This window comes from Salmo salar, chromosome ssa05 (assembly GCF_905237065.1).
Source record: "Salmo salar chromosome ssa05, Ssal_v3.1, whole genome shotgun sequence".
NCBI lineage: Eukaryota > Metazoa > Chordata > Actinopteri > Salmoniformes > Salmonidae > Salmo > Salmo salar.
In genome coordinates this window covers 92,513,836-92,638,835 of record NC_059446.1, presented here as the reverse complement: position 1 = coordinate 92,638,835, position 125,000 = coordinate 92,513,836, and the positions used below count along the sequence as shown (strand labels likewise).

Below are 125,000 nucleotides of genomic sequence, written 5' to 3'. Positions count from 1 at the left end.
AGACCACCGCCCCAACAGACCCTCTACTAACAGACCACCGCCCCAACAGACCACCGCGCCAACAGACCACCGCGCCAACAGACCACCGCCCCAACAGACCACCGCCCCAACAGACCACCGCCCCAACAGACCCTCTACTAGCAGACCCTCTACTAACAGACCACCGCCCCAACAGACCCTCTACTAACAGACCACCGCCCCAACAGACCCTCTACTAACAGACCACCACCCCAACAGACCCTCTACTAACAGACCACCGCCCCAACAGACCCTCTACTAACAGACCACCGCCCCAACAGACCCTCTACTAACAGACCACCGCCCCAACAGACCCTCTACTAACAGACCACCACCCCAACAGACCCTCTACTAGCAGACCACCACCCCAACAGACCACCGCCCCAACAGACCACCACCCCAACAGACCACCGCCCCAACAGACCACCGCCCCAACAGACCTTCTACTAACAGACCACCGCCCCAACAGACCCTCTACTAACAGACCACCGCCCCAACAGACCCTCTACTAGCAGACCACCCCCCCAACAGACCACCGCCCCAACAGACCACCACCCCAACAGACCACCGCCCCAACAGACCACCGCCCCAACAGACCCTCTACTAACAGACCACCGCCCCAACAGACCCTCTACTAGCAGACCACCGCCCCAACAGACCCTCTACTAACAGACCACCACCCCAACAGACCACCGCCCCAACAGACCCTCTACTAACAGACCACCGCCCCAACAGACCACCACCCCAACAGACCACCGCCCCAACAGACCACCGCCCCAACAGACCCTCTACTAGCAGACCACCGCCCCAACAGACCCTCTACTAACAGACCACCACCCCAACAGACCCTCTACTAACAGACCACCGCCCCAACAGACCCTCTACTAACAGACCACCGCCCCAACAGACCCTCTACTAACAGACCACCGCCCCAACAGACCCTCTACTAACAGACCACCACCCCAACAGACCCTCTACTAACAGACCACCACCCCAACAGACCCTCTACTAACAGACCACCACCCCAACAGACCACCGCCCCAACAGACCACCGCCCCAACAGACCCTCTACTAACAGACCACCGCCCCAACAGACCACCGCCCCCAACAGACCCTCTACTAACAGACCACCGCCCCAACAGACCACCACCCCAACAGACCCTCTACTAACAGACCACCGCCCCCAACAGACCCTCTACTAACAGACCACCGCCCCCAACAGACCCTCTACTAACAGACCACCGCCCCAACAGACCACCGCCCCAACAGACCACCGCCCCAACAGACCCTCTACTAACAGACCACCGCCCCAACAGACCCTCTACTAACAGACCACCGCCCCAACAGACCCTCTACTAACAGACCACCGCCCCAACAGACCACCGCCCCAACAGACCCTCTACTAGCAGACCACCACCCCAACAGACCACCGCCCCAACAGACCACCACCCCAACAGACCACCGCCCCAACAGACCACCGCCCCAACAGACCCTCTACTAACAGACCACCGCCCCAACAGACCCTCTACTAACAGACCACCGCCCCAACAGACCCTCTACTAGCAGACCACCGCCCCAACAGACCCTCTACTAACAGACCACCGCCCCAACAGACCCTCTACTAACAGACCACCGCCCCAACAGACCCTCTACTAACAGACCACCGCCCCAACAGACCCTCTACTAGCAGACCACCGCCCCAACAGACCACCGCCCCAACAGACCCTCTACTAGCAGACCACCGCCCCAACAGACCCTCTACTAACAGACCACCGCCCCAACAGACCCTCTACTAACAGACCACCGCCCCAACAGACCCTCTACTAACAGACCACCACCCCAACAGACCCTCTACTAACAGACCACCACCCCAACAGACCCTCTACTAACAGACCACCACCCCAACAGACCACCGCCCCAACAGACCACCGCCCCAACAGACCCTCTACTAACAGACCACCGCCCCAACAGACCCTCTACTAACAGACCACCGCCCCAACAGACCCTCTACTAACAGACCACCGCCCCAACAGACCCTCTACTAACAGACCACCGCCCCAACAGACCACCACCCCAACAGACCCTCTACTAACAGACCCTCTACTAACAGACCACCGCCCCAACAGACCCTCTACTAACAGACCACCGCCCCAACAGACCCTCTACTAACAGACCACCGCCCCAACAGACCCTCTACTAACAGACCACCGCCCCAACAGACCACCGCCCCAACAGACCCTCTACTAGCAGACCACCGCCCCAACAGACCCTCTACTAACAAACCACCGCCCCAACAGACCCTCTACTAACAGACCACCGCCCCAACAGACCCTCTACTAACAGACCACCGCCCCAACAGACCCTCTACTAACAGACCACCGCCCCAACAGACCCTCTACTAACAGACCACCACCCCAACAGACCCTCTACTAACAGACCACCGCCCCAACAGACCACCGCCCCAACAGACCACCGCCCCAACAGACCCTCTACTAACAGACCACCGCCCCCAACAGACCCTCTACTAACAGACCACCGCCCCCAACAGACCCTCTACTAAGCAGTATAAAACCATTATTAAAGTGGCCACTGATTCCATGTCTACGTATATGGGGCAGCAGCCTGTAAGGTGCAGGGTTGAGTAACCTGGTGGAAGCCGGCTAGTGATGGCTATTTAACAGGCTGATGGCCTTGAGATAGAAGCTGTTTTTCAGTCTCTCGGTCCCAGCTTTGATGCACCTGTACTGACCTCACCTTCTGGATGTTAGCGGGGTGAACAGGTTGTGGCTCAGGTGGTTGTTGTCCTTGATGATCTTTTTGGCCTTCCTGTGACATCAGGTGCTGTAGGTGTCCTGGAGGGCAGGTAGTTTGCCCCTGGTGATGCGTTGGGCAGACCGCACCACCCTCTGGAGAGCCCTGCAGTTGAGGGCGGTGCTGTTGGCATACCAGTCGGTGATACAGTCAGACAGGATGCTCTCAATTGTGCATCTGTAAAACTTTGTGAGGCTTTTAGGTGCCAAGCCAAATTTCTTCAGCCTCATGAGGCTGCACCTTCTTCACCACACTGTTTGTGTGGGTGAACCATTTCAGATCGTCAGTGATGTGTACGCCGAGGAACTTAAAGCTTTCCACCTTCTCCACTGCGGTCCCGTCGATGTGGATAGGGGCGTGCTCCCTCTGCTGTTTCCTGAAGTCCACGATCAGCTCCTTTGTTTTGTTGACGTTGAGTGAGAAGTTATTTTCTGCCAGGGGCCTCACCTCCTCCCTGTAGGCTGTCTCATCATTATTGATAATCAGTCCTACTACTGTTGTGTCGTCTGCAAACTTGATGATTGAGTTGGAGGCGTTCGTGGCCACGCAGTCATCGGTGAACAGGGAGTACAGGACGGGGCTGAGCACGCACCCTTGTGGGGCCCCTGTGTTGAGGATCAGCGAAATGGAGGTGTTGTTTCCTACCTTCACCACCTGGAGTCAGCCCGTCAGGAAGTTCAGGACCCAGTTGCACAGGGCGGGGTTCAGTGCCAGAGTCCCGAGCTTAATGATGAGCTTGGAAGGTACTATGGTGTTGAATGCTGAGCTATAGTCAATGCAACAGCATTCTTACAGAGGTATTCCTCTTGTCCAGATTGGATAGGGCAGTGTGCAGTGCGACTGCATTGTCTGTGGATCTATTGGGGCGGTAAGCAAATTTGCAGTGGGTCCAGGGTGTCTGGTAAGGTAGTGGTGATAGGATCCATAACTCTCAGTATAGAAGGCCAACAGCCCAACAGAGTCCCAGCTGTCTGGGTCCAGGGTGTCAGGTAAAGGTAGTGGTGATAGGATCCATAACTCTCAGTATAGAAGGCCAACAGCCCAACAGAGTCCCAGCTGTCTGGGTCCAGGGTGTCAGGTAAAGGTAGTGGTGATAGGATCCATAACTCTCAGTATAGAAGGCCAACAGCCCAACAGAGTCCCAGCTGTCTGGGTCCAGGGTGTCAGGTAAAGGTAGTGGTGATAGGATCCATAACTCTCAGTATAGAAGGCCAACAGCCCAACAGAGTCCCAGCTGTCTGGTCCCATGTAACGCAGGCAGAGTCAGCATCTCACCAGACTCATCTACCCAGCTCTGCATCCCAAATGGCATCCTAGTCCAGAGGGCTCCTGTGAAAAGTAGTGCACTATATAGGGAATAGGGTGCCATTTGGGCCTGGTCTAAAGTAGTGCACTATATAGGGAGTAGGGTGGGTCCTGGTCTAAAGTAGTGCACTATATAGGGAATAGGGTACCATTGGGTTCTGGTCTATAGTAGTGCACTATATATAGGGAATAGGGTGCCATTGGGCCCTGGTATAAAGTAGTGCACTACATAGGGAATAGGGTGCCATTTGGGATGCATATCCAGCCCTGCATGGGACGCTATTGATATGCCCTGATGATTAGGAAACGATGGATGCTACCAAGACTGACAAGCTGCTTTTATACCTATATCACGTTTCAGGTAAGACCCCAGTGCAGACTGTGTTGAAGTAACAATGTTTATTACAGCAACAGGAGCAGGCAAACGACAGGTCAAAGCAGGCAGGGGTTTATAATCCAGAGTAGTGGGTCAAAGGTACAGGACGGCAGGCAGGCTCAGGGGCAGGGGCAGGCAGAGTGGTCAGGCAGGCGGGCTCAGAGTCCGTCAGGCAAGGGTCAAAACCAGGAGGGCGAAAAAAAGAGAGACCGGGGAAAAGCAGGAGCTGAGAAAAGCGCTGGTTGACTTGACAAACACGACGAACTGGCAACAGACAAACAGAGAACACAGGTATAAATACACAGGGGATAATGGGGAAGAGGTATAAAACAGCTTAGGTAGTCCCATTACCACCCCATGGTAGTCCCATTACCACCCCATGGCAGTCCCATTACCACCCCATGGCAGTCCCATTACCACCCCATGGTAGTCCCATTACCACCCCATGGTAGTCCCATTACCACCCCATGGTAGTCCCATTACCACCCCATGGCAGTCCAATTACCACCCCATGGTAGTCCCATTACCACCCCATGGTAGTCCCATTACGTAGTCCCATTACAACCCCATGGTAGTCCCATTACCACCCCATGGTAGTCCCATTACCACCCCATTTACTGCTGTCTTCATATAGAGGTAGTTTACTGCTGTCTTCATATAGAGGTAGTTTACTGCTGTCTACATATAGAGGTAGTTTACTGCTGTCTTCATATAGAGGTAGTTTACTGCTTCATATAGAGGTAGTTTACTGCTGTCTACATATAGAGGTAGTTTACTGCTGTCTTCACATAGAGGTAGATTACTGCTGTCTACATATAGAGGTAGTTTACTGCTGTCTACATATAGAGGTAGTTTACTGCTGTCTACATATAGAGGTAGTTTACTGCTGTCTACATATAGAGGTAGTTTACTGCTGTCTACATATAGAGGTAGTTTACTGCTTCATATAGAGGTAGTTTACTGCTGTCTTCATATAGAGGTAGTTTACTGCTGTCTACATATAGAGGTAGTTTACTGCTGTCTACATATAGAGGTAGTTTACTGCTGTCTCATATAGAGGTAGTTTACAGCTGTCTTACATATAGAGGTAGTTTACTGCTGTCTACATATAGAGGTAGTTTACTGCTGTCTTCATATAGAGGTAGTTTACTGCTCTCATATAGAGGTAGTTTACTGCTGTCTACATATAGAGGTAGTTTACTGCTGTCTACATATAGAGGTAGTTTACTGCTGTCTACATATAGAGGTAGTTTACTGCTTCTCATATAGAGGTAGTTTACTGCTGTCTACATATAGAGGTAGTTTACTGCTGTCTTCATATAGAGGTAGTTTACTGCTGCTTCATATAGAGGTAGTTTACTGCTGTCTACATATAGAGGTAGTTTACTGCTGTCTTCACATAGAGGTAGTTTACTGCTTCATATAGAGGTAGTTTACTGCTGTCTTCATATAGAGGTAGTTTACTGCTGTCTTCATATAGAGGTAGTTTACTGCTGTCTACATATAGAGGTAGTTTACTGCTTCATATAGAGGTAGTTTACTGCTGTCTTCATATAGAGGTAGTTTACTGCTTCATATAGAGGTAGTTTACTGCTGTCTACATATAGAGGTAGTTTACTGCTGTCTACATATAGAGGTAGTTTACTGCTGTCTACATATAGAGGTAGTTTACTGCTGTCTACATATAGAGGTAGTTTACTGCTCTACATATAGAGGTAGTTTACTGCTGTCTACATATAGAGGTAGTTTACTGCTGTCTACATATAGAGGTAGTTTACTGCTGTCTACATATAGAGGTAGTTTACTGCTGTCTACATATAGAGGTAGTTTACTGCTGTCTACATATAGAGGTAGTTTACTGCTTCATATAGAGGTAGTTTACTGCTGTCTTCATATAGAGGTAGTTTACTGCTGTCTACATATAGAGGTAGTTTACTGCTGTCTACATATAGAGGTAGTTTACTGCTGTCTTCATATAGAGGTAGTTTACTGCTTCATATAGAGGTAGTTTACTGCTGTCTTCATATAGAGGTAGTTTACTGCTGTCTACATATAGAGGTAGTTTACTGCTGTCTTCATATAGAGGTAGTTTACTGCTGTCTACATATAGAGGTAGTTAACTGCTGTCTTCATATAGAGGTAGTTTACTGCTTCATGTCGAGGTAGTTTACTGCTGTCTACATATAGAGGTAGTTTACTGCTTCATATAGAGGTAGTTTACTGCTGTCTTCATATAGAGGTAGTTTACTGCTGTCTACATATAGAGGTAGTTTACTGCTGTCTTCATATAGAGGTAGTTTACTGCTGTCTACATATAGAGGTAGTTTACTGCTGTCTACATATAGAGGTAGTTTACTGCTGTCTACATATAGAGGTAGTTTACTGCTGTCTACATATAGAGGTAGTTTACTGCTGTCTACATATAGAGGTAGTTTACTGCTGTCTTCATATAGAGGTAGTTTACTGCTGTCTACACATAGAGGTAGTTTACTGCTGTCTACATATAGAGGTAGTTTACTGCTGTCTACACATAGAGGTAGTTTACTGCTGTCTACATATAGAGGTAGTTTACTGCTGTCTACATATAGAGGTAGTGTACTGCTTCATATAGAGGTAGTTTACTGCTGTCTACATATAGAGGTAGTTTACTGCTGTCTTCATATAGAGGTAGTTTACTGCTTCATGTCGAGGTAGTTTACTGCTGTCTACATATAGAGGTAGTTTACTGCTTCATATAGAGGTAGTTTACTGCTGTCTTCATATAGAGGTAGTTTACTGCTGTCTACATATAGAGGTAGTTTACTGCTGTCTTCATATAGAGGTAGTTTACTGCTGTCTACATATAGAGGTTGTTTACTGCTGTCTACATATAGAGGTAGTTTACTGCTGTCTACATATAGAGGTAGTTTACTGCTGTCTACATATAGAGGTAGTTTACTGCTGTCTTCACATAGAGGTAGTTTACTGCTTCATATAGAGGTAGTTTACTGCTGTCTTCATATAGAGGTAGTTTACTGCTGTCTACACATAGAGGTAGTTTACTGCTGTCTTCATATAGAGGTAGTTTACTGCTGTCTACATATAGAGGTAGTTTACTGCTTCATATAGAGGTAGTTTACTGCTGTTTACATATAGAGGTAGTTTACTGCTGTCTACATATAGAGGTAGTTTACTGCTGTCTACATATAGAGGTAGTTTACTGCTTCATATAGAGGTAGTTTACTGCTGTCTACATATAGAGGTAGTTTACTGCTGTCTTCATATAGAGGTAGTTTACTGCTTCATATAGAGGTAGTTTACTGCTGTCTACATATAGAGGTAGTTTACTGCTGTCTTCACATAGAGGTAGTTTACTGCTGTCTTCATATAGAGGTAGTTTACTGCTGTCTACATATAGAGGTAGTTTACTGCTGTCTTCATATAGAGGTAGTTTACTGCTTCATATAGAGGTAGTTTACTGCTGTCTTCATATAGAGGTAGTTTACTGCTGTCTACATATAGAGGTAGTTTACTGCTGTCTTCATATAGAGGTAGTTTACTGCTGTCTACATATAGAGGTAGTTAACTGCTGTCTTCATATAGAGGTAGTTTACTGCTTCATATCGAGGTAGTTTACTGCTGTCTACATATAGAGGTAGTTTACTGCTTCATATAGAGGTAGTTTACTGCTGTCTTCATATAGAGGTAGTTTACTGCTGTCTACACATAGAGGTAGTTTACTGCTGTCTTCATATAGAGTTGGTTTACTGCTGTCTACATATAGAGGTAGTTTACTGCTGTCTACATATAGAGGTAGTTTACTGCTGTCTACATATAGAGGTAGTTTACTGCTGTCTTCACATAGAGGTAGTTTACTGCTGTCTACATATAGAGGTAGTTTACTGCTGTCTACATATAGAGGTAGTTTACTGCTGTCTACATATAGAGGTAGTTTACTGCTGTCTTCATATAGAGGTAGTTTACTGCTGTCTACATATAGAGGTTGTTTACTGCTGTCTACATATAGAGGTAGTTTACTGCTGTCTACATATAGAGGTAGTTTACTGCTGTCTACATATAGAGGTAGTTTACTGCTGTCTACATATAGAGGTAGTTTACTGCTGTCTTCACATAGAGGTAGTTTACTGCTGTCTACACATAGAGGTAGTTTACTGCTGTCTTCATATAGAGGTAGTTTACTGCTGTCTACATATAGAGGTAGTTTACTGCTTCATATAGAGGTAGTTTACTGCTGTCTACATATAGAGGTAGTTTACTGCTTCACATAGAGGTAGTTTACAGCTGTCTACATATAGAGGTAGTTTACTGCTGTCTACATATAGAGGTAGTTTACTGCTGTCTACATATAGAGGTAGTTTACTGCTTCATATAGAGGTAGTTTACTGCTGTCTACATATAGAGGTAGTTTACTGCTGTCTTCATATAGAGGTAGTTTACTGCTTCATGTAGAGGTAGTTTACTGCTGTCTACATATAGAGGTAGTTTACTGCTTCATATAGAGGTAGTTTACTGCTGTCTACATATAGAGGTAGTTTACTGCTGTCTACATATAGAGGTAGTTTACTGCTTCATATAGAGATAGTTTACTGCTGTCTTCATATAGAGGTAGTTTACTGCTGTCTACATATAGAGGTAGTTTACTGCTGTCTGCATATAGAGGTAGTTTACTGCTTCATATAGAGGTAGTTTACTGCTGTCTTCATATAGAGGTAGTTTACTGCTTCAGGTCGAGGTAGTTTACTGCTGTCTACATATAGAGGTAGTTTACTGCTTCATATAGAGGTAGTTTACTGCTGTCTTCATATAGAGGTAGTTTACTGCTGTCTACATATAGAGGTTGTTTACTGCTGTCTACATATAGAGGTCGTTTACTGCTGTCTTCATATAGAGGTAGTTTACTGCTGTCTACATATAGAGGTAGTTTACTGCTGTCTACATATAGAGGTAGTTTACTGCTGTCTACATATAGAGGTAGTTTACTGCTGTCTACATATAGAGGTAGTTTACTGCTGTCTACATATAGAGGTAGTTTACTGCTGTCTACATATAGAGGTTGTTTACTGCTGTCTACATATAGAGGTAGTTTACTGCTGTCTTCACATAGAGGTAGTTTACTGCTGTCTACATATAGAGGTAGTTTACTGCTTCATATAGAGGTAGTTTACTGCTGTCTACATATAGAGGTAGTTTACTGCTTCATATAGAGGTAGTTTACAGCTGTCTACATATAGAGGTAGTTTACTGCTGTCTACATATAGAGGTAGTTTACTGCTGTCTACATATAGAGGTAGTTTACTGCTTCATATAGAGGTAGTTTACTGCTGTCTACATATAGAGGTAGTTTACTGCTGTCTTCATATAGAGGTAGTTTACTGCTTCATATAGAGGCAGTTTACTGCTGTCTACATATAGAGGTAGTTTACTGCTTCATATAGAGGTAGTTTACTGCTGTCTACATATAGAGGTAGTTTACTGCTGTCTATATATAGAGGTAGTTTGCTGCTGTCTTCATATAGAGGTAGTTTACTGCTTCATATAGAGGTAGTTTACTGCTGTCTACATATAGAGGTAGTTTACTGCTGTCTACATATAGAGGTAGTTTACTGCTGTCTACATATAGAGGTAGTTTACTGCTGTCTACATATAGAGGTAGTTTACTGCTGTCTACATATAGAGGTAGTTTACTGCTGTCTACATATAGAGGTAGTTTACTGCTGTCTTCATTTAGAGGTAGTTTACTGCTTCATATAGAGGTAGTTTACTGCTGTCTACATATAGAGGTAGTTTACTGCTGTCTTCATATAGAGGTAGTTTACTGCTTCATATAGAGGTAGTTTACTGCTGTCTACATATAGAGGTAGTTTACTGCTGTCTTCATATAGAGGTAGTTTACTGCTGTCTACATATAGAGGTAGTTTACTGCTGTCTTCATATAGAGGTAGTTTACTGCTGTCTTCATATAGAGGTAGTTTACTGCTGTCTTCATATAGAAGTAGTTTACTGCTGTCTTCATATAGAGGTAGTTTACTGCTTCATATAGAGGTAGTTTACTGCTGTCTACATATAGAGGTAGTTTACTGCTGTCTTCATATAGAGGTAGTTTACTGCTGTCTACATATAGAGGTAGTTTACTGCTGTCTACATATAGAGGTAGTTTACTGCTTCATATAGAGGTAGTTTACTGCTGTCTACATATAGAGGTAGTTTACTGCTGTCTTCATATAGAGGTAGTTTACTGCTGTCTACATAGAGGTAGTTTACTGCTGTCTTCATATAGAGGTAGTTTACTGCTGTCTACATATAGAGGTAGTTTACTGCTGTCTACATATAGAGGTAGTTTACTGCTGTCTACATATAGAGGTAGTTTACTGCTGTCTACATATAGAGGTAGTTTACTGCTGTCTACATATAGAGGTAGTTTACTGCTGTCTTCATATAGAGGTAGTTTACTGCTTCATATAGAGGTAGTTTACTGCTGTCTACATATAGAGGTAGTTTACTGCTGTCTACATATAGAGGTAGTTTACTGCTGTCTACATATAGAGGTAGTTTACTGCTGTCTACATATAGAGGTAGTTTACTGCTGTCTACATATAGAGGTAGTTTACTGCTGTCTTCATATAGAGGTAGTTTACTGCTGTCTACATATAGAGGTAGTTTACTGCTGTCTACATATAGAGGTAGTTTACTGCTGTCTACATATAGAGGTAGTTTTACTGCTGTCTACATATAGAGGTAGTTTACTGCTGTCTACATATAGAGGTAGTTTACTGCTGTCTTCATATAGAGGTAGTTTACTGCTTCATATAGAGGTAGTTTACTGCTGTCTACATATAGAGGTAGTTTAAAGGTGTCTACATATAGAGGTAGTTTACTGCTGTCTACATATAGAGGTAGTTTACTGCTGTCTACATATAGAGGTAGTTTACTGCTGTCTACATATAGAGGTAGTTTACTGCTGTCTACATATAGAGGTAGTTTACTGCTGTCTTCATATAGAGGTAGTTTACTGCTTCATATAGAGGTAGTTTACTGCTGTCTACATATAGAGGTAGTTTACTGCTGTCTACATATAGAGGTAGTTTACTGCTGTCTACATATAGAGGTAGTTTACTGCTGTCTACATAGAGGTAGTTTACTGCTGTCTTCATATAGAGGTAGTTTACTGCTGTCTACATATAGAGGTAGTTTACTGCTGTCTACATATAGAGGTAGTTTACTGCTGTCTACATATAGAGGTAGTTTACTGCTGTCTACATATAGAGGTAGTTTACTGCTGTCTACATATAGAGGTAGTTTACTGCTGTCTTCATATAGAGGTAGTTTACTGCTCTCATATAGAGGTAGTTTACTGCTGTCTACATATAGAGGTAGTTTACTGCTGTCTACATATAGAGGTAGTTTACTGCTGTCTACATATAGAGGTAGTTTACTGCTTCATATAGAGGTAGTTTACTGCTGTCTACATATAGAGGTAGTTTACTGCTGTCTACATATAGAGGTAGTTTACTGCTGTCTACATATGAGGTAGTTTACTGCTGTCTACATATAGAGGTAGTTTACTGCTGTCTACATATAGAGGTAGTTTACTGCTGTCTTCACATAGAGGTAGTTTACTGCTGTCTACATATAGAGGTAGTTTACTGCTGTCTACATATAGAGGTAGTTTACTGCTGTCTTCATATAGAGGTAGTTTACTGCTGTCTACATATAGAGGTAGTTTACTGCTGTCTACATATAGAGGTAGTTTACTGCTGTCTACATATAGAGGTAGTTTACTGCTGTCTACATATAGAGGTAGTTTACTGCTGTCTACATATAGAGGTAGTTTACTGCTGTCTACATATAGAGGTAGTTTACTGCTGTCTACATATAGAGGTAGTTTACAGCTGTCTACATATAGAGGTAGTTTACTGCTGTCTACATATAGAGGTTGTTTACTGCTGTCTACATATAGAGGTAGTTTACTGCTGTCTTCATATAGAGGTAGTTTACTGCTGTCTACATATAGAGGTAGTTTACTGCTGTCTACATATAGAGGTTGTTTACTGCTGTCTACATATAGAGGTAGTTTACTGCTGTCTTCATATAGAGGTCGTTTACTGCTGTCTACATATAGAGGTAGTTTACTGCTTCATATAGAGGTAGTTTACTGCTGTCTACATATAGAGGTAGTTTACTGCTTCATATAGAGGTAGTTTACTGCTGTCTACATATAGAGGTAGTTTACTGCTGTCTACATATAGAGGTAGTTTACTGCTGTCTACATATAGAGGTAGTTTACTGCTTCATATAGAGGTAGTTTACTGCTGTCTACATATAGAGGTAGTTTACTGCTGTCTTCATATAGAGGTAGTTTACTGCTTCATATAGAGGTAGTTTACTGCTGTCTACATATACAGGTAGTTTACTGCTTCATATAGAGGTAGTTTACTGCTGTCTACATATAGAGGTAGTTTACTGCTGTCTATATATAGAGGTAGTTTGCTGCTGTCTTCATATAGAGGTAGTTTACTGCTTCATATAGAGGTAGTTTACTGCTGTCTACATATAGAGGTAGTTTACTGCTGTCTACATATAGAGGTAGTTTACTGCTGTCTACATATAGAGGTAGTTTACTGCTGTCTACATATAGAGGTAGTTTACTGCTGTCTACATATAGAGGTAGTTTACTGCTGTCTACATATAGAGGTAGTTTACTGCTGTCTTCATTTAGAGGTAGTTTACTGCTTCATATAGAGGTAGTTTACTGCTGTCTACATATAGAGGTAGTTTACTGCTGTCTTCATATAGAGGTAGTTTACTGCTTCATATAGAGGTAGTTTACTGCTGTCTACATATAGAGGTAGTTTACTGCTGTCTTCATATAGAGGTAGTTTACTGCTGTCTACATATAGAGGTAGTTTACTGCTGTCTTCATATAGAGGTAGTTTACTGCTGTCTTCATATAGAGGTAGTTTACTGCTGTCTTCATATAGAAGTAGTTTACTGCTGTCTTCATATAGAGGTAGTTTACTGCTTCATAGAGGTAGTTTACTGCTGTCTACATATAGAGGTAGTTTACTGCTGTCTTCATATAGAGGTAGTTTACTGCTGTCTACATATAGAGGTAGTTTACTGCTGTCTACATATAGAGGTAGTTTACTGCTTCATATAGAGGTAGTTTACTGCTGTCTACATATAGAGGTAGTTTACTGCTGTCTTCATATAGAGGTAGTTTACTGCTGTCTACATATAGAGGTAGTTTACTGCTGTCTTCATATAGAGGTAGTTTACTGCTGTCTACATATAGAGGTAGTTTACTGCTGTCTACATATAGAGGTAGTTTACTGCTGTCTACATATAGAGGTAGTTTACTGCTGTCTACATATAGAGGTAGTTTACTGCTGTCTACATATAGAGGTAGTTTACTGCTGTCTTCATATAGAGGTAGTTTACTGCTTCATATAGAGGTAGTTTACTGCTGTCTACATATAGAGGTAGTTTACTGCTGTCTACATATAGAGGTAGTTTACTGCTGTCTACATATAGAGGTAGTTTACTGCTGTCTACATATAGAGGTAGTTTACTGCTGTCTACATATAGAGGTAGTTTACTGCTGTCTTCATATAGAGGTAGTTTACTGCTGTCTACATATAGAGGTAGTTTACTGCTGTCTACATATAGAGGTAGTTTACTGCTGTCTACATATAGAGGTAGTTTACTGCTGTCTACATATAGAGGTAGTTTACTGCTGTCTACATATAGAGGTAGTTTACTGCTGTCTTCATATAGAGGTAGTTTACTGCTTCATATAGAGGTAGTTTACTGCTGTCTACATATAGAGGTAGTTTACTGCTGTCTACATATAGAGGTAGTTTACTGCTGTCTACATATAGAGGTAGTTTACTGCTTCATATAGAGGTAGTTTACTGCTGTCTACATATAGAGGTAGTTTACTGCTGTCTACATATAGAGGTAGTTTACTGCTGTCTACATATAGAGGTAGTTTACTGCTGTCTACATATAGAGGTAGTTTACTGCTGTCTTCACATAGAGGTAGTTTACTGCTGTCTTCATATAGAGGTAGTTTACTGCTTCATATAGAGGTAGTTTACTGCTGTCTACATATAGAGGTAGTTTACTGCTGTCTTCATATAGAGGTAGTTTACTGCTTCATATAGAGGTAGTTTACTGCTGTCTACATATAGAGGTAGTTTACTGCTGTCTTCATATAGAGGTAGTTTACTGCTGTCTACATATAGAGGTAGTTAACTGCTGTCTTCATATAGAGGTAGTTTACTGCTTCATGTCGAGGTAGTTTACTTCTGTCTACATATAGAGGTAGTTTACTGCTTCATATAGAGGTAGTTTACTGCTGTCTTCATATAGAGGTAGTTTACTGCTGTCTACATATAGAGGTAGTTTACTGCTGTCTTCATATAGAGGTAGTTTACTGCTGTCTTCATATAGAGGTAGTTTACTGCTGTCTACATATAGAGGTAGTTTACTGCTGTCTACATATAGAGGTAGTTTACTGCTGTCTTCATATAGAGGTAGTTTACTGCTGTCTTCATATAGAGGTAGTTTACTGCTGTCTGCATATAGAGGTAGTTTACTGCTGTCTACATATAGAGGTAGTTTACTGCTGTCTACATATAGAGGTAGTTTACTGCTGTCTTCATATAGAGGTAGTTTACTGCTGTCTACATGTAGAGGTAGTTTACTGCTGTCTACATATAGAGGTAGTTTACTGCTGTCTACATATAGAGGTAGTTTACTGCTGTCTACATATAGAGGTAGTTTACTGCTGTCTACATATAGAGGTAGTTTACTGCTGTCTTCATATAGAGGTAGTTTACTGCTGTCTACATATAGAGGTAGTTTACTGCTGTCTACATATAGAGGTAGTTTACTGCTGTCTTCATATAGAGGTAGTTTACTGCTGTCTACATATAGAGGTAGTTAACTGCTGTCTTCATATAGAGGTAGTTTACTGCTTCTACATGTCGAGGTAGTTTACTGCTGTCTACATATAGAGGTAGTTTACTGCTGTCTTCATATAGAGGTAGTTTACTGCTGTCTTCATATAGAGGTAGTTTACTGCTGTCTACATATAGAGGTAGTTTACTGCTGTCTTCATATAGAGGTAGTTTACTGCTGTCTTCATATAGAGGTAGTTTACTGCTGTCTACATATAGAGGTAGTTTACTGCTGTCTTCATATAGAGGTAGTTTACTGCTGTCTTCATATAGAGGTAGTTTACTGCTGTCTTCATATAGAGGTAGTTTACTGCTGTCTACATATAGAGGTAGTTTACTGCTGTCTACATATAGAGGTAGTTTACTGCTGTCTACATATAGAGGTAGTTTACTGCTGTCTACATATAGAGGTAGTTTACTGCTGTCTTCATATAGAGGTAGTTTACTGCTGTCTACATATAGAGGTAGTTTACTGCTGTCTACATATAGAGGTAGTTTACTGCTGTCTACATATAGAGGTAGTTTACTGCTGTCTACATATAGAGGTAGTTTACTGCTGTCTACATATAGAGGTAGTTTACTGCTGTCTACATATAGAGGTAGTTTACTGCTGTCTTCATATAGAGGTCGTTTACTGCTGTCTCATATAGAGGTAGTTTACTGCTGTCTACATATAGAGGTAGTTTACTGCTTCATATAGAGGTAGTTTACAGCTGTCTACATATAGAGGTAGTTTACTGCTGTCTACATATAGAGGTAGTTTACTGCTGTCTACATATAGAGGTAGTTTACTGCTTCATATAGAGGTAGTTTACTGCTGTCTACATATAGAGGTAGTTTACTGCTGTCTTCATATAGAGGTAGTTTACTGCTTCATATAGAGGTAGTTTACTGCTGTCTACATATACAGGTAGTTTACTGCTTCATATAGAGGTAGTTTACTGCTGTCTACATATAGAGGTAGTTTACTGCTGTCTACATATAGAGGTAGTTTGCTGCTGTCTTCATATAGAGGTAGTTTACTGCTTCATATAGAGGTAGTTTACTGCTGTCTACATATAGAGGTAGTTTACTGCTGTCTACATATAGAGGTAGTTTACTGCTGTCTACATATAGAGGTAGTTTACTGCTGTCTACATATAGAGGTAGTTTACTGCTGTCTACATATAGAGGTAGTTTACTGCTGTCTACATATAGAGGTAGTTTACTGCTGTCTTCATTTAGAGGTAGTTTACTGCTTCATATAGAGGTAGTTTACTGCTGTCTACATATAGAGGTAGTTTACTGCTGTCTTCATATAGAGGTAGTTTACTGCTTCATATAGAGGTAGTTTACTGCTGTCTACATATAGAGGTAGTTTACTGCTGTCTTCATATAGAGGTAGTTTACTGCTGTCTACATATAGAGGTAGTTTACTGCTGTCTTCATATAGAGGTAGTTTACTGCTGTCTTCATATAGAGGTAGTTTACTGCTGTCTTCATATAGAGGTAGTTTACTGCTGTCTTCATATAGAGGTAGTTTACTGCTTCATATAGAGGTAGTTTACTGCTGTCTACATATAGAGGTAGTTTACTGCTGTCTTCATATAGAGGTAGTTTACTGCTGTCTACATATAGAGGTAGTTTACTGCTGTCTACATATAGAGGTAGTTTACTGCTGTCTACATATAGAGGTAGTTTACTGCTGTCTTCATATAGAGGTAGTTTACTGCTGTCTACATATAGAGGTAGTTTACTGCTGTCTTCATATAGAGGTAGTTTACTGCTGTCTACATATAGAGGTAGTTTACTGCTGTCTACATATAGAGGTAGTTTACTGCTGTCTACATATAGAGGTAGTTTACTGCTGTCTACATATAGAGGTAGTTTACTGCTGTCTACATATAGAGGTAGTTTACTGCTGTCTTCATATAGAGGTAGTTTACTGCTTCATATAGAGGTAGTTTACTGCTGTCTACATATAGAGGTAGTTTACTGCTGTCTACATATAGAGGTAGTTTACTGCTGTCTACATATAGAGGTAGTTTACTGCTGTCTACATATAGAGGTAGTTTACTGCTGTCTACATATAGAGGTAGTTTACTGCTGTCTTCATATAGAGGTAGTTTACTGCTGTCTACATATAGAGGTAGTTTACTGCTGTCTACATATAGAGGTAGTTTACTGCTGTCTACATATAGAGGTAGTTTACTGCTGTCTACATATAGAGGTAGTTTACTGCTGTCTACATATAGAGGTAGTTTACTGCTGTCTTCATATAGAGGTAGTTTACTGCTTCATATAGAGGTAGTTTACTGCTGTCTACATATAGAGGTAGTTTACTGCTGTCTACATATAGAGGTAGTTTACTGCTGTCTACATATAGAGGTAGTTTACTGCTTCATATAGAGGTAGTTTACTGCTGTCTACATATAGAGGTAGTTTACTGCTGTCTACATATAGAGGTAGTTTACTGCTGTCTACATATAGAGGTAGTTTACTGCTGTCTACATATAGAGGTAGTTTACTGCTGTCTACATATAGAGGTAGTTTACTGCTGTCTTCACATAGAGGTAGTTTACTGCTGTCTTCATATAGAGGTAGTTTACTGCTTCATATAGAGGTAGTTTACTGCTGTCTACATATAGAGGTAGTTTACTGCTGTCTTCATATAGAGGTAGTTTACTGCTTCATATAGAGGTAGTTTACTGCTGTCTACATATAGAGGTAGTTTACTGCTGTCTTCATATAGAGGTAGTTTACTGCTGTCTACATATAGAGGTAGTTTACTGCTGTCTTCATATAGAGGTAGTTTACTGCTTCATGTCGAGGTAGTTTACTTCTTTCTACATATAGAGGTAGTTTACTGCTTCATATAGAGGTAGTTTACTGCTGTCTTCATATAGAGGTAGTTTACTGCTGTCTACATATAGAGGTAGTTTACTGCTGTCTTCATATAGAGGTAGTTTACTGCTGTCTTCATATAGAGGTAGTTTACTGCTGTCTACATATAGAGGTAGTTTACTGCTGTCTACATATAGAGGTAGTTTACTGCTGTCTTCATATAGAGGTAGTTTACTGCTGTCTTCATATAGAGGTAGTTTACTGCTGTCTGCATATAGAGGTAGTTTACTGCTGTCTACATATAGAGGTAGTTTACTGCTGTCTACATATAGAGGTAGTTTACTGCTGTCTTCATATAGAGGTAGTTTACTGCTGTCTACATATAGAGGTAGTTTACTGCTGTCTACATATAGAGGTAGTTTACTGCTGTCTACATATAGAGGTAGTTTACTGCTGTCTACATATAGAGGTAGTTTACTGCTGTCTACATATAGAGGTAGTTTACTGCTGTCTACATATAGAGGTAGTTTACTGCTTCATATAGAGGTAGTTTACAGCTGTCTACATATAGAGGTAGTTTACTGCTGTCTACATATAGAGGTAGTTTACTGCTGTCTACATATAGAGGTAGTTTACTGCTTCATATAGAGGTAGTTTACTGCTGTCTACATATAGAGGTAGTTTACTGCTGTCTTCATATAGAGGTAGTTTACTGCTTCATATAGAGGTAGTTTACTGCTGTCTACATATAGAGGTAGTTTACTGCTGTCTACATATAGAGGTAGTTTACTGCTGTCTACATATAGAGGTAGTTTACTGCTGTCTACATATAGAGGTAGTTTACTGCTGTCTTCATATAGAGGTAGTTTACTGCTGTCTACATATAGAGGTAGTTTACTGCTGTCTACATATAGAGGTAGTTTACTGCTGTCTACATATAGAGGTAGTTTACTGCTGTCTTCATATAGAGGTAGTTTACTGCTTCATATAGAGGTAGATTACTGCTGTCTACATATAGAGGTAGTTTACTGCTGTCTACATATAGAGGTAGTTTACTGCTGTCTTCATATAGAGGTAGTTTACTGCTGTCTTCATATAGAGGTAGTTTACTGCTGTCTACATATAGAGGTAGTTTACTGCTGTCTTCATATAGAGGTAGTTTACTGCTTCATATAGAGGTAGTTTACTGCTGTCTACATATAGAGGTAGTTTACTGCTGTCTACATATAGAGGTAGTTTACTGCTGTCTTCATATAGAGGTAGTTTACTGCTGTCTACATATAGAGGTAGTTTACTGCTGTCTACATATAGAGGTAGTTTACTGCTGTCTTCATATAGAGGTAGTTTACTGCTGTCTACATATAGAGGTAGTTTACTGCTGTCTACATATAGAGGTAGTTTACTGCTGTCTACATATAGAGGTAGTTTACTGCTGTCTTCATATAGAGGTAGTTTACTGCTGTCTACATATAGAGGTAGTTTACTGCTGTCTACATATAGAGGTAGTTTACTGCTGTCTACATATAGAGGTAGTTTACTGCTGTCTACATATAGAAGTAGCGGTCAATGACATTCAGTATAAAGTAGATCAGGACAAATGGTTAAATCCAGTAACCACAGCCCTCCACTCCAGACAGAGTTAAGAGAGCAGTGTAAGTAAAATAAGATTTAAATGGTATCTGTGAGAGGACAAGAGAACAAAACAAGGAGAGAACTGGAGAGAGAGAGAGAGATAAAGCCCTTGAATTGTATTGAGAGAGAGATAAAGAGTGACAGCAAGAGGGAGAGGGAGAGACAGACAGACAGACAGACAGACAGACAGACAGACAGACAGACAGACAGACAGACAGACAGACAGACAGACAGACAGACAGACAGACAGACAGACAGACAGACAGACAGACAGACAGAGTAGTGGAGAAATAGAGAGAGAGACAGGGTGTAGAGGAGACATAGAGAGAGAGAGACAGGAAGTAGTGGAGAAATAGAGAGAGAGACAGGAAGTAGTGGAGAAATAGAAAGAGAGACAGGAAGTAGTGGAGAAATTGAGAGAGAGACAGGGAGTAGTGGAGAAATAGAGAGAGAGAGACAGGGAGTAGAGGAGAAATAGAGAGAGAGACAGGGAGTAGTGGAGAAATAGAGAGAGACAGGAAGTAGTGGAGAAATAGAAAGAGAGACAGGAAGTAGTGGAGAAATTGAAAGAGAGACAGGGAGTAGTGGAGAAATAGAGAGAGAGAGACAGGGAGTAGAGGAGAAATAGAGAGAGAGAGACAGGGAGTAGAGGAGAAATAGAGAGAGAGAGACAGGGAGTAGAGGAGAAATAGAGAGAGAGACAGGGAGTAGAGGAGAAATAGAGAGAGAGACAGGGAGTAGTGGAGAAATAGAGAGAGACAGGGAGTAGTGGAGAAATAGAGAGAGAGAGACAGGGAGTAGAGGAGAAATAGAGAGAGGGAGACAGGGAGTAGAGGAGAAATAGAGAGAGAGAGACAGGGAGTAGAGGAGAAATAGAGAGAGGGAGACAGGGAGTAGAGGAGAAATAGAGAGAGAGAGACAGGGAGTAGAGGAGAAATAGAGAGAGGGAGACAGGGAGTAGAGGAGAAATAGAGAGAGAGAGACAGGGAGTAGAGGAGAAATAGAGAGAGAGAGACAGAGAGAGAGAGAGAGAGAGAGAGAGAGAGAGAGAGAGACAGAGGGAGAGAGGGAGAGAGAGGGATAGAGAGAGAGAGAGAGAGAGAGAGAGAGAGAGAGAGAGAGAGAGAGAGAGACAGAGGGAGAGAGGGATAGAGAGAGAGGGAGAGAGAGGGATAGAGAGAGAGGGAGAGAGAGAGAGGGAGAGAGAAAGAGAAAGAGGGAGAGAGAAAGAGACAGAGAGAGAGAGAGGGAGAGAGAGAGAGAGAGAGGGAGAGAGAGAGAGAGAGAGAGAGAGAGGGAGAGAGGGAGAGAGGGAGAGAGAGAGAGAGAGAGAGAGAGAGAGAGAGAGGGAGAGAGGGAGAGAGGGAGAGAGAGAGAGAGAGAGAGAGAGGATGAGGAGCTGACCCCGTTAGATCCTAGCTTCTCCTCTCCTCCTCTCCTCTCATCAATGTGACGTGCATTACCATCACATCGTAGTCTAAAGGCCTCCACTCCTACAGTCCACTCCTCTACTGCCACTCCCAATCACTGCTACACAGAGACACACAGCACTACACAGAGATAGCAGGACCAACAGAGATACACAGGGATAGCAGGAAGGTCATAGACAGAGGGAGCAGGACCAACAGAGATAGCAGGACCAACAGAGATACACAGAGATAGCAGGACCAATAAAGATACACAGAGATAGCAGGACGAACAGAGATAGCAGGACCATTGGAGATACACAGAGATAGCAGGACCAACTGAGTTACACAGAGATAGCAGGACCAACAGAGATAGCATGACCAACAGAGATACACAGAGATAGCAGGACCAACAGAGATACACAGAGATAGCAGGACCAACAAATACACACAGAGATAGCAGGACCAACAGAGATGCACAGATAGCAGGACCAACAGAGATACACAGAGATAGCAGGACCAACAAAGATAGCAGGACCAACAGAGGTACACAGAGATAGCAGGACCGACAGAGGTACACAGAGATAGCAGGACCAACAGAGATACACAGAGATAGCAGGACCAACAGAGAAACACTACTTCACTTCTCTCTCTCTCTGCTCTACCCCCCACAACCCAGGAGCAACAGAGAAACACTACTTCACTTCTCTCTCTCTCTGCTCTACCCCCACAACCCAGGATCAACAGAGAAACACTACTTCACTTCTCTCTCTCTCTGCTCTACCCCCCACAACCCAGGATCAACAGAGAAACACTACTTCACTTCTCTCTCTCTCTGCTCTACCCCCCACAACCCAGGATCAACAGAGAAACACTACTTCACTTCTCTCTCTCTGCTCTACCCCCCACAACCCAGGATCAACAGAGAAACACTACTTCACTTCTCTCTCTCTCTGCTCTACCCCCACAACCCAGGATCAACAGAGAAACACTACTTCACTTCTCTCTCTCTCTGCTCTACCCCCCACAACCCAGGATCAACAGAGAAACACTACTTCACTTCTCTCTCTCTGCTCTACCCCCCACAACCCAGGATCAACAGAGAAACACTACTTCACTTCTCTCTCTCTGCACTACCCCCACAACCCAGGATCAACAGAGAAACACTACTTCACTTCTCTCTCTCTCTCTGCTCTACCCCCCACAACCCAGGATCAACAGAGAAACACTACTTCACTTCTCTCTCTCTCTGCTCTACCCCCACAACCCAGGATCAACAGAGAAACACTACTTCACTTCTCTCTCTCTCTCTGCTCTACCCCCCACAACCCAGGATCAACAGAGAAACACTACTTCACTTCTCTCTCTCTGCTCTACCCCCCACAACCCAGGATCAACAGAGATACACTACTTCACTTCTCTCTCTCTCTCTGCTCTACCCCCCACAACCCAGGATCAACAGAGAAACACTACTTCACTTCTCTCTCTCTCTCTGCTCTACCCCCCACAACCCAGGATCAACAGAGAAACACTACTTCACTTCTCTCTCTCTCTGCTCTACCCCCCACAACCCAGGATCAACAGAGAAACACTACTTCACTTCTCTCTCTCTCTCTCTGCTCTACCCCCCACAACCCAGGATCAACAGAGAAACACTACTTCACTTCTCTCTCTCTCTGCTCTACCCCCCACAACCCAGGATCAACAGAGAAACACTACTTCACTTCTCTCTCTCTCTGCTCTAATTTCTTTGCGACACTGAGAAGGATTATCGTTGGGGTGGGGAGGGTGTTGAGGTCTGACAGGGGTATTTGTGCCACAACTGGTCGGCAAACAATGTGTTCCAAAGTCCATCTTCCACTGACTTGAATGATCAGAGAGGTTTGAGTGGTTCGTTAAACCGTTCAGACCACCCTCGGGGCAGGCGCTATCGTCGTGCTACACCACCTAAAACGATCGCCCTCCAAAAGCAGAGCACTGTAAAGGGAATAGGGTGGAATTTGGGATGCACGCTCCATGTTTTGTTTTTTTCTGCATTCTCTTTGAGCATGTAGCTTGTCCAATTAATAATCTCTTCAAAAATAACAGTATTTTTGGATAAGCCTTGAGGGTTAGTAACCTAACAGCCATATCATTTCACATTTTAATGACAACAACAATTTGGATCCCGTTTTGTTATGGAGAACATTGATCTGACTGGCCCATGGTAAGAAGCTGTCGTGTTTAGACTCGTTGGTGCGGAGTCTGACAAGGTTTTTAATTTGAATCGGGGTCCATGCTGCTTCCTCCTCCGGGAGGGGGGGGGGGGGCATGTTTTGATGTGACACCAGGGTCATGTTCATAGGGCACACTGTTACAAAAAAAGGGTTTAGAAGCAGAAAATGAAAACAAGCATGTCTTATTGGATAAATTCAGACAGGAGCTCCTGTTTCAATACGTTTCAGACCGGTTTCTTCTGTTTCGCGCTGACTGAACATGACCCAGGCCTGGCAATTAGGCCATTGAACCATTGGGCAGGCTCTGTTACAGCTCTGAGAGTTGGGCTGACGCAGAGACGTAGAGCAAGATAGGTAGAGAGACAGAGGCTGAGGAAGAGAGGAACAGAGAGAGAGAAAGAGAGAGAGAGAGAGAGAGCGAGACAGAGGAAATGAGAGACAGAGAGAGAAAAGGAGAGAGTGAGAGAGAGAGAGTATGAGAGAGAGTGAGAGAAAAGTAGAGAAGGAGAGAGAGAGAGAGAATGAGAGAAAAGGAGAGAGAAAAGGAGAGAGTGAGAGAAGAGAATGAGAGAAAAGGAGAGAGAGAGAGAGAGAATGAGAGAAAAGGAGAGAGAAAGGAGAGAGTGAGAGAGAGAGAGAATGAGAGAAAAGGAGAGAGAGAGAGAGTATGAGAGAGAGTGAGAGAAAAGGAGAGAAGGAGAGAGAGAGAGAATGAGAGAAAAGGAGAGAGAGAAAAGGAGAGAGAGAGAGAGAGAATGAGAGAGAGAGAGAAAATGAGAGAAAGGCTGAGGAAGAGAGGAACAGAGAGAGAGAGTGACAGAAAATGAGAGAAAGAGAGAGAGTATGAGAGAGGGAGTGAGAAAAGGAGAGAGAGAGAGAGAGAGAGAGAGAGAGAGAGAAAGGAGAGAGAGAGAAAAGGAGAGAGAGAGAGAGAGAAAACGAGAGTGAGAGAGAGAGAGAGAAAAGGAGAGTGAGAGAGAGAGAGAGAAAAGGAGAGAGAGAGAGAGAGAGAGAGAAAAGGAGAGAGAGAGAAAAGGAGAGAAAGAGGGAGGAAAAGAGAGAGAGAGGCTGGGTGCTATCAAAGTCCTCATGGTTCTGTTCCACTTTCAGAGAGTGCCATGCTCAAAGGCACATCGAAACAGCCTTTTTCAGCTACTGCCTCAACACTCCAGGATACCTTATCTTGATTAATGTCCAGTCGTGTGGTCGAGTGCTGCAAGGAAACACCTAGTTAAGCTGCAGCTGGCCCAGAACAGAGCTGCACGTCTTGCTCTTCATTGTAATCAGAGGGCCGATATAAATACTATCCACCCCAGTCTCTCTCTCTCTATGACCTACTGGTTGTCTGTACTGACATGTGACCTACTGGTTGTCTGTACTGACACGTGACCTACTGGTTGTCTGTACTGACACGTGACCTACTGGTTGTCTGTACTGACACGTGACCTACTGGTTGTCTGTACTGACATGTGACCTACTGGTTGTCTGTACTGACACGTGACCTACTGGTTGTCTGTACTGACACGTGACCTACTGGTTGTCTGTACTGATACGTGACCTACTGGTTGTCTGTACTGACATGTGACCTACTGGTTGTCTGTACTGACATGTGACCTACTGGTTGTCTGTACTGACACGTGACCTACTGGTTGTCTGTACTGACATGTGACCTACTGGTTGTCTGTACTGACATGTGACCTACTGGTTGTCTGTACTGACACGTGACCTACTGGTTGTCTGTACTGACACGTGACCTACTGGTTGTCTGTACTGACACGTGACCTACTGGTTGTCTGTACTGACACGTGACCTACTGGTTGTCTGTACTGACATGTGACCTACTGGTTGTCTGTACTGACATGTGACCTACTGGTTGTCTGTACTGACATGTGACCTACTGGTTGTCTGTACTGACACGTGACCTACTGGTTGTCTGTACTGACACGTGACCTACTGGTTGTCTGTACTGACATGTGACCTACTGGTTGTCTGTACTGACATGTGACCTACTGGTTGTCTGTACTGACATGTGACCTACTGGTTGTCTGTACTGACATGTGACCTACTGGTTGTGTGTACTGACATGTGACCTACTGGTTGTCTGTACTGACATGTGACCTACTGGTTGTGTGTACTGACATGTGACCTACTGGTTGTCTGTACTGACATGTGACCTACTGGTTGTCTGTACTGACATGTGACCTACTGGTTGTGTGTCTGTACTGACATGTGACCTACTGGTTGTGTGTACTGACATGTGACCTACTGGTTGTGTGTCTGTACTGACATGTGACCTACTGGTTGTCTGTACTGACATGTGACCTACTGGTTGTGTGTACTGACATGTGACCTACTGGTTGTGTGTCTGTACTGACACGTGACCTACTGGTTGTGTGTCTGTACTGACACGTGACCTACTGGTTGTGTGTCTGTACTGACACGTGACCTACTGGTTGTCTGTACTGACATGTGACCTACTGGTTGTGTGTACTGACATGTGACCTACTGGTTGTGTGTCTGTACTGACATGTGACCTACTGGTTGTGTGTCTGTACTGACACGTGACCTACTGGTTGTGTGTCTGTACTGACACGTGACCTACTGGTTGTGTGTACTGACATGTGACCTACTGGTTGTGTGTCTGTACTGACATGTGACCTACTGGTTGTGTGTCTGTACTGACACGTGACCTACTGGTTGTGTGTCTGTACTGACACGTGACCTACTGGTTGTCTGTACTGACATGTGACCTACTGGTTGTGTGTACTGACATGTGACCTACTGGTTGTGTGTCTGTACTGACATGTGACCTACTGGTTGTGTGTCTGTACTGACACGTGACCTACTGGTTGTGTGTCTGTACTGACACGTGACCTACTGGTTGTGTGTACTGACATGTGACCTACTGGTTGTGTGTCTGTACTGACATGTGACCTACTGGTTGTGTGTCTGTACTGACACGTGACCTACTGGTTGTGTGTCTGTACTGACACGTGACCTACTGGTTGTCTGTACTGACATGTGACCTACTGGTTGTGTGTACTGACATGTGACCTACTGGTTGTGTGTCTGTACTGACATGTGACCTACTGGTTGTGTGTCTGTACTGACACGTGACCTACTGGTTGTGTGTCTGTACTGACACGTGACCTACTGGTTGTGTGTACTGACATGTGACCTACTGGTTGTGTGTCTGTACTGACACGTGACCTACTGGTTGTGTGTCTGTACTGACACGTGACCTACTGGTTGTGTGTACTGACATGTGACCTACTGGTTGTCTGTACTGACATGTGACCTACTGGTTGTCTGTACTGACATGTGACCTACTGGTTGTGTGTACTGACATGTGACCTACTGGTTGTCTGTACTGACAGGTGACCTACTGGTTGTGTGTCTGTACTGACACGTGACCTACTGGTTGTGTGTCTGTACTGACACGTGACCTACTGGTTGTGTGTCTGTACTGACACGTGACCTACTGGTTGTGTGTCTGTACTGACACGTGACCTACTGGTTGTGTGTCTGTACTGACACGTGACCTACTGGTTGTGTGTCTGTACTGACACATGACCTACTGGTTGTCTGTACTGACATGTGACCTACTGGTTGTCTGTACTGACATGTGACCTACTGGTTGTGTGTACTGACATGTGACCTACTGGTTGTGTGTCTGTACTGACATGTGACCTACTGGTTGTGTGTCTGTACTGACATGTGACCTACTGGTTGTGTGTCTGTACTGACATGTGACCTACTGGTTGTGTGTACTGACATGTGACCTACTGGTTGTGTGTCTGTACTGACACGTGACCTACTGGTTGTGTATCTGTACTGACATGTGACCTACTGGTTGTGTGTCTGTACTGACATGTGACCTACTGGTTGTGTGTACTGACATGTGACCTACTGGTTGTGTGTCTGTACTGACACGTGACCTACTGGTTGTGTATCTCTACTGACATGTGACCTCTGAAAGCACTTCTTCGCTTTCAGAGACTGGGACTGAATCAGAGTGTTCTCACAGTCCCCCTGGCTCTGCTCTACTTTCAGAGACTGGGACTGAATCAGAGTGTTATCACAGTCCTCCTGGCTCTGCTCTACTTTCAGAGACTGGGACTGAATCAGAGTGTTATCACAGTCCTCCTGGCTCTGCTCTACTTTCAGAGACTGGGACTGAATCAGAGTGTTCTCACAGTCCTCCTGGCTCTTCTTCGCTTTCAGAGACTGGGACTGAATCAGAGTGTTCTCACAGTCCTCCTGGCTCTTCTTCGCTTCCAGAGACTGGGACTGAATCAGAGTGTTATCACAGTCCTCCTGGCTCTGCTCTACTTTCATCCTTCAGATATACGTCTTACTAATCTGAGACTACTCTGCTTCATCAGTTCACTGTGACCGGGCCGATAAGCAGACAACTGTAAACATAGCCTTCCCACTCAGCTCTTTATGGTTTCAGCACGCAAGGGATGAACCTTTTATCTAACTGTGAGTTACCATGACGTACAGTGCTCTTTACCTAGTTATGTTGTTTCCCTGCTATGAGGTGACCTTCTCTTCTTGTTGTTTCCCTGCTATGAGGTGACCTTCTCTTCTTGTTGTTTCCCTGCTATGAGGTGACCTTCTCTTCTTGTTGTTTCCCTGCTATGAGGTGACCTTCTCTTCATATTGTTTCCCTGCTATGAGGTGACCTTCTCTTCTTGTTGTTTCCCTGCTATGAGGTGACCTTCTCTTCTTGTTGTTTCCCTGCTATGAGGTGACCTTCTCTTCTTGTTGTTTCCCTGCTATGAGGTGACCTTCTCTTCTTGTTGTTTCCCTGCTATGAGGTGACCTTCTCTTCTTGTTGTTTCCCTGCTATGAGGTGACCTTCTCTTCTTGTTGTTTCCCTGCTATGAGGTGACCTTCTCTTCTTGTTGTTTCCCTGCTATGAGGTGACCTTCTCTTCTTGTTGTTTCCCTGCTATGAGGTGACCTTCTCTTCTTGTTGTTTCCCTGCTATGAGGTGACCTTCTCTTCTTGTTGTTTCCCTGCTATGAGGTGACCTTCTCTTCTTGTTGTTTCCCTGCTATGAGGTGACCTTCTCTTCTTGTTGTTTCCCTGCTATGAGGTGACCTTCTCTTCTTATTGTTTCCCTGCTATGAGGTGACCTTCTCTTCTTGTTGTTTCCCTGCTATGAGGTGACCTTCTCTTCTTGTTGTTTCCCTGCTATGAGGTGACCTTCTCTTCTTGTTGTTTCCCTGCTATGAGGTGACCTTCTCTTCTTGTTGTTTCCCTGCTATGAGGTGACCTTCTCTTCTTGTTGTTTCCCTGCTATGAGGTGACCTTCTCTTCTTGTTGTTTCCCTGCTATGAGGTGACCTTCTCTTCTTGTTGTTTCCCTGCTATGAGGTGACCTTCTCTTCTTGTTGTTTCCCTGCTATGAGGTGACCTTCTCTTCTTGTTGTTTCCCTGCTATGAGGTGACCTTCTCTTCTTATTGTTTCCCTGCTATGAGGTGACCTTCTCTTCTTGTTGTTTCCCTGCTATGAGGTGACCTTCTCTTCTTGTTGTTTCCCTGCTATGAGGTGACCTTCTCTTCTTGTTGTTTCCCTGCTATGAGGTGACCTTCTCTTCTTGTTGTTTCCCTGCTATGAGGTGACCTTCTCTTCTTGTTGTTTCCCTGCTATGAGGTGACCTTCTCTTCTTGTTGTTTCCCTGCTATGAGGTGACCCTCTCTTCTTGTTGTTTCCCTGCTATGAGGTGACCTTCTCTTCATATTGTTTCCCTGCTATGAGGTGACCTTCTCTTCTTGTTGTTTCCCTGCTATGAGGTGACCTTCTCTTCATATTGTTTCCCTGCTATGAGGTGACCTTCTCTTCTTGTTGTTTCCCTGCTATGAGGTGACCTCTCTTCTTGTTGTTTCCCTGCTATGAGGTGACCTTCTCTTCATATTGTTTCCCTGCTATGAGGTGACCTTCTCTTCTTGTTGTTTCCCTGCTATGAGGTGACCTTCTCTTCATATTGTTTCCCTGCTATGAGGTGACCTTCTCTTCTTGTTGTTTCCCTGCTATGAGGTGACCTTCTCTTCTTATTGTTTCCCTGCTATGAGGTGACCTTCTCTTCATATTGTTTCCCTGCTATGAGGTGACCTTCTCTTCTTGTTGTTTCCCTGCTATGAGGTGACCTTCTCTTCTTGTTGTTTCCCTGCTATGAGGTGACCTTCTCTTCTTGTTGTTTCCCTGCTATGAGGTGACCTTCTCTTCTTGTTGTTTCCCTGCTATGAGGTGACCTTCTCTTCTTGTTGTTTCCCTGCTATGAGGTGACCTTCTCTTGTTGTTTCCCTGCTATGAGGTGACCTTCTCTTCTTGTTGTTTCCCTGCTATGAGGTGACCTTCTCTTCTTATTGTTTCCCTGCTATGAGGTGACCTTCTCTTCTTATTGTTTCCCTGCTATGAGGTGACCTTCTCTTCTTGTTGTTTCCCTGCTATGAGGTGACCTTCTCTTCTTGTTGTTTCCCTGCTATGAGGTGACCTTCTCTTCTTGTTGTTTCCCTGCTATGAGGTGACCTTCTCTTCTTGTTGTTTCCCTGCTATGAGGTGACCTTCTCTTCTTATTGTTTCCCTGCTATGAGGTGACCTTCTCTTCTTATTGTTTCCCTGCTATGAGGTGACCTTCTCTTCTTGTTGTTTCCCTGCTATGAGGTGACCTTCTCTTCTTGTTGTTTCCCTGCTATGAGGTGACCTTCTCTTCTTGTTGTTTCCCTGCTATGAGGTGACCTTCTCTTCTTGTTGTTTCCCTGCTATGAGGTGACCTTCTCTTCTTATTGTTTCCCTGCTATGAGGTGACCTTCTCTTCTTGTTGTTTCCCTGCTATGAGGTGACCTTCTCTTCTTGTTGTTTCCCTGCTATGAGGTGACCTTCTCTTCTTGTTGTTTCCCTGCTATGAGGTGACCTTCTCTTCTTGTTGTTTCCCTGCTATGAGGTGACCTTCTCTTCTTGTTGTTTCCCTGCTATGAGGTGACCTTCTCTTCTTGTTGTTTCCCTGCTATGAGGTGACCTTCTCTTCTTGTTGTTTCCCTGCTATGAGGTGACCTTCTCTTCTTGTTGTTTCCCTGCTATGAGGTGACCTTCTCTTCATATTGTTTCCCTGCTATGAGGTGACCTTCTCTTTGTATTGCGCTGTAGGTAGCTAGTCTACATTAGTTTCATAGTTGGTCTAAATGGTATTATTGCCCTATGTGTGTGTGTGTGTGTGTGTGTGTGTGTGTGTGTGTGTGTGTGTGTGTGTGTGTGTGTGTGTGTGTGTGTGTGTGTGTGTGTTGAGTGTGTTGAGTGTGTGTGTGTGTGTGTGTGAGTGTGTGTGTGTGTGTTGAGTGTGTGTGTGTGTGTGTGTGTGTGTGTGTGTGTGTGTGTGTGTGTGTGTGTGTGGTGTGTGTGTGTGTGTGTGTGTGTGTGTGTGTGTGTGTGTGTGTGTGTGTGTGTGTGTGTGTGTGTGTGTGTGTGTGTGTGTGTGTGTGTGTGTGTGTGTGTGTGTGTGTGTGTGTGTGTGTGTGTGTGTGTGTGTGTGTGTGTGTGTGTGTGTGTGTGTGTGTGTGTGTGTGTGTGTGTGTGTGTGTGTGTGTGTGTGTGTGTGTGTGTGTGTGTGTGTGTGTGTGTGTGTGTGTGTGTGTGTGTGTGTGTGTGTGTGTGTGTGTGTGTGTGTGTGTGTGTGTTTGTGGACCGGAAGTCCCCACAAGAATAATAAACAAACAAAATAGGTCAAATGCTATTTCTAGGAGGTTTAGAGTTCAGGTTAGAATTAGGGTTAGAATTATGTTCAGTGTTAGGAGTTAGGGTTAGGTTTAGAGTTCAGGTTAGAATTAGGGTTAGAATTATGTTCAGTGTTAGGAGTTAGGGTTAGGTTTAGAGTTAAGGTTAGAATTAGGGTTAGAATTATGTTCAGTGTTAGGAGTTAGGGTTAGGTTTAGAGTTAAGGTTAGAATTAGGGTTAGAATTATGTTCAGTGTTAGGAGTTAGGGTTAGGTTTAGAGTTCAGGTTAGAATTAGGGTTAGAATTATGTTCAGTGTTAGGAGTTAGGGTTAGGTTTAGAGTTCAGATTAGAATTAGGGTTAGAATTATGTTCAGTGTTAGGAGTTAGGGTTAGGTTTAGAGTTCAGGTTAGAATTAGGGTTAGAATTATGTTCAGTGTTAGGAGTTAGGGTTAGGTTTAGAGTTCAGGTTAGAATTAGGGTTAGAATTATGTTCAGTGTTAGGAGTTAGGGTTAGGTTTAGAGTTCAGGTTAGAATTAAGGTTAGAATTATGTTCAGTGTTAGGAGTTAGGGTTAGGTTTAGAGTTAAGGTTAGAATTAGGGTTAGAATTATGTTCAGTGTTAGGAGTTAGGGTTAGGTTTAAGGTTAAGTTTTCGGGTTAAGGTTAAGGCGTAGGTTTAGGGGTTAGTGAAAATAGGATGTTGATTGGTACCCCACAAGGTTAGTTATATGTGTGTTTGTGTGTATACAGTGCATTCAGAAAGTATTCAGACCCCTCGACTTACAGGCTTATTCTAAAATTCATTAAAATGTGAATCTAAACACAATATTTTTGCTAATTTATTGATAATAAACTGAAATATTACAAAGACCCTTTACTCAGTACTTTGTTGAAACACTTTTGGCAGCGATTACATCCTCGATTCTTCTTGAGTAGGACGCTACAAGCTTGGCACACCTGTATTTGGGGAGTTTCTCCCATTCTTCTCTGCAGATCCTCTCAAGCTCTGACAGGTTGGATGGGGAGCGTTGCTGCACAGTTATTTTTAGGTTTCTCCAGAGATGTTCGATCGGGTTTATGTCCGGACTGTGGTTGGGCCACTCAAGAACATTCAGAGGCTTGTCCCGAAGCCATTCCTGCGTTGTCTTGGCTGTGTGCTTGGGGTTGTCGTCCTGTTGGAAGGTGAACCTTTGCCCCAGTCTGAGGTCCTGAGCGCTCTGGAGCAGGATTTCATCAAGGATCTCTGTACTTTGCTCCTTTCATCTGTCCCTCGATCCTGACTAGTCTCCCAGTCCCTGCCGCTGAAAAACATCCCCACAGCATGATGCTGCCACCACCATGCTTCACCGTAGGGATGGTGCCAGGTTTCCACCAGATGTGACGCTTGGCATTCAGGCCAAAGATTTCAATATTGGTTTCATCATACCAAAGAATCTTGAGAGTCTTTAGGTGCCTTTGGCAAACTCCAAGCGGGCTGTCATGTGCCTTTTACTGAGGTGTGGCTTCCGTCTGGCCACTCTACCTTAAAGGCCTGATTAGTGGAGTGCTGCAGAGATGGTTGTCCTTCTGGAAGGTTCTCCCATCTCCACAGAGGAACTCTTGAGCTCTGTCAGAGTGACCATCGGGTTCTTGGTCACCTCCCTGACCAAGGCCTTTCTCCCCAGATTACCAGGTTGGCCGGGCGGCCAGCTCTAGGAAGAGTCTTGGTGGCTACAAACCATTTAAGAATGATGGAGGCCACTGTGTTCTTGGAGACCTTCAAGGCTGCAAAACAATGTTGGTTACCCTTCCCCAGATCTGTGCCTCGACACAATCCTGTCTCAGAGCTCTACGGACAATTCCTTCGACCTCATGGCTTGGTTTTTACTTTGACATGCACTGTCAACTGTGGGACCTTATATAGACAGGTGTGTGCCTTTCAAAATCATGTCCATTGAATTTAATTTACCACAGGTGGACTCCAATCAAGTTGTAGAAACATCTCAAGGATGATAAATGGAAACAGGATGCACCTGGGCTCAATTTCGAGTCTCATAGCAAAAGGGTCTGAATACTTATGTAAATAAGATATTCGTTTTTAATTTGTAATACATTTGCATAAATTTCGTCATTATGGGGTATTGTGTGTAGATTGCTGAGGATTAAAAAAAATATCAATTTTAGAATAAGGCTGTAATCTAACAAAATGTGGAAAAGGTTAAGGGGTCTGAATAGTTTCTGAAGGCCCTGTATATATACACATTTGTATGTTTGTGGATAAGGGTTGTGCACAGACCCAACCATCCAAAAGGCAGGTTCCTCCTGTACCACCCTCCCTAGGTGCTCTATAACACACAGATTGAAGAACGCAAACATTATATATGCCTCAAATGACATCCTACTACCTATATAGTGTACTGGGGAACAGAAGCCTGGCTGTTGCCTGGAGAGAAGAAACATTCACTGGATTACAGGGTAGAATAAAAGAGAGCAATGTTCCAGGAAATAACTGCTATTAACCCAACCAACTATAAACCCACTGCTACCAGGAAAGAACTGCTAGCTAATAACCCAACCAACTATAAACCCACTGCTACCAGGAAAGAACTGCTAGCTAATAACCCAACCAACTATAAACCCACTGCTACCAGGAAAGAACTGCTAGCTAATAACCCAACCAACTATAAACCCACTGCTACCAGGAAAGAACTGCTAGTTAATAACCCAACCAACTATAAACCCACTGCTACCAGGAAAGAACTGCTAATAACCCAACCAACTATAAACCCACTGCTACCAGGAAAGAACTGCTAGCTAATAACCCAACCAACTATAAACCCACTGCTACCAGGAAAGAACTGCTAGTTAATAACCCAACCAACAATAAACCCACTGCTACCAGGAAAGAACTGCTAATAACCCAACCAACTATAAACCCACTGCTACCAGGAAAGAACTGCTAGCTAATAACCCAACCAACTATAAACCCACTGCTACCAGGAAAGAACTGCTAGCTAATAACCCAACCAACTATAAACCCACTGCTACCAGGAAAGAACTGCTAGCTAATAACCCAACCAACTATAAACCCACTGCTACCAGGAAAGAACTGCTAGCTAATAACCCAACCAACTATAAACCCACTGCTACCGGGAAAGAACTGCTAGCTAATAACCCAACCAACTATAAACCCACTGCTACCGGGAAAGAACTGCTAATAACCCAACCAACTATAAACCCACTGCTACCGGGAAAGAACTGCTAGCTAATAACCCAACCAACTATAAACCCACTGCTACCTGGGCAAGAACTGCTAATAACCCAACCAACTATAAACCCACTGCTACCAGGAAAGAACTGCTAGTTAATAACCCAACCAACTATAAACCCACTGCTACCGGGAAAGAACTGCTAGCTAATAACCCAACCAACTATAAACCCACTGCTACCAGGAAAGAACTGCTAGCTAATAACCCAACCAACTATAAACCCACTGCTACCAGGAAAGAACTGCTAGCTAATAACCCAACCAACTATAAACCCACTGCTACCAGGAAAGAACTGCTAATAACCCAACCAACTATAAACCCACTGCTACCAGGAAAGAACTGCTAGCTAATAACCCAACCAACTATAAACCCACTGCTACCGGGAAAGGACTGCTAGCTAATAACCCAACCAACTATAAACCCACTGCTACCAGGAAAGAACTGCTAGCTAATAACCCAACCAACTATAAACCCACTGCTACCAGGAAAGAACTGCTAATAACCCAACCAACTATAAACCCACTGCTACCAGGAAAGGACTGCTAGCTAATAACCCAACCAACCATCAACCCACTGCTGGTCGCCTGCCAAGAAAGAGTTAAGAAGTTATGAAAAACAACTGCCATTTCAGTTTACGGAAGTGTCTGAAACCTAACTTAAAGGAACTAGAGAAGACACCCGACCTGATAATGTCATGCCATGCTAAAACCTTGCATCTTCCTCCTGTAGGCATTACACATTTGGCATTTGGTACACCGGGTTCCTCACACAATGTTGAATTCTAGAAGATCTCTTGAAATTCTCAAGTGTCGTTAGTTCCCTTTGTTTGAAAATGTCAGGGAGAAAGTAGCCTAACGTGATGTCTGTCCATAACATCCACTTGCTAGAAGTGTAAACTAAGTCATAGTGGTCGACTGAGGCCAGGTTTCAGAAAGCAGAGGATGGATGATCAGGGGGGAGAACATGAGGGGGCATCTCTAAATGTAGATCTCAGAACACTACTCTAACTCAGTGTTAAAAGATCTCAGAACACTACTCTGACTCAGTGTTAAAAGATCTCAGAACACTACTCTGACTCAGTGTTAAAAAGATCTCAGAACACTACTCTGACTCAGTGTTAAAAAGATCTCAGAACACTACTCTGACTCAGTGTTAAAAAGATCTCAGAACACTACTCTGACTCAGTGTTAAAAAGATCTCAGAACACTACTCTGTTAAAAGATCTCAGAACACTACTCTGACTCAGTGTTAAAAAGATCCCAGAACACTACTCTGATTCAGTGTTAAAACGATCCCAGAACACTACTCTGACTCAGTGTTAAAAGATCTCAGAACACTACTCTGACTCAGTGTTAAAAGATCTCAGAACACTACTCTGTTAAAAAGATCTCAGAACACTACTCTGTTAAAAAGATCTCAGAACACTACTCTGTTAAAAAGATCTCAGAACACTACTCTGACTCAGTGTTAAAAAGATCTCAGAACACTACTCTGACTCAGTGTTAAAAAGATCTCAGAACACTACTCTGACTCAGTGTTAAAAAGATCTCAGAACACTACTCTGACTCAGTGTTAAAAGATCTCAGAACACTACTCTGACTCAGTGTTAAAAAGATCCCAGAACACTACTCTGACTCAGTGTTAAAAAGATCTCAGAACACTACTCTGACTCAGGGTTAAAAAGATCCCAGAACACTACTCTGACTCAGTGTTAAAAAGATCTCAGAACACTACTCTGACTCAGGGTTAAAAAGATCTCAGAACACTACTCTGACTCAGGGTTAAAAAGATCCCAGAACACTACTCTGACTCAGTGTTAAAAACCTGTTGGGACAAAAGTGCTAAAATCACTCACACTCACATACAGCAAACAACCATTTAGGAAGATGGAGGTGTGGTGAAGGAAAAACCCATTTTTTGAAATGTTTTCTTAAAGAAATGGATGAGTGATTTGAGTCTCTAAAGACAAGTGTTTCATTCATGCCTCAGTCCCAATGCTTTGCCCTGGTTAATACTGTCTCTATCAAGTCGGTGCACAATTGGCCCAGCGTCGTCCGGGTTTGGCCGATCTAAGTCGTCATTGTACATAAGAATTTGTCCTTAACTGACTTGCCTAGTTAAATAAAGGTTAAATATATTTATATATTTTATTTTAAATGAAGTCGATATGTGATATAAACAGGACAGACGTGGTATGATGAAATCCCATTGAAATATGGTAATACAGCCAGTCATTGAGACAGTTGAAGGTCTTTCCTCCCGATGCTGTATCTGTAACACAGGTAACGGATCTAATGGTCTCACTTAGAAAAATCCCCTCTGATAGGCAAGGTAAGTACTGAAGACTAGACAATCCCCCAGCTGTCCTCCTGTGCCTGCTGCTATCAATCACAACATAGGTGAGATGTCCTGAAGTCACACAGGAACAGAACACAACCACTTAGAGAGAGAGAGAGAGAGAGAATGCAGCAGGAGGGGAAAAAACCTTTTTTTTTGCAGCACTTTCTGAATGGTTTATGAATGTATTTATAGCTACTTAAAAATGTGCTGTCTGTCCCCTTGTTCATTTCTCCCCCGTAAATGTAGTCACTATGCCAGCCAGCTATGGTGAGAGACAGTTTGAAGGGCTCTCCTCCCGATGCTGTAGCAGCTCTACACAGTTAAGGGGGTCTAAAGGTCCTACTGGTAGTCAAGGTTACTACTGGAGACTATAGACTCCCTCAGCTGTCCTCCTGCCCATGCTGCTATCTAGAGGACATTCCTATGGTGTTAAATACGGAGAGTTGATAAAGAAAATGGAGGAGGAGGAAAGTATTGGCTCCCACTGACACTATAAACACTCCTACACTGTCTTTCAGAGATATACCAGGAGAGAGAGTGTGTGTGTGTGTGTGTGTGTGTGTGTGTGTGTGTGTGTGTGTGTGTGTGTGTGTGTGTGTGTGTGTGTGTGTGTGTGTGTGTGTGTGTGTGTGTGTGTGTGTGTGTGTGTGTGTGTGTGTGTGTGTGTGTGTGTGTGTTGTGTGTCCTTCACTGTGTCTGTGGCCTAACATCAGTCTCTGTATGAGGAGAGATACTGTGTTCAGAGGGATGAAAGGAGAACGCTCAGATCAAACATACTTTTATAATTGTAGACAACAAACGTCCCCAGAGAACTCATTTTCTGCTCATGTTCATCCTAATGTGATTGATACAGGTGTTCTGATCTGTTCCAGGTACAGTCTCTACAGTCCTGTCCTCTCTATTGTAGGATTGATACAGGTGATCTGTTCTGTTCCAGGTACAGTCCTGTCCTCTCTATTGTAGGATTGATACAGGTGTTCTGTTCTGTTCCAGGTACAGTCTCTACAGTCCTGTCCTCTCTATTGTAGGATTGATACAGGTGATCTGTTCTGTTCCAGGTACAGTCCTGTCCTCTCTATTGTAGGATTGATACAGGTGTTCTGTTCTGTTCCAGGTGCAGTCTCTACAGTCCTGTCCTCTCTATTGTAGGATTGATACAGGTGTTCTGTTCTGTTCCAGGTACAGTCTCTACAGTCCTGTCCTCCCTATTGTAGGATTGATACAGGTGTTCTGTTCTGTTCCAGGTACAGTCTCTACAGTCCTGTCCTCTCTATTGTAGGATTGATACAGGTGCTCTGGGCCCATATCCACAAAGCGTCTCAGAGCAGAAAATTGGTGGTAAGTGCTGAAAATATTTTACTCCTACTCTTACGGGTAAAAAATAAAATCTATGCATGAAGCCTCTTTAGTCATAAGAGTCCCACCTAGTCGACAGATATTTAGGACACCTCATGAGCTTTCCTAACCAGTTAAGAGTTACAAGCAGGTGTCTTAATCAGAGAAAAATGCAGCTAGACAGTGGTTCTGGTGCTTTGGAGATCCGGTGCTTTGGAGTTCTGGTGCTTTGGAGTTCCGGTGCTTTGGAGATCCGGTGCTTTGGAGTTCCGGTGCTTTGGAGATCCGGTGCTTTGGAGATCCGGTGCTTTGGAGTTCCGGTGCTTTGGAGATCCGGTGCTTTGGAGTTCCGGTGCTTTGGAGTTCCGGTGCTTTGGAGTTCCGGTGCTTTGGAGATCCGGTGCTTTGGAGTTCCGGTGCTTTGGAGATCCGGTGCTTTGGAGTTCCGGTGCTTTGGAGTTCCGGTGCTTTGGAGATCCGGTGCTTTGGAGTTCCGATGCTTTGGAGTTCCGGTGCTTTGGAGTTCCGGTGCTTTGGAGATCCGGTGCTTTGGAGATCCGGTGCTTTGGAGATCCGGTGCTTTGGAGTTCCGGTGCTTTGGAGATCCGGTGCTTTGGAGTTCCGGTGCTTTGGAGATCCGGTGCTTTGGAGTTCCGGTGCTTTGGAGATCCGGTGCTTTGGAGAATGTTTTTATATTTCTATATGATTTAGATCTACATGTAACAGTATCTAGATCTATATCTAACAGTATCTAGATCTACATGTAACAGTATCTAGATCTAACGGTATCTATATCTAACAGTATCTAGATCTACATCTAACAGTATCTAGATCTACATCTAACAGTATCTAGATATAACAGGATCTACATCTAACAGTATCTAGATCTACATCTAACAGTATCTAGATCTACATCTAACAGTATCTAGATATAACAGGATCTACATCTAACAGTATCTAGATCTACATCTAACAGTATCTAGATCTACATCTAACAGTATCTAGATCTACATCTAACAGTATCTAAGATCTACATCTAACAGTATCTAGATCTACATCTAACAGTATCTAGATATAACAGGATCTACATCTAACAGTATCTAGATCTACATCTAACAGTATCTAGATCTATATCTAACAGTATCTAGATCTACATCTAACAGTATCTAGATCTACATCTAACAGTATCTAGATCTACATCTAACAGTATCTAGATCTACATCTAACAGTATCTAGATCTACATCTAACAGTATCTACATCTAACAGGATCTACATCTAACAGTATCTAGATCTAACAGTATCTAGATCTAACAGTATCTAGATATAACAGGATCTACATCTAACAGTATCTAGATCTACATGTAACAGTATCTAGATCTACATCTAACAGTATCTAGATCTACATCTAACAGTATCTAGATATAACAGTATCTAAGATCTAACAGTATCTAGATCTAACAGTATCTAGATCTAACAGTATCTAGATCTAACAGTATCTACATCTAACGGTATCTAAGATCTAACAGTATCTAAGATCTAACAGTATCTAGATCTAACAGTATCTAGATCTAACGGTATCTAAGATCTAACAGTATCTAGATCTAACAGTATCTAGATCTAACAGTATCTAAGATCTAACAGTATCTAAGATCTAACAGTATCTAGATCTAACAGTATCTAGATCTAACAGTATCTAAGATCTAACAGTATCTAGATCTAACAGTATCTAAGATCTAACAGTATCTAGATCTAACAGTATCTAGATCTAACAGTATCTAGATCTAACAGTATCTAGATCTACATCTAACAGTATCTAGATCTAACAGTATCTAGATCTACATCTAACAGTATCTAGATCTAACAGTATCTAGATCTACATCTAACAGTATCTAGATCTAACAGTATCTAGATCTACATCTAACAGTATCTAGATCTAACAGTATCTAAGATCTAACAGGATCTAGATCTACATCTAACAGTATCTAGATCTAACAGGATCTACATCTAACAGTATCTAGATCTACATCTAACAGGATCTAGATCTACATCTAACAGTATCTAGATCTACATCTAACAGTATCTAGATCTACATCTAACAGTATCTAGATCTAACAGTATCTAGATCTAACAGTATCTAGATCTAACGGTATCTAGATATAACAGGATCTAAGATCTAACAGTATCTAGATCTACATCTAACAGTATCTAGATCTAACAGTATCTAGATCTAACAGTATCTAAGATCTAACAGTATCTAGATCTACATCTAACAGTATCTAGATCTAACAGTATCTAGATCTACATCTAACAGTATCTAGATCTACATCTAACAGTATCTAGATCTAACAGTATCTAGATCTACATCTAACAGTATCTAGATCTACATCTAACAGTATCTAGATCTACATCTAACAGTATCTAGATCTAACAGGATCTAGATCTACATCTAACAGTATCTCTTTTGACGATGATTTCACAAGGTCTATTTCACAATTTATGCCGAAATACTTAAATAAACTGTTTTTTTCTTACTATTATTTAATTACCTGCCTCGTGTTATTTCCAGTTAACCATTTGGAGCGTCAACATCACCTTGTTCAAAACTATGACTTAATTGGGCATGCCTACATGAATAAATTCATATTTTATTTTCGTGTCAAATCACACTTTAGGCAAGGTTCCCCAGCTGGCCGCCAGCGGGCCAAAGTGTTTTTATTTGGGGGCCAAATAAAACCACATAAAATATAATATATATAGCTGGATGGACATAAGTCTGTAAAAACAGCAGGAAATCAGCTCCAAGTGATTTTAATTTAAGAAATCAGTATTCTCACACATAATAGAGAGACAAGTGATGAATACAAATGTAAGCAAGGTTTGAAATATTTATATGTTTTTAGTCAAATATTCTTTCTGTCTGGGCTTCTTGCGGGTCAATTTGCAGTCCACCAATGATTAGTAATTGTGTTCTTGCCCTCCTACCAATCCGCTAGAGGAAAATAATCAGCCCGCGGCGGATTCTAGTTGATGACTCCGCCTTTAGGGGGTCAAAATTACAACGGTACTTCAGTGAGTCCTCCGGTTTACTGCGCAGTGCGCACTGCATAAAAAAATGATATAATACAAATATGAACAGGATAATAAAGAAAGTTTATCCGTGCAATAACAATAACCTATAAAGGCTATTGAAGGCAACTATGGCTCGTGTTAACTCGGATGTATAGACCTGTATGTATAGACCTGTATGCCTGTATGTATAGACCTGTATGCCTGTATGCATAGACCTGTATGCATAGACCTGTATGCATAGACCTGTATGTATAGACCTGTATGTATAGACCTGTATGCCTGTATGTATAGACCTGTATGTATAGACCTGTATGTATAGACCTGTATGTATAGACCTGTATGTACAGACCTGTATGTATAGACCTGTATGTATAGACCTGTATGCATAGACCTGTATGTATAGACCTGTATGCATAGACCTGTATGCATAGACCTGTATGTATAGACCTGTATGCATAGACCTGTATGTATAGACCTGTATAGACCTGTATGCATAGACCTGTATGCATAGACCTGTATGTATAGACCTGTATGCATAGACCTGTATGCATAGACCTGTATGCATAGACCTGTATGTATAGACCTGTATGTATAGACCTGTATGTATAGACCTTTATGTATAGACCTGTATCTACAGACCTGTATGTATAGACCTGTATGCCTGTATGTATAGACCTGTATGTATAGACCTGTATGCATAGACCTGTATGTATAGACCTGTATAGACCTGTATGTATAGACCTGTATAGACCTGTATGTATAGACCTGTATGTATAGACCTGTATGTATAGACCTGTATGCATAGACCTGTATGCACAGACCTGTATGCATAGACCTGTATGTATAGACCTGTATGTACAGACCTGTATGTACAGATCTGTATGTATAGACCTGTATGTATAGACCTGTATGCATAGACCTGTATGCATAGACCTGTATGTATAGACCTGTATGTATAGACCTGTATGTGTAGACCTGTATGTGTAGACCTGTATGCGTAGACCTGTATGCGTAGACCTGTATGTATAGACCTGTATGCGTAGACCTGTATGCGTAGACCTGTATGCGTAGACCTGTATGTGTAGACCTGTACGTATAGACCTGTATGTATAGACCTGTATGTATAGACCTGTATGTATAGACCTGTATAGACCTGCATGTATAGACCTGTATGCCTGTATGCATAGACCTGTAATCAACATTATCGGAAAGTGACTAGATGTCTGATTCAGAGGGGTTGTGTTAAATGCGGAAAACACATTTCGGTTGAATGATTTCAGTTGTGCAACTGACTCTGTGTCCCCCCCTTTTCCCTTTTGCCGACTGCGCAAAAAGCGATTTATAGTTGTTGAACGGGAGTAACGCGAGTGTATTGATATAACGGTAATATTGTCAAAATTCCGCTTTTAACAACCATCAGTATTGGTTAAAAGAAATGGCAATATATTAGTCAAAAATTAAGAGTGTGCAAAGCGATCGTGTCAGGCGAAAATTATATGAAAGGTTTTACCATTGGCAGTCCCACATTCACTCTTATAGCGATTGGTTATTCCCCATAATTTGCAACAATCGTCAATGAACGTCATCACTTTATTTCCTTTGCGGTACATCAAACTGTCGTGATTACCAGCCGAGGTAAACTTTTATTATAAGTTGATTTTGTCTGAACAACACCCTAAAAACCTACCTCTGAGCTGAGAGTTATTGTTGTCTTAAAAAAACAGGTTTTAAAACAGGATTCCAGGACCTGTTCTGTTCCAGGTACAGTATCTACAGTCTTATCTACTTTCCATTGCATGCTTTTTAGCCTGAGCAGGTTTAGCGTCCCAAATGGCAGCTAATTCCCTACAAGCGTACTAATTTGACCAGGGTTCATAGGGCATGGACACTAGTCAAAGTAGTACACCAGATCGGGCAGAAAATAGTTGCATTTTGTAATAAGAACTTTTCAAATACTCAAGGTAGTCAAATATAGTTTACATACAGTTTAAACTAAAATGCAATTATTCGAATACAGGTCTCAGAAAAACGATTTGAATTTATTTGGAATACCTTTAGGAAAACCAAACAATAGTTGAATATATTTGAATACATATTTTATTTAATGATCCTTTATTCAACTAGACAAGTCAGTTAAGAACAAAATGTTATTTACATTGACGACCTACCAAAAGGCAAAAAGGCCTCCTGCGGGGACAGGGGATTAAACATTAAATAAAGAAATACAATATAAATAACATGGAAGTTATTTTAACAAATTTAAATAATAACAAATATTTGATGAAGAACCCGAAAAACGACAACAGTTAGTTTGAATTAGGTCTAATTATATGATAATTTTAAACACACTGGAGCGCTCGCCAGATATTAATATACCAGAAAACCTAGAATTAAATACATGAGGGACATAGAATCAACATAGTCATTTTAAAACTGTAAAAAAAGTGGTCTAACAAATATATAAATATATATATTTACAATGAGTGAGCAATAACACACGACATCTGGTTCTTATACAAGTGTAGTAACTCCGTGATTATGACAGTGGCATCATTGTTGTTAAAGAGGACGTTGGAAATGTCTTTATAATGACATCATAATGGAGCCATGACATAAAGTGGAATAAGGAAGTCACTTATTCCTCCTGTACAGTAGTAGGAAGAAGAAGAAAACAACCTCTCAGCTCATTGCTATGCAATTAAAATGTAATTACCAAAATATTATGTAACAATATGCTGCTCCAAAAAAAGTAATTGTATAACACAGGCACCAGAACAGTTTAATGTGTTATTAAGTGTTATCGAGAACGCGGACAGTAAGAAAACTAAATATCCCTAAAAACTATCGTCTTTAAATCAACTACAGCCGAGGTAGTTTACCTGTTAGTTTGTGTTCCTAGTAAACTGTCCCTTTTAAAGGGAAACTTCAGGATTTTGGCAACGAGGTCCTTTATCTACTTCCCCAGAATCAGATGAACTTGTGGAAACAATTTTTATGTCTCTGCGTGCAGTTTGAAGGAGGTTGCTAACTAGCGTTAGCGCAATGACTAGAAGTCTATGGGAACCTGCTAATACCCATACACTTCCAGTCATTGTGCTAATGCTAGTTAGCATTGTCTCACTAAACTACCCCCCAACTTCCTTCCATACTGAACACAGAGACATTAAAGATGGAATCCATGAGTTCATCTGACTCTGGGTCAGTAGATACAATCCTGAAGTATTCCTTTAAAGATGGAATCTACGAGTTCATCTGACTCTGGGTCAGTAGATAAACTCCTGAAATATTCCTTTAAAGATGGTATAGTGTGTTTTGAAATAAGAACACTTAACCCTCAGATGGACAAAGAGGTTCCACGTTGGTTTTACTAAGCATCCAACTTGATGTTTATAATGTTTACAAAATGGCTTTGAATTGCTCTGCAGTATTTTCAGGTATCATTATAAAAGTGCAGCTTTCGACCCTTTTCAGGGGCATGTTGAAAGAGTCAGACTATAGCCGAGTCATAACCTATTCATACTTATCTGTAAAAAATATATAATTGGTTTGACTTGATTATCTACACATGGGGCAATGGGCAGTCAGGAAAATGGACATTGAACAAAATGTTCAGATATAAATGTATTGTGTAGATCAAATATGACTGTCAGAGATTGAAAGCAGCCAATCCAATAGTTTCAGAAAATAAGTCACTTCCTGAAATCTGTATTTAAATAGTTTAAAAAAGTAGTCACTTCCTGAAATCTGTATTCAAATAGTTTTAAAAAGTTGTCACTTCCTGAAATCTGTATTCAAATAGTTTTAAAAAAGTAGTCACTTCCTGAAATCTGTATTCAAATAGTTTTAAGAAGTAGTCACTTCCCTGAAATCTGTATTCAAATAGTTTTAAGAAGTAGTCACTTCCCGAAATCTGTATTCAAATAGTTTTAAGAAGTAGTCACTTCCTGAAATCTGTATTCAAATAGTTTTAAGAAGTAGTCACTTCCTGAAATCTGTATTCAAATAGTTTTAAGAAGTAGTCACTTCCTGAAATCTGTATTCAAATAGTTAAAAAAAAAAAAATCGCCGCCAAAGTAGCTATTTGTTTCCCCAATAATTCCAAAGCAGTTCAAGGGAATGGGCTGCCATTTGGGACAACCAGAGTGGAGTGGATGGAGCACAGTCAAACCCAGCCCTAAGAGATTGGACAGGCCGGCACTAATGGCGAGTGTTCATTGGTTTGCCTACAAAAACTAAACTGCTGTGAAATTAACTGTGATGTAACTACATTGAAAACGAGCAGATAATTTTAATTTTAATTACAAAACGGACCCAGATTTAATCTGAATAAAAGACTAAAAAAATGTTGTATCGTTTGTCTGTAAATCATTTCTCCGCTCTCATTTCTGTCTGCAAATGGTTAGTACGGCATTCCCTAACCTTTAAGAGGCTACGTCCCAAACCGCACCCCATTCCCTTTAAAAGCTACATCCCAAACGACACCCCATGGGCCCTGGTCAATAGTAGTGCACTACACAAGGAATAGGGTGCAATTTGGAAGGCAGCCATAGATCAGGGGGGGAAACAATAAGCAAGCTGCATCTGAAATCTTATTAAAAAACCTGACGTAAGATTATTAAAAGATTAGCTTCACCTAGTTCCATCTCAGCACTCTGTTTGTTTCTGTCCTGTGAACAAAGAGTCTTCAGTTTACACAGAGGCAGGAGAGGAGGCAGGAGAGGAGAGGCAGAGGCAGGAGAGGAGAGGCAGGAGAGGCAGGGGTAGAGGCGGGAGAGGAGAGGCAGGGGTAGAGGCAGGAGAGGCAGGAGAGGAGACAGATATAAATCACTCAACTGAATTGATTCACAGATTTCACACAATGAAATGGTCTACTTTTAGGATGAAACTGAAACTAGATATTTGATCATTTCCACATCCTTGATTCAATAATCTTTTCACTTTTTGTGTTACAGACATGATCTTTCTGTCGTTTGTAAGTATTAAGAAAAAACCCCATTATCTGATTCATTTAGCCCAACTCTCTCAGAATAACTAGGCTGATTATCTGGCTTCTCTCTTCATGACCTGGGTCACCTCTCCTGATCTCTTTGTGGTGTACTCCAGGGACGACACTGCCCCCCAATGGTCCATTACAGTAACTGCAGATTCTCAACACCAAAGGCATAGGATATTATTTTTATTTAACCAGGCAAGTCAGTTAAGAACAAATTTTTATTTACAATGACGGCCTACCGGGGAACAGTGGGTTAACTGCCTTGTTCAGGGGCAGAACGACAGATTTTTACCTTGTCAGCTCGGGGGATTCGATCCAGCAACCTTTCGGTTACTAGTCCAACACTCTAACCACTAGGCTACCTGCCTCCCCCCTCTAACCGCTAGGCTACCTGCCTCCCCCCTCTAACCGCTAGGTTACCTGCCTGCCGCCCCCACTGTTCTCTGAAGTGCATCCAATAACTTCATTAATAGGTAAATTGTATCAAAACCTTTATTTAACTGACTGAAACAGATGAATCCCTTAAGTATAAATAAAGAGAGGTTTTTGTTACAGAAAACTTCAGAATACCACAATTCTGTGATGAACAAATACGATCAGACACAGCAGCAAGATAACATTTGGTCACAACAACAACAACAAGTCATGTTTTTTTCCTCAATTAATTCAAAAGTCAAATTATTATTGTCAGGATTGATGAGTTGGCGTATCCCAGAATGATGCCTTGGTAGTCTACCTCTTCTGTATCTGTCTCTTCATAATCTGATCTAAGATCAGGTCTCCCTGCTTCACGTCCGTGTTGCCACAGCCAACCACCGGACAGCTGTGGGACGGAGAAAGCCATATTATGCTAATCAATCAATCTGATGTTTTACTGCAACAGTTGTTTTAAGTGTAAAACAAGGTAGAGAGGACAGAGAGATGACATCACATCCTGATTGACAAGGTGCTATAGCAACAGGGGTAAAACAAGGTGAGAGGACAGAGAGATGACATCACATCCTGAATGACAAGGTGCTATAGCAACAGGGGTAGGACGGAGAGACGACATCACATCCTGATTGACAAGGTGCTATAGCAACAGGGGTAAAACAAGGTGAGAGGACAGAGAGACGACATCACATCCTGAATGACAAGGTGCTATAGCAACAGGGGTAAAACAAGGTGAGAGGACAGAGAGATGACATCACATCCTGATTGACAAGGTGCTATAGCAACAGGGGTAAAACAAGGTAGAGAGGACAGAGAGATGACATCACATCCTGATTGACAAGGTGCTATAGCAACAGGGGTAAAACAAGGTAGAGAGGACAGAGAGATGACATCACATCCTGATTGACAAGGTGCTATAGCAACAGGGGTAAAACAAGGTAGAGAGGACAGAGAGATGACATCACATCCTGATTGACAAGGTGCTATAGCAACAGGGGTAAAACAAGGTGAGAGGACAGAGAGATGACATCACATCCTGAATGACAAGGTGCTATAGCAACAGGGGTAAAACAAGGTGAGAGGACAGAGAGATGACATCACATCCTGAATGACAAGGTGCTATAGCAACAGGGGTAAAACAAGGTGAGAAACAGAGATATGACATCACATCCTGATTGACAAGGTGCTATAGCAACAGGGGTAAAACAAGGTGAGAAACAGAGAGATGACATCACATCCTGATTGACAAGGTGCTATAGCAACAGGGGCAGGACAGAGAGATGACATCACATCCTGATTGACAAGGTGCTATAGCAACAGGGGTAAAACAAGGTGAGAGGACAGAGAGATGACATCACATCCTGATTGACAAGGTGCTATAGCAACAGGGGTAGGACAGAGAGATGACATCACATCCTGATTGACAAGGTGCTATAGCAACAGGGGTAAAACAAGGTGAGAGGACAGAGAGATGACATCACATCCTGATTGACAAGGTGCTATAGCAACAGGGGCAGGACAGAGAGACGACATCACATCCTGATTGACAAGGTGCTATAGCAACAGGGGCAGGACAGAGAGACGACATCACATCCTGATTGACAAGGTGCTATAGCAACAGGGGTAGGACGGAGAGACGACATCACATCCTGATTGACAAGGTGCTATAGCAACAGGGGCAGGACAGAGAGACGACATCACATCCTGATTGACAAGGTGCTATAGCAACAGGGGCAGGACAGAGAGACGACATCACATCCTGATTGACAAGGTGCTATAGCAACAGGGGCAGGACAGAGAGACGACATCACATCCTGATTGACAAGGTGCTATAGCAACAGGGGCAGGACAGACTCAAGACAACAGATGTAGTGTAAATGAAATGACTAAACCAGCCAATAGGAGCGTCACGTCTCACCGTAGCTTCTTCTTCTGGTTTTGCCTGGCCTTGATCATCCCCATAATGGCGTCCCGGTCGTAGTGGTGGTTACACTTCTTGTTCTTCATTGGGTTCACCATCTCCACCTGCAGGGACACACAACAAAATGGACAAAACCAGACTGGAACGCTTTATGGTCCTGTTGCCGGGCAGTTTAGTTTACAGTGGTAAAGAAATACCAAACATACTCATTATGAATTAGTGAAATGGGAAAACACAAGACAACAACCACATTCAAGTGAAATGGAGGTTGTCAGATGACAAGTCAAGACCTACATAGTAACAACACTGACAGGAGGAGTAGAGACCAACCTGAGTGAGGGGACAGGTTACCTACTGACAGGAGGAGTAGAGACCAACCTGAGTGAGGGGACAGGTTACCTACTGACAGGAGGAGTAGAGACCAACCTGAGTGAGGGGACAGGTTACCTACTGACAGGAGGAGGAGAGACCAACCTGAGTGAGGGGACAGGTTACCTACTGACAGGAGGAGAGAGACCAACCTGAGTGAGGGGACAGGTTACCTACTGACAGGAGGAGAGACCAACCTGAGTGAGGGGACAGGTTAGATACTGACAGGAGGAGAGAGACCAACCTGAGTGAGGGGACAGGTTAGATACTGACAGGAGGAGAGAGACCAACCTGAGTGAGGGGACAGGTTACCTACTGACAGGAGGAGTAGAGACCAACCTGAGTGAGGGGACAGGTTACCTACTGACAGGAGGAGTAGAGACCAACCTGAGTGAGGGGACAGGTTACCTACTGACAAGAGGAGTAGAGACCAACCTGAGTGAGGGGACAGGTTACCTACTGACAAGAGGAGTAGAGACCAACCTGAGTGAGGGGACAGGTTACCTACTGACAAGAGGAGTAGAGACCAACCTGAGTGAGGGGACAGGTTACCTACTGACAGGAGGAGAGAGACCAACCTGAGTGAGGGGACAGGTTACCTACTGACAGGAGGAGTAGAGACCAACCTGAGTGAGGGGACAGGTTACCTACTGACAGGAGGAGTAGAGACCAACCTGAGTGAGGGGACAGGTTACCTACTGACAGGAGGAGTAGAGACCAACCTGAGTGAGGGGACAGGTTACCTACTGACAGGAGGAGTAGAGACCAACCTGAGTGAGGGGACAGGTTACCTACTGACAGGAGGAGTAGAGACCAACCTGAGTGAGGGGACAGGTTACCTACTGACAGGAGGAGTAGAGACCAACCTGAGTGAGGGGACAGGTTACCTACTGACAGGAGGAGTAGAGACCAACCTGAGTGAGGGGACAGGTTACCTACTGACAGGAGGAGTAGAGACCAACCTGAGTGAGGGGACAGGTTACCTACTGACAGGAGGAGTAGAGACCAACCTGAGTGAGGGGACAGGTTACCTACTGACAGGAGGAGGAGAGACCAACCTGAGTGAGGGGACAGGTTACCTACTGACAGGAGGAGAGAGACCAACCTGAGTGAGGGGACAGGTTAGCTACTGACAGGAGGAGTAGAGACCAACCTGAGTGAGGGGACAGGTTACCTACTGACAGGAGGAGTAGAGACCAACCTGAGTGAGGGGACAGGTTACCTACTGACAGGAGGAGTAGAGACCAACCTGAGTGAGGGGACAGGTTACCTACTGACAGGAGGAGTAGAGACCAACCTGAGTGAGGGGACAGGTTACCTACTGACAGGAGGAGTAGAGACCAACCTGAGTGAGGGGACAGGTTACCTACTGACAGGAGGAGTAGAGACCAACCTGAGTGAGGGGACAGGTTACCTACTGACAGGAGGAGTAGAGACCAACCTGAGTGAGGGGACAGGTTACCTACTGACAGGAGGAGTAGAGACCAACCTGAGTGAGGGGACAGGTTACCTACTGACAGGAGGAGTAGAGACCAACCTGAGTGAGGGGACAGGTTACCTACTGACAGGAGGAGTAGAGACCAACCTGAGTGAGGGGACAGGTTACCTACTGACAGGAGGAGTAGAGACCAACCTGAGTGAGGGGACAGGTTACCTACTGACAGGAGGAGTAGAGACCAACCTGAGTGAGGGGACAGGTTACCTACTGACAGGAGGAGTAGAGACCAACCTGAGTGAGGGGACAGGTTACCTACTGACAGGAGGAGGAGAGACCAACCTGAGTGAGGGGACAGGTTACCTACTGACAGGAGGAGTAGAGACCAACCTGAGTGAGGGGACAGGTTACCTACTGACAGGAGGAGGAGAGACCAACCTGAGTGAGGGGACAGGTTACCTACTGACAGGAGGAGTAGAGACCAACCTGAGTGAGGGGACAGGTTACCTACTGACAGGAGGAGTAGAGACCAACCTGAGTGAGGGGACAGGTTACCTACTGACAGGAGGAGTAGAGACCAACCTGAGTGAGGGGACAGGTTACCTACTGACAGGAGGAGTAGAGACCAACCTGAGTGAGGGGACAGGTTACCTACTGACAGGAGGAGGAGAGACCAACCTGAGTGAGGGGACAGGTTACCTACTGACAGGAGGAGTAGAGACCAACCTGAGTGAGGGGACAGGTTACCTACTGACAGGAGGAGTAGAGACCAACCTGAGTGAGGGGACAGGTTACCTACTGACAGGAGGAGTAGAGACCAACCTGAGTGAGGGGACAGGTTACCTACTGACAGGAGGAGAGACCAACCTGAGTGAGGGGACAGGTTACCTACTGACAGGAGGAGTAGAGACCAACCTGAGTGAGGGGACAGGTTACCAACTGACAGGAGGAGTAGAGACCAACCTGAGTGAGGGGACAGGTTACCTACTGACAGGAGGAGGAGAGACCAACCTGAGTGAGGGGACAGGTTACCTACTGACAGGAGGAGGAGAGACCAACCTGAGTGAGGGGACAGGTTACCTACTGACAGGAGGAGAGACCAACCTGAGTGAGGGGACAGGTTACCTACTGACAGGAGGAGTAGAGACCAACCTGAGTGAGGGGACAGGTTACCTACTGACAGGAGGAGTAGAGACCAACCTGAGTGAGGGGACAGGTTACCTACTGACAGGAGGAGGAGAGACCAACCTGAGTGAGGGGACAGGTTACCTACTGACAGGAGGAGTAGAGACCAACCTGAGTGAGGGGACAGGTTACCTACTGACAGGAGGAGGAGAGACCAACCTGAGTGAGGGGACAGGTTACCTACTGACAGGAGGAGAGACCAACCTGAGTGAGGGGACAGGTTAGATACTGACAGGAGGAGAGAGACCAACCTGAGTGAGGGGACAGGTTACCTACTGACAGGAGGAGAGAGACCAACCTGAGTGAGGGGACAGGTTACCTACTGACAGGAGGAGTAGAGACCAACCTGAGTGAGGGGACAGGTTACCTACTGACAGGAGGAGTAGAGACCAACCTGAGTGAGGGGACAGGTTACCTACTGACAGGAGGAGTAGAGACCAACCTGAGTGAGGGGACAGGTTACCTACTGACAGGAGGAGTAGAGACCAACCTGAGTGAGGGGACAGGTTACCTACCGACAGGAGGAGGAGAGACCAACCTGAGTGAGGGGACAGGTTACCTACCGACAGGAGGAGTAGAGACCAACCTGAGTGAGGGGACAGGTTACCTACTGACAGGAGGAGTAGAGACCAACCTGAGTGAGGGGACAGGTTACCTACTGACAGGAGGAGTAGAGACCAACCTGAGTGAGGGGACAGGTTACCTACTGACAGGAGGAGGAGAGACCAACCTGAGTGAGGGGACAGGTTACCTACTGACAGGAGGAGTAGAGACCAACCTGAGTGAGGGGACAGGTTACCTACTGACAGGAGGAGTAGAGACCAACCTGAGTGAGGGGACAGGTGAAGTTAACCTCACTCTGCGTCACAGCAATGTCCTCATCCAGCTCCTCCTCCATATTCTCTGCTGCGTCGGGGTTCACTGATGGAGACAGAACATACACACAAGACAGGTTTACCAGTCACCATGTGGGACATGCTGCTAGTCTCTAGTCTACATACAACTTGTGTGTGTGTGTGTGTGTGTGTGTGTGTGTGTGTGTGTGTGTGTGTGTGTGTGTGTGTGTGTGTGTGCCTCACCCGTTTTGAGTGCGTTTGTGACGTTCTCCTTAAAGCTGACCATCTTGCCGTGGTTCTGTATCTCTCCCTCAGACAGTCTGCTGTGTCTCTCAGTGAACTTGTCCTTCACCAGAGACTTCAGTCTGAACATGGCCTCGGGCTCCTGGTTCCTCACCTGGAGAACAGGAGACAGGTATCATCAGACAGGTGCTGCTGGGGGCAGCAGACAGGTGCTGCTGGGGGCAGCAGACAGGTGCTGCTGGGGGCAGCAGACAGGTGCTGCTGGGGGCAGCAGACAGGTGCTGCTGGGGGCAGCAGACAGGTGCTGCTGGGGGCAGCTGGGGGCAGCAGACAGGTGCTGCTGGGGGCAGCAGACAGGTGCTGCTGGGGGCAGCAGACAGGTGCTGCTGGGGGCAGCAGACAGGTGCTGCTGGGGGCAGCAGACAGGTGCTCTGGGGGCAGCAGACAGGTGCTGCTGGGGGCTACAGACAGGTGCTGCTGGGGGCAGCAGACAGGTGCTGCTGGGGGCAGCTGGGGGCAGCAGACAGGTGCTCTGGGGGCAGCAGACAGGTGCTCTGGGGGCAGCAGACAGGTGCTCTGGGGGCAGCTGGGGGCAGCAGACAGGTGCTGCTGGGGGCAGCAGACAGGTGCTCTGGGGGCAGCAGACAGGTGCTGCTGGGGGCAGCAGACAGGTGCTGCTGGGGGCAGCAGACAGGTGCTGCTGGGGGCAGCAGACAGGTGCTCTGGGGGCAGCAGACAGGTGCTCTGGGGGCAGCAGACAGGTGCTGCTGGGGGCAGCAGACAGGTGCTCTGGGGGCAGCAGACAGGTGCTGCTGGGGGCAGCAGACAGGTGCTCTGGGGGCAGCAGACAGGTGCTCTGGGGGCAGCAGACAGGTGCTCTGGGGGCAGCAGACAGGTGCTCTGGGGGCAGCAGACAGGTGCAGGGGGCAGACAGGTGAGTTAACCCTAACCTCCTGGTTCCTCAGCTGGTGGACAGGAGCCAATCAGCATATAATCATCAAGCTGTTGATTAGTTGAATCAGGGTCATATTCATTAGTGCACAGCGTAGCAAAAAGCTTAGCAATGGAAATTAAAACTAAGAGTTTCACATTGGACATGATCAGTTAGTCCCTCCCTGTTTCAGACGGCTCTGATACGTTTGGTGCCAAAGGAATTCGACCTGGGTGTTATAGAGCTCCACCGTGGAGGTGTCATAATACCCAGAAAACCTAGCGTTCAAACAGGGAAATGGTTCCAATCGTTTTCCCACCATACATTTTTCCCCATAGGGAGTTTTAGAAACATTTAAAATAAGGGCTGTGTTTGGTGTAGGTTTACCCCGGCGTGACGTTTTGATAACCGTGTAAATCTCTCTAGGACAAGGTGACTTTTATCAATATATTTGGCTCTATTTAGTCTCAGATTTGAAAATGCTAATTAGCATCAAAGTAGACATGCAAAACTACAAATCCCAGCATGCTCCTGCACGGCATCTCTAGCTGACACCTTTGCTAACAGGTATTATGCAATGACATTTTTTAAAGAAATGTATTTATTACTACATTGTTCTATGGGCTTGTCTGGTTTAGTATAATAACACCATTACAGGACTAGTTAGATGTCTGGTTTAGTATAATAACACCATTACAGGACTAGTTAGATGTCTGGTTTAGTTAGATGTCTGGTTTAGTTTAATAACACCATTACAGGACTAGTTAGATGTCTGGTTTAGTTTAATAACACCATTACAGGACTAGTTAGATGTCTGGTTTAGTTTAATAACACCATTACAGGACTAGTTAGATGTCTGGTTTAGTTTAATAACACCATTACAGGACTAGTTAGATGTCTGGTTTAGTTTAATAACACCATTACAGGACTAGTTAGATGTCTGGTTTAGTTTAATAACACCATTACAGGACTAGTTAGATGTCTGGTTTAGTATAATAACACCATTACAGGACTAGTTAGATGTCTGGTTTAGTTTAATAACACCATTACAGGACTAGTTAGATGTCTGGTTTAGTTTAATAACACCATTACAGGACTAGTTAGATGTCTGGTTTAGTTTAATAACACCATTACAGGACTAGTTAGATGTCTGGTTTAGTTTAATAACACCATTACAGGACTAGTTAGATGTCTGGTTTAGTTTAATAACACCATTACAGGACTAGTTAGATGTCTGGTTTAGTTTAATAACACCATTACAGGACTAGTTAGATGTCTGGTTTAGTTTAATAACACCATTACAGGACTAGTTAGATGTCTGGTTTAGTTTAATAACACCATTACAGGACTAGTTAGATGTCTGGTTTAGTTTAATAACACCATTACAGGACTAGTTAGATGTCTGGTTTAGTTTAATAACACCATTACAGGACTAGTATCACTGGAAAGTGACATTCTGAGTGATAACGTAGAGGATTTGATGTACTTATCCAACAGCTACAGTAGACTACACACTGATCTCCAAAACGACATCTCCAGAATCCATCCGATGGGAGAAATCGGTCACGATGAAGGACAACTTCGACCTCTGCAGTGACACAGTTCACCACCTCACCTCCGCAGTGACACAGTTCACCACCTCACAGTTCACCACCTCACCTCCGCAGTGACACAGTTCACCACCTCACCTCCGCAGTGACACAGTTCACCACCTCACCTCCGCAGTGACACAGTTCACCACCTCACCTCCGCAGTGACACAGTTCACCACCTCACCTCCGCAGTGACACAGTTCACCACCTCACCTCCGCAGTGACACAGTTCACCACCTCACCTCCGCAGTGACACAGTTCACCACCTCACCTCCGCAGTGACACAGTTCACCACCTCACCTCCGCAGTGACACAGTTCACCTCCGCAGTGACACAGTTCACCTCCGCAGTGACACAGTTCACCACCTCACCTCCGCAGTGACACAGTTCACCACCTCACCTCCGCAGTGACACAGTTCACCACCTCACCTCTGCAGTGACACAGTTCACCACCTCACCTCCGCAGTGACACAGTTCACCACCTCACCTCCGCAGTGACACAGTTCACCACCTCACCTCTGCAGTGACACAGTTCACCACCTCACCTCCGCAGTGACACAGTTCACCACATCGACGAAGCAGTTGATCTCCTGGTCCAGTTTGGCACACTCCAGCATCATCAACTCCAGCTTCTTCAGGACTGCATCATTCTCACTTCCTGGAACAATAATAATAATAATACAAAATAATTCATATCTTGTATACTGTTGGTTATGGGGACACAAGCTTCCAAATGATAGAATGCCATAGCTCTCCGTCTTCTCTGTTCTTTGTAGAAATTAGAAAACCCCAAACTGGAATGCTATACTCACAACTCAATTATTGTTAAAGTACTTGAACTGGACAATTGTATGGGAGATTGACAGCTGTGTACACAGGGATGAAAATTAAGGTATCCTGCTGGCTAGTGCTTCTCAGACCGAGCTAGTAGAAAATGCATCCAACTAGCCCGCTGGCTAGTGCTTTTCAGACCGAGCTAGTAGAAAATGCATCCGACTAGCCCGCTGGCTAGTGCTTTTCAGACCGAGCTAGTAGAAAATGCATCCGACTAGCCCGCTGGCTAGTGCTTTTCAGACCGAGCTAGTAGAAAATGCATCCGACTAGCCCGCTGGCTAGCGAGATTTAATATTTTCAAATACCACATGACACAGATTTTTGACCTGGATTAGTAAAAATATCAATATACTTGCACGGCTGACCAGTTCCCAAAATCCTGAAGTTACATCCTTGTGTGTACCGTTCCACTTCCTAGTTACATCCTTGTGTGTACCGTTCCACTTCCTAGTTACATCCTTGTGTGTACCGTTCCACTTCCTAGTTACATCCTTGTGTGTACCGTTCCACTTCCTAGTTACATCCTTGTGTGTACCGTTCCACTTCCTAGTTACATCCTTGTGTGTAGCGTTCCACTTCCTAGTTACATCCTTGTGTGTACCGTTCCACTTCCTAGTTACATCCTTGTGTGTACCGTTCCACTTCCTAGTTACGTCAGTCAGTCTCAGCCAGCCAGTCAGCCAGTCCCATTGACTAGATACACAAAGAGCCTGTCCAGTGAGAAGGATTCGACAAAGATATTATCAGCACAGTAAAGTGTCTCTCTGATAGAAAATTGCTATTAACTTACCTGCTGTTTCTGCCACGTCCAGAGCAACGTCTGTCACAATGTCCATCCCTGTTCCAATATCTGTCTGGCATGTTTTCAGACTAGACAGTGTGGAGTGGACTGTACTCAAGGACATGTTGACATCTAAAACATGAAAGTATCTGAAACAAGACATGCAAGTTGTTATAATATTAGGGCCCTGTGTTTTTGGTTAATCGTGTTTTGTCACATGACATGGGTTTTAACCTTTTATTTAAAAGATTTTTCATCAAACGGTCTTCTTTCTTTTCATGTCAGATGGTCCAACAACATCCTCAGATAACTGCTTTCATTTTTGTTCTAATTCAAATTTCTATAAAAGGCTTGAAATAAAAAAATGTTAAATTCCAGGTCATGTGACATGATTAACCAAAACACAGGGACCTGGTTATAATGAATCAACATGATTAACCAAAACACAGGGAACTAGTTATAATGAATCAACATGATTAACCAAAACACAGGGTCCTAGTTATAATGAATCAACATGATTAACCAAAACACAGGGAACTAGTTATAATGAATCAACATGATTAACCAAAACACAGGGAACTGGTTATAATGAATCAACATGATTAACCAAAACACAGGGAACTAGTTATAATGAATCAACATGATTAACCAAAACACAGGGACCTAGTTATAATGAATTAACCAAAACACAGGGTCCTAGTTATAATGAATCAACATGATTAACCAAAACACAGGGACCTAGTTATAATGAATCAACCAAAACACAGGGACCTGGTTATAATGAATCAACATGATTAACCAAAACACAGGGACCTAGTTATAATGAATCAACCAAAACACAGGGACCTGGTTATAATGAATCAACATGATTAACCAAAACACAGGGACCTAGTTATAATGAATCAACCAAAACACAGGGTCCTAGTTATAATGGATCAACATGATTAACCAAAACACAGGGTCCTAGTTATAATGAATCAACATGATCAACCAAAACACAGGGTCCTAGTTATAATGGATCAACATGATTAACCAAAACACAGGGACCTAGTTATAATGAATTAACCAAAACACAGGGACCTAGTTATAATGAAACAACCAAAACACAGGGACCTAGTTATAATGAAACAACCAAAACACAGGGTCCTAGTTATAATGAAACAACCAAAACACAGGGTCCTAGTTATAATGAATCAACATGATCAACCAAAACACAGGGACCTAGTTATAATGGATCAACCAAAACACAGGGACCTAGTTATAATGAAACAACCAAAACACAGGGACCTAGTTATAATGAATCAACATGATTAACCAAAACACAGGGTCCTAATTATAATGGATCAAGCCACCCTCGGTATATTGGAGCAGATGCCAGGATGTCAAACCCTAACCCCAGGAGAACTGGTGTGCAGGTTTTTGTTCCAGCCCTACTCAAAAAACACCTGATTCAGTTGCTCATCGAGACCTTGATTAGTTGAGTTAACGTTAGAGCAAGGTTGTAATAATAACCTGCATACGGTCACAAAACAAGTTATCTGTAGCTACCTTCAAGTTGAATCCACGTATCACCAACAAGTGCACTGACTAGCTATGTATGTTGATATCTGGCTAGCCGGCTAACGTTACGTTAAAATCACTAACTATGGCTAAGCAAGCATGCCAATAAATAGCTTGCTAACCTCACGACTTTCCCCACTGGGATGGGATAAACTAGTTGTAGAAGTGTTCTTTAATGTGTTGGTGCCTAAATAAGAGAAAACGCTAAACAACTTTAGCTCCCTACAGTAGCTGCATAAAATTACCGGGAAAAAGTTTGTTGTTGCTACCTTTTCCGGTTTCTCTTGAGTCGGGCTGACCTTCTTCTTCTTCGACGGGGTTTAACGGCGGTTGGCATCTAATGTTAATGGTGCATTACCGCCACCAGCTGGACGGGGTACTGAATAACAAACAAACAGACAAAAACGTTTCAGGAAAGCGGGGAAAACGATATCATACAAAATAAAAAACGTCAACTAAAAAAACCAGATATATTTATTAATTATACTTATTCAATCACAGTCCACTCCAAAATACCCCCCTGGACAGGCTCAGGGGCCTGTGATGGGCTACATTAACCGATGTGATCTAATCTCAAGGCCATCCTTCCAATTCTCAACTCATAATGTGTCATTAAGATGAGGAATATAACTTCTAGAAATTGTATATCTATACATAATGTGTAATTAAGATGAGGAATATGACTTCTAGAAATGGTATATCTATACATAATGTATCATTAAGATGAGGGATATAACTTCTAGAAATGCTATATCTATACATAATGATGAGGAATATAACTTCTAGAAATTGTATATCTATACATAATGTATCGTTAAAATGAGGAATATAACTTCTAGAAATGGTATATCTATACATAATGTGTCGTTACTGTTGCATTCGATTTTTTATTATTATATATTTATTTATTTATTTAACCTTTATTTAACTAGGCAAGTCAGTTACGAACAAATTCTTATTTACAATGACGGCCTACCGGGGAACAGTGGGTTAACTGCCTTGTTCAGGGGCAGAACGACAGATTTTTACCTTGTTGCTGGATCGAATCCCCGAGCTGACCTTTCGGTTACTGGCCCAACGCTCTAACCACTAGGTTACCTGCCACCCCAGAATGTATCTAAATATAACATACATTTTGCTGTGATGTGGCTGGCAATGGATTGATTTAAAGAAAGAGAGCGCAAACTCCATACATGATGCACATTCTAAAATGATTCATAACAATAAAGAGCAATATTCATCAATGTTGCTGGAATTAAGGGGTGCAGTGATATCCAGAAAGTGTCAGGCAAGCCCTCCCACTCTTTCTCTACACACCGCTGCACCATGGTTAGCAATCAGCCATGTCACAGAATGTGTAGCAGCAGGTTCATTGCTATCAGCCTGGACTTAGTGTAAGCTCTCTGTCGGAGGAGAGAGAGAAGCAGAGAGAGAGAGAGAAGCAGAGAGAGAGAGAGAGAAGCAGAGAGAGAGAAGCAGAGAGTGAGAGAGAAGCAGAGAGAGAGAGAGAGAAGCAGAGAGAGAGAGAGAGAAGCAGAGAGAGAGAGAACCTTGACAAAGTACAGGCTCAGTGAGCACAGCCTTGCCATTGAGAAGGGTAGACACAGGAAAACCTGGCTCCCTGTAGAGGAAAGGCTGTGCAACCACTGCACAACAGCAGAACCTGAGACAGAGCTGCATTTCCTGACAAAATGTCAAAAATATAAAACAATTAGAGTGTCATTTCCCCAAATTTGAAACCCTTATTCAAGGTTTCAAAGACCTCTCGATGAGATAGGCTACCCGTCCTGTTGGGGGAGGACGCAGAGAGCTGTGGGTTGGCAGCGCACTCTTGCTGCCTGCCATAAGATGAACAGTTGCAGACCAATCAACCTGCACATGTCCTCTACTGTATGCTTATTGTTATTGTTGAATGTATGGTTATTTTAACCCTTGGTTACTGTTGTTACTGTTGTCCCGTTGACAATTTTGATTCTCATTTTTGATTCTCACATTGCTACGTCATGCCAATAAAGCAAATTGAGAGAGAGAGAGAGAGAGAGAGAGAGAGAGAGAGGGAGGATGGGAGCATGTGAGAGGAGAGCAAGAAAGGACGGGAGCATGAGATGAGAGAGAGGATGGGAGCATGATAGGCAGAGAGGATGGGAGCATGAGAGAGGATGGGAGCATGAGAGAGGATGGGAGCATGAGAGAGGATGGGAGCATGAGAGAGGCAGAGAGAGGATAGGAGCATGAGAGGAGAGAGAGAGGATGGGAGCATGAGAGAGGATGGGAGCATGAGAGGCAGAGAGAGGATGGGAGCATGAGAGAGGATGGGAGCATGAGAGGCAGAGAGAGGATGGGAGCATGAGAGAGGATGGGAGCATGAGAGGCAGAGAGAGGATGGGAGCATGAGAGAGGATGGGAGCATGAGAGGCAGAGTGAGGATGGGAGCATGAGAGGCAGAGAGAGGATGGGAGCATGAGAGAGGATGGGAGCATGAGAGGCAGAGAGAGCATGAGAGGCAGAGAGAGGATGGGAGCATGAGAGGCAGAGAGAGGATGGGAGCATGAGAGGCAGAGAGAGGATGGGAGCATGAGAGAGGATGGGAGCATGAGAGGCAGAGAGAGGATGGGAGCAGGAGAGAGGATGGGAGCATGAGAGAGGTTAGGAGCATGAGAGAGGCAGAGAGAGGATGGGAGCATGAGAGAGGCAGAGAGAGGACGGGAGCGTGAGAGAGGCAGAGAGAGAGATCAGTGTGTGCAGGTGCAGAGAAACACAGCTCTGGCTGGCAGGTCATTCTAAACTATCTCTGCTGTCAGTACATATTAAGGGGAGGAAGCTATTATACCTGAAGCAGTCGCTGTTCAGTCAGACAGTCGCTGTTCAGTCAGACAGTCGCTGTTCAGTCAGACAGATTATACAGAGTATCACACCAGCTATAGTATGATTAGGAATCTATTAGGATCCACATTATATGATGTAGCAATGTGGTGCCCGGCGGCACAGTTTATGATGTGGCACGCAACCATTGGTCGTGTTCCTCTGCTTAGACGTTGCAGACGCACGCCAGATCTTACAACGCCTGGATAGGTAGTTAACCTATCAGCTAACCACATCATCTGATACCTGGATAGGTAGTTAACATATCAGCTAACCACATCATCTGATACCTGGATAGGTAGTTAACATATCAGCTAACCACATCATCTGATACCTGGATAGGTAGTTAACATATCAGCTAACCACATCATCTGATACCTGGATAGGTAGTTAACATATCACCTAACCACATCATCTGATACCTGGATAGGTAGTTAACATATCAGCTAACCACATCATCTGATACCTGGATAGGTAGTTAACGTAGCAGCTAACCCACATCATCTGATACCTGGATAGGTAGTTAACCATATCATCTGATACCTGGATAGGTAGTTAACATATCAGCTAACCACATCATCTGATACCTAGATAGGTAGTTAACCACATCATCTGATACCTGGATAGGTAGTTAACGTATCAGCTAAGCACATCAGCTGATACCTGGATAGGTAGTTAACATATCAGCTAACCACATCATCTGATACCTAGATAGGTAGTTAACCACATCATCTGATACCTGGATAGGTAGTTAACGTAGCAGCTAACCACATCATCTGATACCTGGATAGGTAGTTAACATATCATCTGATACCTGGATAGGTAGTTAACATATCAGCTAACCACATCATCTGATACCTGGATAGGTAGTTAACATATCAGCTAACCACATCATCTGATATAGTCATCTTGTGCCCGGCGGCTCAGTCTATGACGTGGCACGCAACCATTGGTCAATGCAACACCTGCTCATGTCGTCCGGCAGGATCTGGACCAATGAATCCAGTCTCATTGAGGAAGGAGGAAGTCCAGCCAGACATTCCTTCAAAATAAAAGACACCCAAACTACTGTAAATTGCTTGGATTTTAAAATGTTTTTAAAAAGTTCTGTTATATGAAATAAAAAAGAAATTAAAAATCAAGAAAATGATATATCATTAGATTTATTCAAAGCCTCTTTTGTATTTAATTTATGACATATTACCACAGTGACATTATACCAAGGTTGGCAACAAATGATGTTATTAAAAACCATTAAGCTATTTACAGTGTTACTAAAGAATTAGCACATTAAAGGTCATTACGTAAGGAAGAGCTTTAATTAAAGTCAAAATGAATGAATCAACAGAAAGTTAAAGGAAGAGGTCTTTATCCAGATCTTCACAGGACTGTCCTGAACTCGTCGAAGATGAAACTTGGCACATGGGCCTCGGCCACCTTTAAAAAACAGAAAAACAACAGATTATTATATGTATGTAAAATGTAATATTCCAGATAAATATCTATAGTATTTTCTTTCCCCCATGGGTGTTGTTGCTAATCCTGATCCTAATCTAATCCTAATCCAATCCTAATCCAATCCTAATCTAATCCAATCCTAATCTAATCCTAATCTAATCCAATCCTAATCCAATCCTAATCCAATCCTAATCCAATCCTAATCTAATCCTAATCTAATCCAATCCTAATCTAATCCTAATCCAATCCTAATCCAATCCTAATCCAATCATAATCCAATCCTAATGCTACCTTGCGAGGCAGTTTGGTGTAGCGTACGTAATCCTCCAGAAACATCAGAGCTCCCACCACATCAGACGGCATGTCCGGGATCTTCTGACTGTAAAATAATGATTTACCCAAAATCTCAATTTCATTGAATTTGAAGCAGAATAAAATCCACATATAATAGCACAGTGATCCACAAATGTACTTAATTTTACATTTCAAATTGTATTTATACAGATTAGATCTATGGAGATAACATTTGGGGGGGTTTTTTTGCAAGAAAGAGCTGTTTGAAATAGCAGCCTTGGGCAACATTACAACACTAGCACTAAATGTATTATATATAAATACATCTGACTTTACTGTGATATCACTGTCACGTTCTTAAAATTAATGTGTATATGTGAGGTTTTTAAACTGGCAAATAAAAAAATCAATCAATCAATCAATCAATCAATCAAAGGATGGATGGAGGGAGGGAGGGAGGGAGGGAGGGAGGGAGGGAGGGAGGGAGGGAGGGAGGGAGGGAGGGAGGGAGGGATAGAGGGATGGAGGGAGGGAGGGATGGATGGAGGGATGGATGGATGGATGGATGGAGGGAGGGAGGGAGGGAGGGAGGGAGGGATGAGTGGATGGATGGAGGGATGGATGAGTGGATGGATGGATGGAGGGATGGATGGAGGGATGGATGAGTGGATGGATGGATGGATGGAGGGATGGATGAGTGGATGGATGGATGGATGATGGAGGGATGGATGGATGGATGGATGGATGGATGGATGGATGGATGGATGGATGGATGGATGGATGGATGGATGGATGGAGGGATGGACATGTACCTGGTGCACTGTTCCATGACAGAGCGTATGAATTGCCCAATGAGAGCCAGGAACTGCTCTGTGTATCTGGAGTGGAACTGCTTGAGCAGAGTGAGCAGGCCCAGAACCAGAGGAGACCAGTCGACCGGGTCGGTGGCTTTCCTGCACGTCATCCCTGGACAAATAGGAGAACAGCCAATCACGTGGTGGACGCACTCAACATGGGTCAGGACAAGCCAATCACATGGTGGACGCACTCAACATGGGGTCAGGACCAGCCAATCACATGGTGGACGCACTCAACATGGGGTCAGGACCAGCCAATCACATGGTGGACACATTCAACATGGGGTCAGGACCAGCCATTCACATGGTGGACACACTCAACATGGGGTCAGGACCAGCCAATCACATGGTGGACACATTCAACATGGGGTCAGGACCAGCCAATCACATGGTGGACGCATTCGACATGGGGTCAGGACCAGCCAATCACATGGTGGACGCACTCAACATGGGGTCAGGACCAGCCAATCATATGGTGGACACACTAAACATGGGGTCAGGACCAGCCAATCACATGGTGGACACATTCAACATGGGGTCAGGACCAACCAATCACATGGTGGACACATTCAACATGGGGTCAGGACCAGCCAATCACATGGTGGACGCACTCAACATGGGGTCAGGACCAGCCAATCACATGGTGGACGCACTCAACATGGGGTCAGGACCAGCCAATCACATGGTGGACGCACTCAACATGGGGTCAGGACCAGCCAATCACATGGTGGACACATTCCACATGGGGTCAGGACCAGCCAATCACATGGTGGACGCACTCAACATGGGGTCAGGACCAGCCAATCACATGGTGGACGCACTCAACATGGGGTCAGGACCAGCCAATCACATGGTGGACACACTCAACATGGGGTCAGGACCAGCCAATCACATGGTGGACACACTCAACATGGGGTCAGGACCAGCCAATCACATGGTGGACACACTCAACATGGGGTCAGGACCAGCCAATCACATGGTGGACACACTCAACATGGGGTCAGGACCAACCAATCACATGGTGGACACACTCAACATGGGGTCAGGACCAGCCAATCACATGGTGGACGCATTCGACATGGGGTCAGGACCAGATATTACTTTTTTTTGTTAATTACATTTTTTGGGGGATTACTTATTTATATATTTTTTTACTGACGGATAAAATCAAATCAAGAGAGCAGAACATATGAAAGCATTACGCAACACTTATCCCCAATGTGGTCCTACATGGACAATTCAGACAGGAAGATGAATGAAAACACATCACCATGGTAACCGTTCCCCCTGGTTGTTCTGGAGAGGATGTGTCTCATTGGTCGCCTTTACACAGGCACTCATTGGTCGCCTTTACACAGGCACCCAGTAGCGTTGCAGTTCTTGACAAACCGGTGTTCCTGGCACTAGAGGTCTGCGCAGGACTGACTTCTTCATCCCTACTACCCTACCACCATACCATCAGGACCCAGGGGAACCCAGCCCTCTACCTGGTACCTACTACCATCAGGACCCAGGGGAACCCAGCCCTCTACCTGGTACCTACTACCATCAGGACCCAGGGGAACCCAGCCCTCTACCTGGTACCTACTACCATCAGGACCCAGAGGAACCCAGCCCTCTACCTGGTACCTACTACCATCAGGACCCAGGGGAACCCAGCCCTCTACCTGGTACCTACTACCATCAGGACCCAGGGGAACCCAGCCCTCTACCTGGTACCTACTACCATCAGGACCCAGGGGAACCCAGCCCTCTACCTGGTACCTACTACCATCAGGACCCAGGGGAACCCAGCCCTCTACCTGGTACCTACTACCATCAGGACCCAGGGGAACCCAGCCCTCTACCTGGTACCTACTACCATCAGGACCCAGGGGAACCCAGCCCTCTACCTGGTACCTACTACCATCAGGACCCAGGGGAACCCAGCCCTCTACCTGGTACCTACTACCATCAGGACCCAGGGGAACCCAGCCCTCTACCTGGTACCTACTACCATCAGGACCCAGGGGAACCCAGCCCTCTACCTGGTACCTACTACCATCAGGACCCAGGGGAACCCAGCCCTCTACCTGGTACCTACTACCATACCATCAGGACCCAGGGAACCCAGCCCTCTACCTGGTACCTACTACCATCAGGACCCAGGGAACCCAGCCCTCTACCTGGTACCTACTACCATCAGGACCCAGGGGAACCCAGCCCTCTACCTGGTACCTACTACCATCAGGACCCAGGGGAACCCAGCCCTCTACCTGGTACCTACTACCATCAGGACCCAGGGGAACCCAGCCCTCTACCTGGTACCTACTACCATCAGGACCCAGGGGAACCCAGCCCTCTACCTGGTACCAACTACCATCAGGACCCAGGGGAACCCAGCCCTCTACCTGGTACCTACTACCATCAGGACCCAGGGGAACCCAGCCCTCTACCTGGTACCTACTACCATCAGGACCCAGGGGAACCCAGCCCTCTACCTGGTACCTACTACCATCAGGACCCAGGGGAACCCAGCCCTCTACCTGGTACCTACTACCATCAGGACCCAGGGGAACCCAGCCCTCTACCTGGTACCTACTACCATACCATCAGGACCCAGGGAACCCAGCCCTCTACCTGGTACCAACTACCATCAGGACCCAGGGGAACCCAGCCCTCTACCTGGTACCTACTACCATCAGGACCCAGGGGAACCCAGCCCTCTACCTGGTACCTACTACCATCAGGACCCAGGGGAACCCAGCCCTCTACCTGGTACCTACTACCATCAGGACCCAGGGGAACCCAGCCCTCTACCTGGTACCTACTACCATACAATCAGGACCCAGGGGAACCCAGCCCTCTACCTGGTACCTACTACCATCAGGACCCAGGGGAACCCAGCCCTCTACCTGGTACCTACTACCATCAGGACCCAGGGGAACCCAGCCCTCTACCTGGTACCTACTACCATCAGGACCCAGGGGAACCCAGCCCTCTACCTGGTACCTACTACCATCAGGACCCAGGGGAACCCAGCCCTCTACCTGGTACCTACTACCATCAGGACCCAGGGGAACCCAGCCCTCTACCTGGTACCTACTACCATCAGGACCCAGGGGAACCCAGCCCTCTACCTGGTACCTACTACCATCAGGACCCAGGGAACCCAGCCCTCTACCTGGTACCTACTACCATCAGGACCCAGGGGAACCCAGCCCTCTACCTGGTACCTACTACCATCAGGACCCAGGGGAACCCAGCCCTCTACCTGGTACCTACTACCATCAGGACCCAGGGGAACCCAGCCCTCTACCTGGTACCTACTACCATCAGGACCCAGAGGAACCCAGCCCTCTACCTGGTACCTACTACCATCAGGACCCAGGGGAACCCAGCCCCTCTACCTGGTACCTACTACCATCAGGACCCAGGGGAACCCAGCCCTCTACCTGGTACCTACTACCATCAGGACCCAGGGGAACCCAGCCCTCTACCTGGTACCTACTACCATCAGGACCCAGGGGAACCCAGCCCCTCTACCTGGTACCTACTACCATCAGGACCCAGGGGAACCCAGCCCTCTACCTGGTACCTACTACCATCAGGACCCAGGGGAACCCAGCCCTCTACCTGGTACCTACTACCATCAGGACCCAGGGGAACCCAGCCCTCTACCTGGTACCTACTACCATCAGGACCCAGGGGAACCCAGCCCTCTACCTGGTACCTACTACCATCAGGACCCAGGGGAACCCAGCCCTCTACCTGGTACCTACTACCATCAGGACCCAGAGGAACCCAGCCCTCTACCTGGTACCTACTACCATCAGGACCCAGGGGAACCCAGCCCTCTACCTGGTACCTACTACCATACCATCTTCAAAGGTTCTTAAATCTTTTGTCTTGCCCGTTCACCCTCTGAATGGCAGACATACACAATCCATGTCTCAATTGTTTCAAGGCTTAAAAATCCTTCTTTAACTCGTCTCCTCCCCTTCATCTACACTGATTGAAGTGAATTTAACAAGTGACATCAATAAGGGATCATACCTTTCACATGGAAAGAGCAGGTGTCCTTAATGTTTTGTATACTCAGTGTATATGTCATATGATGGTGAAAAATTGAATTTCCCCTGTGAGTATCAATAAAGTTGCTTGAAACTCACCTTGATTTCCCGTGAGTACCGTAATTTCCGGACTATAAGCCGCAACTTTTTTTCCCATGCTTTGAACAATGACGCGGCTAATATATGGATTTTTCCCGCTTTCAATTTTTTTTCTCTCCAAAAAAAACACATTCTGTGACGTGCTCAGTTTTTTGGCGGCATGAAGCTTTCATTAGACCAATGAAATTGCCGAACGGGTTAAGGTCAAACAACTTTGTTTAGATTAAATCGAGCGCTCTCAAACTTCCCATCATTGTGATTACGGTAGTCATTTTGTCACCCTCATCATGGCAAAGACACGGAGAAATGCATATGATGCCGCTTTCAAGTTGAAGGCGATTGATCTGGCTGTTGGAAAAGGAAATAGAGCTGCTGCACGGGAGCTTGGTCTTAATGAGTCGATGATAAGACGTTGGAAACAGCAGCGTGAGGAATTGACTCAGTGCAAAAAGACAACTAAAGCTTACTGCTAATTTTGTATTTTTTGTTACAAGCCGTGTTTCGTTAAAGCCTGTGTAAAGTTCATTTGTTTCAATGTACCGGTAGGCACCTGCGGCTTATAGACATGTGCGGCTTATTTATGTTCAAAATAATAATTTTCAAAAAATTCAGTGGGTGCGGCTTATATTCAGGTGCGCTTAATAGTCCGGAAATTACGGTATCAATAAAGTTGATTCAAACTCACCTTGATTTCCCCTGTCAGTATCAATAATGTTGACTGAAACTCACCTTGGTTTTTGCTGTACTGCAGTTTAGGCAGCTGAGCGATGATGAAGAGGAAGTTGACGATAGGAAAGTAAGGCAGGCGCTTGGTTGTAATGTAGATCTACAACATATAGAACAGGTGAAGTAAGGGAGGTGCTGGGTTGTAATGTAGATCTACAACATATAGAACAGCTGATGTAAGGGAGGTGCTGGGTTGTAATGTAGATCTACAACATATAGTATTAATAGTAGTGGTAGTAGTATTAACAGTAGTAGTAGTAGTATTAATAGTAGTAGTAGCAGTAGTATTAACAGTAGTAGCAGCAGTATTAATAGTAGTAGTAGCAGTATTGACAGTAGTAGTAGTAGCAGTATTGACAGTAGTAGTAGTAGTAGTAGTAGTATTAACAGTAGTAGTAGTAGTAGTATTAACAGTAGTAGTAGTAGTAGTAGTAGTATTAACAGTAGTAGTAGTAGTAGTATTAACAGTAGTAGTAGTAGTATTAACAGTAGTAGTAGTAGTATTAGTAGTAGTAGTAGAATTAGTAGTAGTAGTATTAACAGTAGTAGTAGTAGTAGTATTAATAGTAGTAGTAGCAGTATTAATAATAGTAGTAGCAGTATTAACAGTAGTAGTAGCAGTAGTAATAGCAGTAGTAATAGTAGTAGTATTAATAATAGTAGCAGCAGTAGCAGTAGTAGAAATAATAATAGTAGTAGTATTAATAATAGTAGCAGTAATAATAGTAGCAGTAATAATAATAATTAGAAGCCAGACCTTGTTGAGTGGGTTGTGAATGCCTGCTGCCTCCAGAGAGGCTGTGATCTCATACAGCAGGTTGTTGTCCTCCTTGGGGTATGGAAGGCTGGGGTCCTGGTAGTGGGCTTCTATATCAGCCAGTAGAGACCTACGGTAGAAACAGCAGACACCTGACTATTCAACACAGCCTTTAAATGACAGATAAAAACTATTATAGCAACATTACTTTACCGGGTTCACACTCTTAGGCCGAGTTTACACACGCAGACAAATTCTGAACTTTTGCCCGATTACTGGTAAAAGAGCTGATCCGATTGGTCAAAAGACCAATTAGTGGTAAAAGAGCTGATCTGATTGGTCAAAAGATCAATTAGTGGTAAAAGAGCTGATCTGATTGGTCAAAAGACCAATTAGTGGTAAAAGAGCTGATCTGATTGGTCAAAAGATCAATTAGTGGTAAAACAGCTGATCCGATTGGTCAAAAGATCAATTAGTGGTAAAAGAGCTGATCCGATTGGTCAAAATACCAATTAGTTGTAAAAGAGCTGATCCGATTGGTCAAAAGACCAATTAGTAGAAACATGCATGTTAAAATTAAATATGTTCTGACTTTTCCATGTCTAGTGATAAGAAACTCCATGACAACGGCCATCCCTTTCATGACAAGCAACAATCACTCTTCCCCGTTTCAAATGAACAGTAAAACCCTTTACTTTTAAAGCCTGCAAGGTATACCATCTTTTATTAATAATTAAAACATGTACGAGCCTTCATAACGTCTTATAACAAAAGACTTATAACAAAATGTCATGTCTCTCTAACGCATCATCTCAGATGGGCACTGACTTGTTGAGGTTCTCCAGCGCAGCGGCCAGGTGTTTGGAGTCAAACTTGCAGGAGTAGTTCAGCTCGTTGGCGATCTGTTGCCTCAGGATCTGCATCTGACCAACCTGAGGGAAAACAACCCCGTGTCACTTCCATACAGGGATTGAACCCCGCTCTCCCCGGTGGGGAAGGGTATATACACACGCGTCTCTACGTCAAGACTTGAGACCTCCAGAGACTTCTAGAAGATTAGAATTGTTTTTTCCTTCTTCAAGTCACTTTGATCTCCCTTTTTGTCTGTATACCGCAATTCAGCGTTTAGACTGTGAGTGTGTAGAAGACAGCTCAACTTGTAATAAACCTTGGAGGTACAGTTGAAGTGGGAAGTTTACATACACCTTAGCCAAATACATTTAAACTCAGTTTCACACAGTCCCTGACATTTAATCCTAGTAAAAATTCCCTGTCTTAGGTCAGTTAGGATCACCACTTTATTTTAAGAATGTGAAATGTCAGAATAATAGTAGAGAGAATGATTTATTTCAGCTTTTATTTCTTTCATCACATTCCCAGTGGGTTAGAAGTTTACATACAATCAATTAGTATTTGGTAGCATTGCCTTTAAATTGTTTAACTGGGGTCAAACGTTTCGGGTAGCCTTCCACAAGCGTCCCACAAAAAGTTCTTCCTGACAGAGCTGGTGTAACTGAGTCAGGTTTGTAGGCCTCCTTGCTCGCAAACACTTTTTCAGTTCTGCCCACAAATGTTCTATGGGATTGAGGTCAGGGCTTTGTGATGGCCACTCCAATACCTTGACTTTGTTGTCCTTAAGCCATTTTGCCACAACTTTGTAAGTATGCTTGGGGTCATTGTCCATTTGGAAGACCCATTTGCGACCAAGCTTTAACTTCCTGACTGAAGTCTTGAGATTTTGCTTCAATATAGCCACATAATTCTCCTTCCTCATGATCTCATGATGCCATCTATTTTGTGAAGTGCACCAGTCCCTCCTGCAGCAAAGCACCCCCACAACATGATGCTGCCACCCCCGTGCTTCACGGTTGGGATGGTGTTCTTCGGCTTGCAAGCCTCCCCCCTTTTCCTCCAAACATAACGATGGTCATTATGGCCAAACAGTTCTATTTTTGTTTCATCAGACCAGAGACATTTCTCCAAAAAGTACAATCTTTGTCCCCATGTGCAGATGCAAACTGTAGTCTGGATTTTTTATGGCGGTTTTGGAGCAGTGGCTTCTTCCTTGCTGAGCGGCCTTTCAGGTTATGTTGATATAGGACTCATTTTACTGTGGATATAGATAGAGTGTCCTGACTCTCTGAGGTCATTAAAGATCCCATGACACTTATTGTAAGAGTAGGCGTGTTAACCCCGGTGTCCTGGCTAAATTCCCAATCTGGCCTTCATACCATCACGCCCACCTAATCATCCCCAGCATACAATTGGCTCATTCATCCCCCTCCTCTCCCCTGTAACTATTCCCCAGGTCGCTGCTGTAAATGAGAACATGTTCTCAGTCAACTTACCTGGTAAAATAACGGTAAAATAAAAAATAAAAAAGGTACACCTCCAATTGACTCAAATGATGTCAATTGGCCTATCAGAAGCTTCTAAAGCCATGACATCATTTTCTGGAATTTTCCAAGCTGTTTAAAGGCACAGTCAACTTAGTGTATGTAAACTTCTGACCCACATTGTGTTACAGTGAATTATAAGTGAAATCATCTGTCTGTAAACAATTGTTGGAAAAATTACTTGTGTCATGCACAAAGTAGATGTCCTAACAGACTTGCCAAAACTATAGTTTGTTAACAAGAAGTTTGTGGAGTGGTTGAAAAACGAGTTTTAATGACTCCAACCTAAGTGTATGTAAACTTCCGACTTCAACTGTACATGTTATTGTGGCCAGTGTGTTAACCCTACAGCAGGTTCTGCACCGTCACCCATCTTAGATTATAGTAATCTAGAGAACGATCACTGAACGAAGAGGTTGTGTAGTTCATAACATTAAGTTGGTATTGCTAAAACAGGTCAACGAAACACAGTACCTTCATGATGGATTCCAAGTACGGACCCCAGATCTTCTGCGTTTTGGCGACAGCGTTGGCGTAGACTTTACTGGCATTTGCTGACAGAAAGAAGACAAAGAAATGCAACAGTGAGTGATGACGGCCTGGACAGTCATAACCAGAGGATAATGTTCCCTGGTCATAATCTCCTGTTCACTGGGAGGATAATGTTCCCTGGTCATAATCTCCTGTTCACTGGGAGGATAATGTTCCCTGGTCATAATCTCCTGTTCACTGGGAGGATAATGTTCCCTGGTCATAATCTCCTGTTCAGTGGGAGGATAATGTTACCTGTTCAGAATCTCCTGTTCACTGGGAGGATAATGTTCCCTGGTCATAATCTCCTGTTCAGTGGGAGGGTAATGTTCCCTGGTCATAATCTCCTGTTCACTGGGAGGATAATGTTCCCTGGTCATAATCTCCTGTTCACTGGGAGGATAATGTTCCCTGGTCATAATCTCCTGTTCAGTGGGAGGATAATGTTCCCTGGTCATAATCTCCTGTTCACTGGGAGGATAATGTTCCCTGGTCATAATCTCTGGGTCCTGTTCAGTGGGAGGATAATGTTACCTGTTCAGAATCTCCTGTTCAGTGGGAGGATAATGTTCCCTGGTCATAATCTCCTGTTCAGTGGGAGGATAATGTTCCCTGGTCATAATCCCCTGTTCACTGGGAGGATAATGTTCCCTGGTCATAATCTCCTGTTCAGTGGGAGGATAATGTTCCCTGGTCATAATCTCCTGTTCAGTGGGAGGATAATGTTCCCTGGTCATAATCCCCTGTTCAGTGGGAGGATAATGTTCCCTGGTCATAATCTCCTGTTCACTGGGAGGATAATGTTCCCTGGTCATAATCTCCTGTTCACTGGGAGGATAATGTTCCCTGGTCATAATCCCCTGTTCACTGGGAGGATAATGTTCCCTGGTCATAATCTCCTGTTCAGTGGGAGGATAATGTTCCCTGGTCATAATCTCCTGTTCAGTGGGAGGATAATGTTCCCTGGTCATAATCTCCTGTTCAGTGGGAGGATAATGTTCCCTGGTCATAATCCCCTGTTCAGTGGGAGGATAATGTTCCCTGGTCATAATCTCTGGGTCCTGTTCACTTGGCACCAAATGGAAGAAAATGACAATTTTTTTTGGTTTCCACTGCAAAAAGTTGTACACAACCCTGGTAAGAATCCTTCCTGAGCTGTTGATACCTACCCACAATACCTTTGACGGGATTGACAGCGCTCAGCATGGCTTTAAAGACATCCACCATAGCCTTGTCTCTCAGGATGGTCTTCTGAAACACCGACAGGAAGTTCTAACGGAACAAAAAACCTGTCATGTTACGGAACCTTGAGGGGAAGCAATAACAAACCCGGAAACACCTGAATGACTCTAAATGTATTCAAGATTTAAAAACAGGTGAGCCGACTCACACTGCAATATGTGCTTGTTGAATGATAATGACTGGCGTTGTCTCTACAGAAAAGTAAAGCGACGAATGACAGTATCTGTATTAAAATATAACAGCAAACTCATATTGACCTCAATATCATGATTGTTTGAAGTACAAAAAAAATGGGTACAAGCTGGTTAAATAAAAAGGTTAAATAGTTGTTAGGACTGAGGTAGTAAGGTTCCATAGCATCCTAATAGATAGGAGAGTTGTATTCATAGGCTGGCAGGCTGGGTTTCATAATATCATGTGACCTGCAGTTCCTTGACGATCATGAAGCAGAGTAGCCTGTCGAGCCCGTTGAGGCCGAAGGTCCCCAAGGTGTCCTGTATCTCAGAGAACAGACGGTTGTTGGTCACTTCCTGGTGGGTCTTCAGGTCGTACCAGGTGTTCAACTGGTCCATGTAACACGTCACTCTGGGAACACAGGTAACAGGTCAACCGTAGCATTATTAAGACATATTTTCAAAGCACTGAGAAGAGAGTAAACCCAAAACAGACGTCCACTGCCGTGTTATAAGAACACCAACGCTACCTTCCATAACTAATCTTCAAATAGCCACCCTTTCGCCTTGATGACTGTTGGAAAAGCATTCCAGGTGAAGCTGGTTGAGAGAATGCCAAGAGTGTGCAAAGCTGTCATCAAGGCAAAGGGTGGGTATTAACTTGTTTGGTTACTACATGACTCCATATGTGTAATTTCATTGTTTAAAAAATATATATATATATTCTACAATGTAGAAAATAGTACAAATAAATACCCTTGAATGAGAAGGCAGTGTACCTATAAGCTAACAGACTGATGCCACCAAGATGACATGGAGAGAGATACCTACTTGGGGTCTGTGATGCGGAGGATCTCTCTACAGAGTCGTCCTATGAAGGTGGCCGACTCATCGACCGAGGGGAACTTGGGGATGGGGATATGAGTCGACTGGTAGACACTCTGCCAATCCTGGATCTAAGAAACACAAAGAGCTAAACATTAGCCGTTTAAATAGTACATATATCATTTAAACCAGGGCTTTCCCAACCCCGTTTCTGGAGAGCTACTCTCCTGTATGGTTTTCAATCCAACGCCCAGTTGTAACTAACCTGATTCAACCAGCTAATATATACTGTTTATAGCCTCTCTACTCTATATAGCCTCTCTACTGTCCATAGCCTCTCTACTGCGTGTAGCCTCTCTACTGTGTATAGCCTCTCTACTGTATATAGCCTCTCTAATGTATGCAGCCTCTCTACTGTATATAGCCTCTCTACTGTGTATAGCCTCTCTACTGCGTATAGCCTCTCTAATGTATGCAGCCTCTCTACTGTATATAGCCTCTCTACTGTATATAGCCTATCTACTGTATATAGCCTCTCTACTGTATATAGCCTCTCTACTGTATGTAGCCTCTCTACTGTATATAGCCTCTCTACTGTATATAGCCTCTCTACTGTATATAGCCTCGCTACTGTATATAGCCTCTACTGTATATATCCTCTCTACTGTATATAGCCTCTCTACTGTATATAGCCTCTCTACTGTATATAGCCTCTCTACTGTATATAGCCTGTATATAGCCTCTCTACTGTATATAGCCTCTCTACTGTATGCAGCCTCTCTACTGTTTATAGCCTCTCTACTGTATATAGCCTCTCTACTGTATATAGCCTCTCTACTGTATATAGCCTCTACTGTATATATCCTCTCTACTGTATATAGCCTCTCTACTGTATATAGCCTCTCTACTGTATGCAGCCTCTCTACTGTTTATAGCCTCTCTACTGTTTATAGCCTCTCTACTGTTTATAGCCTCTCTACTGTATATAGCCTCGCTACTGTATATAGCCTCTCTACTGTATATAGCCTCTACTGTATATATCCTCTCTACTGTATATATCCTCTCTACTGTATATAGCCTCTCTACTGTATATATCCTCTCTACTGTATATAGCCTCTCTACTGTATATATCCTCTCTACTGTATATAGCCTCTCTACTGTATATAACCTCTCTACTGTATATAGCCCCTCTACTGTATATAGCCTCTCTACTGTATATAACCTCTCTACTGTATATAACCTCTCTACTGTATATATCCTCTCTACTGTATATAGCCCCTCTACTGTATATAGCCTCTCTACTGTATATAGCCTCTCTACTGTGTATAGCCTCTCTACTGTATATAACCTCTACTGTATATATCCTCTCTACTGTGTATATCCTGTCTTTTTACTGTTGTTTTATTTCTTTACCTACCTATTGTTCACCTAATACCTTTTTTGCACTGTTGGTTAGAGCCTGTAAGTAAACATTTCACTGTATTCGGCGCACGTGACAAATAAACTTTGATTTAATTAGTAGACGGGAGGCTTGGACCTTCTCCTCCAATACGATTGAGAACGAGGCGAGGAATGTAATGTTTCCTCGTTCGTTTTGGATGATGTTTTAATGTTTAAAGGAATCAACCAGACCAACTGAGAAAGAGCCATGTGACTATATATATATATATATATATATATATATAAATAAAAGGTCCAACCTTGGTGCGCGAGGAAACTGTTGCATTCCTGCTCCACGTTGTAGTTGATGATACGAGAGACTTCCTCCTGCCAGATCTTCAGGCCGTAGATGGAGACGTAATCCTGGATGTACTCAAAGGACCGGTAGAAGCCATCCATGGTGGCTGCCATCTCCTTCAGCTTCAGCATCAACTCACTGGTCTGACCAGGTGTGAGATTGAAATTTACCACGATTCATATTCTGTAACACTTCATTTCTTTTTTACATTTTCAAGTTAGCAGACAAGTTTGTTTTGTATTCTGTCATGAATAAAACCTGAACAAACTTAGAAAGTTTTGAAAGTGACGGTTAACATTGTGCTGAATGGTACTGAGGATATATTTATAAATGTAACTTATTTAACTAGGCAAGTCAGTTAAGAAACAATTCTTATTTACAATGGACGGCCTACCCCCGGCCAAACCCGGAGATGTGATACAGCCTGGAATCGAACCAGGGACTGTAGTGACTCCTCTAGCACTGAGATGCAGTGCCTTAGACCGCTGCGCCACTCGGGAGCCCCACGGAACGGTTGATATTGTGCTGTGTCATGGTCAGATATCTCACCTTAGCCTTGGGGTTAAAGATAAGTCCTTTGTGTAGAGCGTAGGCTACTCTTCTCACCAACTCCTTCCTGATACCATCTTCCAGGAGCTGCTTGGGATCCACCTGAAGAGACGCCATGAAAAAGGTAAGACTTATGCATTTAGACACATTTTCTCAATTATAAAAATATATATTTTTATTTTATTTAACTTTTATTTAAAACGAGGCAAGTCAGTTAAGAACAAATTCTTATTTTACAATGACGACCACCATGACGAACAGTGGGTTAACTGCCTTGTTGATAAAGGAATTTATATGTTTAAAGTAATGACTAAAGAATTCCACCCTGAAACGTATTTAACGGTGTGAAATGTATTAGAATTATAAGACTATAATCCAATAATGTGTGTGTGAGACAAGTTAAGGGTGAGAAAGGTATGATTGAGAAAACAAAGGACAACTGAACTACACATGACCTGGTTGTAACTCTGAAAACTGACAACAGGAAGGAGGGCCTTTCCAAGGCCCCTCTAATCTAGGGAGGAGAGAAACGGCTAGAAACTGCCAGGCTGGTACAAAAGTGATAAACTGTGTGTGTGTGTGTGTGTAGGTGGGAGTTATAAAATGACTGTGTTTGCATTTTTTGACTTCAGAGCTCTCGTGAATAAAGAACAATGAACCATTTGGAGAATCTGAGACTTAGCCTAATTATTATTAAATCCCAGGGTCTTATAAACCTCGGGGGATTGGTCAAAGCTTAAATTACTGTTTAGTTATCGTCACTGGGATTGAACATTCTCCTGACACTTGTTCAGGGGCAGAACGACAGATTGTTATACCTTGTTCAGGGGCAGAACGACAGATTGTTTTACCTTGTTCAGGGGCAGAACGACAGATTGTTATACCTTGTTCAGGGGCAGAACGACAGATTGTTATACCTTGTTCAGGGGCAGAACGACAGATTGTTATACCTTGTTCAGGGGCAGAACGACAGATTGTTTTACCTTGTTCAGGGGCAGAACGACAGATTGTTATACCTTGTTCAGGGGCAGAACGACAGATTGTTTTACCTTGTTCAGGGGCAGAACGACAGATTGTTTTACCTTGTTCAGGGGCAGAACGACAGATTGTTTTACCTTGTTCAGGGGCAGAACGACAGATTGTTATACCTTGTTCAGGGGCAGAACGACAGATTGTTATACCTTGTTCAGGGGGCAGAACGACAGATTGTTTTACCTTGTTCAGGGGCAGAACGACAGATTGTTTTACCTTGTTCAGGGGCAGAACGACAGATTGTTTTACCTTGTTCAGGGGCAGAACGACAGATTGTTATACCTTGTTCAGGGGCAGAACGACAGATTGTTTTACCTTGTTCAGGGGCAGAACGACAGATTGTTTTACCTTGTTCAGGGGCAGAACGACAGATTGTTATACCTTGTTCAGGGGCAGAACGACAGATTGTTTTACCTTGTTCAGGGGCAGAACGACAGATTGTTTTACCTTGTTCAGGGGCAGAACGACAGATTGTTTACCTTGTTCAGGGGCAGAACGACAGATTGTTATACCTTGTTCAGGGGCAGAACGACAGATTGTTTTACCTTGTTCAGGGGCAGAACGACAGATTGTTATACCTTGTTCAGGGGCAGAACGACAGATTGTTTTACCTTGTTCAGGGGCAGAACGACAGATTGTTTTACCTTGTTCAGGGGCAGAACGACAGATTGTTATACCTTGTTCAGGGGCAGAACGACAGATTGTTTTACCTTGTTCAGGGGCAGAACGACTGATTGTTTACCTTGTTCAGGGGCAGAACGACAGATTGTTATACCTTGTTCAGGGGCAGAACGACAGATTGTTTTACCTTGTTCAGGGGCAGAACGACAGATTGTTATACCTTGTTCAGGGGCAGAACGACAGATTGTTTTACCTTGTTCAGGGGCAGAACGACAGATTGTTTTACCTTGTTCAGGGGCAGAACGACAGATTGTTATACCTTGTTCAGGGGCAGAACGACAGATTGTTTTACCTTGTTCAGGGGCAGAACGACAGATTGTTTTACCTTGTTCAGGGGCAGAACGACAGATTGTTTTACCTTGTTCAGGGGCAGAACGACAGATTGTTTTACCTTGTTCAGGGGCAGAACGACAGATTGTTATACCTTGTTCAGGGGCAGAACGACAGATTGTTTTACCGTCCCTCCACTCTAACCACTAGGCTACCCGCCGTCCCTCCACTCTAACCACTAGGCTACCTGCCGTCCCTCCACTCTAACCACTAGGCTACCTGCCGTCCCTCCACTCTAACCACTAGGCTACCCGCCGTCCCTCCACTCTAACCACTAGGCTACCTGCCGTCCCACCACTCTAACCACTAGGCTACCTGCCGTCCCTCCACTCTAACCACTAGGCTACCTGCCGTCCCTCCACTCTAACCACTAGGCTACCCGCCGTCCCTCCACTCTAACCACTAGGCTACCCGCCGTCCCTCCACTCTAACCACTAGGCTACCCGCCGTCCCTCCACTCTAACCACTAGGCTACCTGCCTCCCCCCTCTAACCACTAGGCTACCTGCCGACCCTCCACTCTAACCACTAGGCTACCTGCCTCCCCCCTCTAACCACTAGGCTACCTGCCGACCCTCCACTCTAACCACTAGGCTACCTGCCTCCCCACTCTAACCACTAGGCTACCTGCCTCCCCCCCTCTAACCACTAGGCTACCTGCCTCCCCCCTCTAACCACTAGGCTACCTGCCGTCCCTCCACTCTAACCACTAGGCTACCTGCCTCCCCACTCTAACCACTAGGCTACCTGCCGTCCCTCCACTCTAACCACTAGGCTACCTGCCGTCCCTCCACTCTAACCACTAGGCTACCCTGCCGCCCCTCCACTCTAACCACTAGGCTACCTGCCGTCCCTCCACTCTAACCACTAGGCTACCTGCCGCCCCTCCACTCTAACCACTAGGCTACCCGCCGCCCCTCCACTCTAACCACTAGGCTACCCGCCGCCCCTCCACTCTAACCACTAGGCTACCCGCCGCCCCTCCACTCTAACCACTAGGCTACCCGCCGTCCCTCCACTCTAACCACTAGGCTACCCGCCGTCCCTCCACTCTAACCACTAGGCTACCCGCCGTCCCTCCACTCTAACCACTAGGCTACCTGCCTCCCCCCTCTAACCACTAGGCTACCTGCCGTCCCTCCACTCTAACCACTAGGCTACCTGCCTCCCCCCTCTAACCACTAGGCTACCTGCCGACCCTCCACTCTAACCACTAGGCTACCTGCCTCCCCCCTCTAACCACTAGGCTACCTGCCGACCCTCCACTCTAACCACTAGGCTACCTGCCTCCCCACTCTAACCACTAGGCTACCTGCCTCCCCCCTCTAACCACTAGGCTACCTGCCTCCCCCCTCTAACCACTAGGCTACCTGCCGTCCCTCCACTCTAACCACTAGGCTACCTGCCTCCCAAATCTAACCACTAGGCTACCTGCCGTCCCTCCACTCTAACCACTAGGCTACCTGCCGTCCCTCCACTCTAACCACTAGGCTACCTGCCGTCCCTCCACTCTAACCACTAGGCTACCCTGCCGCCCCTCCACTCTAACCACTAGGCTACCCTGCCGCCCCTCCACTCTAACCACTAGGCTACCCTGCCACCCCTCCACTCTAACCACTAGGCTACCTGCCTCCCCCTCTAACCACTAGGCTACCTGCCGTCCCTCCACTCTAACCACTAGGCTACCTGCCGTCCCTCCACTCTAACCACTAGGCTACCTGCCGTCCCTCCACTCTAACCACTAGGCTACCTGCCGCCCCTCCACTCTAACCACTAGGCTACCTGCCGTCCCTCCACTCTAACCACTAGGCTACCTGCCTCCCACTCTAACCACTAGGCTACCTGCCTCCCCCTCTAACCACTAGGCTACCTGCCTCCCCCCTCTAACCACTAGGCTACCTGCCGTCCCTCCACTCTAACCACTAGGCTACCTGCCGTCCCTCCACTCTAACCACTAGGCTACCTGCCTCCCCCCTCTAACCACTAGGCTACCTGCCTCCCCCCTCTAACCACTAGGCTACCTGCCGTCCCTCCACTCTAACCACTAGGCTACCTGCCTCCCCCCTCTAACCACTAGGCTACCTGCCGTCCCTCCACTCTAACCACTAGGCTACCTGCCGTCCCTCCACTCTAACCACTAGGCTACCTGCCGTCCCTCCACTCTAACCACTAGGCTACCTGCCGTCCCTCCACTCTAACCACTAGTCTACCTGCCGTCCCTCCACTCTAACCACTAGGCTACCTGCCGTCCCTCCACTCTAACCACTAGTCTACCTGCCGTCCCTCCACTCTAACCACTAGGCTACCTGCCGTCCCTCCACTCTAACCACTAGGCTACCTGCCGTCCCTCCACTCTAACCACTAGGCTACCTGCCGTCCCTCCACTCTAACCACTAGGCTACCTGCCGTCCCTCCACTCTAACCACTAGGCTACCTGCCGTCCCTCCACTCTAACCACTAGGCTACCTGCCGCCCCTCCACTCTAACCACTAGGCTACCTGCCGTCCCTCCACTCTAACCACTAGTCTACGTGCCGTCCCTCCCCTCTAACCACTAGTCTCACGTGCCGTCCCTCCCCTCTAACCACTAGTCTACCTGCCGTCCCTCCCCTCTAACCACTAGGCTACCTGCCTCCCCCCTCTAACCACTAGGCTACCTGCCGTCCCTCCACTCTAACCACTAGGCTACCTGCCTCCCCCCTCTAACCACTAGGCTACCTGCCGTCCCTCCACTCTAACCACTAGGCTACCTGCCGACCCTCCACTCTAACCACTAGACTACCTGCCGTCCCTCCACTCTAACCACTAGGCTACCTGCCGTCCCTCCACTCTAACCACTAGGCTACCTGCCGCCCCTCCACTCTAACCACTGGTCTACCTGCCGTCCCTCCACTCTAACCACTAGGCTACCTGCCGTCCCTCCACTCTAACCACTAGTCTACCTGCCGTCCCTCCCCTCTAACCACTAGGCTACCTGCCGTCCCTCCACTCTAACCACTAGGCTACCTGCCTCCCCCCTCTAACCACTAGGCTACCTGCCGTCCCTCCACTCTAACCACTAGGCTACCTGCCGACCCTCCACTCTAACCACTAGACTACCTGCCGTCCCTCCACTCTAACCACTAGGCTACCTGCCGTCCCTCCACTCTAACCACTAGGCTACCTGCCGTCCCTCCACTCTAACCACTAGGCTACCTGCCGCCTCCACTCTAACCACTAGGCTACGTGCCGTCCCTCCACTCTAACCACTAGGCTACCTGCCGTCCCTCCACTCTAACCACTAGACTACCTGCCGCCCCTCCACTCTAACCACTAGGCTACCTGCCGTCCCTCCACTCTAACCACTAGGCTACCTGCCGTCCCTCCACTCTAACCACTAGGCTACCTGCCGCCCCTCCACTCTAACCACTAGGCTACCTGCCGTCCCTCCACTCTAACCACTAGGCTACCTGCCTCCCCCTCTAACCACTAGGCTACCTGCCTCCCCCCTCTAACCACTAGGCTACCCTGCCGTCCCTCCCCTCTAACCACTAGGCTACCTGCCGCCCCTCCACTCTAACCACTAGACTACCTGCCGTCCCTCCACTCTAACCACTAGGCTACCTGCCTCCCCCCCTCTAACCACTAGGCTACCTGCCGTCCCTCCACTCTAACCACTAGGCTACCTGCCGCCCCTCCACTCTAACCACTAGGCTACCTGCCGTCCCTCCACTCTAACCACTAGTCTACCTGCCGCCCCTCCACTCTAACCACTAGGCTACCTGCCTCCCCCCTCTAACCACTAGGCTACCTGCCGTCCCTCCACTCTAACCACTAGGCTACCTGCCGCCCCTCCACTCTAACCACTAGGCTACCTGCCGTCCCTCCCCTCTAACCACTAGGCTACCTGCCGTCCCTCCACTCTAACCACTAGGCTACCTGCCTCCCCCATCTAACCACTAGGCTACCTGCCGCCCCTCCACTCTAACCACTAGGCTACCTGCCGTCCCTCCACTCTAACCACTAGTCTACCTGCCGTCCCTCCACTCTAACCACTAGGCTACCTGCCGTCCCTCCACTCTAACCACTAGTCTACCTGCCGTCCCTCCCCTCTAACCACTAGGCTACCTGCCGTCCCTCCACTCTAACCACTAGGCTACCTGCCTCCCCCTCTAACCACTAGGCTACCTGCCGTCCCTCCACTCTAACCACTAGGCTACCTGCCGACCCTCCACTCTAACCACTAGACTACCTGCCGTCCCTCCACTCTAACCACTAGGCTACCTGCCGTCCCTCCACTCTAACCACTAGGCTACCTGCCGCCCCTCCACTCTAACCACTAGGCTACGTGCCGTCCCTCCACTCTAACCACTAGGCTACCTGCCATCCCTCCACTCTAACCACTAGGCTACTCTACCGTCCCTCCACTCTAACCACTAGGCTACCTGCCATCCCTCCACTCTAACCACTAGGCTACCTGCCGTCCCTCCACTCTAACCACTAGGCTACCTGCCGCCCCTCCACTCTAACCACTAGGCTACCTGCCGTCCCTCCACTCTAACCACTAGGCTACCTGCCGTCCCTCCACTCTAACCACTAGGCTACCTGCCGCCCCTCCACTCTAACCACTAGGCTACCTGCCGTCCCTCTAACCACTAGGCTACCTGCCTCCCCCCTCTAACCACTAGGCTACCCTGCCGTCCCTCCACTCTAACCACTAGGCTACCTGCCTCCCCCTCTAACCACTAGGCTACCCTGCCGTCCCTCCACTCTAACCACTAGGCTACCTGCCTCCCCTCTAACCACTAGGCTACCTGCCGTCCCTCCACTCTAACCACTAGGCTACCTGCCGCCCCTCCACTCTAACCACTAGGCTACCTGCCGTCCCTCCACTCTAACCACTAGTCTACCTGCCGTCCCTCCACTCTAACCACTAGGCTACCTGCCTCCCCCCTCTAACCACTAGGCTACCTGCCGTCCCTCCACTCTAACCACTAGGCTACCTGCCGCCCCTCCACTCTAACCACTAGGCTACCTGCCGTCCCTCCCCTCTAACCACTAGGCTACCTGCCGTCCCTCCACTCTAACCACTAGGCTACCTGCCTCCCCCATCTAACCACTAGGCTACCTGCCACCCCTCCACTCTAACCACTAGGCTACCTGCCGCACCTCTAACCACTAGGCTACCTGCCGTCCCTCCACTCTAACCACTAGGCTACCTGCCGTCCCTCCACTCTAACCACTAGGCTACCTGCCGTCCCTCCACTCTAACCACTAGGCTACCTGCCGCCCCTCCACTCTAACCACTAGGCTACCTGCCGTCCCTCCACTCTAACCACTAGTCTACCTGCCGTCCCTCCACTCTAACCACTAGGCTACCTGCCTCCCCCCTCTAACCACTAGGCTACCTGCCGTCCCTCCACTCTAACCACTAGGCTACCTGCCGCCCCTCCACTCTAACCACTAGGCTACCTGCCGTCCCTCCCCTCTAACCACTAGGCTACCCTGCCGTCCCTCCCCTCTAACCACTAGGCTACCTGCCGCCCTCCCCTCTAACCACTAGGCTACCTGCCTCCCCCATCTAACCACTAGGCTACCTGCCGCCCCTCCCCTCTAACCACTAGGCTACCTGCCATCCCTCCACTCTAACCACTAGGCTACCTGCCGCCCTCCACTCTAACCACTAGGCTACCTGCCGCCCCTCCACTCTAACCACTAGGCTACCTGCCGCCCCTCCCCTCTAACCACTAGGCTGCCTGCCGCCCTCCCCTCTAACCACTAGGCTACCTGCCTCCCCCATCTAACCACTAGGCTACCTGCCTCCCCCATCTAACCACTAGGCTACCTGCCGCCCCTCCACTCTAACCACTAGGCTACCTGCCGCACCTCTAACCACTAGGCTACCTGCCGTCCCTCCACTCTAACCACTAGACTACCTGCCGTCCCTCCCCTCTAACCACTAGACTACCTGCCGTCCCTCCCCTCTAACCACTAGGCTACCTGCCGTCCCTCCCCTCTAACCACTAGGCTACCTGCAGTCATCATATCTAAAGCCGTTTTAATTTAAAAACTGACCTTGATGATTCCAACCAGCGTAGTCTTCATCATCAGAATCCCTTCAGTAAAGATGGAGATGGCGTGGGTGAGTTTGGCAACCTGGGAGAAAAATCAAGAACGAAATAACAAGTCGAGGATGTTCAGCTGTAGAAAACCCACTGCCTCTCACCAACACTGCTCCATTCAGCCAGAGAGGAACGGTTTGGGGAGACTCAGTGAGCATCTGTTCCCTCTGCACAGTTAGGGGCCAGGAACCTAGTCAGGGACACTCTGGCTCATAGTTATAGTCACTACTATAGGTCCTCGCTATAGACACTACTAATAGGTCCTCGTTATAGTCACTACTATAGGTCCTCGTTATAGTCACTACTATAGGTCCTAGTTATAGTCACTACTATAGGTCCTAGTTATAGTCACTACTATAGGTCCTAGTTATAGACACTACTATAGGTCCTAGTTATAGTATAGGTCCTAGTTATAGTCACTACTATAGGTCCTAGTTATAGTATAGGTCCTAGTTATAGTCACTACTATAGGTCCTAGTTATAGTCACTACTATAGGTCCTAGTTATAGTATAAGTCCTAGTTATAGTCACTACTATAGGTCCTAGTTATAGACACTACTATAGGTCCTCGCTATAGACACTACTATAGGTCCTAGTTATAGTATAGGTCCTAGTTATAGTCACTACTATAGGTCCTAGTTATAGTATAGGTCCTAGTTATAGTCACTACTATAGGTCCTAGTTATACTATAGGTCCTAGTTATAGTCACTACTATAGGTCCTAGTTATAGTCACTACTATAGGTCCTAGTTATAGTCACTACTATAGGTCCTAGTTATAGTATAGGTCCTAGTTATAGTCACTACTATAGGTCCTAGTTATAGTATAGGTCCTAGTTATAGTCACTACTATAGGTCCTAGTTATAGTCACTACTATAGGTCCTAGTTATAGTCACTACTATAGGTCCTAGTTATAGACACTACTATAGGTCCTAGTTATAGTCACTACTATAGGTCCTAGTTATAGTCACTACTATAGGTCCTAGTTATAGTCACTACTATAGGTCCTAGTTATAGTATAGGTCCTAGTTATAGTCACTACTATAGGTCCTAGTTATAGACACTACTATAGGTCCTAGTTATAGTCACTACTATAGGTCCTAGTTATAGTCACTACTATAGGTCCTAGTTATAGTCACTACTATAGGTCCTAGTCACTACTATAGGTCCTCGCTATAGACACTACTATAGGTCCTAGTTATAGTATAGGTCCTAGTTATAGTCACTACTATTGGTCCTAGTTATAGTCACTACTATAGGTCCTAGTTATAGTCACTACTATAGGTCCTAGTTATAGTCACTACTATAGGTCCTAGTTATAGTCACTACTATAGGTCCTAGTTATAGTCACTACTATAGGTCCTAGTTATAGTCACTACTATAGGTCCTAGTTATAGTCACTACTATAGGTCCTAGTTATAGTCACTACTATAGGTCCTCGCTATAGACACTACTATAGGTCCTAGTTATAGTCACTACTATAGGTCCTAGTTATAGTCACTACTATAGGTCCTAGTTATAGTCACTACTATAGGTCCTAGTTATAGACACTACTATAGGTCCTAGTTATAGTCACTACTATAGGTCCTAGTTATAGTCACTACTATAGGTCCTAGTTATAGTCACTACTATAGGTCCTAGTTATAGTATAGGTCCTAGTTATAGTCACTACTATAGGTCCTAGTTATAGACACTACTATAGGTCCTAGTTATAGTCACTACTATAGGTCCTAGTTATAGTCACTACTATAGGTCCTAGTTATAGTCACTACTATAGGTCCTAGTCACTACTATAGGTCCTCGCTATAGACACTACTATAGGTCCTAGTTATAGTATAGGTCCTAGTTATAGTCACTACTATAGGTCCTAGTTATAGTATAGGTCCTAGTTATAGTCACTACTATAGGTCCTAGTTATAGTCACTACTATAGGTCCTAGTTATAGTCACTACTATAGGTCCTAGTTATAGTCACTACTATAGGTCCTAGTTATAGTCACTACTATAGGTCCTAGTTATAGTCACTACTATAGGTCCTCGCTATAGACACTACTATAGGTCCTAGTTATAGACACTACTATAGGTCCTAGTTATAGTATAGGTCCTAGTTATAGTCACTACTATAGGTCCTCGCTATAGACACTACTATAGGTCCTAGTTATAGTATAGGTCCTAGTTATAGTCACTACTATAGGTCCTAGTTATAGTCACTACTATAGGTCGTAGTTATAGTCACTACTATAGGTCCTAGTTATAGACACTACTATAGGTCCTAGTTATAGTATAGGTCCTAGTTATAGTCACTACTATAGGTCCTAGTTATAGTCACTACTATAGGTCCTAGTTATAGTCACTACTATAGGTCCTAGTTATAGTCACTACTATAGGTCCTAGTTATAGTATAGGTCCTAGTTATAGTCACTACTATAGGTCCTAGTTATAGACACTACTATAGGTCCTAGTTATAGTATAGGTCCTAGTTATAGTCACTACTATAGGTCCTAGTTATAGTCACTACTATAGGTCCTCGCTATAGACACTACTATAGGTCCTAGTTATAGTATAGGTCCTAGTTATAGTCACTACTATAGGTCCTAGTTATAGTCACTACTATAGGTCCTAGTTATAGTCACTACTATAGGTCCTAGTTATAGTCACTACTATAGGTCCTAGTTATAGTCACTACTATAGGTCCTAGTTATAGTCACTACTATAGGTCCTAGTTATAGTCACTACTATAGGTCCTAGTTATAGTATAGGTCCTAGTTATAGTCACTACTATAGGTCCTAGTTATAGTCACTACTATAGGTCCTAGTTATAGTCACTACTATAGGTCCTAGTTATAGTCACTACTATAGGTCCTAGTTATAGTCACTACTATAGGTCCTAGTTATAGTATAGGTCCTAGTTATAGTCACTACTATAGGTCCTAGTTATAGTATAGGTCCTAGTTATAGTCACTACTATAGGTCCTAGTTATAGACACTACTATAGGTCCTAGTTATAGTCACTACTATAGGTCCTAGTTATAATATAGGTCCTAGTTATAGTCACTACTATAGGTCCTAGTTATAGTCACTACTATAGGTCCTAGTTATAGTATAGGTCCTAGTTATAGTCACTACTATAGGTCCTAGTTATAGTATAGGTCCTAGTTATAGTCACTACTATAGGTCCTAGTTATAGTATAGGTCCTAGTTATAGTCACTACTATAGGTCCTAGTTATAGACACTACTATAGGTCCTAGTTATAGTCACTAATATAGGTCCTAGTTATAGTATAGGTCCTAGTTATAGTCACTACTATAGGTCCTAGTTATAGACACTACTATAGGTCCTAGTTATAGTCACTACTATAGGTCCTAGTTATAGTCACTACTATAGGTCCTAGTTATAGTCACTACTATAGGTCCTAGTTATAGTCACTACTATAGGTCCTAGTTATAGTCACTACTATAGGTCCTAGTTATAGTCACTACTATAGGTCCTAGTTATAGTCACTACTATAGGTCCTAGTTATAGTCACTACTATAGGTCCTAGTTATAGTATAGGTCCTAGTTATAGTCACTACTATAGGTCCTAGTTATAGACACTACTATAGGTCCTAGTTATAGTCACTACTATAGGTCCTAGTTATAGTCACTACTATAGGTCCTAGTTATAGTCACTACTATAGGTCCTAGTTATAGTCACTACTATAGGTCCTAGTTATAGTCACTACTATAGGTCCTCGCTATAGACACTACTATTGGTCCTAGTTATAGTCACTACTATAGGTCCTAGTTATAGTCACTACTATAGGTCCTAGTTATAGACACTACTATAGGTCCTAGTTATAGTATAGGTCCTAGTTATAGTCACTACTATAGGTCCTCGCTATAGACACTACTATAGGTCCTAGTTATAGTATAGGTCCTAGTTATAGTCACTACTATAGGTCCTAGTTATAGTCACTACTATAGGTCCTAGTTATAGTCACTACTATAGGTCCTAGTTATAGTCACTACTATAGGTCCTAGTTATAGTCACTACTATAGGTCCTAGTTATAGTATAGGTCCTAGTTATAGTCACTACTATAGGTCCTAGTTATAGACACTACTATAGGTCCTAGTTATAGTATAGGTCCTAGTTATAGTCACTACTATAGGTCCTAGTTATAGTCACTACTATAGGTCCTCGCTATAGACACTACTATAGGTCCTAGTTATAGTATAGGTCCTAGTTATAGTCACTACTATAGGTCCTAGTTATAGTCACTACTATAGGTCCTAGTTATAGTCACTACTATAGGTCCTAGTTATAGTCACTACTATAGGTCCTAGTTATAGTCACTACTATAGGTCCTAGTTATAGTCACTACTATAGGTCCTAGTTATAGTATAGGTCCTAGTTATAGTCACTACTATAGGTCCTAGTTATAGTATAGGTCCTAGTTATAGTCACTACTATAGGTCCTAGTTATAGACACTACTATAGGTCCTAGTTATAATATAGGTCCTAGTTATAGTCACTACTATAGGTCCTAGTTATAGTCACTACTATAGGTCCTAGTTATAGTATAGGTCCTAGTTATAGTCACTACTATAGGTCCTAGTTATAGTATAGGTCCTAGTTATAGTCACTACTATAGGTCCTAGTTATAGTATAGGTCCTAGTTATAGTCACTACTATAGGTCCTAGTTATAGACACTACTATAGGTCCTAGTTATAGTATAGGTCCTAGTTATAGTCACTACTATAGGTCCTAGTTATAGTCACTACTATAGGTCCTAGTTATAGTCACTACTATAGGTCCTAGTTATAGTCACTACTATAGGTCCTAGTTATAGTCACTACTATAGGTCCTAGTTATAGTATAGGTCCTAGTTATAGTCACTACTATAGGTCCTAGTTATAGTATAGGTCCTAGTTATAGTCACTACTATAGGTCCTAGTTATAGTATAGGTCCTAGTTATAGTCACTACTATAGGTCCTAGTTATAGTATAGGTCCTAGTTATAGTCACTACTATAGGTCCTAGTTATAGTATAGGTCCTAGTTATAGTCACTACTATAGGTCCTAGTTATAGTCACTACTATAGGTCCTAGTTATAGTATAGGTCCTAGTTATAGCCACTACTATAGGTCCTAGTTATAGTATAGGTCCTAGTTATAGTCACTACTATAGGTCCTAGTTATAGTATAGGTCCTAGTTATAGTCACTACTATAGGTCCTAGTTATAGACACTACTATAGGTCCTAGTTATAGTCACTACTATAGGTCCTAGTTATAGTCACTACTATAGGTCCTAGTTATAGTCACTACTATAGGTCCTAGTTATAGTCACTACTATAGGTCCTAGTTATAGTCACTACTATAGGTCCTAGTTATAGTCACTACTATAGGTCCTAGTTATAGTCACTACTATAGGTCCTAGTTATAGTCACTACTATAGGTCCTAGTTATAGTCACTACTATAGGTCCTAGTTATAGTATAGGTCCTAGTTATAGTCACTACTATAGGTCCTAGTTATAGTCACTACTATAGGTCCTAGTTATAGACACTACTATAGGTCCTAGTTATAGTCACTACTATAGGTCCTAGTTATAGTCACTACTATAGGTCCTAGTTATAGTATAGGTCCTAGTTATAGTCACTACTATAGGTCCTAGTTATAGTCACTACTATAGGTCCTAGTTATAGTATAGGTCCTAGTTATAGTCACTACTATAGGTCCTAGTTATAGACACTACTATAGGTCCTAGTTATAGTCACTACTATAGGTCCTAGTTATAGTCACTACTATAGGTCCTAGTTATAGTATAGGTCCTAGTTATAGTCACTACTATAGGTCCTAGTTATAGTATAGGTCCTAGTTATAGTCACTACTATAGGTCCTAGTTATAGTCACTACTATAGGTCCTAGTTATAGTCACTACTATAGGTCCTAGTTATAGACACTACTATAGGTCCTAGTTATAGTCACTAGTATAGGTCCTAGTTATAGTCACTACTATAGGTCCTAGTTATAGTATAGGTCCTAGTTATAGTCACTACTATAGGTCCTAGTTATAGTATAGGTCCTAGTTATAGTCACTACTATAGGTCCTAGTTATAGTCACTACTATAGGTCCTAGTTATAGTATAGGTCCTAGTTATAGACACTACTATAGGTCCTAGTTATAGTCACTACTATAGGTCCTAGTTATAGTCACTACTATAGGTCCTAGTTATAGTATAGGTCCTAGTTATAGACACTACTATAGGTCCTAGTTATAGTCACTACTATAGGTCCTAGTTATAGTCACTACTATAGGTCCTAGTTATAGTCACTACTATAGGTCCTAGTTATAGTCACTACTATAGGTCCTAGTTATAGTCACTACTATAGGTCCTAGTTATAGTCACTACTATAGGTCCTAGTTATAGTCACTACTATAGGTCCTAGTTATAGTATAGGTTCTAGTTATAGTCACTACTATAGGTCCTAGTTATAGTCACTACTATAGGTCCTAGTTATAGTCACTACTATAGGTCCTAGTTATAGTATAGGTCCTAGTTATAGTCACTACTATAGGTCCTAGTTATAGTCACTACTATAGGTCCTAGTTATAGTCACTACTATAGGTCCTAGTTATAGTCACTACTATAGGTCCTAGTTATAGTCACTACTATAGGTCCTAGTTATAGTCACTACTATAGGTCCTAGTTATAGTCACTACTATAGGTCCTAGTTATAGTCACTACTATAGGTCCTAGTTATAGTCACTACTATAGGTCCTAGTTATAGTCACTACTATAGGTCCTAGTTATAGTATAGGTCCTAGTTATAGTCACTACTATAGGTCCTAGTTATAGTCACTACTATAGGTCCTAGTTATAGTCACTACTATAGGTCCTAGTTATAGTATAGGTCCTAGTTATAGTCACTACTATAGGTCCTCGTTATAGACACTACTATAGGTCCTAGTTATAGTATAGGTCCTAGTTATAGTCACTACTATAGGTCCTAGTTATAGTCACTACTATAGGTCCTAGTTATAGTATAGGTCCTCTGAGAGACCCCCCATCTTGTTCCCTGCACCAGTCTAACACTAGCAGTGTGTGTCTGGTGTAGTACTGACCTCTATATCTGCCATTTCGGAGACACTTTTTAACAAAGACACTAACAGTCATGTGTGATTATATTTTTCATATGGGTGGCCCCAGCGGGAATCGAACCCACAACCTTTTGTCATCGCAAGCGCCCATGCTCATCCGACTGATTCACACAGGACCATAAAGCTGTTTCTAAAACGACCTCTGACCTCGTAGCGAGCCCCCAGCTGGGCGTAGTCCTTCAGCTTGTCCTTGTCCAGTCTGGTGGGAACCTCCATGATGGCATGGATCTGCAGCTTGATGATCTTAGCCAGGGAGGTGAACATGCTCTCAGGGATGATCTGTAACACCTAGTGGAGAGTAGAGGAAACATGCTCTCAGGGATGATGATCTGTAACACCTAGTGGAGAGTAGAGGAAACATGCTCTCAGGGATGATCTGTAACACCTAGTGGAGAGTAGAGGAAACATGCTCTCAGGGATGATCTGTAACACCTAGTGGAGAGTAGAGGAAACATGCTCTCAGGGATGATGATCTGTAACACCTAGTGGAGAGTAGAGGAAACATGCTCTCAGGGATGATCTGTAACACCTAGTGGAGAGTAGAGGAAACATGCTCTCAGGGATGATGATCTGTAACACCTAGTGGAGAGTAGAGGAAACATGCTCTCAGGGATGATCTGTAACACCTAGTGGAGAGTAGAGGAAACATGCTCTCAGGGATGATCTGTAACACCTAGTGGAGAGTAGAGGAAACATGCTCTCAGGGATGATCTGTAACACCTAGTGGAGAGTAGAGGAAACATGCTCTCAGGGATGATCTGTAACACCTAGTGGAGAGTAGAGGAAACATGCTCTCAGGGATGATCTGTAACACCTAGTGGAGAGGAGAGGAAACATGCTCTCAGGGATGATCTGTAACACCTAGTGGAGAGTAGAGGAAACATGCTCTCAGGGATGATCTGTAACACCTAGTGGAGAGTAGAGGAAACATGCTCTCAGGGATGATCTGTAACACCTAGTGGAGAGTAGAGGAAACATGCTCTCAGGGATGATCTGTAACACCTAGTGGAGAGTAGAGGAAACATGCTCTCAGGGATGATGATCTGTAACACCTAGTGGAGAGTAGAGGAAACATGCTCTCAGGGATGATCTGTAACACCTAGTGGAGAGGAGAGGAAACATGCTCTCAGGGATGATGATCTGTAACACCTAGTGGAGAGTAGAGGAAACATGCTCTCAGGGATGATCTGTAACACCTAGTGGAGAGTAGAGGAAACATGCTCTCAGTGATGATCTGTAACACCTAGTGGAGAGTAGAGGAAACATGCTCTCAGGGATGATCTGTAACACCTAGTGGAGAGTAGAGGAAACATGCTCTCAGGGATGATCTGTAACACCTAGTGGAGAGTAGAGGAAACATGCTCTCAGGGATGATCTGTAACACCTAGTGGAGAGTAGAGGAAACATGCTCTCAGGGATGATGATCTGTTGGGGTAGGGAGAGTAGAGGAAACATGCTCTCAGTGATGATCTGTAACACCTAGTGGAGAGTAGAGGAAACATGCTCTCAGGGATGATGATCTGTAACACCTAGTGGAGAGTAGAGGAAACATGCTCTCAGGGATGATGATCTGTAACACCTAGTGGAGAGTAGAGGAAACATGTTCTCAGGGATGATCTGTAACACCTAGTGGAGAGGAGAGGAAACATGCTCTCAGGGATGATGATCTGTAACACCTAGTGGAGAGTAGAGGAAACATGCTCTCAGGGATGATCTGTAACACCTAGTGGAGAGTAGAGGAAACATGCTCTCAGGGATGATCTGTAACACCTAGTGGAGAGTAGAGGAAACATGCTCTCAGGGATGATCTGTAACACCTAGTGGAGAGTAGAGGAAACATGCTCTCAGGGACGATGATCTGTAACACCTAGTGGAGAGTAGAGGAAACATGCTCTCAGGGATGATCTGTAACACCTAGTGGAGAGTAGAGGAAACATGCTCTCAGGGATGATCTGTAACACCTAGTGGAGAGTAGAGGAAACATGCTCTCAGGGATGATCTGTAACACCTAGTGGAGAGTAGAGGAAACATGCTCTCAGGGATGATCTGTAACACCTAGTGGAGAGTAGAGGAAACATGCTCTCAAGGATGATCTGTAACACCTAGAGGAGAGTAGAGGAAACATGCTCTCAGGGATGATCTGTAACACCTAGTGGAGAGTAGAGGAAACATGCTCTCAGGGATGATCTGTAACACCTAGTGGAGAGTAGAGGAAACATGCTCTCAGGGATGATCTGTAACACCTAGAGGAGAGTAGAGGAAACATGCTCTCAGGGATGATCTGTAACACCTAGTGGAGAGGAGAGGAAACATGCTCTCAGGGATGATCTGTAACACCTAGTGGAGAGTAGAGGAAACATGCTCTCAGGGATGATCTGTAACACCTAGTGGAGAGTAGAGGAAACATGCTCTCAGGGACGATGATCTGTAACACCTAGTGGAGAGTAGAGGAAACATGCTCTCAGGGATGATCTGTAACACCTAGTGGAGAGTAGAGGAAACATGCTCTCAGGTATGATGATCTGTAACACCTAGTGGAGAGTAGAGGAAACATGCTCTCAGGGATGATCTGTAACACCTAGTGGAGAGTAGAGGAAACATGCTCTCAGGGATGATGATCTGTAACACCTAGTGGAGAGTAGAGGAAACATGCTCTCAGGTATGATCTGTAACACCTAGTGGAGAGTAGAGGAAACATGCTCTCAGGGATGATCTGTAACACCTAGTGGAGAGTAGAGGAAACATGCTCTCAGGGACGATGATCTGTAACACCTAGTGGAGAGTAGAGGAAACATGCTCTCAGGGATGATGATCTGTAACACCTAGTGGAGAGTAGAGGAAACATGCTCTCAGGGATGATGATCTGTAACACCTAGTGGAGAGTAGAGGAAACATGCTCTCAGGGATGATCTGTAACACCTAGTGGAGAGTAGAGGAAACATGCTCTCAGGGATGATGATCTGTTGGGGTAGGGAGTAGAGACTAGGGGCTGGGGGTAGGGAGTAGAGCCTAGGGGCTGGGGGTAGAGAGTAGAGACTAGGGGCTGGGGGTAGAGACTAGGGGCTGGGGGTAGAGACTAGGGGCTGGGGATAGGGAGTAGAGACTAGGGGCTGGGGGTAGGGAGTAGAGACTAGGGGCTGGGGATAGGGAGTAGAGACTAGGGGCTGGAGGTAGAGAGTAGAGGCTAGGGGCTGGGGTAGAGACTAGGGGCTGGGGGTAGAGACTAGGGGCTGGGGGTAGAGACTAGGGGCTGGGGGTAGAGAGTAGAGAATAGGGGCTGGGGGTAGAGAGTAGAGACTAGGGGCTGGGGGGTAGAGAGTAGAGGCTAGGGGCTGGGGGTAGAGAGTAGAGACTAGGGGCTGGGGGTAGAGAGTAGAGACTAGGGGCTGGGGGTAGAGAGTAGAGACTAGGGGCTGGGAGTAGAGACTAGGGGCTGGGGGTAGGGAGTAGAGACTAGGGGCTGGGGGTAGAGAGTAGAGACTAGGGGCTGGGGGTAGAGACTAGGGGCAGAGAGTAGAGACTAGGGGCTGGGGGTAGAGAGTAGAGACTAGGGGCTGGGGGTAGAGACCAGAGACTAGGGGCTGGGGGTAGAGAGCAGAGACTAGGGGCTGGGGGTAGAGAGTAGAGACTAGGGGCTGGGGTAGAGAGTAGAGACTAGGGGTAGAGAGTAGAGGCTAGGGGTAGAGAGTAGAGACTAGGGGCTGGGGGTAGAGAGTAGAGCCTAGGGGCTGGGGGTAGAGAGTAGAGGCTAGGGGTAGAGAGTAGAGACTAGGGGCTGGGGGTAGAGACTAGGGGCTGGGGGTAGAGAATAGAGACTAGGGTAGAGAGTAGAGACTAGGGGCTGGGGGTAGAGAGTAGAGACTAGGGGTAGAGAGTAGAGACTAGGGGCTGGGGGTAGAGGGGAGAGGCTAGGGGCAGAGAGTAGAGGCTAGGGGCAGAGACTAGAGGCTAGGGGCTGGGAGTAGAGACTAGGGGCTGGGGGTAGAGAGTAGAGACTAGGGGTAGAGAGTAGAGACTAGGGGCTTGGGGTAGAGGGGAGAGGCTAGGGGCAGAGAGTAGAGGCTAGGGGCTGGGAGTAGAGACTAGGGGCTGGGGGTAGAGAGTAGAGACTAGGGGCTGGGGGTAGGGAGTAGAGACTAGGGGCTGGGGGTAGAGAGTAGAGACTAGGGGCTGGGGGTAGAGAGTAGAGACTAGGGGCTGGGGGTAGAGGGGAGAGGCTAGGGGCAGAGAGTAGAGGCTAGGGGCTGGGGGAAGAGAGTAGAGACTAGGGGTAGAGAGTAGAGACTAGGGGCTGGGGGTAGAGAGTAGAGACTAGGAGCTGGGGGTAGAGAGTAGAGGCTAGGGGCTGGGGGTAGAGAGTAGAGACTAGGGGCTGGGGGTAGAGAGTAGAGACTAGGGGCTGGGGGGTAGAGACTAGGGGCTGGGGGTAGAGACTAGGGGCTGGGGGTAGAGACTAGGGGCTGGGGGTAGAGGCTAGGGGCTGGGGGTAGAGACTAGGGGCTGGGGGTAGAGAGTAGAGACTAGGGGCTTGGGGTAGAGAGTAGAGACTAGGGGCTGAGGGTAGAGAGTAGAGACTAGAGACTAGGGGCTGGGGGTAGAGAGTAGAGACTAGGGGCTGGGGGTAGAGAGTAGATACTAGGGGCTGGGGGTAGAGAGTAGAGACTAGGGACTGGGGGTAGAGACTAGGGGCTGGGGGTAGAGAGTAGAGACTAGGGGCTGGGGGTAGAGAGTAGAGACTAGGGGCTGGGGGTAGAGAGTAGAGACTAGGGGCAGGGGGTAGAGACTAGGGGTAGGGAGTAGAGACTAGGGGCTGGGGGTAGAGAGTAGAGACTAGGGGCTGGGGGTAGAGACTAGGGGCTGGGGGTAGAGAGTACAGACTAGGGGCTGGGGGTAGAGAGTACAGACTAGGGGCTGGGGGTAGAGAGTAGAGACTAGGGGCTGGGGGTAGAGAGTAGAGACTAGGGGCTGGGGGTAGAGAGTAGAGACTAGGGGCTGGGGGGTAGAGAGTAGAGACTAGGGGCTGGGGGTAGAGAGTAGAGGCTAGGGGCTGGGGGTAGAGAGTAGAGGCTAGGGGCTGGGGGTAGAGAGTAGACGCTACGGATAGAGAGTAGAGGCTAGGGGCTGAGGGTAGAGAGTAGAGGCTAGGGGCTGGGGGTAGAGAGTAGAGGCTGAGGGTAGAGAGTAGAGACTAGGGGCTGGGGGTAGAGAGTAGAGACTAGGGGCTGGGGTAGGGAGTAGAGACTAGGGGCTGGGGGTAGGGAGTAGAGACTAGGGTCTGGGGGTAGAGAGTAGACACTAGGGGCTGGGTAGAGAGTAGAGACTAGGGGCTGGGGGTAGGGAGTAGAGACTAGGGGCTGGGGGTAAGGAGTAGAGACTAGGGGCTGGGGGTAGAGAGTAGAGTCTAGGGGTAGAGAGTAGAGGCTAGGGGCTGAGGGTAGAGAGTAGAGGCTAGGGGTAGAGAGTAGAGGCTGAGGGTAGAGAGTAGAGACTAGGGGCTGGGGGTAGAGAGTAGAGACTAGGGACTGGGGGTAGAGAGTAGAGACTAGGGGCTGGGGGTAGGGAGTAGAGACTAGGGTCTGGGGGTAGAGAGTAGAGACTAGGGGCTGGGGGTAGAGAGTAGAGACTAGGGGCTGGGGGTAGAGAGTAGAGACTAGGGGCTGGGGGTAGAGAGTAGAGACTAGGGGCTGGGGGTAGAGAGTAGAGACTAGGGTCTGGGGGTAGAGAGTAGAGACTAGGGGCTGGGGGTAGAGAGTAGAGACTAGGCGTAGGGAGTGGGGACCGGGGGTTGATTTGAGATTCAGCATTCCTCGTCCCCCGGGACCGTACCTTCCTGACGTAGGTCACCAGTTCCCCGGAGTAGAACTGAGAAACACTAAGCAGATCTGGACTGTTAGCCTGGTTGATTCGCAGCAGAGGCAGATCCAACGCAGACGCCAACTGGAAACATACATCAATAAAAAACACGCGTTACAGACTGCATGTTTTCAAAACAGTAAAAGACCTTTTGAACCTGTGTCCTCTACTAAATGAAGTGTTTTTCTGAGAGGTGAACGGTTGACCTTTAGGAAGGTTGCTCGTAGTTTGGTCACCATGGATGGATTCACTCTGATACTCTCCTGCATGATGGACGTGAAGCTGGGAAACAACCAGAGAAAAACATTCAAAATGGCAAATTTAGATCTTTTTTTTTATTTGACCAGGTTAGTCTCACTGGGTTGACCAGGTTAGTCTCACTGGGTTGACCAGGTTAGTCTCACTGGGTTGACCAGGTTAGTCTCACTGGGTTGACCAGGTTAGTCTCACTGGGTTGACCAGGTTAGTCTCACTGGGTTGACCAGGTTAGTCTCACTGGGTTGACCAGGTTAGTCTCACTGGGTTGACCAGGTTAGTCTCACTGAGATCTTATTTGACCAGGTTAGTCTCACTGGGTTGACCAGGTTAGTCTCACTGGGTTGACCAGGTTAGTCTCACTGGGTTGACCAGGTTAGTCTCACTGGGATCTTATTTGACCAGGTTAGTCTCACTGGGTTGACCAGGTTAGTCTCACTGGGTTGACCAGGTTAGTCTCACTGGGTTGACCAGGTTAGTCTCACTGGGTTGACCAGGTTAGTCTCACTGGGTTGACCAGGTTAGTCTCACTGGGTTGACCAGGTTAGTCTCACTGAGATCTTATTTGACCAGGTTAGTCTCACTGGGTTGACCAGGTTAGTCTCACTGGGTTGACCAGGTTAGTCTCACTGGGTTGACCAGGTTAGTCTCACTGGGTTGACCAGGTTAGTCTCACTGGGTTGACCAGGTTAGTCTCACTGGGATCTTATTTGCAAGAGAGACCTGACTATGTCATCATGAAACTGGTAATATGTAGTTGGTCAGTGTGTACCTGTCTATGATCTGCCATGCATAGGACAGGTCTACTACTATCTGCATGGTGATCAGGACCATTCATAACCCATTCATAACCCACCCAGTCATAAGATATTTATAACCCTTACCTGTCTAATGATCTGCCATGCATAGGACAGGTCTACTACTATCTGCATGGTGATCAGGACCATTCATAACCCATTATTAACCCATAAATAACCCATTCATAAGACATTTATAACCCCTACCTGTCTATGATCTGCCAAGCGTAGGAGAGGTCTCCTACTATCTGCATGGTGATCAGGACCATTCATAACCCATTATTAACCCATAAATAACCCATTCATAAGACATTTATAACCCCTACCTGTCTATGATCTGCCAAGCGTAGGACAGGTCTACTACTATCTGCATGGTGATCAGGACCATTCATAACCCATTATTAACCCATAAAAACCCATTCATAAGACATTTATAACCCCTACCCGTCTATGATCTGCCAAGCGTAGGAGAGGTCTCCTACTATCTGCATGGTGATCAGGACCATTCATAACCCATTATTAACCCATAAATAACCCATTCATAAGACATTTATAACCCCTACCTGTCTATGATCTGCCAAGCGTAGGACAGGTCTACTACTATCTGCATGGTGATCAGGACCATTCATAACCCATTATTAACCCATAAAAAACCCATTCATAAGACATTTATAACCCCTACCCGTCTATGATCTGCCAAGCGTAGGAGAGGTCTCCTACTATCTGCATGGTGATCAGGACCATTCATAACCCATTATTAACCCATAAATAACCCATTCATAAGACATTTATAACCCCTACCTGTCTATGATCTGCCAAGCGTAGGAGAGGTCTCCTACTATCTGCATGGTGATCAGGACCATTCATAACCCATACATAACCCACCCATTCATAAGACATTTATAACCCCTACCTGTCTATGATCTGCCAAGCGTAGGACAGGTCTCCTACTATCTGCATGGTGATCAGGACCATTCATAACCCATACATAACCCACCCATTCATAAGACATTTATAACCCCTACCTGTCTATGATCTGCCAAGCGTAGGACAGGTCTCCTACTATCTGCATGGTGATCAGGACCTCCTCCTTGATGTTGATCGTCCTGATCATCTGGTGAAGGAACTTCCTGGTGTCAGCCAGGAACTGACACACCTGCAGGTTGGACTCCAACTGGTGGAACTCTTGAACCTGAGCACAGGTAAGGAGAGGACAGGAAGTCAGGGTTTATAGGTAAGGAGAGGACAGGAAGTCAGGGTTTATAGGTAAGGAGAGGACAGGAAGTCAGGGTTTATAGGTAAGGAGAGGACAGGAAGTCAGGGTTTATAGGTAAGGAGAGGACAGGAAGTCAGGGTTTATAGGTAAGGAGAGGACAGGAAGTCAGGGTTTATAGGTAAGGAGAGGACAGGAAGTCAGGGTTTATAGGTAAGGAGAGGACAGGAAGTCAGGGTTTATAGGTAAGGAGAGGACAGCAAGTCAGGGTTTATAGGTAAGGAGAGGACAGGAAGTCAGGGTTTATTGGTAAGGAGAGGACAGGAAGTCAGGGTTTATAGGTAAGGAGAGGACAGGAAGTCAGGGTTTATAGGTAAGGAGAGGACAGCAAGTCAGGGTTTATAGGTAAGGAGAGGACAGCAAGTCAGGGTTTATAGGTAAGGAGAGGACAGGAAGTCAGGGTTTATAGGTAAGGAGAGGACAGGAAGTCAGGTTTTATTGGTAAGGAGAGGACAGGAAGTCGTGGTTTATTGGTAAGGAGAGGAAGTCAGGGTTTATTAGTAAGGAGGGGACAGGAAGTCGGGGTTTACAGGTAAGGTGAGGAAGTCAGGCTATATAGGTAAGGAGAGGACAAGAAAATCAGGGTTTATTGGTAAGGAGAGGACAGGAAGACAGGGTTATATAGTCTCCTGTTTCCACACTTCCAAGTCTCTTATCCAATTGGCTGTTAGAATGAACATGAGAAAAGTTGAGCTTTTCACTGAAAAGTTACAACATATTTTTGGACAAAGCAACACCATTGTATATTAAATCGAAGGAATACAAATGTAACCACCGTGTAATATAATGATCATGTAACGGTCACTAAGTGTGTTACCATGTACTCACCGTGTAATATAATGATCATGTAACGGTCACTAAGTGTGTAACCGTGTAATATAATGATCATGTAACGGTCACTAAGTGTGTTACCATGTAATATAATGATCATGTAACGGTCACTAAGTGTGTTACCATGTAATATAATGATCATGTAACGGTCACTAAGTGTGTTACCATGTAATATAATGATCATGTAACGGTCACTAAGTGTGTTACCATGTAATATAATGATCATGTAACGGTCACTAAGTGTGTTACCATGTAATATAATGATCTGTAACGGTCACTAAGTGTGTTACCATGTAATATAATGATCATGTAACGGTCACTAAGTGTGTTACCGTGTAATAAAATGATCATGTAACGGTCACTAAGTGAATGTACTCTTGTTCACTTTCTAGTCGTTGTCGTTTGTGGTGAATTTCCAAGCCTCACCTCTACGAGGGCCTGTATCAGCTGAACGGTCTTCCTGCCTGCAGCGGTGGAGTCCTCGTAGTTCAGAGACTCTATCTGCTTAGAGATCTCCCTGAACCATGCCTGCAGGTTCTCTGTCCAACAACAACAACAACCATGTCAACAACACATCAACATCTAACACGTTTAGAATGGGAGGAAGTATGGCACAGTGAGATCAGCTTATTGCCACAGGAATAAGTATGGTACAGTGAGCCCCCAACAGAAATAGGTATGGTACAGTGAGCCCGCAACAGGAATAGGTATGGTACAGTGAGCCCCCAACAGGAATAAGTATGGTACAGTGAGCCCGCAACAGGAATAAGTATGGTACAGTGAGCCCGCAACAGGAATAAGTATGGTACAGACGAAGGGGAAGAGACAGGTCAAAGAAGGATTTTTTTTAAAGCCTTGAGACATGGATTGTGTATTTTTGTGCCATTCAAACAGTTTCAGTGATTGACTCCAACTAAAAGGATTTTACAAGCAGTCACAATAAGAGCAGGGAGTCCAGATTGTGAACTACAAAAAGAGCAGGGAGTCCAGATTGTGAACTACAAAAAGAGCAGGGAGTCCAGATTGTGAACTACAAAAAGAGCAGGGAGTCCAGATTGTGAACTACAATAAGAGCAGGGAGTCCAGATTGTGAACTACAATAAGAGTAGGGAGTCCAGATTGTGAACTACAATAAGAGTAGGGAGTCCAGATTGTGAACTACAAAAAGAGCAGGGAGTCCAGATTGTGAACTACAATAAGAGCAGGGAGTCCAGATTGTGAACTACAATAAGAGCAGGGAGTCCAGATTGTGAACTACAAAAAGAGCAGGGAGTCCAGATTGTGAACTACAAAAAGAGCAGAGAGTCCAGATTGTGAACTACAATAAGAGCAGGGAGTCCAGATTGTGAACTACAATAAGAGCAGGGAGTCCAGATTGTGAACTACAATAAGAGCAGGGAGTCCAGATTGTGAACTACAATAAGAGCAGGGAGTCCAGATTGTGAACTACAATAAGAGTAGGGAGTCCAGATTGTGAACTACAATAAGAGCAGGGAGTCCAGATTGTGAACTACAATAAGAGCAGGGAGTCCAGATTGTGAACTACCAGTTGTGGTAATGATGTGTGTTTTTATGTTGTAGCTAGTTCTGTTATCCATCTCACCATTCTTCTCCACTCTGGTTAGAGGCTTGACCCCAGAGAAGACCTCAGCCAGCTCGGTCATCCTCTCTGATCCCTCTGTTCTATAACTCTCCCATTTCAGCTGCTTCTCTGACAGCATCTGCTTGAACATCTGAGAGAGGAAGAGAAAAAAAACCCAGGGGGAACACAGATGGTGAATTCACCATTTATATTCAGAGACCCGACACGTTTTTTTTTAATTGTGTAATTACAACTTGGCATCAAATCATATATGATATTGTTGAGACTGACCTCTTTGAGAGTGAACTCGAACTGGGCGGTGTCGAGGAGTAACTGGAAGAGGATCTTGGGGTTGTACTTGGAGTCGTTGATCACCTGATCTTTGATCTGGCGCAGACGCTTGTTGTTGGGATCATAGGCTGCAAGAAGACAGCACAGCACAGTTTAGGAATATAGTATCACCTGGCATGACACAGTATCACCTGACATGACACAGAGTATCACCTGGCATGGCATGACATAGTATCACCTGGCATGGCATGACACAGTATCACCTGGCATGGCATAGTATCACCTGGCATTACACCTGGCATGGCATGACATAGTATCGCATGACATGACAGTATGACCTGGCATGACATAGTATCACGACACAGTGTCACCTGGCATGGCATGACATAGTATCACCTGGCATAGCATGACATAGTGCCACCTGGCATGACATAGTTAACCTGGCACGACACAGTGCAGCCCAGCACGATTACACCCGAGGTTCTGTCTGATATGACTATACCTGAGGTTCTGCTCTACCTGGTTTTGATACTAGTTCTCATTCCCACTTTAATCATTTTACATTTTAGTCATTTAGCAGACGCTCTTATCCAGAGCGACTTACAGTAGTGAATGCATACATTTCATACATTTTTTTCCCTTTTTTTCTCCGTACTGGTCCCCCGTGGGAATTGAACCCACAACCCTGGCGTTGCAAACACCATGCTCTACCAACTGAGCCACACGGGACCTTAAAAATAAATCAATACAAAATGCTTCATGAACCCTTTATAAGGCCTTTATGGATGCTTCATGAATCCTTTATAAGGCCTTTATGGATGATTCATGAACCCTTTATAAGGCCTTTATGGACGCTTCATGAACCCTTTATAAGGCCTTTATGGATGCTTCATGAACCCTTTATAAGGCCTTTATGGATGCTTCATGAACCCTTTATAAGGCCTTTATGGATGCTTCATGAACCCTTTATAAGGCCTTTATGGATGCTTCATGAACCCTTTATAAGGCCTTTATGGATGCTTCATGAACCCTTTATAAGGCCTTTATGGATGCTTCATGAACCCTTTATAAGGCCTTTATGGATGCTTCATGAACCCTTTATAAGGCCTTTATGGATGCTTCATGAACCCTTTATAAGGCCTTTATGGATGCTTCATGAACCCTTTATAAGGCCTTTATGGATGCTTCATGAACCCTTTATAAGGCCTTTATGGATGCTTCATGAACCCTTTATAAGGCCTTTATGGATGCTTCATGAACCCTTTATAAGGCCTTTATGGACGCTTCATGAACCCTTTATGGATGCTTCATAAATCAGTTGTAAGCCCATTTCATGCATGGACCTAGAGGTCTATAGAAAGACCTACCTGAGTCTGCAGTGTGTAGCATCAGCCAGCGTATAGAAACGTTACAGTCCCGTAGACAGTTGAGCAGCTTGGGGATGTTATCCAGGACGATCTCCTCCCTCAGAAACCCTTCCTTCAGCAGCTGCTGAATCTGTGGCCTCAGGCCCTCCATACTGACTGAATAACGACTGGCCTAGAGGAGGGTTAATGTATGGTTAGTTACAGGGTGTTATAACATGGCAGTGGGGGGGGGGTCATAAGCAGTCCTCTAACCTTCCACATTTTCACAACAACTTGTGAAGGATATGATGGGAGACTCACGTCTATAACAAGTGAAAACCATTTCATGTTAGTAGACGTTTTGTCAGTAAGCCCGTTAGCCTCTATACCTGCTCTCTGATATTGGCCGAGTCCAGGGTGTAGTTGAGGGCGATCTTGGCAGCTTTATACGGTTCCCAAGCCTCCACCAGATTCACAGTGATTCCCATGTAGACACTGATGACCTGCAGCAGGAGAAATTGTAAATACTTTAAACCAGCGTAATGGCTGGTGGCCGAGGGAAATATACTGCATCAAGATAAACAAGTACACTAAATGTTTTTTTTCCCCCTAGTATTCAGGGAACTACAGTTTAGATGGTGTCTCTCACCCAGTTATCAGGGAAGTACTTGTCCACTATCTCCCTCATCTTGGCCTGTTGAGTCTGAAGTATGGAGGGAATGAAGTAGAGACAGACATACAGCATGGCAGCCTGGTTAGCTAAGGCTGTGCTGCGATGCTCAGGCAGAGGGTACGCAGACACCTGGGTGGGAGACAGAGGACATCTTTAGAGACAGGACTAAACATGGATCTGAGACTGGTTATGCTAACGCTGTGCTGCGATGCTCAGACACCTGGGGGGAGACAGAGGACATCTTTAGAGACAGGACTAAACATGGATCTGAGACTGGTTATGCTAACGCTGTGCTGCGATGCTCAGACACCTGGGTGGGAGACAGAGGACATCTTTAGAGACAGGACTAAACATGGATCTGAGAATCAGACGATTACATGATAAATAACATACAAATAGATAATAATAAAACATTCAAGACAACGTAATATTGTAGCATTAGTCGGGGTGTAAGAACTGTCATTCAGCTCTAGGATACTAACCACCCAAAGGGAACCAATGGAGTGTTTACGTTACCAACTAGGAAAAACAGTGACACGACAAACTCCTTTTAAAAAAAAGGTAAGAAAACAAAATGGTTATAAAAAAACAATTTTAAAAAATGCAGGAAATGATCCGTTTGAGTCTTACCTGGTTATAGATGTCATCAGAACGCAGCCTGCCGATCACCATGCTGATGAAGGTAGAACTGATAGGCACTCTCTGGAAGTAGCTCTCAGGGTAGTTAGCTGGCCGTTTGGCCCCTGACTGGCTGGAGTAGCCTGTACTACGCAGCAGCTTACAGATGTCATCCAGGTTAGAGTCTGCTGAGGAGCGGGCAGCACTGGATAGACAAACAGGACATGTATTGTTAGGAACACGGTCCATTTTAACTCAAGATGTTTTGTTTTCTTTCATTAAAATAACTTTTTAGCTCTCTCTTGTACTACGCATTAGATTTCAGCCTGTGAAATGTTTTCAAATCAAAATGTTATTGGTCACATACATATATTTAGCAGATGTTATTGTGTGTGTGAAGTGAAATGCTTGTGCAAAATTGCTTAGGAGCTAAAAGCAGAGCTTCCATGTCTGTCAGCGCTATCTTACTGTCCTAGTACTATAGATAGTATTATGGTATTATAGACATTATTATAGTATTATAGATATTATAGTATTATAATATTATAGATATTATTATAGTATTATAGATATTATTGACAGCATTAAACAGTCCCTGACAAAATAACAAAGAAGATTGATTCTTAAAAGGGTTGAACTGTATAAAGGATGTAGAAGCCATTTCCCCCCAAAAAGAGCAGCAAAAGTCTGACCTGTATCTATAGTAGGACACCAGCATCCTCTCTCTGACCTCTCCCTCCATCTTCTGGTCAATAACCAACAGCATGACTCCATAGAGATACAGCGCTTCACACTGGTTAACAAGGACAAACACCACATCATAGGACTGTTACATACCTTCTGGACATCACCAAACATACAGGGCATCACACTGGTTAACAAGGACAAACACCACATCATAGGACTGTTACATACCTTCTGGACATCACCAAACATACAGGGCATCACACTGGTTAACAAGGACAAACACCACATCATAGGACTGTTACATACCTTCTGGACATCGCCAAACATACAGGGCATCACACTGGTTAACAAGGACAAACACCACATCAGAGGACTGTTACATACCTTCTGGACATCGCCAAACATACAGGGCATCACACTGGTTAACAAGGACAAACACCACATCATAGGACTGTTACATACCTTCTGGACATCACCAAACATACAGGGCATCACACTGGTTAACAAGGACAAACACCACATCATAGGACTGTTACATACCTTCTGGACATCGCCAAACATACAGGGACGATTTTCATGAAATGTATAAAAGTTGATCTTAGAGCTACAAAGCTTCCAGGGAACCCGACCCCCGGGGCCCCTCTACAAAATATAAGTCATTACAAGAGATTGGGGCGGCAGGGTAGCCTAGTGGTTAGAGCGTTGGACTAGTAACCCGAAAGGTTGCTAGATCGAATCCCCCCCGAGCTGACAAGGTAAGAAAATCTGTCGCTCTGCCCCCATGAAAAAGGCAGTTAACCGTCATTGAAAATAAGAATTTGTTCTTAACTGACTTGCCTAGTAAAATAAAAATTAAATAAATATTTTTTTTTACCAGGAGTTGTTTTCCATCCTCATTCAGCAGCACAGTCTCCAGGGTCTGTTGAATGTAAACTCCTTCATACAGGTCATCCAGGTACCTGGAGAGAAGAACGGCTGATTAAATAAAGCATGGTGAGGAAATGTTATGGACAGACAGACTACTTGACACACCACACATTAAGGCTTCAGGCTCAATGAAATGGTGAGACAGACAGACTACTTGACACACCACACATTAAGGCTTCAGGCTCAATGAAATGGTGAGACAGACAGACTACTTGACACACCACACATTAAGGCTTCAGGCTCAATGAAATGGTGAGACAGACAGACTACTTGACACACCACACATTAAGGCTTCAGGCTCAATGAAATGGTGAGACAGACAGACTACTTGACACACCACACATTAAGGCTTCAGGCTCAATGAAATGGTGAGACAGACAGACTACTTGACACACCACACATTAAGGCTTCAGGCTCAATGAAATGGTGAGACAGACAGACTACTTGACACACCACACATTAAGGCTTCAGGCTCAATGAAATGGTGAGACAGACAGACTACTTGACACACCACACATTAAGGCTTCAGGCTCAATGAAATGGTGAGACAGACAGACTACTTGACACACCACACATTAAGGCTTCAGGCTCAATGAAATGGTGAGACAGACAGACTACTTGACACACCACACATTAAGGCTTCAGGCTCAATGAAATGGTGAGACAGACAGACTACTTGACACACCACACATTAAGGCTTCAGGCTCAATGAAATGGTGAGACAGACAGACTACTTGACACACCACACATTAAGGCTTCAGGCTCAATGAAATGGTGAGACAGACAGACTACTTGACACACCACACATTAAGGCTTCAGGCTCAATGAAATGGTGAGACAGACAGACTACTTGACACACCACACATTAAGGCTTCAGGCTCAATGAAATGGTGAGACAGACAGACTACTTGACACACCACACATTAAGGCTTCAGGCTCAATGAAATGGTGAGACAGACAGACTACTTGACACACCACACATTAAGGCTTCAGGCTCAATGAAATGGTGAGACAGACAGACTACTTGACACACCACACATTAAGGCTTCAGGCTCAATGAAATGGTGAGACAGACAGACTACTTGACACACCACACATTAAGGCTTCAGGCTCAATGAAATGGTGAGACAGACAGACTACTTGACACACCACACATTAAGGCTTCAGGCTCAATGAAATGGTGAGACAGACAGACTACTTGACACACCACACATTAAGGCTTCAGGCTCAATGAAATGGTGAGACAGACAGACTACTTGACACACCACACATTAAGGCTTCAGGCTCAATGAAATGGTGAGACAGACAGACTACTTGACACACCACACATTAAGGCTTCAGGCTCAATGAAATGGTGAGACAGACAGACTACTTGACACACCACACATTAAGGCTTCAGGCTCAATGAAATGGTGAGACAGACTGACTACTTGACACACCACACATTAAGGCTTCAGGCTCAATGAAATGGTGAGACAGACAGACTACTTGACACACCACACATTAAGGCTTCAGGCTCAATGAAATGGTGAGACAGACAGACTACTTGACACACCACACATTAAGGCTTCAGGCTCAATGAAATGGTGAGACAGACAGACTACTTGACACACCACACATTAAGGCTTCAGGCTCAATGAAATGGTGAGACAGACAGACTACTTGACACACCACACATTAAGGCTTCAGGCTCAATGAAATGGTGAGACAGACAGACTACTTGACACACCACACATTAAGGCTTCAGGCTCAATGAAATGGTGAGACAGACAGACTACTTGACACACCACACATTAAGGCTTCAGGCTCAATGAAATGGTGAGACAGACAGACTACTTGACACACCACACATTAAGGCTTCAGGCTCAATGAAATGGTGAGACAGACAGACTACTTGACACACCACACATTAAGGCTTCAGGCTCAATGAAATGGTGAGACAGACAGACTACTTGACACACCACACATTAAGGCTTCAGGCTCAATGAAATGGTGAGACAGACAGACTACTTGACACACCACACATTAAGGCTTCAGGCTCAATGAGTGAACAAACCAAAATATCTCAATCCAAAACAGACACCCTGGTTGATATCGGAAGGAGGTAATTCTAGATCACCTGATCAGATCAACGATGTACTTGTGGACACTTTCAAACGCCAGGTAGAATCGTGAAAGTATCTCTATGTTGTTCTCCCGGAACTCATCGTCCAAATCCTGCAGATCTGGTTTGGCTTCTAGCTTACTGTCGTAGTACTCTGGACCCTGGAAGGCAGCGGGAGAATATAAAAAGGTTACTTATGGACATAACGTTATCCCTGTACTTCTTCATCATCATCATGCCATAACACATTGTAAATAATTGAGTTCATGGATGACGGATGGAAATCAAATAACTTGAAAGACCTAACCATGACCCTGGCGGTGTCTGTCCATTATCTAAGGAGGTGCACCGCAAATGATGTCCTTTCACTGTGATCTCATCTCATACCTATTTAACAAGACAATCCCCCCCCCCCATCTCACCTTGAAGTAGCTGAAATCACAGATGATGTCTCCATATTTCTGCTGGTCGCTCTTGTCTTTGAGCCTGAAGACAGCAGGGATGAAGTCAGAGAGGCGGAGGAGCTCGGCTATGATAGCGTTACCCCGGGACACGATCCTCAGCACCGCCTGACCACACAGGTTGTTCTCCGCCAGGAAATCCACCATGGCGGCGGTCTGGGTCTACAAGGCACCGCTGCAAATCGGGCTCTGGCCCCCACTTCTACACAAAGAGAGACACAGCTGCCACAGGTTAAACCAGGGACTAAAACTGCATCTCTAAATAGTATTCATTTGTATAACGTTAACGAGTTCAGCTAACTACGTGAAACAATTGTACATTTAACGTTAGTTATCACCGGCAGGCTAGTTGAAGCTAGTGGCCGGTAAGATATTTTGCAACAAGCGGTTTATTCTACCGAGCCGAGCGAGTTTCTATATATTTTACATGCATCATTTCACAACAGTAACTCACATTATTAAGGTATACACCTATAGTATAGTGTAGCTGCTAGCTAAATGTTGACCGTTTATAAGGTATACACCTATAGTATAGTGTAGTTGCTAGCTAAATGTTGACCGTTTCAGGTTTTTCAATTCAATTCCTGTTTACCGTCACATGACAAACCACATGATTCCCCCGCTGCCTCCCGGCAGAGTGTTAGTGGACCACAAGATGGCGACGAAGTCAAGACTAAGAGCAGGGGGCTTCTTCTTCGTGTGAATGTTCTGCCGGCTGGGAGACGCTTCTTCTTCTTCGTTGCTATTATGGCCGCCCGCAAACAAATATTATAGGTGCATGCCGCCACCTACTGTATTGGCTATGTATCAGCCTACGATTCTGTGGTATGAATTCATTACTTTGTGAAAAAAATTGGCCTACTAACTAACTAACCCTGCACCCATTAAAACCTCACCACTATACTAACTAACCCTACACCCATTAAAACCTCACCACTATACCAACTAACCCTGCACCCATTAAAACCTCACCACTATACCAACTAACCCTACACCCATTAAAACCTCACCACTATACCAACTAACCCTGCACCCATTAAAACCTCACCACTATACCAACTAACCCTGCACCCATTAAAACCTCACCACTATACCAACTAACCCTGCACCCATTAAAACCTCACCACTATACCAACTAACCCTGCACCCATTAAAACCTCACCACTATACCAACTAACCCTACACCCATTAAAACCTCACCACTATACCAACTAACCCTGCACCCATTAAAACCTCACCACTATACCAACTAACCCTGCACCCATTAAAACCTCACCACTATACCAACTAACCCTGCACCCATTAAAACATCACCACTATACCAACTAACCCTGCACCCATTAAAACCTCACCACTATACCAACTAACCCTGCACCCATTAAAACCTCACCACTATACCAACTAACCCTGCACCCATTAAAACCTCACAACTATACCAACTAACCCTGCACCCATTAAAACATCACCACTATACTAACTAACTCTAACTCATCTAGGAATCTCCCTCCTACAGACATCTAGGAATCTCCCTCCTACAGACATCTAGAATCTCCCTCCTACAGACATCTAGAATCACCCTCCTACAGACATCTAGAATCTCCCCCCTACAGACATCTAGAATCTCCCTCCTACAGACATCTAGAATCTCCCCCCTACAGACATCTAGAATCACCCTCCTACAGACATCTAGAATCTCCCCCCTACAGACATCTAGAATCTCCCTCCTACAGACATCTAGAATCTCCCCCCTACAGACATCTAGAATCTCCCTCCTACAGACATCTAGAATCTCCCCCCTACAGACATCTAGAATCTCCCTCCTACAGACATCTAGAATCTCCCTCCTACAGACATCTAGAATCTCCCCCCTACAGACATCTAGAATCTCCCCCCTACAGACATCTAGGAATCTCCCTCCTACAGACATCTAGAATCACCCTCCTACAGACATCTAGAATCTCCCCCCTACAGACATCTAGAATCTCCCTCCTACAGACATCTAGAATCTCCCTCCTACAGACATCTAGAATCTCCCCCCTACAGACATCTAGAATCTCCCCCCTACAGACATCTAGAATCACCCTCCTACAGACATCTAGAATCACCCTCCTACAGACATCTAGAATCTCCCCCCTACAGACATCTAGAATCACCCTCCTACAGACATCTAGAATCTCCCTCCTACAGACATCTAGAATCTCCCTCCTACAGACATCTAGAATCTCCCCCCTACAGACATCTAGAATCTCCCCCCTACAGACATCTAGAATCTCCCCCCTACAGACATCTAGAATCTCCCTCCTACAGACATCTAGAATCTCCCCCTACAGACATCTAGAATCTCCCTCCTACAGACATCTAGAATCTCCCCCTACAGACATCTAGAATCTCCCTCCTACAGACATCTAGAATCTCCCCCCCTACAGACATCTAGAATCTCCCCCCTACAGACATCTAGAATCTCCCCCCTACAGACATCTAGAAAATCTCCCTCCTACAGGCATCTAGAATCTCCCCCTACAGACATCTAGAATCTCCCCCTACAGACATCTAGAATCTCCCCCCTACAGACATCTAGAATCTCCCCCCTACAGACATCTAGAATCTCCCTCCTACAGACATCTAGAAACTCCCCCCTACAGACATCTAGAATCTCCCATCTAGGCACTGTGTCAGTATGGTTTGCTACCTTTAGCAGGTCAGAACGCGGAATTGCAAATTTCGGTAACAAAATAAAGGGAAATGGGGAAGGACAAAATCTTGAACAGCACCACTATCGAACCCTGTACCTATACACTATCTAACCCTGTACCTATACACTATCTACTATCTAACCCTGTACCTATACACTATCTACTATCTAACCCTGTACCTATACACTATCTAACCCTGTACCTATACACTATCTACTATCTAACCCTGTACCTATACACTATCTACTATCTAACCCTGTACCTATACACTATCTACTATCTAACCCTGTACCTATACACTATCTACTATCTAACCCTGTACCTATACACTATCTAACCCTGTACCTATACACTATCTACTATCTAACCCTGTACCTATACACTATCTAACCCTGTACCTTTACACTATCTACTATCTAACCCTGTACCTTTACACTATCTACTATCTAACCCTGTACCTATACACTATCTACTATCTAACCCTGTACCTATACACTATCTGCTATCTAACCCTGTACCTATACACTATCTGCTATCTAACCCTGTACCTATACACTATCTACTATCTAACCCTGTACCTATACACTATCTACCATCTAACCCTGTACCTATACACTATCTACTATCTAACCCTGTACCTATACACTATCTAACCCTGTACCTATACACTATCTAACCCTGTACCTATACACTATCTACTATCTAACCCTGTACCTATAAACTATCTACTATCTAACCCTGTACCTATACACTATCTAACCCTGTACCTATACACTATCTAACCCTGTACCTATACACTATCTAACCCTGTACCTATACACTATCTAACCCTGTACCTATACACTATCTAACCCTGTACCTATACACTATCTACTATCTAACCCTGTACCTATCTACTATCTAACCCTGTACCTATACACTATCTACTATCTAACCCTGTACCTATACACTATCTACTATCTAACCCTGTACCTATACACTATCTAACCCTGTACCTATACACTATCTAACCCTGTACCTATACACTATCTAACCCTGTACCTATACACTATCTACTATCTAACCCTGTACCTATACACTATCTACTATCTAACCCTGTACCTATACACTATCTAACCCTGTACCTATACACTATCTAACCCTGTACCTATACACTATCTACTATCTAACCCTGACCTATACACTATCTACTATCTAACCCTGTACCTATACACTATCTACTATCTAACCCTGTACCTATACACTATCTAACCCTGTACCTATACACTATCTAACCCTGTACCTATACACTATCTACTATCTAACCCTGTACCTATACACTATCTACCATCTAACCCTGTACCTATACACTATCTACTATCTAACCCTGTACCTATACACTATCTACCATCTAACCCTGTACCTATACACTATCTACCATCTAACCCTGTACCTATACACTATCTACTATCTAACCCTGTACCTATACACTATCTACTATCTAACCCTGTACCTATACACTATCTAACCCTGTACCTATACACTATCTAACCCTGTACCTATACACTATCTAACCCTGTACCTATACACTATCTACTATCTAACCCTGTACCTATACACTATCTACTATCTAACCCTGACCTATACACTATCTACTATCTAACCCTGTACCTATACACTATCTACTATCTAACCCTGTACCTATACACTATCTAACCCTGTACCTATACACTATCTACTATCTAACCCTGTACCTATACACTATCTACCATCTAACCCTGTACCTATACACTATCTACTATCTAACCCTGTACCTATACACTATCTACTATCTAACCCTGTACCTATACACTATCTACCATCTAACCCTGTACCTATACACTATCTACTATCTAACCCTGTACCTATACACTATCTACTATCTAACCCTGTACCTATACACTATCTAACCCTGTACCTATACACTATCTACTATCTAACCCTGTACCTATACACTATCTACTATCTAACCCTGTACCTATACACTATCTACTATCTAACCCTGTACCTATACACTATCTACTATCTAACCCTGTACCTATACACTATCTACCATCTAACCCTGTACCTATACACTATCTAACCCTGTACCTATACACTATCTACTATCTAACCCTGTACCTATACACTATCTACTATCTAACCCTGTACCTATACACTATCTACTATCTAACCCTGTACCTATACACTATCTACCATCTAACCCTGTACCTATACACTATCTAACCCTGTACCTATACACTATCTACTATCTAACCCTGTACCTATACACTATCTACTATCTAACCCTGTACCTATACACTATCTACTATCTAACCCTGTACCTATACACTATCTACCATCTAACCCTGTACCTATACACTATCTAACCCTGTACCTATACACTATCTACTATCTAACCCTGTACCTATACACTATCTACTATCTAACCCTGTACCTATACACTATCTAACCCTGTACCTATACACTATCTACTATCTAACCCTGTACCTATACACTATCTACTATCTAACCCTGTACCTATACACTATCTACCATCTAACCCTGTACCTATACACTATCTACTATCTAACCCTGTACCTATACACTATCTACTATCTAACCCTGTACCTATCTACTATCTAACCCTGTACCTATACACTATCTAACCCTGTACCTATACACTATCTAACCCTGTACCTATACACTATCTACCATCTAACCCTGTACCTATACACTATCTAACCCTGTACCTATACACTATCTACTATCTAACCCTGTACCTATACACTATCTACTATCTAACCCTGTACCTATACACTATCTAACCCTGTACCTATACACTATCTACTATCTAACCCTGTACCTATACACTATCTAACCCTGTACCTATACACTATCTACTATCTAACCCTGTACCTATACACTATCTAACCCTGTACCTATACACTATCTACTATCTAACCCTGTACCTATACACTATCTACTATCTAACCCTGTACCTATACACTATCTAACCCTGTACCTATACACTATCTACTATCTAACCCTGTACCTATACACTATCTAACCCTGTACCTATACACTATCTACTATCTAACCCTGTACCTATACACTATCTAACCCTGTACCTATACACTATCTACTATCTAACCCTGTACCTATACACTATCTAACCCTGTACCTATACACTATCTAACCCTGTACCTATACACTATCTACTATCTAACCCTGTACCTATACACTATCTACTATCTAACCCTGTACCTATACACTATCTACTATCTAACCCTGTACCTATCTACTATCTAACCCTGTACCTATACACTATCTAACCCTGTACCTATACACTATCTACTATCTAACCCTGTACCTATACACTATCTACTATCTAACCCTGTACCTATACACTATCTACTATCTAACCCTGTACCTATACACTATCTAACCCTGTACCTATACACTATCTACTATCTAACCCTGTACCTATACACTATCTACTATCTAACCCTGTACCTATACACTATCTACTATCTAACCCTGTACCTATCTACTATCTAACCCTGTACCTATACACTATCTAACCCTGTACCTATACACTATCTACTATCTAACCCTGTACCTATACACTATCTACTATCTAACCCTGTACCTATACACTATCTACTATCTAACCCTGTACCTATACACTATCTAACCCTGTACCTATACACTATCTAACCCTGTACCTATCTACTATCTACTATCTAACCCTGTACCTATACACTATCTACTATCTAACCCTGTACCTATACACTATCTACTATCTAACCCTGTACCTATACACTATCTACCATCTAACCCTGTACCTATCTACTATCTAACCCTGTACCTATACACTATCTAACCCTGTACCTATCTACTATCTACTATCTAACCCTGTACCTATACACTATCTACTATCTAACCCTGTACCTATACACTATCTACTATCTAACCCTGTACCTATACACTATCTACCATCTAACCCTGTACCTATCTACTATCTAACCCTGTACCTATACACTATCTACTATCTAACCCTGTACCTATACACTATCTAACCCTGTACCTATACACTATCTAACCCTGTACCTATCTACTATCTAACCCTGTACCTATACACTATCTACCATCTAACCCTGTACCTATACACTATCTACCATCTAACCCTGTACCTATACACTATCTACTATCTAACCCTGTACCTATCTACTATCTACTATCTAACCCTGTACCTATACACTATCTACTATCTAACCCTGTACCTATACACTATCTACTATCTAACCCTGTACCTATACACTATCTACCATCTAACCCTGTACCTATACACTATCTAACCCTGTACCTATACACTATCTACTATCTAACCCTGTACCTATACACTATCTACCATCTAACCCTGTACCTATACACTATCTACTATCTAACCCTGTACCTATACACTATCTACTATCTAACCCTGTACCTATACACTATCTACTATCTAACCCTGTACCTATACACTATCTACTATCGAACCCTGTACCTATACACTATCTACTATCTAACCCTGTACCTATACACTATCTACCATCTAACCCTGTACCTATACACTATCTAACCCTGTACCTATACACTATCTACTATCTAACCCTGTACCTATACACTATCTACCATCTAACCCTGTACCTATACACTATCTACTATCTAACCCTGTACCTATACACTATCTACTATCGAACCCTGTACCTATACACTATCTACTATCTAACCCTGTACCTATACACTATCTACTATCTAACCCTGTACCTATACACTATCTACTATCTAACCCTGTACCTATACACTATCTACTATCTAACCCTGTACCTATACACTATCTACTATCTAACCCTGTACCTTTACACTATCTACTATCTAACCCTGTACCTATACACTATCTACTATCTAACCCTGTACCTATACACTCCCACTTCTTTGGCCCTGACCATCAGCCTGGGAGGATGTAAACTCTCTTCTCTAAACTTCTTGCAGATCTTCGACACTAAAATCTCTCACACACAAATATTTCTCTGCTGCTGCAACTCCCTCATCCATCTTCTATGGTTTCTGCTCCATCAGCGCAGTACAGTGGATCACCATGGCAACAAACGCAAGAAATCCAACCTTACTTCAGGCCTACTCAGTGGGGGGGAGCTCCCAGTCAAATCACTCACCCTTGGGCTGTCCGTTACTCTCTTCACTGCCTCAGCATAGGAAACTTTCTACCCCACTCAAACTCCGGCAATCTATCTATCTATCTATCTATCTATCTATCTATCTATCTATCTATCTATCTATCTATCTCTCTCTCTCTCTCTCTCTCTCTCTCTCTCTCTCTCTCTCTCTCTCTCTCTCTCTCTCTCTCTCTCTCTCTCTCTCTCTCTCTCTCTCTCTCTCTCTCTCTCTCTCTCTCTCTCTCCAGCCTGCATTGGCAACCCCACAGTTGACACACAGTTCTTTCTCTATCCCAGCTCTCCACTCCTATCCTGCACAGTTCTCACATCTTGGGATCTACCTTCTTCACACTGCTGCAACACCTCTGAATCCTTGGCACCTAAAGCACCGTAGCGGGTTTGGAACATACTGTAGGCCCGCACAGAATAGCAACTATAACTTAACTTCACCTTATCCAACCTGGACTCAGTGGTAGACGTAACATAGTAAATCTAACTCCAGGGTATTCCATCTAGTGTGATATGTTTAAGTTTCGCATGGTATGTATTAACTTTTGGATGTCCATTTTACATTTCGTATGATATGTTATGAATCAGAATTCGTACGATATGTTACAAATTGCAATTTATATAATATGTTATGAATTTGCAAAAGACATATATGTTACGAATTCCAATTTGTTGTACCTAATGTTATATAGGTGGCTAGATAGCTATCGTTAATGTTAGCTTGGCGGCTAAGGTTAGATAAAATAGGGGATTAGGGGTTAAGGTTAGGGTTCAGGTTAGGGTTACAGTTGTGGCTGCTTCACATGATGTATTGTTGCCTCTACCTTGCCCTTTGTGCTGTTGTCTCTGCCCAATAATATTTGTACCGTGTTTTGTTCTGCTACCAGGTTGTTCTGCTACCATGTTGTGTTGCTACCATGCCGTGTTGCTGCCATGCCATGTTGTTGTCTTTGGTCTCTCTTGATGTAGTGTTGTGGTGTCTCTCTTGATGTAGTGTTGTGGTGTCTCTCTTGATGTAGTGTTGTGGAGTCTCTCTTGATGTAGTGTTGTGGAGTCTCTCTTGATGTAGTGTTGTGGTGTCTCTCTTGATGTAGTGTTGTGGTGTCTCTCTTGATGTAGTGTTGTGGAGTCTCTCTTGATGTAGTGTTGTGGTGTCTCTCTTGATGTAGTGTTGTGGAGTCTCTCTTGATGTAGTGTTGTGGTGTCTCTCTTGATGTAGTGTTGTGGTGTCTCTCTTGATGTAGTGTTGTGGAGTCTCTCTTGATGTAGTGTTGTGGTGTCTCTCTTGATGTAGTGTTGTGGAGTCTCTCTTGATGTAGTGTTGTGGTGTCTCTCTTGATGTAGTGTTGTGGTGTCTCTCTTGATGTAGTGTTGTGGTGTCTCTCTTGATGTAGTGTTGTGGAGTCTCTCTTGATGTAGTGTTGTGGTGTCTCTCTTGATGTAGTGTTGTGGAGTCTCTCTTGATGTAGTGTTGTGGAGTCTCTCTTGATGTAGTGTTGTGGAGTCTCTCTTGATGTAGTGTTGTGGAGTCTCTCTTGATGTAGTGTTGTGGTGTCTCTCTTGATGTAGTGTTGTGGAGTCTCTCTTGATGTAGTGTTGTGGAGTCTCTCTTGATGTAGTGTTGTGGAGTCTCTCTTGATGTAGTGTTGTGGAGTCTCTCTTGATGTAGTGTTGTGGTGTCTCTCTAGATGTAGTGTTGTGGAGTCTCTCTTGATGTAGTGTTGTGGAGTCTCTCTTGATGTAGTGTTGTGGAGTCTCTCTTGATGTAGTGTTGTGGAGTCTCTCTTGATGTAGTGTTGTGGAGTCTCTCTTGATGTAGTGTTGTGGAGTCTCTCTTGATGTAGTGTTGTGGAGTCTCTCTTGATGTAGTGTTGTGGTGTCTCTCTTGATGTAGTGTTGTGGAGTCTCTCTTGATGTAGTGTTGTGGAGTCTCTCTTGATGTAGTGTTGTGGAGTCTCTCTTGATGTAGTGTTGTGGAGTCTCTCTTGATGTAGTGTTGTGGAGTCTCTCTTGATGTAGTGTTGTGGAGTCTCTCTTGATGTAGTGTTGTGGAGTCTCTCTTGATGTAGTGTTGTGGAGTCTCTCTTGATGTAGTGTTGTGGAGTCTCTCTTGATGTAGTGTTGTGGAGTCTCTCTTGATGTAGTGTTGTGGAGTCTCTCTTGATGTAGTGTTGTGGAGTCTCTCTTGATGTAGTGTTGTGGAGTCTCTCTTGATGTAGTGTTGTGGTGTCTCTCTTGATGTAGTGTTGTGGAGTCTCTCTTGATGTAGTGTTGTGGTGTCTCTCTTGATGTAGTGTTGTGGTGTCTCTCTTGATGTAGTGTTGTGGAGTCTCTCTTGATGTAGTGTTGTGGAGTCTCTCTTGATGTAGTGTTGTGGAGTCTCTCTTGATGTAGTGTTGTGGTGTCTCTCTTGATGTAGTGTTGTGGAGTCTCTCTTGATGTAGTGTTGTGGAGTCTCTCTTGATGTAGTGTTGTGGAGTCTCTCTTGATGTAGTGTTGTGGAGTCTCTCTTGATGTAGTGTTGTGGAGTCTCTCTTGATGTAGTGTTGTGGAGTCTCTCTTGATGTAGTGTTGTGGTGTCTCTCTTGATGTAGTGTTGTGGAGTCTCTCTTGATGTAGTGTTGTGGAGTCTCTCTTGATGTAGTGTTGTGGAGTCTCTCTTGATGTAGTGTTGTGGAGTCTCTCTTGATGTAGTGTTGTGGAGTCTCTCTTGATGTAGTGTTGTGGAGTCTCTCTTGATGTAGTGTTGTGGAGTCTCTCTTGATGTAGTGTTGTGGTGTCTCTCTTGATGTAGTGTTGTGGAGTCTCTCTTGATGTAGTGTTGTGGAGTCTCTCTTGATGTAGTGTTGTGGAGTCTCTCTTGATGTAGTGTTGTGGAGTCTCTCTTGATGTAGTGTTGTGGAGTCTCTCTTGATGTAGTGTTGTGGAGTCTCTCTTGATGTAGTGTTGTGGAGTCTCTCTTGATGTAGTGTTGTGGTGTCTCTCTTGATGTAGTGTTGTGGTGTCTCTCTTGATGTAGTGTTGTGGAGTCTCTCTTGATGTAGTGTTGTGGTGTCTCTCTTGATGTAGTGTTGTGGAGTCTCTCTTGATGTAGTGTTGTGGAGTCTCTCTTGATGTAGTGTTGTGGAGTCTCTCTTGATGTAGTGTTGTGGAGTCTCTCTTGATGTAGTGTTGTGGAGTCTCTCTTGATGTAGTGTTGTGGAGTCTCTCTTGATGTAGTGTTGTGGTGTCTCTCTTGATGTAGTGTTGTGGAGTCTCTCTTGATGTAGTGTTGTGGAGTCTCTCTTGATGTAGTGTTGTGGAGTCTCTCTTCATGTAGTGTTGTGGTGTCTCTCTTGATGTAGTGTTGTGGAGTCTCTCTTGATGTAGTGTTGTGGAGTCTCTCTTGATGTAGTGTTGTGGAGTCTCTCTTGATGTAGTGTTGTGGAGTCTCTCTTGATGTAGTGTTGTGGAGTCTCTCTTGATGTAGTGTTGTGGAGTCTCTCTTGATGTAGTGTTGTGGAGTCTCTCTTGATGTAGTGTTGTGGTGTCTCTCTTGATGTAGTGTTGTGGAGTCTCTCTTGATGTAGTGTTGTGGAGTCTCTCTTGATGTAGTGTTGTGGAGTCTCTCTTGATGTAGTGTTGTGGTGTCTCTCTTGATGTAGTGTTGTGGAGTCTCTCTTGATGTAGTGTTGTGGAGTCTCTCTTGATGTAGTGTTGTGGAGTCTCTGTTGATGTAGTGTTGTGGAGTCTCTCTTGATGTAGTGTTGTGGAGTCTCTCTTGATGTAGTGTTGTGGAGTCTCTCTTGATGTAGTGTTGTGGAGTCTCTCTTGATGTAGTGTTGTAGAGTCTCTCTTGATGTAGTGTTGTGGAGTCTCTCTTGATGTAGTGTTGTGGTGTCTCTCTTGATGTAGTGTTGTGGAGTCTCTCTTGATGTAGTGTTGTGGAGTCTCTCTTGATGTAGTGTTGTGGAGTCTCTCTTGATGTAGTGTTGTGGTGTCTCTCTTGATGTAGTGTTGTGGAGTCTCTCTTGATGTAGTGTTGTGGAGTCTCTCTTGATGTAGTGTTGTGGTGTCTCTCTTGATGTAGTGTTGTGGAGTCTCTCTTGATGTAGTGTTGTGGAGTCTCTCTTGTCCTATTTCTTTTATTTTTTATGCCCCGTTCCCGCAGGAGGCCTTTTGGTAAGAATTTGTTCTTAACTGACTTGCCTAGTTAAATAAAGGTTAAAAAAATGTTAAATAAAAATAAAAGGGTTAAGGTTAGGAGTTAGTTTAAAGGGTTAAGGTTAGGAGTTAGTTTAAAGGGTTAAGGTTAGGAGTTAGTTTAAAGGGTTAAGGTTAGGAGTTAGTTTAAAGGGTTAAGGTTAGGAGTTAGTTTAAAGGGTTAAGGTTAGGAGTTAGTTTAAAGGGTTAAGGTTAGAGTTAGAGGAAGGGTTAGCTAACATGCTAAGTAGTTGCAAAGAAGCTAAAAAGTAGTAAGTAGTTGCAAAGTTGCTAATTAGCTTAAATGCTAATGTTGTCCGTGATGAGATTTGAACACCTAAACGTTCGCATTATACGCCCACCCATCCACCCCGACCAACCAACCTACTTTAGTCTTTGCCTTAAGTAACCTTCTGTCTTATGTAACCATATAATGCACATTTTTGTATATCGGATTTGCATTTACTATGTTACGTCTAGTCTATGTGACCAGGTTGCCTTATCAGTAGAAACCGTGTCAAAGCTCAACAAGACCGTCAGGGTATTCTCAGTCTCGCCATTGCCACTGGGTCTACGTCTCACCAAACGGTGGGCGTCACCAGCACCAGGAATATTATGTTTAATTTGATCCACCTCTCTACTCAATACTTCCCCACTGATCACTCCTTTGAGCAGCGCCCTGATCCGAGTAGTGATGGGATTTGCTGCTCTTTTTACTGACTTGGATCTTTTTGACTAGTTCGGGCAAAATAACGAATCTTTCGCGAACTGCACATCACTACTCCGGAGAGCAAAGCACAACAGACTACAGGTTGAGCCGCGAGACGCGCGTCTTTCCGCTGCCTCTGGGCGGAAGATACACAAACAATCAAAACAAATTGCACTTCTCTTTCACAGATGTAACTGATTCCAGTTTGTCCGTACCCAGCCTGAAACAACATGCCAAAAAGCAAGAATCCACTTTTTACAAATAATCTCACTCATACGGGTCCAAAATCGTATCTGATAGAACTCCCATGGCAACCAGTGAAAGTGTCTACCACACTTGTCGCCGCAGACTGGCTCAACTTCAGACCTCTCTACTGATGGACAGACTCAAGGTTTTCTAGAGACCATGTAGAGTTATAGGTAAATGCACTTGGTTTGTATTCAGGAGTTTTTCTTTATTTTTTTAAACTATTTTCTACATTGTAGAATAATAGTGAAGACATTAATACTATGAAATAACACATATGGAATCATGTAGTAACCAAAAAAAGTGTTAAACAAATTAAAATATCTGTTATATTTGAGATTCTTCAAAGTAGCCACCCTTTGTCTTGATGACAACTTTGCACACTCTTGGCATTCTCTCAACCAAAGGACAGATTTTCACCGGTCTAATGTACATTGCTCGTGTTTCTTGGCCCAAGCAAGTCTCTTCTTATTATTGGTGTCCTTTAGTAGTGGTTTTTATGCAGCAATTCGACCCCATGTGGGTGCAACTCAATATTAGGAAGGTGTTCTTAATGTTTTGTCCATTCAGTGTATATACCTTTCATAATATTTCCCATAATGCTGTGCGATGTGCCTATTATTCTTTCTCTGTCAATTGTTGCTTCATTCCTTCCTCGTTCTCAACAGTTAAATTAAATAAGTTTAGTTTGTCCTTATCTTCATCATTCAAATGACATGCTTGAATAATATAGGACTAGAATTCGATGCAGACGGCTTTCACCTCTCTTCACGAAGATTGAATGGTTATGAGTCTGAATTAATAACTGTTATAGTCCACCACCATCTGAATGGTTATGGGTCTGAATGGTTATGAGTCTGAATTAATAACTGTTATAGTCTACCACCATCTGAATGGTTATGGGTCTGAATTAATAACTGTTATAGCCTACCACCATCTGAATGGTTATGGGTCTGAATTAATAACTGTTATAGTCTACCACCATCTGAATGGTTATGGGTCTGAATGGTTATGGGTCTGAATTAATAACTGTTATAGTCTACCACCATCTGAATGGTTATGGGTCTGAATGGTTATGGGTCTGAATTAATAACTGTTATAGTCTACCACCATCTGAATGGTTATGGGTCTGAATGGTTATGAGTCTGAATGGTTATGAGTCTGAATGGTTATGGGTCTGAATGGTTATGGGTCTGAATTAATAACTGTTATAGTCTACCACCATCTGAATGGTTATGGGTCTGAATTAATAACTGTTATAGTCTACCACCATCTGAATGGTTATGGGTCTGAATGGTTATGGGTCTGAATTAATAACTGTTATAGTCTACCACCATCTGAATGGTTATGGGTCTGAATTAATAACTGTTATAGTCTACCACCATCTGAATGGTTATGGGTCTGAATTAATAACTGTTATAGTCTACCACCATCTGAATGGTTATGCGTCTGAATGGTTATGGGTCTGAATGGTTATGGGTCTGAATGGTTATGGGTCTGAATTAATAACTGTTATAGCCTACCACCATCTGAATGGTTATGGGTCTGAATGGTTATGGGTCTGAATTAATAACTGTTATAGTCTACCACCATCTGAATGGTTATGGGTCTGAATGGTTATGGGTCTGAATGGTTATGGGTCTGAATGGTTATGGGTCTGAATTAATAACTGTTATAGCCTACCACCATCTGAATGGTTATGGGTCTGAATTAATAACTGTTATAGTCTACCACCATCTGAATGGTTATGGGTCTGAATGGTTATGAGTCTGAATTAATAACTGTTATAGTCTACCACCATCTGAATGGTTATGGGTCTGAATTAATAACTGTTATAGTCTACCACCATCTGAATGGTTATGGGTCTGAATGGTTATGAGTCTGAATTAATAACTGTTATAGCCTACCACCATCTGAATGGTTATGGGTCTGAATGGTTATGAGTCTGAATTAATAACTGTTATAGTCTACCACCATCTGAATGGTTATGGGTCTGAATTAATAACTGTTATAGTCTACCACCATCT

At 44.3% G+C, this 125,000-nt stretch overlaps 2 protein-coding genes across 5 annotated transcripts; both read right to left on the bottom strand.

Moving 5' to 3' along the window:
* Window positions 1–46,732: 46,732 nt before the first annotated feature.
* Window positions 46,733–58,693, bottom strand: nse2 (E3 SUMO-protein ligase NSE2). Of its 4 annotated transcripts, none has more exons than XM_045717699.1 (7): window positions 58,646–58,693; window positions 56,826–56,965; window positions 55,747–55,859; window positions 52,680–52,833; window positions 52,427–52,521; window positions 48,609–48,715; window positions 46,733–47,081 (listed from the first exon to the last, which is right to left on the bottom strand). In XM_045717699.1, the coding sequence occupies exons 2-7, from the start codon at window positions 56,938–56,940 to the stop codon at window positions 46,991–46,993; spliced, it is 675 nt and encodes a 224-aa protein (XP_045573655.1). In that variant the 5' UTR covers window positions 56,941–56,965; window positions 58,646–58,693; the 3' UTR covers window positions 46,733–46,990.
* Window positions 58,694–62,385: 3,692 nt separating this feature from the next.
* On the bottom strand, window positions 62,386–110,120 carry LOC106590806 (WASH complex subunit 5-like). Its single transcript, XM_045719384.1, is given in 29 exon segments — window positions 62,386–62,675; window positions 62,988–63,075; window positions 63,803–63,956; window positions 68,728–68,824; window positions 69,482–69,611; window positions 70,310–70,413; window positions 72,352–72,431; window positions 73,578–73,680; window positions 74,073–74,235; window positions 74,655–74,779; window positions 76,349–76,357; window positions 76,359–76,529; window positions 76,936–77,037; window positions 85,031–85,111; window positions 92,368–92,508; window positions 98,047–98,157; window positions 98,280–98,355; window positions 100,151–100,317; window positions 101,656–101,768; window positions 102,833–102,962; window positions 103,103–103,230; window positions 104,470–104,641; window positions 104,838–104,951; window positions 105,098–105,250; window positions 105,752–105,944; window positions 106,432–106,532; window positions 107,301–107,385; window positions 109,473–109,618; window positions 109,880–110,120. Coding segments are annotated over 29 exon segments (3,480 nt in total). The 5' UTR covers window positions 110,066–110,120; the 3' UTR covers window positions 62,386–62,618.
* Window positions 110,121–125,000: the final 14,880 nt, after the last annotated feature.

Coding starts and splice junctions, on each gene's coding strand:
- nse2 (XM_045717698.1), bottom strand. CDS start 57,073: ATGAAAAATCTTTTAAATAAAAG. Junction 55,860..56,825: donor GGACGTGGCAGAAACAGCAG/GTAAGTTAATAG, acceptor TTATTGTTCCAG/GAAGTGAGAATGATGCAGTC. Junction 48,716..52,426: donor TCACCTGTCCCCTCACTCAG/GTTGGTCTCTAC, acceptor GTGTCCCTGCAG/GTGGAGATGGTGAACCCAAT.